Source organism: Bubalus bubalis, chromosome 2, assembly GCF_019923935.1.
Source record: "Bubalus bubalis isolate 160015118507 breed Murrah chromosome 2, NDDB_SH_1, whole genome shotgun sequence".
NCBI classification, from domain to species: Eukaryota; Metazoa; Chordata; class Mammalia; order Artiodactyla; family Bovidae; genus Bubalus; species Bubalus bubalis.
Genome location: NC_059158.1, coordinates 75,245,860 through 75,390,038, shown reverse-complemented (window position 1 = coordinate 75,390,038; position 144,179 = coordinate 75,245,860). Strand labels below are relative to the sequence as shown.

General features: G+C 41.7%; 1 long non-coding RNA gene across 1 annotated transcript; it reads left to right on the top strand.

Moving 5' to 3' along the window:
- The first annotated feature begins 49,682 nt into the window (after window positions 1–49,682).
- Window positions 49,683–123,944, top strand: LOC112581758. The gene is made up of 5 exons (XR_006547286.2): window positions 49,683–49,947; window positions 76,626–76,746; window positions 112,567–112,731; window positions 113,052–113,192; window positions 123,695–123,944. It is a non-coding gene; the product is annotated as an uncharacterized LOC112581758 (long non-coding RNA).
- The last annotated feature ends 20,235 nt before the right edge of the window (window positions 123,945–144,179 follow it).

Sequence of the window (144,179 nt, the reverse complement as noted above, 5' to 3'; positions counted from 1 at the left end):
ATCCCAAGCCATGAGACTGTGTAAGATCTATGAGAAAATGTGTGTAGAGGAGAGAAGAGGCTGAAAAATCTGAGAGGCCCTCCTGTTTTTAGAGGTCAGGGAGCTGAGGAAGAATCAGCAAAGGTTACTGAGAAGAAGTGTCCAGCACTGTAGGAGGAAAATGACAGAGTGGTGAGGGCCTGGGAGACAAGGGTGTAATTAGTGGCAATGACGAGGTCTAGGGTATGATGATGTGAGTAGGTGATTGAGAGGAGGAGGAGGGAAAGATCTCCTTATGGAGGGCGGGGAGCCAAGTGTCAGGGTGTCGGGTGACTCTAGGCTTGGTGACAGGATTGTGATGGAGAGGTAGGCAGTAACCCATGTATTGACATTCACCTGTGACTCCACTGACCAGGCAGGACAAGGAGGAAATTCAACGGTTAGTAAAGTTTGATGATTTGCTTCCAAAAAGCTAGGATTTTTGAATGAGGAAGGACCAACATCCGAGAAGTTGCAAAGGGGAGCCAGGTGGACGCTTGCTCCTCTCCCTGGCCTTGAGGTTCTTGGGGAATAGGAGATGCACAGTCTTTAGCTGAGAGGATGGCTGGAAGTAGGATCCCAGGGGTCAGCCTGGCTCCCTTCAGCAGGAAGAGACCTTTAGAAAAGGAAGAAGCTGTGGGCCAGGTTGCTAATGACAGTCAGTTCCTAGGAACAGCATGGAAGGGTTTGGGAGGAGAGGAGGGTTTGGGTTTGGGGTTAGGATTGGGTAATACTTAGATGGTGAGGGATGATTTGTTGGTGACCAAGGTGAAAGTGCATGCTGTGGGGGAGATTGGGGGGTGGGGATGCTGGCTGTGGGGTATTTGGGGTTGGTGCAGAGCAGCAAGGGCGGGAGGTCCAGCCTAAGGCTGAAGATGCTATGGCAGCCAGGAAAACAAGATGATTGATGACCAGCCTGAGGCTGGTCACACCAGGATGGGTAAGGTGCTGGAGAGTAGAGTAAATCTCTCTAGGATGGCTAATTATAATAATGCTATAGTCATCACCATTGAGGGAAATTTATCAACAACTAGGCCACAGACTTAGCAAAGTTTATCTGCAACTGGGCCAAAGAGTGATGAATTACTTTTCATCCCAACCCACTGACTATACTGGTAAGTGTTGACAAACAAACACCAAACTGTTGCTGATGAAATGAAGAGATGCTGGAGAAATCTGGAAAAGAAAGATGTGAGCCTTTTATAATTCCAGGAAATGGCCAAATCATTCTTACATTTGGGAGTGTGGGGTAAAAAGTCAGAGTTCAAGGAGTCATTACCATAATTCCAGCTTGGGAAGTTTTGTCTGCCCCAAATCCACCCTTTCATTGAATACATGGATCTAAAGGCTGCAAATGATTTTTCTGTGCCATTAATTCATTATTATTTTTATGAAAGTGAAAATCACTGTGATTCATACTGAAACACGGACACATATATATCCACATACAAACCCACACTATAATCTGGTCAAATAATCACATGTGCAACCTCATTTGAGGCATAAAAGACTGTTTTGAGGGTAGAATGAAATAATGCATTATCCCTAGGGCTGTCACTGAGTAAGACTGTAATGAACATTTCCACATTACTTTCTTTCTTGCATCTTCAAATAGAACAAATGGCTTAATGATTTGGACTGAGTCAGTTTAAGAAATTAGGTGTCTTTGCTGCTAACCATGGATTTCTCAGGGACAAATGTTCATATTCGTATCTTCAGTGCCTAGAATAGTGCCTGGCACACAGCAGTCATTCAGTGAGTGTTTCTTGGGATGAAGCAGAGTCTGCTCCCTGAACATTACTACAGTTATTTCCCATGTTCACTTTCCAGGTATGTTCCCAAGCAATTTACTAAGGGTTCCTCCAGCCAATGAAACATACATTTTACCAATCCCATTCATGAAAGGAAATCATCTTGGACATACGTCTTCAGTGAATTAGTGTTTATTAAATACTGATTATTATTATCCGACGTTTGAGTCAAAGTGCAGCCAGTAGCTCCAGTCTACACATAGACTGAATTAAAACAACAGTATTTTGTTGTGCTGACATCTGTGAGGTTAGGGACATAAATACATATGGTGTGGCTCATGTGATACAGGGAGAGCAATGGTTAAAAGCCGAGGGACTTGGCTGCCTTAGTGCGATGGGGATGGGGAGTTTAGGTGGAAGGTGCTCATCATGGGAAGGGTAATAAGTTCTTCCAGACAAACTGTAGAATGCACACATTCAGAGAGACTGCTTAGAGAGGAAAGAAAGCTCCAAGCCCACAGCAACAGAAAAAGAAGTCCTTCCTAGGTCAGTACCTGCAGCAATGTCTGGCAAAGAACATGCTATAGACTGAATATTTCATCTTCCCTAAATGCAAATGCTGAAACTTAATCCCTAATGTTATGGTATTTGGAAATGGGGCATATGGGAGGTGATTAGGTCAAGAGGGTGGAGCCTTCACACATGGAGTTAGTGCCCTTAAGAGCCCCCAGATAGCTCCCTTGCCCCTTCTGCTATTTAAGAACACAGTGAAAAGACAGCCAATTATGAGCCAGAAAGTGCTCCCTCATTAGGCATCAAATCTGCTGATGCCTCGATCTTGGACTTCGCAGCCTCCAGAATTGTGAAAAATAAATGTTTGCTGTTTATAAGCCACCCAGTCTATAGTATTCTGTTATAGCAGCCCAAACAGACTAAGACAGCATTAGAGCAAATCTTATGCTTTAAGTGTAGTTGATAAATAGACATCCTTTACTTGGACTTGGAGCCACTAGAGTCCGAGACTGAGAATTTCCTTCAAATCCTAATAGAGCTGTAATGTAAAGAAACCTCAGGGCTGAGAGCAGCGCTGGATGCATAAGAGCACTTCAAAGGAGCTTGATTCAACAGAGGCCTCAGGACAGGACCAGGCAAGAGCATTTCACAGATGCTAAGGATGTCCATTTGTCCCTGGTGAGGAGGAACTGGGAACAATGAGTAGAATCTTACCACTGAGTCTTGCTGATACATTTGGACAGGTGTGTGTGCATGCGTGCTAAGTTGCTTCAGTCGTGTCCAACTGTTTGCAATCCTATGGACTGTAGCCCGCCAGACTCTTCTTTCCATGGGATACTCCAGGCAAGAATACTGGAGTGGGTTGCCATGCCCTCCTCCAGGGGATCTTCCCAACCCAGGGATCGAAAGTGCATCTCTATGTCTCCTGCATTGACAGGCAGGTTCTTTACCACTAGCACCACCTGGAAAGCCCCACACCTGGGCACAAAAGTTAATTATTTACAGTTCTTATTTTAAAATTCTATCAGCCATTTCTTTTATTTTTTCCCCTGAAAATTTCAGCTAAAGAACTTTATCAGATCATGTAGCAGAATGTCCTTATGCTTAAGTGATAGATGCTGAACAATTTAGAGATGAAATGTCATGATTTTTGCAGATTACTTCCAAGTCATGCACATAAATAGAAAAAGCAAGTACGATACTACCTTTTGAATTGTAACTCTCTTCTTCAAGCTTTTTTTTTTTTTAAATAGGTTTAAAAATCTTCTACTAACAAGTTAGAGGTTGGGAGAAAAAGTCCACTTCATATTGGTACAGACAGGTATCTGGACTAGCATTTCAAACTTGTCAGTTTTCATCAAGATTTGGCTTTCCATATGATCAAACCAAATTCTTCCCCAGTGGCTTAGTGGTAAAGAATCCATCTGCAATGCAGGAGACATGGGTTCAATCCCTGGGTTAGGAAGATTCCCTGGACAAGGAAATGGCTACTCACCCCAGTATTCTTGCCTGGGAAATCCCATGGACGTGGGCTAAGTCTGTAGGGTCTCAAAGAGTTGGATACTGAATGACTTAACAACAACAACATGATGAAGCAAAATTGGCAACAACTATGACAGAACATCGGAGAAGGCAATGGCAAGCCACTCCAGTACTCTTGCCTAGAAAATCCCATGGATGGAGGAGCCTGGTAGGCTGCAGTCCATGGGGTCGCTACGAGTCGGACGTGACTGCGCGACTTCACTTTCACTTTTCACTTTCACGCAATGGAGAAGGAAATGGCAACGCGCTCCAGTGTTCTTGCCTGGAGAATCCCAGGGACGGCAGAGCCGGGTGGGCTGCCGTCTCTGGGGTCGCACAGAGTTGGACACGACTGAAGTGACTTAGCAGCATGACAGAACATTATCCTACAGGGCTATTGGCTTTGTTGTTGGTTTAGTTCATTTATTCATTCAGCAAGTGTTTGTAGAGTGACTATTATATGTGAGTCACAAGATTCTAGGTTCTGGCTAGATAACAGGAGGAAAAATACATACTTTCTCCTATGCAAATATGTTAACTACTATTTAACAAAAATGCCCTTTAAGAAAACAAATCTTTTGCAATCTATAGATTTATCTTTAAGAATGTTTGTCCTTAAAACACAATTCTATTAAATGTCCTTCCCAAATTTATATATTATAAGAAAAATGATGAGTTTCTCTGGAAGAGCATAATAAAACACACTTTATGTCTCTCTTTATGGTTTTCTGGCTCCTTTATTTTAGGATTTTGCCTCAGGGAGAAAGACTAAACTTTCAAGTCCTGAGAGTATCAGAGGCAGAAAAATAGGGAAAGTCTTCAGTTTATATTAAATGAGAAGGTGTACAGAGGCCTGGCATGCTGCAGTCCATGGGGTCGCAAAGAGTCAAATATGACTGAGCGACTGAACTAAACTGAACTGAACAGAGGTTGGGCTTGGTAATTATTATTATTTATTATTGCTATCTATTTATTTATGACTGCACTGAGTCTTTGGGTGGGGGCTACTCTTCATTGTGGCACACAGGCTTCTCATTCTGGTGGCTTCTCTTGTTGTGGAGCATGGGCTCTGGGCGTGTAGGCTTCCGTAGTTGCAGCCCATGGACTCAATTGTTGGGGCACATGGGCTTAGTTGCTCTGCAGTATGTGAGATCTTCCCGGACCAAGAATCAAACCTGTGTCCCCTGCATTGGCAGGCAGATTTTAACCAGGGAAGTCCTTTGGTAATTATTTTAACAGAATAATGGGATAACCAGAATGAAATAAGTAATAACCTATTCACAGTTCAGTTCAGTTCAGTTGCTCAGTCGTGTCCGACTCTTCGCAACCCCATGAATCACAGCACGCCAAGCCTCCCTGTCCATCACCAACTCCCGGAGTTCACTCCGACTCACGTCCGTCGAGTCAGTGATGCCATCCAGCCATCTCATCCTCTGTCGTCCCCTTCTCCTCCTGCCCCCAATCCCACCCAGCATCAGAGTCTTTTCCAATGAGTCAACTCTCCACATGAGGTGGCCAAAGTACTGGAGTTTCAGCTTTAGCATCATTCCTTCCAAAGAAATCCCAGGGCTGATCTCCTTCAGAATGGACTGGTTGGATCTCCTTGCAGTCCAAGGGACTGTCAAGAGTCTTCTCCAACACCACAGTTCAAAAGCATCAATTCTTCGGCACTCAGCTTTCTTCACAGTCCAACTCTCACATCCATACATGACCACAGGAAAAACCATAGCCTTGACTAGACAGACCTTTGTTGGCAAAGTAATGTCTCTGCTTTTGAATATGCTATCTAGGTTGTTCATAACTTTTCTTCCAAGGAGTAAGTGTCTTTTAATTTCATGGCTGCAGTCACCATCTGCAGTGATTTTGGAGCCCCCCCCCCCAAAAAGTCTGACACTCTTTCCACTCTTTCCCCATCTATTTCCCATGAAGTCATGGGACTGGATGCCATGATCTTCGTTTTCTGAATGTTGAGCTTTAAGCCAACTTTTTAACTCTCCTCTTTCACTTTCATCAAGAGGCTTTTTAGTTCCTCTTCACTTTCTGCTATAAGGGTGGTGTCATCTGCATATCTGAGGTTATTGATATTTCTCCTGGCAATCTTGATTCCAGTTTGTGTTTCTTCCAGTCCAGCGTTTTTCATGATGTACTCTGCATATAAGTTAAATAAGCAGGGTGACAGTATACAGCCTTGACATACTCCTTTTCCTATTTGGAACCAGTCTGTTGTTCCATGTCCAGTTCTAACTGTTGTTTCCTGACCTGCATACAGATTTCTCAAGAGGCAGGTCAGGTGGTCTGGTATTCCCATCTCTTTCAGAAAATTTCCACAGTTTATTGTGATCCACACAGTCAGTCAAAGGCTTTGGCATAGTCAATAAAGCAGAAATAGATGTTTTTCTGGAACTCTCTTGCTTTTTCCATGATCCAGCAGATGTTGGCAATTTGATCTCTGGTTTCTCTACCTTTTCAAAAACCAGCTTGAACATCAGGAAGTTCACAGTTCACGTATTGCTGAAGCCTGGCTTGGAGAATTTTGAGCATTTACTTTACTATCGTGTGAGATGAGTGCAATTGTGCGGTAGTTTGAGCATTCTTTGGCATTGCCTTTCTTTGGGATTGGAATGAAAACTGACCTTTTCCAGTCCTGTGGCCACTGCTGAGTTTTCCAAATGTGCTGGCATATTGAGTGCAGCACTTTCATAGCATCATCTTTCAGGATTTGAAATAGCTCAACTGGAATTCCGTCACCTCCACTAGCTTTGTTCGTAGTGATGCTTTCGAAGGCCCACTTGACTTCACATTCCAGGATGTCTGGCTCTAGGTCAGTGATCACACCATCATGATTATCTGGGTAGTGAAGATCTTTTTTGTACAGTTCTTCTGTGTATTCTTGCCACCTCTTCTTAATATCTTCTGCTTCTGTTAGGTCCCTACCATTTCTGTCCTTTATTGAGCCCATCTTTGCATGAAATGTTCCCTTGGTATCTCTAATTTTCTTGAAGAGATCTCTAGTCTTTCCCAGTCTATTGTTTTCCTCTATTTCTTTGCATTGATCACTGAGGAAGGCTTTCTTCTCTCTTCTTGCTATTCTTTGGAACTCTGCATTCAGATGCTTATATCTTTCCTTTTCTCCTTTGCTTTTTGCTTCTCTTCTTTTCACAGCTATTTGTAAGGCCTCCCCAGACAGCCATTTTGCTTTTTTGCATTTCTTTTCCATGGGGATGGTCTTGATCCCTGTCTCCTGTACAATGTCACGAACCTCATTCCATAGTTCATCAGGCACTCTATCTATCAGATCTAGGCCCTTAAATCTATTTCTCACTTCTACTGTATAATCATAAGGGATTTGATTTAGGTCATACCTGAATGGTCTAGTGGTTTTCCCTACTTTCTTCAATATAAGTCTGAATTTGGTAATAAGGAGTTCATGATCTGAGCCACAGTCAGTTCCTGGTCTTGTTTTTGTTGACTGTATAGAGCTTTTCCATCTTTGGCTGCAAAGAATATAATCAATCTGATTTTGGTGTTGACCATCTGGTGGTGTCCATGTGTAGAGTCTTTTCATGTGTTGTTGGAAGAGGGTGTTTGCTATGACCAGTGCATTTTCTTGGCAAAACTCTATTAGTCTTTCCCCTGCTTCATTCCGTATTCCAAGGCCAAATTTGCCTGTTACTCCAGGTTTGCATTCCAGTCCCCTATAATGAAAAGGACATCTTTTTTGGGTGTTAGTTCTAAAAGGTCTTGTAGGTCTTCATAGAACCGTTCAACTTCAGCTTCGTCACAGTTTCTATCAAATTTATACATACACACACATATATATATATAAATCCAGTGCACCCTGTGCTGAGTGTTCATAGCTACATTGTGGTATCCTAAGCAGGCTCCTTTGGGCTAGTGCTCCCTCAGATACTTGTGGCTGTTTTCTCACTTACTCCTGAAGAGTAGTAAGCCAGAAAAATTTACCCCTGCCTGTTTTTAGGTCTGTTGTGACATCCCCATCAAAGGACAAACGATACCCTTCCAAATAGTCTTTAATTTGCCAGATTTCACATCCCAAGGAACCTCCTAAAAATGCATCTGACTTTCCCCATTTCTGCATTCTTCCTGTAATGGGCCAGAAACAGATCTACCCCCTACCAGGAACTGAAGAGTTTTTGATTGAAGAATATGGGAAACAATGATTGCTATGTTGGGCTTATATATTTTGTTTGCAAAATAATGGGTTTTAGGTTAAATTGAGGCAGGTGTGCAAATGTTCTGGGGAAGTCCATTGCCACCTCCCTCCACCCCCGGCAGCCCCATAAAAAGAGTCTGATGATAGTTGTCGCCAGCGTCAGTAATTGTAACAAGGGCCTAGAATATCAATCAAAGGGAAGACAAGCATTTTGATAGCATTAATCAGAGCTGGCTTCCTCCCGCAAGCCGTGCCAGCGCTCTTGGATCCCTGCCTGTTCCCATTGTGTTCCGTCGGGTAGTTTGGACGCAGATCCTTTCCCCCTTCCCTACCATGGCCATCATGAAATTGGGAAATTAACTCAGAGCAGAGTTGTGCTAGTTTGGATGTGAAGGTAAATACAAATGGAGAAATTTCAAATTATTAAGAAGAACAAACAACCCTTGTTACGAAACATTAGCTGGCAAATGCAATAGACATGTACGATGGGCAGCAATTACGGGTGATTTCCCATACTGGCCTAAAGGAAAGATGGTCACAGGCTACAAGGCCTGTGTATAACATCCCCAGGAAGAGATTTTAGGTTTTTCCCTTTCAGCACCCAAGCCAATGTGTCGAGTCTCAAGATTTTGGATAATAGCCTGCCATCACTCATAAAAAGAGTTTAGGGGAAACGATATGCTTGGATTTCTTCAGTTATCATCCTGAGCTGTTCTGTGCAACTTTAGAGATGCTGTGTGGACTGATTCAATCTTTGCGTTTCACTTTACTGCTGGGTAGATCTTCTTTCAGATATGTGATCTATTTGCTGTGCTGTGCCAAGTCACTTCTGTTGTGTTTGACTCTTTGCAACTCTATGGACTGTAGCCCACCAGGCTCTTCTGTCAATGGGATTCTCCAGGCAAGAATACTAGAGTGGATTGCCATGCCCTCCTCCAGGGGATCTTCCTGACCCAGGGATCAAACCTGCATCTTTTATGTCCCCTTCATTGGCAAGTGGGTTCTTTACCACTAGCACCACCTGGGAGGCCCCATGGTATCTATACAGGTCTTTTTATTTATTTTAGGTCCCACTTGGACAGTGGGATCTAAATGATATCAAGAGCATGGCTAGAAAATTTAAACACTTCAGTACTGGAATTTCCCAAAATAATAAATGGCTTTAAATATTGCTTGAATTCAAATAATGACATAATTTTCTGTTAAGATGAGAAAATGAAACAAAGGAGGTGAGTTTTCAAAGGATCACATGTCAGTGAAAGATAATGGGTTAGAACCAAAAAATCTGCCCACTCGGAAACTTCATTCTAACTTCCTCTGTCAAAGTGCTACTTCTCTTGGATCTATTCAAAGAGGATGGTAAGAAGAGTCCATGAACCCAAGAAGCAGGAGCAACGCTTTTTATACTCTCTGCCCTCACATCAAGTACATTATATACAAAAAATTCCAATATTATGTTCCTTTTCACGGGATTGAAACCACTGAAACAGAAAAAGAATCCATCTACCATAAGCACATGTATACATATTTATATGTATACCTACACAAAGCCAAAATAAATGGTTGAAAAATGAGAAATTCAACCCACTGGCTGATTTGTCTAAGTGGTGTCAAACAATCGTTTTGATTAATATTTTTTCACTGAATTGACTGATATTTTTAAGTGACTAGAATGAACTGAGATATTGTGTAGACATCTCATATATGGAATTGCTACAGCTCCTTGGAATATTAATTGATCAACTTCTGCCATAATGCATAACAACCTATGTTAGAGATATCTCACATAAACAAATTATTACCCTTTATAGCATAAGCTGGCTAATGAATTTTCCAGGGAACTCCAAGTCTTACAAACTATTATTAACCAGTGGTAAGTAAAAATGTGTCCGAATTTCAAATGTTTGAGTTTCTTATGCCTTTTATTTCATAATAAGGGGTTCATTTTCTCTAAGTGCTAATAAATAATTGCCTTTAAGACAGAGTCTAAATTGGACCTTTTCTTATGACTTTGCTTCTTGTTCTTTCCTGCACTAATAAAAATCACTCTTTAGATATGAAACACACACACACACACACATACACACACACATTCTGGATAGACTTTGGAAAGGATAATTAAACCATTATGAAAGAAAATGCTACCCTCAAATTATATTTACCTTAATTTGAAAAAAGATAAGGAAAGTATAAAGGAAAACTGAAGAACAGGTAGAAACAGCTAATGGGACTTATAGTCCATAGTGATCATTCTATGTAATCTTGTCTTTCCAAGAAATTGTAGTTTTAAAAAATTAACATGGCTCATGTATTAATATTAATGTTTTCTCCTCAGGGGCCTCCCCTCTCAGGGCCCACATGGCTCCATCCTGACTGAGCTTTCACTGTGCTATTTGGGCAATCAGTGCCTCCATGGCTTTGTTTCTTTGATGAGTTCTGTTTTCTGAATGGCAAGTTTAGACTTTAAATCTTCCACCTGAATTATTACAAGAGAGATTTGGTAATTAAGTTCTAACAAGATTTAAATGATATTAGAAACAGTCAGTTAAAAGGAAACACAGCCTTGGGCTTTGTTGTAAATTTGTATAATTATTTTTAGTCCTCTAGAGGACGCATAATTATGTTTCTGTATTTATAAAACTACTGCCTCTGAGGCACCAAAATGAATTTTACAGTATGCTGATTTGCATATTAATGTTATTCTTTGTATATCGAAATTTCTTTGGCTGAAAAAAAAGAAAAAGATTTTCCAGGAAATTTTCAAAGTACCACTAGGAGCATAAAGTCTTTTGATCTGTGCATCTGACAAAACCACTACTCAGGAAGAAAGTTTGATAGTACAAGAATAGAAGAAATGTAAGAAAGTTAGACATATAGTACTAAACCTCAACTTTAATTTGATCTTCACTTGGAAGGGGGTACAGTGACATAAGCCAGGCATAATAGCCAATAACACTGATTGAGTACTTATTATTGGCTAAGTGAGATCTGGCCACTTCACATGCTTCATACAATGATTGTATGAGGTAGATACTATTATTTTTCCCATTTCAAATATGGGGAAAAATGAGGCCCAGAGAAATTAAGTTAATGGCTTAAGGACACATAGCCAGTATTTTAACCTAGGCAGGTTGATGCTTGAGTTTTAACAATTATACTACATTGTCTTCTGAATAGAAGCGTAAGGAAGCATTAGGGCCTCTTTCTATTCTGATGGAGAAACCATTTTCCTGTGAAACACAGATAAGACTACCTCTGCCTCCTTCACGCTGGATCCACATTGAAGGTTGGACACACCACATAATTCAGGCCTGTGTGCCCACTTTTTCCTGCATATACTTTCTTATCTGTTTTATAAGAAAGTATTCTCTCTGCACCAGATTTTAAGCTCCTCCAGAGCAGGAGCTGAAATCATTGTTTCCTTCTCTGCTTTTTCTTGCACTTAAGATTCAGATTTAGAGGGACTGCTTATTAAAATGAAAACAGGCAGTGAGTCTGTCTCTGTCCATTTGGGCTGCTGTAATAAAAGTGCCATAGACTGAGGGATTAAACAACCAACGTTTATCTCTCATAGTTCTAGAGACTTTGAAGTCCAAGATCAAGATACCAGAAGACTCTGAGTCTGGGGAGAACCTGCTCCCTCGTTCATAGCTGGCGATCTTCTTGACCTGTCCTCACAAGGTGGAGGGGTGAGGAAGCTCTCTGAGGTCTCTTTTCTAAGAGCATGAATCTCATTAATGGGAGCCCCACCTTTACGATCTCACCATCTTCTGAAGCCTTGCATCTCCTGACAGCATCATATTGGGAATTATTCAACATGAATTTTGGGAGGACACAAACATTCAGTCCATAGCAGAGTCCCGGGAGACAACTGAGGTCTTTCTTCTGGTAGAGTAGTTATTTTTCATATTGTGGTAAAATACACAGAACACAGCCATCTAGCCATACGTAAGTAAACAGTTCAGTGTCATTAAGAACATTTTCATTGCTGTGCCAACATCACCGCCAACTATCTCCAGAACTTGTTCATCTTCCCAAACTAAAACTCCGTGGAAGAACTACTCCCCAGCCCTCCTCCTCTCTAGTCCCTGGGGAACACCGTTCTACTTTCTGTCTCAGTGAATTTAACTACTTACAGAACCTCACCTCACTTTCAGTTCAGTTCAGTCGCTCAGTCGTATATGCAGAGTACATCATGAGAAACGCTGGACTGGAAGAAACACAAGCTGGAATCACCTCACTAGTGATAGTATTAAATTGAAGGTAATTTTTACTTGAGGTTCAATCTGGAACATTTAAACGCAGGATGGTATGCTTCTGTTTTCTTAACTTATGTTCATACTGTGAGCAGGAAATGGTTGGAGCTAGGAAGAGTCCGAGGTGGGCCTGAGGGGTGTAGGTGGGGTGTTGCCCACTTTGTAGGCTGAGGGGCAGCAGGGAGTGAGCTCTGGGGCTTTTCTGAAGGCTTCTTTGGGGGAGGGGTGCCCAGGAGATCGGGGCTCCCTGACTGCAGTTCTCACCAGCATTGACCCGTGTGGAGAGACACATGTTTTAGCAATGAGTAAAAGGAAGAGAGGGGCTTCCCTGGTGGCTCAGATGGTAAAGAATCTGCCTGCAATGCAGGAGACCTGGGTTTGATCCCTGAGTCAGGAAGATGCCTGGAGAAGGGAATGGCAACCCACTCCAGTATTCTTGCCTGGAGAATTCCATGGACAGAGGAGCCTGGTGAGCTACAGTCCATAGGGTCGCAAGGAGTTGGGCATGATGGAAGCAGCTTAGCGTGCGCGTGCACACACACACACACACACACACACACACTGCCCAAACTGGGAGTAAAATTGTCAGGGAGAGAGCCATTCCCGTGCTCCCCAATCAGACCAGATGTAGTGGTGACAGCCAGGGTATGGACAGTGAGCTGTCAGATGAGCCCAGATGGGGAGGCCGATGTGGAGGACTCCCTGGGGCCCGTTTCACACACAGGGAGGCTGCGGCCCGGGGCTCTGCTGGGAATAGCTTCCTGAGGGCTAACTCACAGTGCTGTTGGCTGTTAGGGTCATGTGCTGTTATAATTGGGTTATGGATACTGAGTATATTATGTATATTGTAAAGTGGAGTATTTCCTGCCATATCAGTAAAAAAGGAAGTCACAGACATAGTGATTTCGGGGCTCCAAATTTCTGAACCCAGAGGGCACCCAAAAGGGAGAACAGTGTCTCCGATCCAGCAGCTGTCAGCTGCCGCCACTCCCTATGGTGACCAAGGAACTAAGGATGTAATAAAATCAAGAAGCAGGATGCTGGCCCCAGATAGGTGAGGTGCATATGAAAGGATTGATTTCAGTAAGCCCAGATGCTTGCATCTTCCCATACTTAGAAAAGAGCCCTAAATCCCTTAACTTGAGATACTTGGTGTTCCTTAATTGACAATAATCTTTTAAAAATAATTTATTTTTAATTGAAATATAATTGCTTTACAATATTGTGTTGGTTTCTGGCGTATGTCAACATGAATCAGCCATAGGTATATGTATGTCCCTTCCCTCCTGACCGTCTCTCTAACCTCACTCCCTGTCCCACCCTCTAGAATAATCTTTTGGTGTTCAGACTATTTGCCCCTTGCTGCAGACTTCTGTACCCTGCCTCCTCCCCCTGCCTCCTCGGAACATTTCTCTCAGGGGCCCTTGAGATGTTGACTCTCAAGCTTGAAGTCCTAGAATTCCCAATAAAACAACTCTCCACTTTTAGGTTGTGACTATATTTTGTTACCTCATCTAGTGCTCCCAACATAACTATGAGTTGGTTGGTTTATTGGTCTTTTACAGGTGATCATAACCTGATTTAAAGATATCACTTGCCCAAAGTTACAGCTTCAAATAGCAGAGCAAGGATCTTAACCCAGGTCTGACTTCAGGGTCTTTCCACTGTCACCCTGTTGCTTCCAGGACTAAGAAACAAGTTGTAAACTGTGTATCTATCCCACTAACTTTTCTAGTTGAGGTGAGAACTAGAAAATTGGTCTCTGAGGAGTCTGAAGTTCTACAATGTTGCTATAGAGCTATGCAGACTTAGCAGGGAAGGGACTGCTAATAGACATTATTTGGCCCAAGCTCTTCCTATCAATGGGACAGGGCTGGCCACAGCCACCCGGGGCTGGTTACAAAGCTAAAACTGGAACTCTAGTCCAAAATCCTAATCCATGCCCTTCTCTTTTGTAAAAAAGAAGAGCACTCAATATTGGTTTCCTCTGTCATTGAGAAGCAAAGTTGATCTTTAATGTCTTCCGTTTCTGTTATCAATATCCCATCCACACCAGGCACCTCTGCAACAGCCTGCTTTCAGCTGGTTGTCCTTTAACATCTAAAAGGAGATAAGCTACTAAGAAAAATGTTAGCTTATAATACTTTTAACCCTTCAAGTTCTCGTTATAGGGACCTTTGCCTTTTAACTGGAAACTATTAAGATTTTTCTGAATCCAAGAAAGTATATTTTATAACGAGAGAATTACAAGCAGTAGAGCAGTCTATCTGGGGCAGTATTCCTCTTGTAATTATACTCATCAATCTGCTTTGGCTGTGCTAGGGAGCTCAAGCCACTACTTACAGGACCTTAGGAAAGTTGCACAACCTCTGTGAGCCTCAGTGCTCTGCTCTGTCAAAAATCACATTAACAACATTTACCTTGGGGTAGTGAGAAGGATATGAATGTGTGAGGTAAAGTGCCTAAAATAGCAGCTTAATAAATGTTGCATCATTTTTTCTTCTCTCTCAGAGCCCCTGTGAAGGCAGTTTGTGAAGAGCTGTGCTGATTGCAATCCCATTTTCTAACCTAGTTCCAGTTGTACCTTTCGCCGCATGACATTTTATTTCTTATTTGCACAGGAGGAAATAGCAGTTTAGGGTTAGACAGATGGCCTGGTTTATGGCTTAATTTCACTGCCCCCAAGTGTGTGTTCCTGAGCCTCCACCGCTAGGGTGACCACCCGGCGGCCTACTTTGTCCAGCACTGAGGGGTTTCCAGGACAGGAACTGCCGTGTTAAACCTGGGAGCGTCTCAGGCAATCTGGGACAGACTGGCCACCCCACCTAGTACCGCTATGTTAAAGCTACAGCCCTCACGGCTTTTCTAGGATAAGTACCCCGGGCTCCCATACTTCTTTTCTCGGTGGGGAGGTGAGAATGGTGATTATTCTGTGCCTGTATAAGCAATGGGAGACTTGACTCCAACCAGCGGGGACCGGGAGAGTAAATCTCAAGCAAAATTGCTGACTGGACATTTTAATTCCATCCAGGTGCAAAAAAACTTATCTTAGATATTCTCCTTATAGAAATCATCATCATCATCATTATGTATGATTACACTTATATGAGGCGCTTGGAGTAATGAAATTCATAGATGGAAAGTAGAATAGTGATTTCTGAGGGCTAGGGAAAGGAGGGAGTTAGTATTTAATGGCTACAGAGTTTCAGCTGGGGAAGGTGACAGTTCAGGAGATGGACTCTGGTGATGGTTGTATAGCATTATGAAGGCTTTTAGTATCAGCAGACTGTGCACTTTAAATGGCTAAACTGGTAAATGTTATGTGTATTTTACCACAATGAAAAAAGATCGAATTGTTTGTATTTATCACAAAGCTTCAATTCTGGTGCTGCCTCCGCCAGTTCTAAGCAGTCATCTCTTTTTGACTACTGCAGGTGTGAATGCATTTTTCATCTTGTCGATGGGCAGATTTAGGTACAGAAGAGACCATTTGGGGCCACTGGAGTCACAGCTAGGAAAATAGCTTCTTCAGAGGCTTTTAAAGATGCTGAAGGGACTGAGGGATTTCTTATAAACACTTGGCCTCTTTATAAATGAGAGAGTAAACTCTCTGAGAATCAAAGGTCTGGGGTTTTTAGAACTCTTTTTCAGATCTTTTCATTTCCGGATCAATTCCCTCTTCAGACAGGCCCTTCTTGGTCAGGCTGGATAAATGGGAGAGCGTGGCTGAGGGGAAGCTCTACTTTCCTAAGGGTTTCATGGTCAGTGACTCAGGTAACTCCATCTGTGCTCTTGTGCACCGAGGCTATACAGGTACTGCTCTAAGTGTTCACTTGAGAAACAGAAAGCAAACTGGAAGTGAACAGTTGCTGCAAATTCTCAGCAGTCGATATTTAAACAGTTCCCTTTCACACATCCCCCACCAGCACCCCGAGGTTAGACCAGCTGCTGATACCATTTGCTGACTTGAAAGACTTGTGTAAAAACCATTCCAATCATCAACAATAAAGATTAAGAGACATAAAATGTTGCCAGTGATGGCTTGGATTTTTCAGAAATACATTACTAAGAAATTGATGTCCTGAGTTTGATCAATAACAGCAATACATGTGAATGCTTCTGGACCCCCTTATTAAAACCACTAAATTAGGTCTTGGGAAACCAATTTGTTTCAAACCACTCAATGTTAGAAAAGTCTTCCCCAGCTTTGAGTAGGTCTCTGTCAAGCCTGCATGATGCTCCATGTGCCCAGCACTATCTCTATTCTGGACAGTGCCATCTTGGAGTAATAGATCACTGATGTCCCGGACGTGGGTGATGCATTGCTCCGATGTGTCAGAACAACAGCTGGCTGGGTTTCTCTGTGCTGGGCGCACAGCAACAGCTGATTGCTATGATGGATGACATGCGCGTGCAGCCTATCGCTGTAATACATCAAGACACAGCACCGATTTGAAGGTGAATTAGTCAAAAGATGGAGTTCCTACAAGTTCCGAACCCAAGAAAAGGAATCCTCTTTAATTATAAGATGAAAGACAAAGTAGTTGGCATGAGGTTTAGCGACTGTCAAAAGCAGGGCTATTTCTAAGATGTAATTCACATGAAGTGTGCAGCGAACCCAGATGAGGGTTGATCATTGCTCTGCTTTCTCGAGATGTGATTCACATCCTCTATCAGCACACCACCCCCGCTGGAGCAGCTGGACCAAAGTTGGGACATCTTTTTTCCATGTCCCTTTATAGAGACTTTCTAAAACCAGCCCCGCTATGAAAAATCAGATTCTGTCTGTCCAAAGGTCAAGTATTCTTTTCATCTCTTTCTCTACCCTGTATCCTTTTGCTCCAAATCTACACAGGACAGAATGAAACTATAAAATGATAAGGTCTGTGTCACTCTATTTCACATGAGGTTGTTGAGCCCTTTGACATTCATTCACTCAGTTATTCATTCAATAAGTATCAATTGAGCATTGAACTTCTTAAGGTATCTCAACTGCAAATGATAATTTAAAAACTGCAGTGGTTAAAAAGTAAGGACATGTAGTAGTTCACATAATGAGATGTCCAGAAAAGACAGTTTCAGGACGGAATAATGCACTGGCTCAATGACACTGTTGAGGATCCAGGTTTTCTCCCATCTTTATGTTCTGCCATCTGATTTTTGTGTTTAGGCCTTTACCTTCATGGTTGCACAACGGCTGCTGCAGTTCCAGCCATCACATGTAGACATAATGACATTGATCCATGGAAGAGACAGGAGGACATTCTCTCACATTCTTAAGAGTGAGGAAAGCTTTTTCAGAAGCCCACATCAGACTTCCCTTCAAGCCTCAATGGCCATAATTATGTTCTTTTACAGAGTCGGACATGACTGACACGTCTTAGCAGCAGCAGCAGCAGCAACCATGTGCAAACCATCACTGGTAAGGAGAATGAGACTATCATAAATGGCAGGCTAGATAGAACTTGTCCTCACTGAAGGCCACAAATGGTTGGCAGAGGGTGAATAAAACTGAGGCTCTGAAACAAGGAAGAAGAGAGATGGGTGTGTGCTGGGAGGGCAATTTATGGTGATAGCTACAGGCTTCTAGCTCTGAAGGCCAGGGAAAGCTTTGCCTAATATCCTTGGTAGCCTCCAGAGGGCAGGTTGGGTAGATGGAGTGATGCTCCCCCCAGTTCCCCCTTCGGAAATAAAAACCTTATTCTACCAGTTTCTGGACAGCCCCAACCAACATCTCCCTTCAAAAGAAAATGCTCTTGCTCAAGGTCATGCTCTTTCCAGGCTCAGCCTATATCCAGTGATCAACCAACACAAGGATAGAAAACCATGATCCCCTGGTTTCACTGGAGCAACTCTGAAAGGTCATCCCAACTTCAGGGCTCCTGGTGACAAGGACTTTCTTGTGTCTGCATCCTAACTCAGTGTCTGCTGCCCAGTCCTCTTCCTCTATCCGTGTGTGTTGATACCAAGAACATGCTGCTTGCTAATCTCCATTTCAGACTCTGCTTTCTGGGAAACCTCTTCCTGACCTTAACTGTCTCTTTGGACTCTGTAACGTGGAACTGCCTAGAGACGTGGCTGGTTTTCCAAGCCAGACACTCGGTGATTTGGAACATCGCTAATAGGTAGCTGAGTCCTGGATCCACTGAAGATTCTAATCTGCTGAGAAGATTCTCTCCCACCTCCAGTAGTAATAATTTCTGATTGACTTTAGCTTCCTGGAGAGGTATAAGATGTGAGAGCTTATTTGACTTTAGGGATTGGTCAGAATTATAGTTGTGTTTCTGCTATTGTTATCAACAGAAGTGGATCCACAAAGAGGATACTGCCGACGTGACACAGCATGAACGTGCTCTGAGCCTTGCTGCTCAGGGCATAGTCCATGGGCTTATAGGATCCACACCACCAATATCACCGGGCAGATTGTCAGAAATGTAGAATCCAGGCCACAGCCACAGACACTCCGAATCAGAATCCAAATTTTCAAAAAGTGAATTACGTGCACTACTTTACCTGCAAGAGAAGATGAGAAGTACAATCTTTTCTTTCTAGGTGGCCGTGAGCCCATCAAAAATTAGAGGTTCTGTTGAGAAAGAAAGGGAAAAGTGATATTGGAGGGTAGAGAGCAGCCATACCTAGTATACGTGGAAGTGACGTGAAGTTGCTCTGTCGTGTCCGACTCTTTGGGACCCCATGGACTGTAGCCTACCAGGCTCCTCTGTCCATGGGATTTTCCAGGCAACAGTACTGGAGTGGATTTCCATTTCCTTCTCCAAGGGATCTTCCCAACCCAGGGATAGAACTCGAGTCTCCCGCATCATAGACAGATGCTTTATCATCTGAGCCACCAGGGAAGTCCATACCTAGTATACTTCACAATAATAAGATAGATAAAAAAAGGACCAAAGAGGGAAGAAAAGCACATTCTCCCCCATATTCCTCTTTTTAAATAACTCCTAACCAATGCAATAGACATGAACTCGGGCAAACTCCAGAAGATGGTGAGGGACAGGGACAGGTGAGGAACTGGTGTGCTGCAGTTCACGGGGCTGCGAAGAGCTGAATATGACTTGGTGACTGAACAACAACAACTAGGACCCAAATCTGGATGACAAGCCTCCCTTTCATGTGGAGTCCAGATAAATTCTCAGTGGGATTCATTCCTTTTCGTATTTATTAGGTTGGTGAATAGAATGGTGGAAAACCCCTACTTTTCAAACGCAACGTTTACATCAAAGTAAGATTATTTCTAAACAGTAAGAGTGAAAAATTCCCCGGGTACAGGACAAGATGCTCTACAAACTGAATCGGTGGTCACTGAGGATGGTTGAGGGCTTCCCAGGTTGTGCTAGTGGTAAAGAACCTGCCTGCCAATGCAGGAGATGTAAGAGACTCGGGTTCGATGCCTGGGTCAGGATGATCCCCTGGAGGAGGGCATGGCAACCCGCTCCAGTAGTCTTGCCTGGAGAATCCCATGGACAGAGGAGCCTGGCAGGCTACAGTCCTTGGGGTCGCACAGAGTCGGACATGACTGAAGTGACTTAGCACTCATGCAGGAGGTTGGTTGAGAATTGTAATGCAACTACTACCTCTTCCTCTTTTAATTGCTCTCAGGAGAGGAAAATGGAAATGAATGCTCATTCAAGATCACACGTAGCAATGAGCATGTTGCAAGACCAATAGGTGCTATTGATTTGTGGTCCATATAAAAACTAACAGTCCTGATGAAAGACTGTCTAGGCAGTAGCCATTTGGGGGCTCTGACACTTGCCCACAAGCGAGGGCGGCAGGATGAACACAGACGTTCTAAAACAGATATTGACAGTTGGCTTTGAGACAGATGTCACTTGCATTGCTGTGCACAACGGGAAGGATGATACAACACGACATGATTAATAACCAGTGGGGTCTGAATCACTAGGGGCCCTTACACACACTTCATAAAGACGAACAAAAGCTCCCCCTGTAAGTAATGCAGATTTAGCTGTGAATGTGAGTTGGTGTGTCCTTAGCCACGGCAACACATTGCTTTTTTGTTGCTGGAGATTTTACTGGGGAGATGAAGCAGTGGGACAAACAAAAGAGATACAGAATGAGGCAGATGAATATTAGAGTTTTTATGTTTGGTTCATAAAGACACAGCACATATGGGTCAAGCAAAGTAAGGATAAAGATGTGGGGTTATTGGCAGGGAGGGAGAGGAGATGGCAGTTATTGAAGCTACTTCAGCCTCTCTTTAAGGGCATCATTATGAATACTAAATGAATTTCTATATGACACACATGGTTTTCCCCTCTTCTCATCAGTTTATATTTTATAATTCAGGGGGCTCATAAAGGATAAATACTGTTCCAAGGTAAAAAAAAAATTGTGGAAACAGCTGAAAAAACTGTAGGTCATTTGATGAATTTCTGGGGGAATAATATAAATGAGTTGCCCTGGAACCTTTAATCATACCTTGTGTTTATTTCTCATCAATGACCAGCATCTTGCCCTAAGAGTGAGGCCTGCTTATGTGACTGTTTGGGGATCTAGTCTCAGCCCTTCCTATTTTTCCAAGATCCAAGGCACTTAAACATTTAACAAAAACAGAAAGATGCTTGGAAGATGGAGATGGGCATGCTACTCTGGCTTCTGCAGAAGAGAGGTGGATAAAATTGACGGAAGTGGTCCCAAAGCTTCTGCATCTCTCTTTATCTCTTTCCCTCCACCCACAGGTAAAGGGCACTGCCATGTGTCAGACACTCGGGAGATGGAGTCGAGTAAGCTATCGTTCAGGTCCTCGACGTGCTCAGTCAGGTAGAGAAGACAGACGTATAAATGTACAAATTATAATATACTGAGCGATGGGCTTAAGGAACCACGTACAGAATGTTCTGAATGCGCAGAGGATGGACAGAATGAGGGAACTAACTGTCCGTGGGAGTGCCTTTGGCAGAATTTTAAAGTCCAAGTAGGAATTTTCTGGATAACTAAGGAGTGAGAAGCCCTTTTTCTGGCAAAAGGAACAGCAAGAGAAAAGGTTTAAAGGTTTGAAATAGCAAAATATATTTAGGAGCAACAAATGGGTCAGTGCGAACCCAGGCAGGACGTGAATGGAAGTTGAAATGAGACTGGAAAGACACCTTGGTGCTCTTCTAAGGAGTCTGGGGTTTTTTGTTGTTGTTGTTGTTTGTTTTTTAAACCTTTTTTATTTTTGGCTGCACTGCGTGTCTTGTAGGATCTTAGTTCCCAACCAAGAATCAAACCCATGCCCCACTGCAGTGGAAGCATGGAGTCCTAACCACTGGACTGCCAGGGAGCCCTCTTGATTTTTAATCTTATAGGTGCCAGGATTTGGGTGGAGGGAGAAGGTCAGGCTGACAGGGTCAGTGACTAGAGGAGGCTGTCACTGGCTTCCCTTCTCCTTCCATTGGGGAGCTGAGCAAACTACAGCTGCACGATCTTGATGATAGAGAGGTGTGAGAGTGGTCAACAGTTTGGAGTTCTAGAGAGAGAAGTCCAAACTAGGAACTGGTAGGTGGCCACTGGCCTGGTGACTCAGAGGGCAGTTGCTGTGTACATCATTCAGGGTCCAGTAGAAAGTGGAATGCATTCCAGAAGTTTCAGGTGAAGAGATTTATATGAAGGGACCTTCTCAGGGGTGCAGGCAAACATGGGATATTGAGGCCTCAGAGGCTAGTCACCATAGGAACTACTTCTTGAGCTGAGGAGGCGAAAGGAGGAAGCCATGAATAGAGCCCAGTGAGGGCTGAGGCCTCCTGGAGAGGCTGCAGTCATGGATGGACATAATTATGGCGGGAGACATGATCCAGAGATTTGACACCTAGGATGGGAGTTGCGGGGGCGGGGGGCAAATCCACTTCTCTTTTCTCCAGGCCTTTGACCCCTGCTGTTATCTCAACTGACGTCACCCAACCAGAGCCATTTGATAAGAAAGTCCAGTTGATGGAGTTTATAGAGTTCTCCTCCCAGAGCCCAGAGAAGGGCAAAGAAGGATGAGGAAAGAGCTGCAGAAGATCTGGTAGAGAATAATCAGTTTGTGGTATATCTATCTGCTCTTTCCCCCAAGGGGGAAACCTCAGGGACGAGAAACTGAATCTAATAGTCATCATAGTCCTTTTCTTTTGTTGTCAATTAATCTCATATAACATCTGGTTTACATCTTTTTGTTTGATCGACCTCTTTGAGAACCTGGTGAAAACAACAGGCCCTCTTACCATTAAAAAAAAAAATCACATCTGGATGAAATTTGCATTCAATGTATATACCCTCTGCTGCTGCTGCTGCTGCTGCTGTTGCTGCTAAGTCGCTTCAGTCGTGTCCGACTCTGTGCGACCCCAGAGACAGCAGCCCACCAGGCTTCCCCATCCCTGGGATTCTCCAGGCAAGAACACTGGAGTGGGTTGCCATTTCCTTCTCCAACGCATGAAAGTGAAAAGTGAAAGTGAAGTCACTCAGTCGTGTCTGACTTTTAGCGACCCCATGGACTGCAGCCTACCAGGTTCCTCCATCCATGGGATTTTCCAGACAAGACTACTGGAGTGGGGTGCCATTGCCTTCTCTAGATACACCCTCTAGAGCCTTATTACTCAAAGGCTGATCTGTAGACCAGGAGAATCAGCCTCACCTGGGACCTTGGAATGCAGGCTCTTTGGCCCTATTCCAAGCCTCCTGAGTCTGAATCTATATTTTAACAAAATTCCCAGGTGATTTATATGCACATTTCTAGAAAAGCACAGCTCTAGAAATCCACGGAACCCAGCTTCATCATTACAAGTTGTGTAGATATGGATATGTTGGTTAGGATGTAGGTTCAACTGCAAATAAAAGAAAACCCAATCAAACAGCAGCTTAAACAATAGAGAGGTTTTTTTTTTTGGTCACGTCACATGAAATCTAGAGATGTATCAGTGAAGGACTGGTGTCATGATCGCCTCACTCTGCATCTGTATTTCTGCCCAGTCTCCTTAGCATGTGGCTTTGTCCTTGTGACTGTCACGTGGGTCCTAGAACTCCAGACATCATCTGTGCATTCTAAGCAAAGGGCAAAACGGTGAATGAAGTAGGCAAACCAGTGAGCCCTTGTCAAGATCATTTCCAGAGCTTCCTCCAGAAACTTCCACTGGCGGTAATTCAATATAGCTGACCCTGGCTGCAAGAGAGTCTGCAAGAGTGAGTTTGTTTTTAACCCTCAAATAAAATGGAGGTTATGTTAGCCAGAAAGAAGGAGAAAACAGATATTTAGGAGGCAACTGTCTAATCTGTTCATTGTACATAATAATTATTATGTTATGAAAATTATTAGTTATTAGTTCTGAAAATCTCTCATTCCATCTCTCATCACTGATGAGAACCTGTGACCTGTATTCTGAGCTTTGGAATCTCCTTTTGTAGGATAATGTGAATTCAGAACTTCTTAGCAGAGGGCCAAATAGAATTATAGAACTAAAAAGTGGGAGATAAAATTTTTAAATGATTAATTTGGGTTTCAGTTACTCATGATTGGTAGTAATTTCTTTAAATACCAGAACTGAAATATACTTTTGACCCATTAAGAAATAATTGCCTAAATATAACTAAGAAGACAAAGAACACCTTAATTTCTTAAAGAAAGTGTATTCATTTGTGTGGATATTTGTATGCTGTTCTGGAAAGAAGGGTTACAACTTTCAGTACACCCATTCTAAGTTAAAAACCACTGATTTGGAATTCTTATTTACAAGCAAATGACATCCTAATTCTGTGTCTGTGTAACTGAGTTGTTAATGCCAATACTCTCAGAGATATCCTGGCCCATTCAGGTGCGTTCGTACACATGAAAGGAACAAAACTCTGATTTTAAAACTTCTGCATTTAATTTCTTCACTAATTTGGACAGACTTTTCCCACTTCATCTAAATTAGTGATTTTTACTGGACTCAAGTAACCAGCTTTCCTAGGCTTTAGAATTGGCTGCCCTAGTAACAGAGGTATATATTATCCTAAATATCACCCAGCTAAAGAGAACTGAATTCTAAGGAGACATGAAACTTGGCTTAATGTTCTGGGTTCTAAAATTAAAAATTGCTGCTGAATGCTCTCAAAATACCTGTAGTCTTATACTCGTCTCCGTTCAGGGACATTTGAGTATAGTAAGGTCACAATTGGAAGGTCTTTTTTCTCATGGAGTCAGAGCTCTCAGCAGGACACAAGGGAATTGTTGAGCATGAAACCTTAAGCTTAGGTTAAGACACTGTCAGAATGGAACTCTGCATCCAGGATTTAGAACCAGCTACAGACCATCAGGTCTTGGAGCTACAAGGACCAGCCGTTACAATCATCTGAGACTTTGGGCAATAGGTGTGTTCTAAGATACATGTGGATTGTTGTCTTTTTGTGGTTTATGTTGCCGTCTCCTCTGACCAGAAATCTGGAGAAATACTTGATTGAGTGACAGCACTTTGGTTGGTAGGCTCTGTCCATTCATTCAGCCAACTCAGCACCAACTATATTATTTTCTGTCTGCTTGAGCCTGGTAGGAGGAGGAGAAGATGCCACAAGTAAGAAGTGGTATCTTACTCTCCTACCTTCAAGAGATGTATGTATATGTAACTGGTCATAATAGGCATACACCAAATGCTAAAGAGTTTGCAGATCTAAAGTGTTTCCACACTCCCATGCAAACCTGCTATGATGTTGAATACATAAAATACAAAGCTATGAGATTTTGATTTAGCTTTCTAGGTTATGAATATGTTGGAAAGAAATAGTCAATATCTAACCCTCATTAGTGACAGCTAGTTTTAAAGAATCTGTACCAAATTTTACCAAGGTATCTTTTCAAATCTAAGTAAGTTGTTGGCATCCTCGTTAAATTTACAGGATCAGTGCTTATTTCAACTGTGTTTGGACAACTGGATTACAATTTTTGAGAATTATACCTTTTGCTTCCATAAAAGCCATTTCTTGTATTGACTTAAACCCATTTCCACAAGTCAGTCCATGCTCCTTGGGATTATCAATGCTCACATGATGTAACATTTTTCCCCATGGTTTTGGGAAGAGCCCTTCTAACAACAGGGGCTGCCAAGTGACATGCTGTGCAGACTCAGGCTCGATTCGTCCTGTTTCCAAGGCGTCTGTGGTGTTATTGGCATGTTAATTATTACAGCAAATGATAAAATGTGCAAAATGGTACCCCCCTTCTTAATGACATAAATAAATGAAGCAATTAATTTTACACAATAAAAACAAGCAATACAATAACTTACAAATTTGGAGTTTCTTCATTATTACATCAAATTGCAAAATGGAAACATGTAATTTCAAAAGGCTCATAAGTAAAAATGGAAACACAGCTGATGCCGCGTCAGCTTGTGGGCTGCAAAATAATGTGGAGTTTGCAGAGTGTGGAGCAGTCAACATCTTTTGGATATGTCAGGCCACATATGATTCAGAAACTACATAAATCTTTCTAGAACTGAGCCATCCCAGTGATCCAAGCTATTTGTGCACTCTAATAAAAACACAAAGCCAAAAAACCTTTTTTTTTTTTCTCTCCCTTGTTTTCCCTCATATTATTAGTTTGGAATTCCAGCAGCTACTTTATTTAGGACCCTCGTCTCCATTTATCAGCAGTTGCAGAAGCTAGAAGCCTATGATTGATCTTATAACTTATAACTTCAATATCTAGAGAGAGATAAGTAGAGAAGCAAATTTCCCGGAAGGGCTGACAACAGTTTTGAAAATGAAATGTGTACACACCAAGGCTGACATCCTCTATTGCCCACCATCTTTGAAACCGTCCGTTTCAGGGCTGACATTTGGTTCTGAGTGTTTGTTTTGGTGAACGAGAAAGTAGCACGTATTTTCTTTGACATCTTGTGCAATTTTGCAAGTATTCAGGGCACACTCCCTACTTTGCATGGGGAACGTATTCGCACAGTTGTCAGAATGACGGACAGTGGCGCGAGCGGCGGGATGGAGCGCTGATCTTTGCTTGTTATTACATACAATAGCCTGGTAGGAATCGTGATGTGTTGGTGAGACAAACTGTGTCCCATTCTGGAACATATTAAGTTTGTCTCCAGGACACACATGACGTCGCTAGGGTGTCGAACCTCATTCATAATAGATGCTAATCGTTTCAGGGCTGACTGATGACAGCAGTTCCTGCCCTTCACGGAATTAGAGCTGGATTTTATCAAAGGACTCAAACTGCCTGCTAATTAGACTAATTCCCTTCATCATGAATTATTTATTTCCATTGGTAACCGATCACTGTGACATTAATGGGTTCTGCTCAACTTGGTTTCATACTAATACACACTAGGAGTTAAATGTTTAAAAATTCCCGACACCTCACTCCAGATCAAGTGTATCTTTGGCTAATATTTGACAGACTTGATGAGGTCTCAAGGGTTATGTTTTAGTTACAAACAGAATGGGACAAGGTTCCATATTTGATTCAGACGGGAAAACAAATCCACTTCTTTCTCTGCTCAGGGGTCTCCTGACTTAGCTGGAATGGGTTCTCTCATTCGAGGACATGCTGTCTGTGCTGCGTAGTATTTTATCAAGGTCAGACTATCACGTGAAAGTGCTGGTGACCCTCTTTAGGGTAATAGTGTTTCAAAGCTGGAATACTAAACTGGACAAAACGTCAGCTAGGAAAGTTGAAGTGATGCTTGAATTGTTGATAATCTGCTAATAAAAATCAGAGTGCAATGTCTTATTTGCATGAATGCATGCTAAATTGTCTCAGTCATTTCCAACTCTTTGTGACCCCATGGACTGTAGCCCGCCAGGCTCCTCTGTCCATGGGATTCTCTAGGCAAGAATACTGGAGTGGGTTGCCATGTTCTCCTCCACAGGATCTTCCCGACCCAGGGATCGAACCTGTGTTTCTTACATCTCCTGCTTTGCCAGGCCGGTTCTTTACCACTAGCATCATTTAGGTAGCCCTTAATGTCTTGTTTACCCATTGGTAAAATGCAGAATGTGCTTTAAAAAAAAATAGTTTATAGATTGAATCTAATGGTGCGCTTGTCTAAGGCTGTATAGGTCAGTGCGTCTCAAAGTACAATCCAGGCACTTCTTGTATCCTGGAGGTGTTTGTGAAAATGCAGATTCCTGGGCTATATACAAGTCCTGTTAATCTCTGAGAAAGGGATCCCAGAATGTCCATTGTCAAAAAGCACCTCATGTGATCCTTGAGCAGCAGGAGGATCACTGACATCAATTACGATGAAAAACCCTATAAACATTAATAATCAATTATTCTATCAGAAATACTGAAGTATCTCATCAAACAGGAACAGGACACTGGCTGACAAGGTTAGAATTGGTGTCAGGAATTGGCTTCTGCCGCGGTGTCATCAACACACATAAACTGAACATCAGTTCTACTGGCTGATAAGGCAGGTCGTCAGTTAGGTCTGCCAATGATAGAAGTGAATGCTGGGCATCACGCCTTCCGTCAGAGGACATGCATGAATCAGGTGTCAAAATAGAGGCATAAGCAGTCGTGGTTTGGCAGTGCAGTGGGCATCAGGTGGGACGGCTTGCTGTATGCACACACTGAGGCACGAGGCATGCATTGGTGCTAGGCAGTTTCGCTATCAATTATTGCATTTTGGATTCTCATTAGTTATCTATTTATACATAGTATCAATAGTGTATAATATCAGGGAACTCTACTCAGTGCTCTGTGGTGACCTAAATGGAAAAGAAATACAAAAAAGAGGGGATATATATATATATATGTATATGAATAGCTGACTCAATTTGCTGTAGAGTACAAACTAACAAGACATTGCAAAACAACTATACTCCAATAAAAATCAATTTTAAAAGTATTTCACTTTGGAAACTGGTAAAAGAAAAAGTAAAAAGAAGACAGCATAGTGAGTGGCAGCTAGAGATGAGGGACAGATGCGGAACAAAGGCATTGCCGAGTCCATGTGCAGTGAGGCAAAACCACAAGCAACGGGTTCTGTTAGAAGCAGCCGCAGCTCCAAACACAAGGTGGGTTTCACATGAGTCCAGAGATGAGTGCTCTCAAATCACGTGTACCTGTGTGAGCAGAAAACAATGTCTTCAGCAGAATTAGGGTTAAACGTAAGGAGCCATCCATTGTGCATACATTAACTCCCAGTAAATTCTATTATACTTTTAATTCAAAGCATAAATAATCTGTTCTTTCAGATTTTCTAACAAAAGTGGTACTGTTGCATAATATGAGCATTTTAATGCTGAAAGACGTGAGATCAATGTAACTGAGAAAACCAGGTTGTATGGCATTGGATTTTAAGCTATGCAGTACACTCTATCATTGTCAGGAATTCATACATTAAATGGATACTTGTGAAGTACCTGCTGGGTTCTAGGTACTTATATCTGATAAAACTAGTCTTACAGACATATACATGGTGAGATTATCGGTTATGGGGTTTATAGATGTTTTCTGAACTATTTATACATGCAAGTAGGTTATTCTACCTATAACTACAGATAGTTTTTTTTTTGGCTGCACCACACGACTTCTGGAATCATATTTCTGTGAAGAGAAGTTGAACCCCGCCCTGGCAGTGAAAGCTCAAGTCCTAACCACTGGCCTGCCAGGGAAATCCCAGCATTTTTTACTTAAGAAAAAGTTGGGAAAAGTAAGGCTACCAGTGAAATGGAGAAATGTTTTTTATTTTGTTTTGTTTTCTTATGGAAATACTTAGATGACTTCAGCTTTATATTTCTCTCTCTCTACCCTGCCCCCCATGATAATTCACCTACATCTACATGAGCCTTGAATTTTATTCCACTGTCTTACATCTTTCCTGTGCCAGCACTTTTTCCTTTATTTCATGAATCTGCACTTGTTCGCTTACTGAATTGTTTCCTCTTTCCTCTGCTTCCCTTTCATTTCCTCTTAAAGTCACATTGCAGCTGGAATGACTTAAACTTGAGAAGTTCATCTATGTGTTAATAGTTGGTAATTTGAACAAACCCTACCCTCTAAACTTCTACAAAATGTAGTATCAATTAATAAATCCCAGAAAGGAAGATTTTCTTCAAAAGAAAAAGAAAGACATCAGAGGTTCTGGTGAGGGATGACAAAGTATTTCGTGTGATGCTGGCTTGATTGTGTTGTATTGGTTCTCACATAACTGGAGACGGGCTACTGAGACTTCTTAAAAATATTTTATCATGGACAAATGACATGCTTAATAAATATTTATTACATTGAACCAAAGCTTCCAATGGCTTCAGCAAATCATATTTCAGTCTCTCCTTGTACATCTTGGAAATTTTGTCAGACTTTCAAAGAACTCTTTTATTGCCTTTGAATTGTATTTTCTTGCTTAAAAAAAATTATTGTTAATGCAATATTGAAAATAGTGGCCAAAGGAAGGCAGAGGGACAGGGTCTGAGGTATGAAAGAGAAGTCGGTGCCTTGGGGTGCCATGAAGAATTTAGAGCCCTGGAGCTGGAGGTACAAACTGTGATGCATATGACCCAGTCTTCCACCCTCCACCCCCAGGGAGGTAATGTGACCTACAAGTTGGTGAGTCCAGGGACACTTGGGCCATACATGCAAGTACCTGTGAGGATTCTGTCACATATTTGTGGAGACAAACCCCTAAAAGTTACAAACATGTTGCCAGTCAAGTAATTGGAGGTTTAATGCATTGAATAAGAAATGGATTAATTATATTAATTTGAGACTTAAATATTGGGAGGAATTTTGCAGTGTCATTTCTTCTGGTATCTAAATTTTCCAATCAACGTGGGATAGTTAACAATAAGTATTAACAAAGCATAATTCAAAAATTTAAATAATCATAAATCCAAAGAATAGACCAAACCAAACTCACTAAAAGATGAGCCATTTGAAGAAAAATAACCATATTATATTCAGTTCAATTCAGTTCAGTTCAGTCGCTCAGTCGTGTCCAACTCCTTGTGACCCCATGAATCGTAGCACGCCAGGCCTCTCTGTCCATCACCAACTCCCGGAGTTCACTCAAACTCATGTCCATCGAGTCAGTGATACCATCCAGCCATCTCATCCTCTGTCATCCCCTTCTCCTCCTGCTCCCAATCTCTCCCAGCATCAGAGTCTTTTCCAATGAGTCAACTCTTCGTATGAGGTGGCCAAAGTATTGGAGTCTCAGCTTTAGCATCAGTCCTTCCAAAGAACACCCAAGACTGATCTCCTTTAGAATGGACTGGTTGGATCTCCTTGCAGTCCAAGGGACTCTCAAGAGTCTTCTCCAACACCACAGTTCAAAAGCATCAATTCTTCGGTGTTCAGCTTTCTTCACAGTCCAACTCTCACATCCATACATGACTACTGAAAAAACCATAGCCTTGACTAGAAGGACCTTTGTATTAGGAATGTACTGCTGCTGCTGCTGGTAAGTCGCTTCAGTCGTGTCCAACTCTATGCGACCCCATAGACTGCAGCCCACCAGGCTCCCCCATCCTTGGGATTCTCCAGGCAAGAACACTGGAGTAGGTTGCCATTTCCTTCTCCAATAGGAATGTACTAAGCCTATATAATCATCTTCTCTGACACCCTTCATAAGCCTATTCCCCTTCTAAGGATCACACTCTTTAAACAAAAGTTTTCCAAAGGAAGACTAATTCCTGAAGACATTAATAGATATTCTGAAAGAAGTGTTGCATAGGAATTTGGGAAATTTGGAAAATGTTATGATGACTTTCAAATTTTAAAAATTCCTCGAACTTCTGTTTTATTTTAGGATAGAGGCACTGGGGCCTTTCCACCATAAATAAGTTGAAAACTGGGCAGTTGATGAAACAATTATTTTCAAACATTGGACAGAGGCAGCTGTGATTCCCGAGAGATGCGAATCAAACAGGATGAGGCCCACTATCACCTGGCTTCCACTCGGAGGCGATTTCTACCCTGTAGTCCAGGAAGAGGAATCCCAAGCAGAACACAGTGGGCTTGCTCAGTAGAAGAAAAGGAGATCAGGAACTCTGTGGAACGTGGACATTGCAGGTCATAGTTTGAGGAAGAAGGTACTATGCAGAAATAGAGCTAGATAAATCCTCATGGAGGGCCCCTTGAATCTTGCTGATGATTGGGTTGTATGTGCATGCGTGAAACACTCTAAGGCAAGGGAAAATGCAATCTGGGTCTTGTAAGTTCACCAGGGCAGTGAAACGTTTATACTCCAACCAGCCAGAGTAGAGAGTCTTCATTGGTCACCCAGGACTTGCAGTGGAGACCAGAGGGAGCCATGCCTTAATGGCCAGTAAGGCTGAACACCCCTGAAGTGAAAATAAAAGATGTGTGGTTGACAAGCTAAGAAAACAGGTCTAGAAGGGATCAAGCTGAAAAGCAAGCAATTGCTTACCAAAACAAAGCCTGATGCGCTTTAAAGGAAAACAAACAAAAATCCAGGCTTTCAACAACATAACATTCATGATGCCCTTAATCCAATTAAAAAAATCATCAGACATGTCCCAAAGCAGGGAAGTGTAACCCATAACCAGAATAAAATCAGTCAATCGGCATGGGTTGGTTCTATAGATACAATCAGCAGAAAAAGGTGTTAAAACAGCTATTATAAACATGCATGATCAAACAGTTAAAGTGCATGAACATAATGAGAAGACAAATGGAAGATAAAAAGAACCAAATGAAATTTTTAGGGGTGAAAAATACAATATTAAAAAAATTAGCATGTGAAATTAACGGAAGACTAGGCACTAAAGGAGAAGGATCAGTGAATTTGAAGCCATAGGGACAGAATTGGTACAAAATGAAGGATATATAGAAAAATCACTGAAAAAAAGCAAATAACAGAGCAGTGATGGCTTGTGGGATAATATTAAGCTATTTACCATGTGTGCAATTAGAGTTCTAGAAGAAAAGGAGAGAGAAGAACAATTTATTTGAATAAATGATGGTTAGAAAATGATGAGCTCTTTAGACAAAAGAAGCTCAATGAACTCCAAGCAGAAGCAACTTTCTCTCTCTCTCTTCCTTTCTCTTTTGCTCTCTTTCTCTCTGTCCTACTCACAGAATGTCATATTCAGATTCTTGCTGACCAGAGTAGATCTCAGGTAGAAAAGAAAGGCTGGATGTTTAATGGGTAAACATGATGTGCAGTGGTCTTCAGGCCCACTCCTGGCTGCCTGACACTCTCCTCACTCCCTCCTGCAAAGAGTTTTTATGGACAGCAAGGTCCTGTGGTCTTTTCTCTGCAGCAGTACAGGCGTGGAATAAACCTATCTTCAGGGCCCAGAGAATAATCAGGACAGGGCTGCAAGAAGTCAGACAATGGACATACTAGAGGTCTCAAGTCCTCTGCTGGTTTTCTTTGTAGTTTTCACAAATTTTCTTTGGAATTCTGTTTTGTTTTGTTTCCAGAAAACTCAGGTCAACGCCTGAAAACAGTTGATACGTTTTAGCCCATTTCCTTGGGCAGGAATAGAAAGAATGTGAGAGGGGTTTGAAAATTCAAGTGAAGGACATGGATTAACATCACAGGGCAAATACAGCAGAAGGATTCATTGTTTAGGAGGCAGCCATGGTGTGGTTGCTGAGTTTCCCAGATGGCTCAGTGGTAAAGAATCTGCCTGCCAGTGCAGGAGACACAAGAGTTGTGGGTTCAATCTCTGGGTCAGGAAGATTCCCCCAGAGACAGAAATGGCTACCTGCTCCAGTATTCATCCCTGGAAAATCCATGGACAGAGAAGCCTGGTGGGCTATGGTCCATGGGGTCACAAAGAGTCGGACACAACTGAGGGACACACACATGCACGGTGTGGTAGCCAGAGTGGACTCAGAAGTAGCCTGAGCCGTCTTTGTCTCTTACTTTCTACAAAGTGAAGTCGCTCAGTCGTGTCCGACTCTGCGACCCGTGGACTGTAGCCCACCAAGCTCCTCCATCCATGGGATTCTCCAGGCAAGAATACTGGAGTGGGTTGCCATTTCCTTCTCCAACTTTCTACAAGGTATTAGGCAAATTTCTTATACCTCTGAGCTGTGGTTTCCTTATTTATAAAATTGAAAGAGGGAGGAGAAACTTAACATAAGGAGGAGAAACTCTTTGAGAAAAATTGCATGATATTCTACCCTATCTTCATAAACAACCTGATCACACTTGGATTTTCTGGGAAAAGTCACTTCTTTATAGTGTCTCTTTTGTTCTGTGGTTCTAATAGAAAGCCCATTTTCTCTTAAAAGCAGATGCTCCTCTGCTCCTATGTAATGGTGTCCCTGAAGATAAACGCGCCATTTAGAGCTCTCTATATGTTCTGTAGCCTGCACACACTTTCTAAATATAGTAGCCAGATGATTACTTAATTCAGCTAGAAATGGCAGATTGTTGACAAAGAATCCCTGCTGGGTTCCAATGCTTTGAAATGCAGCTTTTATAAAGCAAATAATATTTGAAGAAATGACTAGCAATGCCATTTGCTTCATATAGTGACATAATATTTAGCTCTGTCATGGAACTATAATTGCCTTATTTTTACAATGTTCATACCCTATTGATAAATATAGATTACCTGGAACAAGTCAGAGCTGCTGCAGGGAGCAAAGCACTTGCAAAGAGGGGAGCTTTTAGACGAGCAAACTAGCTCATGCTCAGACACACCATCTGTTCTCTAGCAGCTGGTTGCTCAAATGACACAGATTCAGTTCCTTTATAGGATCAATTCATGTAGCATCATTTCATAGACTCACAATTTAATAAGTATGAAATAAAGAAACAGAAGCCAGTGGCTTCACTCAACAACCAGGGATGAGAAGGGTCCTACAAATACACATCTTGCTGCCCATTTGCTACTTGGTCACAGCTGTGTGGAGGGAGTGGTGGGGATTAGAATGAACATGCCTCCTACTGCTCTTACCTGTGGGAAAGATACGTGTTCCCCTATGTCTCTTTCCCCCTGAGCTTGGCCTTTGACTTTGACGAGAGTGGGCATCATCCCTCAAGAGTATGGAAACACAGTAGAGTGAAAAGAACCCAATTCCAACTATTTAGGCAAAAATGGAATTGATTAGCTGATAGAACTGAGTAGTCCAGGTGTTCAGTCAAATCCATCTGTGTTTCTCTCCACCTCTCACGTCAGCTTTCCTTGTAGATGGTGGCTCCCCATGGATACAAGATGCCCATGGGTAGCACCCTCAATCTTGGGGTCTTGATATTTAAACGGACATTGTAAATTGCCAGATTGGACCATGGCAGATAATTAAAGAGCTGTGACCAGAGAGTGTTGTGATTCCTCACCTAGAACTACTGTTGCTGAACAGCACTTTGAGGTTATACCATCATCTATGTTGACGTGTTTTCCAGAATTTGTTCTTGGAGAGTCTCGGTAGCACAGTGAGAAATTACTACAGGAAAAAGTTTTCTCAGTAAAACTGCTCTTTCCTGTGTAACAATTTTTGTTTCTTTTCTTTCTCTCTTTTTAAAAAAATCTGTTGGACTTCATGAATCTATTAGAGGTATGTTTCCCTCTTTTCTTTGGCTAGTTTGAGAGGTCAGAGACAAATCTGTTGTTCACCTATAGCAACTGCACAGGATATTATGAAACCATTTTATATACTTTTTCTTATATTTATTTTATTTTCTTATCATTACTTTTATATTGAGTTCATCCATTTATTTAATCTTATTTATCCTACATAATATTAAATCCACTGCAAATCATTTTTGGAAGTAAGATATAGATAAATAAATTTATTATTAATGCAATGTATCAAACACTCATTTAAAAGATTTAAGAATGTCTTGCATTTACAGACTGACCCTGTAGGAATGTTTTCTTGGATCCTTTGTTGGCTCTTCTCACAGACACTTCAGTGGTAAAGGAACTCTGTATCACGAATTATTTTAATCAGTTGACCTGTACATTCTCACTCAGTGCCTCTAGAACAGAAGGGCAAATGCAAGTTTGAGTAGGAAGTTGTCCTGATTCTGGCCAAACCCTTATGTGACCAAGACCTTTTCTTGCAAGCAGCCAGAATTCATCCTGAAGTCCAGTGACCCCAGGAAGCTGGGGTGTTCCTAGATGTATCCTCCCCTCCTCGTGGTTGAAACACTATTCAGTAAATACCAAGGACTCATGGTGATTGCAGATTCGTCAAGAATTCAGATCTCAACATAATATTCTGTACATAGATTTCTGGAAATTTTTTTACATATAATTTTATTGATTGACTTTTGTCTGTGCTATGCGGGCTCTCCTTTAGTTGTGACAAACCGGGGCTACTCTCTCGTGGTGCTGCACAGGCTTCTCACTGTGGTGGATCTCTTGTTGCAGAGCACTGGCTGCAGTAGGTGTGGCCCCCAGGCTCTAGAGCACAGACTCAGTAGTCGTGGTGCACGGGCTTAGCTGGGCTTCCCTGATGGCTCAGGTGGTAAAGAATTCGCCTGCAATGTGGGAGACCAACGTTCGATCCCTGGGTAGGGAAGATCCCCTGGAGAAGGGAAAGGCTACCCACTCCAGTATTCCGGCCTGGAGAATTCCATGGACTGTACAGTCCATGGGATCACAAAGAGTCAGACACAACTAAGCAACTTAAACTTTCACGGGCTTAGTTGTTCCACGGCATTGGAATATTCCTGGACGAGGGATCGAACCTGTATTTCTGCATCTTCTGCTTTATAGGTGGATTCTTTACCACTGAGCCATCAGGGAAACCCCTGGAAGTGTTTCGAGGTCTCTAGTAATTAGAGTTATTTAGGAGTGGCCCCAACATTCCAGTCTTACTTTTGTGGATGAACTCTAGGGATTTGCATGGAAAGTAGCTAGACGTTTATGGATGGCACAATTTTGCCTTGGTCATTATATCTATTAGCGTTTAGTTGTATGTAAGAGAAACTTAAATCAGCTTAAACAACTGAAAGGAATTTATTGGCAGAGAAATCCAGATTTAGGGAGAATTTTATGCTAGAACTGATCCAGAAGCTCAATAATGTCACCCATGTCATTCACTCTGCTCTGCCTTGCACTGTGTCAGTTTCTTTTAAGACTGGTTCTCCTCATCACTGTGGAATGCTTGGCAGCAACAACCAGGGTTAGATGGATCTTAATTCTCATCTCTGGGGAGAAAACATTAGCTTTTTCTACCCATCAGAGCTTCCTTCTGCTTAGATTAACTTGTGTCACATGCTCACCTCTGAACCAATCAGAGGGGCCAGGCGATTAAGGCCAATTAGTTCCAATTGGGGAAAGGTCAGGAACACCCAAATTTTGCAGCTAGAAATTTGGGGACCCTAGCAGGAGCAAGGGAAGAAAGGAAATGAATGCTGGGAGAGTGGGAGGTGAGGGAAAACAAAAAGCTCACTGCCATCACTAGTCTCATGGAAACACTTTAGTTTACTTCTGAATCCCTGACAACCCTCCAGTGTTTTCCTATAGAGTATTGCATGGCTCTGACAGTTTGAATTAACCGCATCATTGCTCTTATTTTAACTTTCTGCACAATATTATGCAGGAAGAAAATCTATAGTTTGGATCTGGACAATGTGTTTTAGGGGAGAAAGCAGATTATGTTAAGGGAAAAGGAAAATGGATTTGTCTCACTCATACTAAACACATTTAACTCCTCATGCACAGCCACAGTTAGAGAGACTGGTAACCAGCTGGAACCAGCAGCCTGTGATTCAGTAGGTCTGGGATGCCTTACTAGACTTAGGTTTAAGCTGCAGGTATCCCAGAGCCTGGAAGTTTCTGTTGGTGCAAACGACACAGCTGACTATATGAGAGCCCTTAAAATAAACCTTCCATCGATCCATTTCTTCTTGATCACAAAAATCTTGACTGGGCTCAACCTTTGTTCCAGGTGTGGAGCCTGGCTTTTTAATCCTTAGTTTAAAAAATCATTTTAATCATATTTTGCAAAATCATTTCTATTGAATCTCTCTTCTTGAGGTCTTTCTGGCTCAGAAACGATTTTGCAATGTATATCACAGCCTTTGTATTTGACTAATTGTTTGCATGAATAATAAAACCTTCCAGGAGTAAACAAGCTCATATTTTTGTCATCTGTAAACTTTATTGCTATTATAAAATCAATGTTTTGCAAACAGAACTCTTGACAGATCTTAAGGATGGTAAGTGGGCGCTGTCAATAGGCGCAATGGACTTCTCTCCTTCTCGGTATTTTCTTTTCATATAAAACATTAGTGTGATTTTATATATGTAATAATCACTCCTCATCATAAATATCTCAAGACTTAGGCAAGCAGTGGTGTACTAATGATATGCAATCAGTGTGTATACTCACGGATGAATAGTCCTTCCCATCACAGACCATAGACCTGGCTGAAATATGGCCATCTCAGGAGTGATAAAGGCTTCAAATGTGGTGAAGCTTAGAAACATGTACCCTCTAGTGGAGGCTCTTTTCAGATACTTGACCTTTCTTCCTTGACTTAGAATTGTCTGGATTAGAAACTCCCAGAATTACCTTGTCTGTTTCCCAGTTTCGCCTTGTGCTGATTTCTTATGTGGAATCTTTGAGTTGTTCTCTAGTGCAGACATTCTTAAACATGTTTGTGCTATTATCTGATATTTTCTTTTTTCATAGTGATTTAAAAAATAATGTATATACATGGAAAATAAAATTTGAAAAAGGACAGAAGAGAACAAAACAAAAAGATAGATTTCTCTTCCTGCCTGGCCTTATCTCCTAATTATTTTAACAAAACCATTTCTGTTTTATATTCTTCTTCTGGTACTTACCTCTGTAATATTCAATAATATGCTTATACTTTTATTCACAGTGTTCTTCAAAATATTTAATAGCTGGTAAGGGATTTCCATGGAGAAGGCAATGGCACCCCACTCCAGTACTCTTGCCTGGAAAATCCATGGACAGAGGAGCCTGGTAGGCTGCAGTCCATGGGGTTGCTAAGAGTCGGACAATTCTGAACGACTTCACTTTCACTTTTCACTTTCATGCATTGGAGAAGGAAATGGCAACCCACTCCAGTGTTCTTGCCTGGAGAATCCCAGGGATGGGGGAGCCTGGTGGGCTGCCGTCTCTGGGGTCGCACAGAGTAGGACACGACTGAAGCGACTTAGCGGCCGCAGCAGCAGCAAGGGATATCCAACAACTCATCAAAACTGCTGCCTATCCATGGTATTGGAACAATTTCTTGGCAACCCCTATTATATCAGGGATTAACTTCTACTTACAGGGTTATAGCAGAGAAGGCAATGGCACCCCACTCCAGAACTCTTGCCTGGAAAATCCCATGGATGGAGGAGCCTGGTAGGCTGCAGTCCATGGGGTCGCTAAGAGTCGGACACGACTCAGTGACTTCACTTTCACTTTTCACTTTCATGCATTGGAGAAGGAAATGGCAACTCACTCCATTGTTCTTGCCTGGAGAATCCCAGGGACGGGGGAGCCTGGTGGGCTGCCATCTCTGGGGTCAGATAGAGTCGGACACGAATGAAGCAACTTAGCAGCAGCAGCAGCAGGGTTACAGAGAGATTTGAAGGGGTATGTTTTCTGTAGCAGCTATAATAAACTGCCACAAACTTAGTGGATTAAAATAGTGCTCCATAGTTCTGGAGGCCAGAAGTCTGAAACCAAGGTATCAATGAGCCTCACCACCTCCCAAGGCTCTGAAGTAGAATCCTGCCTTGTTCCTTCCACCTCTGGTGGCTCCAGACATCCCTTGGCTTGTGGCTACCTCGCTCCAGTCTCCACTGCCATCTTTGCATGGCCTTCTTCTCTGAGTCTGACACTTGTCCCTGAATTTAGGGCCCATCCAGACAACCCAGGATGACATCATCTTGAAATTCTTAATTCAGTTATATCTACCGAAGACCCCTTTCCCAAATAAGGTCACAAATTTCTGTTTAGCACATGGATGTAGCTTTTGCAAGATGAGGCTACTGGTCAACCCTCTACACAGAAGAGAAGATTTGAAACTGGCTCTCTAGCAACTAGAAATGAAGCATTTCAATATTTCAACCTTTTTGTCTATACCTGCTAAGTATAAATCTTGTCTTTATTGATTTATCTACTTTAAATAGTATCTATCGACTGAAGATAGATTTTCAGACCCCTTCAGATCTATTGAATCACCTGCGTTTTTAAAATCTGACAGTTCAGGTGAGGTTGTGTAACTGAGCATTGCTTTGGGAACTCTTGCTTTAGAGCTATGATACTCAGATCTGGAGAAGAAGGACCAGTATCTCCAAGGAGCACAGGAAAGGGCCGTGAAGATGGAAAATGTGTGTTTACCATGGAGGTTGTTTAGTTCATCTTTAATGACATCAAGATTATCTAGTTCTTTTAAAGACATTGGTGGGTAGGTGGAGCTAATTTTTCTAGTTTTCCAGAAGGGGCCATTTCAGAATACATTTTCCAAACAGCCATTGGCATCATAGCTCCCAGGTCTATAAAGATGTGAGTTTACCTGGAGGTGGGGAGGCAATGTCTAGTTGCTTCTCTATTTATTTAGTTAGTCTCTATTATTGCTTTTCCTTAAAAAAAACAATTTCTTAAATACATGAAAGAGATAGAAAGTGAGAGCAACACAAAGTTTGCCAGTGTAAAAAGGGGAGGCTCGCAGCAGCGTGCACACTGCTGTGAATCTGTTGGCTTCCTTTGTGGGTGAGGCAGCCACCAGCCTGCAGCTCCCTTGACTCCTGGGCAGGTGCTTGAGGGTGCTGAGAGACTTACATGGGTTCCTGCACTTCCTCCCAGGTCCCCATCTGTCCTTGCCTCTCCCCAACTTGATGTCCATTGTCCCATTCTGTGACTGGACAATGAACTGCTGACTTCCGGTCCTCATCAGACACAGGGACAGCAGATTCACATAACTGCTTAACACACTCCGATGATCCGGCAAGGTCTAATTCCTAAAATAATGGCTTAAATCACTCATAGTAATTCCACTTCAAATGCCAAATTGACTTCATTTCACTCTATGTCTATTTCCCGCTTTACTCATCTCCCCACTCAGGATGGGGACAACTAACTCTAAGCACAATCCCAAAGCCATCTGCAAATGAAGGAGTGACTCTGAGTAGAATATATGGCAGTTCTTTTCCTCCCTGAGGCTGAACATTCAAGCACAAAGCTCAAGAGGACCTACAAGAATGAGCCACCATGAGGGAAGCTTTAGAATTTCCATGTGGGGCCTAATTTGGGTATCTGAATGAAATCTCAGCTATTTCTTGAAATTTCACTATTTCTTGAGCCTAGAAAAAAAAAAGCAGAAAATAATTTTTGAGAAAAAAATTTTAAAGATATTTAGAAATTCTACTTACAGCTCAAGTTCAAGCCCCACGTTGCTACTGCCCACTACCTTCCTGGCAGCCAGGTTCTTACTGAATGTGGAGCATCAAAGTAACCAAAGAAAAGAAAGACAATCTATTGATAGCTCTCAAGGACTCCTTGAAACAAAAGAGAACAAAATTCCTTCTTTGTTCCCAGTTTGATTTTCCTTCTTATTTGAAACAGAGGATCATCCATCTTTCTTTAAAATATGGACATTTTTAAAAGACTCTTTGGCTGAAGATTAGTTTGGAGTATCAGATAGAGACAGTAAACCAGCCCAGATAAGAGTTTCCAAAGCTATCTATCACTGGAATAAAAGCCAAGCAGCAGGTATTGATCCTAATCCCAAAGACAGGCTAAAAGGAGGAGGTAAGGTCACAGTGTTGAGGGTACTTGGGAGAATTAAAGAGGTGAGATTGTGATGAGGATACCCTGGGCAACAGGAATGAGCCATTATGGACCAGGTGGAAAGACATTTAAGAAACATATCAGGCATGACCTGAAAAGCCCTGTGGGTGCCCATATGTCACCCAAATTGGGGACTGCAAAATGGAAACCAGTGGGATTGGGTTTTCTTGGTGGCTAAGACAGGATCAGTTGTTAACCAGGGTGAGTCAGAGAAGAGAATTACACTCTAAGGCCACGTCACTGAGAGCACTTTCTTGATTCTGGCACAACAAGCTTGCAGGCCACTTGATAATACGTGAGTCTTCGTGCTCCCGGCCAACACTCTCTCCGGGTGCTCTCCTTACCTTTCGGGATCTATAGCGCCTTTGTAGATAATTCTACTGCTTACTCACTAAACCTTAGAATTTCCACCAGCTCCACTATCCTCAGTTTATATGCTTTCCTGGATCATAGTCATGATTTCCTAGACTCCCCAAACTTTACAAAGTGCAAATCTCAGTACACAAACTCACATATGGAAAAAATGTAGCTTTCTTGATTTTTCTATAACTTAATTTCTGTTCTGCATCACCATTCTACTGAAGAGGCAGAAATGTAATCTCAGGCATTTATTCTTGGTCTAGGGTTTCTCTTACAACAAGCAGACATCTCTGCCAAAATAAGAGCCTGCCCACCCTACACTCACCCTGCAGCCCCAGCCCTATGGCTGCTGCAGGACAACCATCTCCAAGGCCACTGACATCCGGGATATTCCTAATGCTCCTCTTCTCCCCACTTTTGCTCCCTCAGAACAACCCAGGCATATCATTTCTGGTCTTCATGTTCTTGGGGCAAAAGATGGGGGAAGGTGACCACTTCTTCAATTCTGAAATGCTGTGACTGAGACCTTGATCTCTTTGTTCTGTTCAGGTATATGGGCTATTGAAATACACAAACCCAAGAGGAAGCTCCCAGAATCTCCTTTTCTGTCGTGTCTGAGACAATGAGCTCAGGGAAAATTTCAAACAGAGGTCAGGCAGTCAGGCATGGGGAAACAAATGGGTTGAGTTCCAAAGTGGTATCCTATAGCAACACCTGCAAAAGCCAGCAGTTTTTGAGCCCACCCCATGGATCTTTTTTTTTTTTTTTTTAGTCTCCTGTCACACTGTAGTTCACCTTCTTTTGTAACTATTAAGGACACCTTGCCTTCTTTCATCTTCACTTTTTTAAACTTCCCCAAGAGAAGCCACCCACTGTCCACCCTTCTGGTCTAATCCTGTTCTTTCTCTGTCTCCCTCCACAGACACTTTTAAGGACTGTATTTGTCTTTATAGTTGATCAGAGGTTGAACTTATAGCAATAGAGGATGTCATTGTTGATATTTATGATTACACTGATAACAAATAAATACCACATCTTGTGTCCCATTCCAATCAGAGACTATGATGTTTCATACATAGTATTATTCTGGAGACCTGGAGCTTGTCCACTTTAAGTTGTACATTTTTAGAAAGTACATTAAATAACCATTTTAAATAAAGTACATATTATAACCTTTAAAATTTTTTTAATATAAATTTATTTATTTTAATTGGAGGCTAATTACTTTACAATATTGTATTGGTTTTGCCATACATCAACATGAATCAGCCACAGGTGTACACATGTTCCCCATCCTGAACCCCCCTCCCACTTCCCTTCCCATACCATCCCTCTGGGTCATCCCAGTGCACCAGCCCCGAGCATCCTGTATCATGCATCAAACCTGGACTTGTGATTTGTTTCATATATGACATTATGCATGTTTCAATGCCATTCTCCCAAATCATCCCACCCTCGCCTTCTTCCATAGAGTCCAAAAGACTATTCTACACATCTGTGTCTCTTTTGCTGTCTCACATACAGGGTTATTGTTACCATCTTTCTAAATTCCATATATATGTGTTAGCATACTGTATTGGTGTTTTTCTTTCTGGCTTACTTCACTCTGTATAATAGGCTCCAGTTTCATCCACCTCATTAGAACTGATTCAAATGTATTCTTTTTAATGGCTGAGTAATACTCCATTGTGTATATGTACCACAGCTTTCTTATCCATTCATCTGCCGATGGACATCTAGGTTGCTTCCATGTCCTGGCTATTATAAACAGTGCTGTGATGAACATTGGGGTACATGTGTCTCTTTCAATTCTTATTTCCTCAGTGTGTATGCCCAGCAGTGGGATTGCTGGGTCGTATGGCAGTTCTATTTCCAGTTTTTTAAGGGATCTCCACACTGTTCTCCATAGTGGCTGTACTAGTTTGCATTCCCACCAACAGTGTAAGAGGGTTCCCTTTTCTTCACACCCTCTACAGCATTTATTGTTTGTAGACTTTTGGATAGCAGCCATTCTGACTGGCGTGAAATGGTACCTCACTGTGGTTTTGATTTGCATTTCTCTGATCATGAGTGATGTTGAGCATCTTTTCATGTGTTTGTTAGCCATCTGTATGTCTTCTTTGGAGAAATGTCTGTTTAGTTCTTTGGCCCATTTTTTAATTGGGTCGTTTATTTTTCTGGAATTGAACTGTAGGAGTTGCTTGTATATCTTTGAGATTAATGCTTTGTCAGTTTCTTCGTTTGCTATTATTTTCTCCCATTCTGAAGGCTGTCTTTTTACCTTACTTATAGTTTACTTTGTTGTGCAGAAGCTTTTAATTTTAATTAGGTCCCATTTGTTTATTTTTGCTTTTATTTCCAATATTCTGGGAGGTGGGTTATAGAGGATCCTGCTGTGATTTATGTCGGAGGGTGTTTTGCCTATGTTCTCCTCTAGGAGTTTTATAGTTTCTGGTCTTACGTTTAGATCTTTAATCCATTTTGAGTTTATTTTTGTGTATGGTGTTAGAAAGTGTTCTAGTTTCATTCTTTTACAAGTGGTTGACCAGTTTTCCTAGCACCACTTGTTAAAGAGATTGTCTTTTCTCCATTGTATATTCTTGCCTTCTTTGTCAAAGATAAGGTGTTCATAGGTTTATCTCTGGGCTTTCTATTTTGTTCCATTGATCTATATTTCTGTCTTTGTGCCAGTACTTTGTGCCAGTACTTTGTGCCAATACTGTCTCAATGACTGTGGCTTTGTAGTAGAGCCTGAAGTCAGGCAGGTTGATTCCTCCAATTCCATTCTTCTTTCTCAAGATTGCTTTGGCTATTCAAGGTTTTTTGCATTTCCGCACAAATTGTGAAATTATTTATTCTAGCTCTGTGAAAAATACCATTGGTAGCTTGATAGGGATTGCATTGAATCTATACATTGCTTTGGGTAGTATATTCATTTTCACTATATTGATTCTTCCGATCCATGAACACGGTATATTTCTCCATCTATTAGTGTCCTCTTTGATTTCTTTCACCAGTGTTTTATAGTTTTCTATATATAGGTCTTTTGTTTAGGTAGATATATTCCTAAGTATTTTATTCTTTTTGTTGCAATGGTGAATGGAATTGTTTCCTTAATTTCTCTATTTTCCCATATAGGAATGCAAGGGATTTCTGTGTGTTGATTTTATATCCTGGAACTTTACTATATTCATTGATTAGCTCTAGTAATTTTCTGGTGGAGTCTTTAGGGTTTTCTATGTAGAGGATCATGTCATCTGCAAACAGTGAGAGTTTTACTTCTTCTTTTCCAATTTGGATTCCTTTTATTTCTTTTTCTGTTCTGATTGCTGTGGCCATAACTTCCAAAACTATGTTGAATAGTAGTAGTGAAAGTGGGCACCCTTGTCTTGTTCCTGACTTTAGGGGAAATGCTTTCAATTTTTCACCATTGAGGATAATGTTTGCTGCGGGTTTGTTATATATAGCTTTTATTATGTTGAGGTATGTTCCTTCTATTCCTGCTTTCTGGAGAGTTTTTATCATTAATGGATGTTGAATTTTGTCAAAGGCTTTCTCTGCATCTATTGAGATAATCATATGGCTTTTATTTTTCAATTTGTTAATGTGGTATATTACATTGATTGATTTGTGAATATTGAAAAATCCTTGCGTCCCTGGGATAAAGCCCACTTGGTCATGATGTATGATCTTTTTAACAGGTTGTTGGATTCTGATTGCTAGAATTTTGTTAAGGATTTATGTTCATCTATGATATTGGCCTGTAGTTTTCTTTTTTTTGTGGCATCTTTGTCAGGTTTTGGTATTAGGGTGATGGTGGCCTCATAGAATGAGTTTGGAAGTTTACCTCCCTCTGCAATTTTCTGGAAGAGTTTGAGTAGGATAGGTGTTAGCTCTTCTCTAAATTTTTGGTAGAATTCAGCTGTGAAGCCATCTGGACCCGGGCTTTTGTTTGCTGGAAGATTTCTGATTACAGTTTCAATTTCCATGCTTGTGATGGGTCTGTTAAGATTTTCTATTTCTTCCTGGTTCAGTTTTGGAAAGTTGTACTTTTCTAAGAGTTTGTCCATTTCTTCCAAGTTGTCCATTTTATTGGCATATAATTGCTGATGGTAGTTTCTTATGATCCTTTGTATTTCTGTGTTTGTTCTGATCTCTCCATTTTCATTTCTAATGTTATTGATTTGATTTTTCTCCCTTTGTTTCTTGATGAGTCTGGCTAATGGTTTGTCAATTTTATTTATCCTCTCAAAGAACCAGCTTTTGGCTTTGTTGATTTTTGCCATGGTCTCTTTTGTTTCTTTTACATTTATTTCTGCCCTAATTTTTAAGATTTCTTTCCTTCTACTAATCCTGGGGTTCTTCATTTCTTCCTTTTCTAGTTGCTTTAGGTGTAGAGTTAGGTTATATAATAACCATTTTTAGATTTTTATGCTTATAAAGCACTTTTTGTGGTGGTAAAATTTAATCACATAAAATTTATCATTTGAAAAATATTTTAATTGGAGGATAATTGCTTTACAATTTTGTGTTACTTTCTGCTGTACAACATGAACCAGCCATAAGCATACATATATTCCCTCCCTCTTGAACCTCTCTCCCACCCTCCATTTTAACCATTTTTAAGTGTACAATTTAAGTGGCTTTAAAGATACTCACATTGTTGTGAAACCATCACCATTATCCATCTCCAGAACTTATTCATCTTTCTAAACTGAAGCTCTGCATCCAGTTATTGTTTAATAACTCCCCATTTACCCCTCCCCAAGCCTCTGGTAACCAGTATCCTACTTGCTGTCTCCATGGACTTGACTATTTTACATACCTCAACTAAATGGAATCATACAATGCTTGTCCTTTCCTGTCTACCTGATTTCACTAAGCATGTATTTGTACAGGCTGAGTAATATTCCATTGTACACATATACCACATTTTGCTTATCCTTTCTTCTGCCTGTGTGCATTTAAGTTGTCTCCACCTTTTGGCTATTGAGAAGAACACTGCTATGAACAGGGGTGTACAAATCTGTTCTCTATTTCCTGCTTTTAATTCTTTTGGGTGTACCCAGGAAATGGAATTACTGGGTCATATGATAATTCTATGTTTAATTTTTTGAGAAACTGCCATACTGTTTTCCATTGTGTCTGTGCTATTTGACCTTCTCTCTGGTAAGGCACAAGTGTTCTAACTTCTCTATATCTTCACCAACACTTCTTATTTTTGGTTTTTTAAATAGTAGCCATTCTAACGGATGTGAAATGGTATCTTGTGGCTTTGATTTGCATTTTGTTCGTGATTAGTGATGTTGAGCATCTTTTCGGGTTCTTATTGGCCATTTGTATCTCTTCTCTGGAGAAATGTCTATTCAAGTCCTTTACCAATTTTTTAACTAGGTGGTTGATTTTTGTTGTTGTTGAGTTGTAGGAGTTCATTATATATTCTGAATATTATGCTTATCAGATATATAGCTTGTAAATATTTTCTCCCATTCCATGAGTTGCCTTTTCACTTTCTTGGTAGTGTCCTTTGGTGCACAAAAATTTTTAATTTTGATGAAATCCAATTTATATCTGTTATTGTTCTTGGCTATGCTTTCAGTGTCATATCCAAGAAATCATTGCCAAATTCAAAGTCATGAAGCTTTTCTCCTGTTTTCTTTTAAGAATGTTATAGTTGTAGCTCTTATGTTTGGGTCTTTAGATCCACTTTGAGTTTTAAGGTAAGGATCCAAATCCATTCTTTTGTATGTGGATATCCAGTTTTCCAAGCCTGTTTTGATGAAATGCATTTTTAGATATTTAAAATGCATATTGCACACCATTCTTTCTTAAACAATATATAGAAGACAGCAAACATGTTCTTGAGGACTCTTAGCTGCCCTAAGATCATGAACCCTTGTTCTATGCTGTGCTATAGTGACTATTTCGGGGTTTCCTTATACTAGTGACCTCACACTCCTGGGCTTTATTTGTTCCTCTCTAGGTTTTCATTGCTTTTATTTCTCCTTCTTTGTCATCAAACTGCTTACAGTCAACACCTTAGCTGTGATGTCTCTCTCATAACAGTGTGCCCTCCACATTTGTTTCTACAGACAAACCTGAGAGTCAAACTTAATAAAAACTGTATATAAACTTAAAGCCAATATTCTCTAAGGAAGGATCTAGTGGATTCATTAATACAGTAAAGGAAATGTTATACGGTGTTATGAGAGCTATTGACTTTGAGGTCTTTCTTCATCTTTGTCTGATGTCTACATAATCAGGCATGACTCACTAGTGTGCTGATAATGTTTAAAAGCCAGCATTCAAGGTGGGGAGAGGGAAATCTTTATTTATAATGGTTGCTGATTTCCATGGTGTAAATACTCCCAGTGTGACCGATTGCAAGCTACCAATGTGATGTAACTGAAAGTAGAGATAGGAAGAGATATACAGTAGGGAGTCATCAGATAGTATTTTGTCACACAGGTACAACAGGCATAAATAACTCCAAGAGCAGAGTTTAAAACAAAATGTAGCAAAATAAATAGGATATGATGCGTTTTGAGTACTTATTGTTTATTATCTTGTTTTCAGTATAATTCTTTCAATGTAAGTTTAGGCAGTTTAAATCTTAATAAAAACCATATTATACAACTGCTCACAAACTTCCTGAAAGTTTAACAATCAGCTCCTGTGAGTTGGGACAAGTCAGTACCAACACTCAACTCCTTTGCACTAAGGGTAATAAAATCAGGAAGTTTATTATCCCTAGAATTTGCACAGACTCAAAATGTTAATGAAGCTTTTAAAGGTTCAGATTAATTAACAAATGACATGCATGACCAGTTACTAATGGAAACAGGAATATTTTGATGGTATTCTGCAGAATATTAGATAACTAACAATTTCTGTGTTCTTATTTTGTGCCAGGCACTATGATAAGTTCTTTATTGTCAATATCTTGTTGAATCCTGAAAAAACCCTTGGATAGGTTTTATTATCTCCACTCTATAGATGAGGCAATGATTTGAGGAGGTTCATGTGTTCAGAGACATACTAGGTTTTGAACTTGTATCTGCGTGTTACCAAGCATTCGAGAATTCTTGATTGAAAGCCCACTGTTTACCTGATGATGAGCAGTAAGGTGGACTGAGAGGAGGAGAAAGTGGCTGGACAGAGATTGAAGGGGATTGTGGTGCAAGATGAATCTAGATATACCTGGGGGACCAGACCAAGCAGAACCTTCTAGACCACATTAAGGAGTTTGGTCTTTATTCAAGAGAATTGAAAGCCGCTGAAAGATTTTAATTACAGGACTTGAAATTTGTTCAACTCTGCCTTTTGATGGAACTTTCTGTGTGGAGTGGGGCTTGGTGTACATAGGAGACCAGTTAAAAGTCATTACAGTTACCCTGGCAAGAGATGATGAAAGATTGGTTTAGGGTGGTGCTGGCTTCTGGTTTCTGCAACTGGATGCATGGTAGCATCACTCAGAGACAGAGCAGCACAGGAGACATGTCCCTGGTTGAGAAATCAAGATTTGAACTTAGCACATGTTGACTTTGAGGTTTCTGTAAGAGTTTGAAGAAGTTCAGTGAGAAGTTGGACACCAAAGTTGGGAAGATGCAAGCCATTCTTTCAATCTTTGTGCTGCACTAATTATTCATGAGTTGGAGCAGATGAATCCTGAGAGCCTTTGAAATCTTGGCATTCCATGACATTACATTCCCTGATATTTGAGATAGACATGAAAGAGCTGCTACCTCTTTCCATGTATGTCTCTGTGTGCTGCTAGTGGAAAGAAAATCTTTCTTTGGATGGACTTTGAGACTTATCTTCAATGTCATTGCTCCATTTTTATCTTGAAATGTCATGCAGGAAGGTCATGCAGACCAGGTACACCATCACAAGGGGCTTAGACTTGACCATGTAAACCCTTTAATGCCAAGCATACAGAAGGAGCCAGAGCCAATTAATATGGCTGTGGAGAGAAAAGAGAGAGGAGAGGTGATGGTGAAAAAGCTGCTATCTTTCTCTAGGATATTTTTTGTTGTTGTTGAGTATAGTTCCTTAACAATATTGTGTTAGTTTCTGCTGCACAGCAAAATATATATATATATAGATAGATATTCTTTTTTAGATTTCCTTACAATTTAGGTCACCCATAGAGCATTAAGAAGAGTTCCCAGAAGCTGCTATTTTTCTTTTTTAAAATTAGCTTTTATTTTTCTTTAAAAAAATACATGCCAATAGTTAAAAAAAATCAAATAGCTTTTAAAAATCTTATGATAGAAACTGATCCCTAGCCCAACCTATCCCCACCTTCAGTCTTATCTCCCAGAGCCTCCTACTTTCAACTCTTTTAACTATTTCTTACAGGATGTGCTGTGCTGTGTTTAGTCATTGAGTGTCCTACTCTTTGTCGTCCTATGGACTGCAGCCCACCAGGCTCCTCTGTCCAGGGGATTCTCCAGACAAGAATACTGCAGTGGGTAGCCTTTCCCTCCTCCAAGGGATCTTCCCAACTCAAGATTGAACTCAGGTCTTCCACATGGCACTCCATTTCCTCTGTGTCCCTACAAAGAAGAGGTCATGTGAGCACCTAGCAAGATGGCAGCTGTCTGGAATCGAGGGGAGAGCTGTTACCAGACATCAATCCTACAGGCACCTTGGACTTCCAGCCTTCAGACTGTGAGTAAATGCATTTCTGTTTGTTGAAGCCACCCAGTCTATGGCATTTTGTTATGGCAGCCAGACTAATACTCTCCTCATGCTTGACTGATATTTTGGTAAATATAGAATTCTATTTTGAAAATCCTGACCTCTCAGAATTTAGAAGATGATGGCATTTGATTCTTATCTTTGTATGTGACTTTTTTTTTTCCTTTTTGGAGGCTTTCAGAGACATCTTTGCATCTCCTATGTTCTGACATTTTACAACGCTGTGGCTTTGGCGCTTCTGTTCATCATTCATTCACTGTGCTGAGCACTTGGTGGTTCCTTTTGATCTGGAGATCCATGTCTTTTTGGAAATATTTCATATATCATTTCTTTGATAATTTTATTGTCTCCATTTTCTCTATTCTGTGTTTTCAGAAACTTTATTAATCATGTTAAGAGCTTGGAGATTGATTCTCAATTTCATTTAAAAAAATCATTTATTTGCTATCTTCCATACTTACACTTTTTATTTAGGTTTGTAGAAGAAATTAACTTTATAGAACAAAGCTTATACTAAATATTTTAATTCCAGGTACTGTATTTTTAATTTCCTAAAGGTTTTATTGAACTCTTTTTTTTTTCCCCCTCCATATCTTGGATTTGTTTTATGAATACATAGTTTGGATCAGAGGTTGCTTTTCTTTCTTTGTTTAAGGTTCCTTCTGCACCCATATTGTCTCTGCTTCCTTTTTCTGTTTGTTTAAGTTTGGTCTCTGTCTTGTATGCCAAAGATTTTCCTCAAGTGTTTGCTGATCCTTTACTAGTATTAAAGACTGAAGCACTGGACAACAGTTTGGAAAGTCTGTGTGTGTGTGTGCTGGGGGGAGTAGGGGGCTGGGCTTGCTGCATGGTGAGTGTCACCATGGGGTGGTGGTGCTTTAAACCAGCCCTTCTATTGGGAGAGTCCTAAATGTCAGCTTCTGAGCTCTTTTCTTAGAGGCTCTTCAGTTTTGTTTTGTTCTTAAATAGAAGCATCAGTCCTCCAGTCTCCTGTTTGAGAGACTTGGTTGCTGGTATTCAGGGAGTAGGACAAAACCTAGGTGGTGGGGTGGGGGGTGCTGAGTCTCACAATTCTGTACATAAACTTCACTTTGTCCCTCTGTTTGAGCTCAGGCCACACTCCAGTCTGGCACTGACCCCCAGGGCCTGGAGCTGAAGCCATTTTTAATCAGTTTCTCCAACATGGACCACAACTCTCCCATAGAGTTAGTGTCAGGATGGGATTGGGTGCGCAGGAAGCTGAATCACTGCTTCTGGAAATCTCTCTGCAGCACTTTTACTGTTACTTACTCAACTCTGCTAAGTCGATTGCCACCTCTCCAACTCAATTGCCATCTTCAAGAAACTTGCTGAAATCTCTCTTTCACTTTTGTCTCCTCTTTCGTTCTCTCTGTCCACATATGCTAATACCTTTTATTCCTTTAGTGTTATTTTAGGGAAGTTTGGAAGGGAAGAAGAGAAAAATGCATGTTATAATTCTGCCATATTTAACTGAAAGCCTCTCTCCTTTTTCCCCCTGCTTTAAGATTTGGAATCTATATAAGTAAAAATAAATAATTATAACCTATATACTAATTATTAATTGTCAGAATAGGACAACTTCTCATTTATATGAATCACAGTTACCAGAAACAAATCAAAAAAAAATAATAATAAGTTGAGGATTTTCCTCCTCTAATCCTCCAATTATACCCCCAATAAAAGACATTCTGTTAATTAACCAGACACTGTTATCACAGAATATTTGTAGATAAAGTGTCAACAGGGAATGGACTCTAAGAAGAAAATCCAGCTTCGAAAATTTCTTCAAATTCCCCTTTTCAGTGTCCGATGTGGCACATTCCCATGACCACTTTGGGCTATTGTGAGTTTATCTGAGACAAGTAAGGTCATTTTGATCAATGCGATGAGTCCTCATCATAAACATTTCCTTTGATTGGTACATGGTGGTGCACTTTTCTGCTAGTTGAGGGGAGGGGAAGCAGCATTTTTGTTGGCATTTGAAGCGAGGTGCTCATCTGAGGGCCCCTGAAAGTGGTAAAGGAGCTGGGGTTGCAGCAAAAAGCACAAGGTTCCTATGGTGCAGTTCTGGGTAAAAGCAAGAAATTAGCTCTCAGCCACAGCAAAGGAGCTGAGCAACTCTGAATAAGCACGCCCATCCTTCTGATTGAAGTGGAAGAGAAGGAGGTAAAAGAGCTTCTCCTGGTATCTGAGTACCAGGCAAGTCAAATAGAAAGGAAAAGGCTTTCTATCTTTTTTCAGCACCTCAAGAGCAGTTAACAAACCCTGACAGGGAAGGAGAAGTGGGCAAAACTGAACTGCCTGAAAGTTTTATTGAGAGAAAAGAGCAAAGAGCTTTATACACAGGGTGAAGAAATGACGCTCTTGGTTGGTAGAAAAGATAATAATGTGAGTTACAGGAAAGAACTGGTAAGAAACTGGAACTTACAATTCACAAATTTTTATAGTAAGCTACATGTAGCATTCAATACTTTAATAAAACAGAATAGATTTTAAAATATATAGCCAATATAGGAAGGGGCTTTCCAGGTTATTCAGTTGGTAAAGAATCCTCCTCCAATGCAGGAGACAGCCTGCAATGGACGAGACCCAGGCTCAATCCCTGGGTCAGGAAGACCCCCTGGAGAAGGGAATGGCAATACCCACTGCAGTATTCTTGCCTGGGAAATCCCATGGACAGAGGAGCCTGGTGGGCTACAGTCCATGGGGTCACAAGAGTTGGACACAGCTCAGTGACTAAACCCACCAATATAGAAAGGGAATTCCATTCTAACATTTGTAAGAAGATATTCTGAGCTTGGGGAGGAATATGAGATATATTTAGTGATGATGAAGTAGACATAGCTGACGACAGGTTTTTATTGACAAAAGTTGTCAAGAGCCAAAGATGAAAAGAAAGACCTCAAGGATGAAAACACTTTTTCCCTCTAATCAACAAAGAATCCTCCAGGAATGAATTCTCATAATAACAATGTGTTGGGGAAATTATTTTCATTAGTAATAATGAAATAATGAAAAATCCATCCACTGATTTTTTTAAATGGGCAGTACTCAGTTATTAGGGGCCTTAAAAACTCATCTATTTAATCTAGAGATACTGTGAATAAGATGGATTAATTAGAGAATGAAGAAACTGCAAAACTGGGGGTCTAAACATAATTTTATCATATGGTTGGCATAATAAAAAAACTAAAATATCATTAAAGGGAATTTTAAGGAATATTTTAAAAAGCCACTTATTCCCTATTCTAACACTCCTCCCCCAACTCTCAACTAATTGATAGATGCCTCTCTATGTCTGGACAGTAATGCTCATTGGGATGTGTAAGGAAGAATTGGGTACATGAGTTCCCAAAGGACTCTCAAAAGGATTAATTTGGGTTCTTTATGTCTTAGCATTAGGAATGTGCTATGCTTGAGAGTCCTCACATTCATGTTCCTTGAAAATGGTGCTGTTAGTTGAAACAAATCTGACTTAGAAGCACAGAATCACTCCCATTCAAAGACCCTACGCCCAGGCTCTCCAGAGATACCTCAAACACTGTATTTCGTGAACTATAAGTGATATGCCTGGACACCAGGAAGTAAAGTACATTCAGCAGCTTGATTAACAAGATCACACTGTGACCCAATAACATCACAGAACACAGAACATACTGCTGAACGTCCACCTTCATAATTCCTGCTTATTTTTCCTGGTAGCAGAGCAGAAAGTGAAAGAACTCCTTCAGGGCTATTAATATGGAAAGTCTTCTTTAGGGGGAGATTTTCATTTTTTTTAAAAGGAATTTGGTGGGTAGTGGAACGACCTTTTCGAATCCTTCTTGTATTTTATTTTATTTACTATTTATTTTTTAATTGGAGGATAATTGCTTTACAATGTTGTGTTGGCTTCTGCCATACAACAATGATAATGTCATAATTATATATATATATATATATATATATATATACACACACACACACACATACACACACACCAGAGAAGGCAATGGCACCCACTCCAGTACTCTTGCCTGGAAAATCCCATGGATGGAGGAGCCTGGTAGGCTGCAGTCCATGGGGTTGCTAAGAGTCAGACACGACTGAGCGACTTCACTTTCACTCTTCACTTTCATGCATTGGAGAAGGAAATGGCAACCCACTCCAGTGTTCTTGCCTGGAGAATCCCAGGGACGGGGGAGCCTCGTGGGCTGCCGTCTATGGGGTTGCACAGAGTCGGACACGACTGAAGCGAGTCAGCAGCAGCATATATACACACACATCCTCCCTCTTGAACCTCCCTCCCCCATCCCATCTCATCCCTGTAGGTCATCACAGAGCTCAAGGCTGGCCGCCCTGTGTTATATAGTGGAATGCTTCTTGTAAAACAGGTATAGGTGGTTGTTACACCATCATCTTTTATTTCCTTCTCTCTTTCCTTCCTTTCTTCCTCCCTCCCTCCCTTCTTTCATTCCTCCTTCTCTCCTTCCCTATCTTTTCTTTTTCTCACTATTTCTTTTTAAAGAATTGCCCTTATAAAATGAGTGTGTTTCAGCTACTAACACTGAGTAATAAATCACCCCAAAACTTGGTGACTTAAAATAACAACAGGGAGGCGGTTGAAGTGAACTGGATGCAGCGCTGCACAGGAAGATTAAGGTCTTAGGTCCAAATGCTGGCCACGGTTCGTAATACATTAATGCCGGTGAGCAAGTCTGCACCTGTCTGAAGACTTTCTTCTCCAAATTAGAGCCCTCTAAGGCCCCCCCCCCAACTCTAAAATGGTTTTATTCTATATCTAGCTCTACCCCCAGGCCTCTGAGTGATTAAGTTTTTGAGCACTGTCTTTCTTTAAAACAGAAAGTCTTCTTCCACTTTGAGTGCCATCCTATCAGGCAGTGCAAGGTATACTTGGCTTCACATGACCCTATCCTAATACGCATGGAATCCTTTATCCTTTGTTCTATTACCACACTTTTTACAAAGGCAGATAGTTTGAACGATGACCATATGCAGAACTGCAGACTCTTACAGCTGGGAGGGGATCTTTATATGATCCATAGCGTTTGAACCTCAAGCCACAGAGTTAAAAGTCATAAGGTCTGGCCTTCCTGGGTGGTACGATGGATAAGAATCCACCTGCCAATGCAAGGGACACGGGTTTGCTCTCTGGTCAAGGAAGATTCCACGTGCCTCAGAGCAACTAAGCCCGTGTGCCACAGCTACTGAGCCTGCACTCTACAGCCTGTGAGCCACACTGCAACCTGCGTGCTGCAGCTACTCATGTCCGCACACCTAGAGCCTGTGCCCCACAAGAGAAGACCCAGCAGTGAGAAGCCCGTGCACCGCCACGCAGAGTAGCCCCTACTCTCCACAGCTAGCGAAAGCCCGCATGCAGCAACAAAGACCCAGCACAACCAAGATAAATACATAAAAACTCACACGTTCCATACCTTTTCTTAAGATCGAAGATTGCAACAATCCCTTGAACAATGATTTTCCCCCCTTTATCAGATTTATTTAAAGATTATATGGGTATAAAATTGTAAACAATTTGATTTCACTTTAATGAAAGTTGTCCTTGAAAAGAATCTTTTCAGGAGACTAAACACTTATTCACAGGATGTTTTGCTTATCCAAAGCATTTGTAGGATTCTTTTCATTGCTTTCAGAACTTTTTTTTCTTGATCGTCCACTTGCCATTTCCTCTTTCCCGTTCTTTGGGTACAACCCTTTGGCTCTACCGCCTAACCTCATAGCTTTGCTGTGTCAGCAAAGATATAAGAGACCCAGGAGGAGACAGGGGGCCTTGGAGGAGGTATGATTTTGACTATGAATGGAAATCTAGAGAAGCGTTTCAGTAAGCAAATAAAAAGCATATGGTATGGAAAAAGTTCATCTCAAAATGTTGATTTCTACTTTAATTATTGTAAATACTTGTTACAATGGTACAGTGTTCTTCTAGAAATGGGAAACATTTACTAATAAACTGTTCATTCAATCATCACAATGCTAGGTGCTAGATATAAATCAGTGAATAAGATAGAGGAGGTCCTTGCTCTCTCTCTCTCTTCTTTTTGTTTTTTTGGCCACACTGTGTGGCTTGTGGGATCTTAGTTCCCTGACCAGAGATTGAACCTGCACCCTTGGCATTGAAAGCATGGAGTCCTAACCACTGGATCACCAGGGAATTACCCCCTGCTCTTACTGAAGGAAAAAAGAATAAATAAACAAAAAGAAACTATCAAGTGGAGTTAAGTGGTAAGGAAAAGAATTACAGATGAGATGTTGTGATAGAGAGTAACTGAGGGGTACTCTTAGAATGGGACCGGGGGAACCTTGCTGAAACCTGAACGAGAAGTGGCCCATGTGAATAATCAAGGGAAGGGGATCCTAGTGTGGGAAGCAGATGGTACTCTGGCTGTCAGACAAGGACAGAGAGAATGACAAAGTGGAAGGAGCACAGTGGGGGAGCTGAGAGGGGCAGGCAGGGACCAGATCATTAAGGCATTAAAAGTCAGAGAAAGAAGTGTGTGCGACAACAGAGTAACCAATGTTCTGGCTTCTGTGTTAAAAAGTCACTGGAATTTCAAAGCAACCAAGACATCCTTCCATAGGTAAATGGATAAGCGAACTTTAGTACATCTTTACAATGAAAGACTATTCAGTGATAAAAAAGGAATGAGCTATCAAGGCACAAAAAACATAGAGAAACCTTAAGTACATACATCTAAGTGAATGAAACCTGTCTGAGAAAGCATCACGCTGTGTGATTCCAACCACGTGACATTCTGGAAAAGGCCAAACTATGGAAATGGTACAAGGAGTGGTTGCAAAGAGCTCAGGTGAGCGTGGGAAGGATGAATATGTCTAGTACAGGGATTATGGAGCAGTGAAATTATTCTGTATGATGGCTTAAGGGTAGATACACGTCATTACACATTTATCAAAACCCACAGACTGTGCAAAACAAGTGAACCTTAATGTAAAATATGGACTTTAGTTAATAGTAATATATCAATATTGGTTCATCAATTGTAACAATTGTACCATACCAATGCAAGATATTAATAATAGAGGAAACTGAGTCAAGGATGGGGTGGTGGTGGTGAGGAGACTAGGGAAATTCTCAGTACTTCCTTCTCAATTTTTCTGTAAGCCTAAAATGCCTCAAAAACATAATCTAGTAATTAATTTCTTTAAGTCACTGGAGTTGATATTTAAAAGCTGGATGGTAGAGGGCAGAATGGTTGCAAGAAGACCTGTCTGGAGGCTGTTGATGCAGGCCGGAGGAGGCATAGGTGACCTGGATTTGGGGGCCAAGTGGGGAGGAGGGAGACGATGGGGCAAATGGATAGCCCTAGAATGTGTTTTGGAAATGATCTTACTGGGACTTATAGAGGGCCTGCAAATGACAGGGAAAGCAACACAGGATGTCGGGTTTAAGCAGCTGGGTGAATGAATGGTCCTACAGTTTATGCAGGTGGGGAAAGTGAGTATTGCCAGCCAGACCCATGCAGAGGGCTGGGTGGGTCGGTGGATATGCAAATTTGGAATTCTGGGCCAAGGTCAAGATGAAGATGGAGATCTGGTTGTCATCAGAATCTGGAAAATGTCCAGTCTCACAGGACTGGATAAACACAACTCGAGGGTAGATAAGGTGGAGCAAACACTAACTGCTGAACAGCTCAGCACTGGAAGGGAGCTCAGACAGCAGCTGCCAAAGGAAGCTGAGAGGGAGCCTCTAGGAGATGGGAGAAATCCAGAGGCCTGTGGTGGCAGAAAGCCAAGGGAGGACTTGTTCTCACGCTGAAGGATTTATCTAAGCGCAACTCTGAGGGGTACAAGGACCTACGCAGGTGAAACACCCCATCAGACAGTAAGCTCACATTCTCCAAGTCACTTCCGACTCTTCAACCAGGGGACTAAAATGCAACTCATCTGGGAGCTGAAGCCTTACCCTTGAGTCCTGATATTTAGTCCTCCTTTTTGGAACTCACTCAGCATGTCGGTTTAGAGCAGACTTTGGCCAAGTACAGCCTCTGAACCCACTTGTTTTTCTACAGCCCACAAGCTAAGAATGGCTTTTACATTTTTTAATAGTTGGGGGAAAATCAGAGGAAGAATATTTTGTGGCATATGAAAATTATAAGAAATTCAAAAATGTCAGTGTCTATAAGTAAAGTTTTTATTGAAACAAGCCATGTTCATTTAAATGCTCATTTTCTGCCTGCTTTTGCATAACAAAGGTAGAGTTGAGTAACTGGGACACAGATTTGCAAAGCCCAAGATATTTGTTCTCTGTCCCTTTACAGAAAGTTTCCTGGCTTCTGATTTAGGCACAAAAATCTATATTACCATGTGTGAGAAATGGCATGACACAAGCTTATCAATCCTCATCATGGGTTCTCTTGGACACAACTTAACTTGAAGTTCATATATATGTGTGTGTGTGTGTATATATATATATTTCCCCCACCCCCCACCGTATCTGACTCATACCCTTGGGGTCCTCATAGGACCATGTCATTCAGTGACTTCTGAACTTCTGCCTCCAGTCCTGCCCTCTCCCTGCAAGTGCAACTGCCTGCTAGATTTCTCCATCTGAGTCATCCTTAAGCTCATCATATACAAAATGGAGCTAGCTACCTTCTCTTGTGGCTCAGCTGGTAAAGAATCCACCTGCAATGCTGGAGGCCTGGGTTGGATTCCCGGGTTGGGAAGATTCCCTGGAGAAGGGAAAGGCTACCCACTCCAGTATTCTGGCCTGGAGAATTCCACGGACTGTGTAGTCCATGGGATCGCAAAGAGTCAGACTCGACTGAGCAACTTTCACCTTCCTCTGAAAATGTATTTTATGTTACCATTCCTTAGTAGGATAGAGCAAAAATATGTCTACCTTTCCTCCCCTTTCTGACAGAGTTTCAAAAACTCTTGGAATTTGCCCAGCGTTGGGAGCCTCTTTTGTTATTCCTGAGGGAGCCCTTTCAACCACATCTGAGTTTATGCTGACAAGGTGAGCCCTGGTGGGCCCGGGGAATTTCAGAAGATGGGCTGGCCACACAAGAAAGACCAAGCCAGTGACGAGAGGGCTGGAACGCTCATTCCCTCACTCTCCTCCCACCTCCACGGAAACAAAAGGCGCTGGGGATTGAGTGGTTGATTACCAATCATGTCTATGTAGTGAAACCCCAGAAACTCAGAAAAACTCTGGAATAAGGAGGTTAGGGGGAGCTTCCTGGTTGGTGGACATATCAGTGTACCAGGAGGATGGTGCACCCCAACTCCACAGAGGGCAGGGGCTCCTACGCTCAGGATCCTTTCACATGTACCCAATGTGCCACTTCATCTGGCTGTTCGTTTGTGGCCCGTAAAACAGCCCTTATAAGTATTGTGCTTTCAGTGACTTCTGTGGGCTGTTTTAGCAGATCGTTGAACATGAGTGGGGGATTTGGGGAACACTCACATTTGTAGCCAAGATAGAAATGTGGGTCACCTGGGGACTCCACCTGTGGCTGTGTCCGAGCAAAGCAGTCTTTTGAGACTGAGCCTTTAATTTGCCAAATCTGCTCTCAATTCTCTGATGTCAGAACTGGATTGAATTGTAGAGTCTCCAGTTGGTGTTAGAGAACTGGTGTTAGAACCTGCTGAGTCATGGGCTTCACCATCCAACCAGTCACCCAAGATAGAAATCTGATAGTTATTTTAGACTTGTTTTTTACTGCATAGTCCATACTCCACTTTCAATCTCTGAGCAATGCTGACTATGCCCTGACTCTACCTCCCTACCCCCGAGCCTCTGTTTCCCTCTCCCACATCCACTGCCCTGGCTCAGACACTCAGCAACACTCACACGGATTGTGATAATAGCACCCCAGTGATCCTCCCTAACACCAGTCCTGCCCTATCTCAAATTGATACAAGGTTTGTTTTTTTTGTTTTTGTTGTTGTTTTGGTCATGTGGCTTGTGGTGTCTTAGTTCCCTGACCAGAGATTGAACCCATGCCCTCAGCAGTGAAAGTGCAGAGTCCTAACCGCTGGACCATCAGGGAATTCCTGGTACTAGGTTTTAACTAGTGATCTATTGAAAAAAATACAGACTAGCCAAGTCTTAAAACCATTTAAAGACGGACACTTTGTACAGCAACAATTCTCAAGCCTGATGGACATCATGATCACTTGCGAAGCCTTTGAAGCCTCCAGACGTCTGGGCTACTCCTTCATTGATTCTGAGGTCTAGCTAGGTCCTCCCCAAAGGACAACAGGATCGCTTTTCCCTGGAGTTTCTGGATTAGACATGAAGTATTTGGAATTCATGCTGATGAAAGATTAAATCATGAAATCTTTGAGTTATTTTGGATCAGACAAAGAGGAAAATCTTTCATCACACCATTTAGCATTTTATGGCATTTCATCATTCAGGAGAGTTCAAAGTGCAGATATTTTGCAAATCCTTTACATCCAGTCTTTGAGTTTTTTTGGATTCAGGCTGCAATCTGGTGACTGATCAAAGCTTGCAAAACTTGATTTCAAGATTCCAAATCTGACAGCATCTTACCTGGGGTAAATCCTATTACAAGGCAATTTTAAACTGCCAGAAGACTGTGTGTCTTCAGTAGTGGGAAAGGTTGCCTTCAACCACAGAACTCTCTCTTGGGAACTGGAGTGTATTTCCAGTGTTCAGTGTTAGAAGAGTGCAGATGTAGGATTCCAGCCATTCTTCCTCTGGGTTGTTGCTCTATAGGTGGGATAATTCTGTAATATCTCACCCACATGGATTAGCCATTCCTATAACATCCGAGGTAATATAAGCACTACTTCTGCTATTTTAAAAGAAATCATTCATTTTATCAGCAATACACAGGTGATTTGACCTTAAACTTAGGTAATTATAATAATTAAAGAGCTAATGCCACATTCGCAGGTCTGTGCAGACCCTCTCTCACTGCCTATTGTCTAGAAACCATTTTGCAGCGTGTAGCTCTCTTTCTGTTCCCTGTTTCTTTGGCGTGCTTCCAAGATCCAGTCTGTTAATATTTAAACTCTCTCTGAATGTTGGTATGTTGGTATTTTTGTGCTCTGCCTCGTATGACTTATGGATTTTTGTTTCCTTCTCTGTGAGATATTTTCCATAGCCATTCAAAACCATTATTCATTCCACATGCTTCAAATATAATGCCCACCTAATCAATCACCACTTCTGCATTTGAAAATAAAACCATCCTTTCTTTATTATATTAGGCAAATTAGTCAAATGAGTGTTTTCTAAAACTTGCTGCCTTTTTAGGGCCCTTGGCGCTCAGCCTGCCTTTCTCCACTGCCGCCTCCTCCCTTTCTCCTCCTCCTGTTTGCAAACAGTATCCGTTTCCTTTTGTGGTGTTCCGAGTGGATTCTGATCCTCCCTGACTGTGTCATCAGCTTCCACGATCAAGCCTCTTTCCTTGGGAGCACTCCCTTCCAGATGGCGGGGTAGAAGCCTTCATCTCTTTCTGCTCTGTGACTGAGCAGCAAAGCCCCTCAGAATGAAGCAGACGTTCCTCTCCTCTCGGGCAGGTTTTATTTTCAGAAAGCACAGCGACCATACAGTCAATATGAACCACCAAAATTTACAAAATGCCTTTGTTGATGTTTTGCTGAGATGGGGTAGTAAAAGAAAAAAAAAAAAAAATGGAGCAGCTTACATCCTCAATTCTTCCTTTCTCCATTCTCCCCCCATTACATGTTTCCCTTAATTTCTCTGTTTTTGTTTAATTTCAAGAAGGATTCCTTTGTTTTAAGAAACCAGGGTTCTTTTGTGCCAATCTCAACATTCTTATCAGATAAGCCTCTTGAAGAGACAGACAGAACATAGCATCTGCTGCCACAAGAAGTCATGCAGCCAAAGCCTGTTAGAGAGAACTCTGTCTAACTATTGTCCTGGCACAGCAAATGGCCCTTCAAATCATGATTCTTTCTAATGTATGTGTTTATAAGCAATTAAACTCCAGTTTTAGGGAAGACACACTAACAGCATACATTATTTTAATAGACATACAGTACTACTTTAAACCGTCTTCGCCATCTGCTCATCGTGATTATAAATGCAAAAGGAACATATTTTACATTAGCATCAGAAACTAGTGTGATATTAGGGATGGAAATGCCCATATATGCTCTTTGTACAATACCAAATGCATCTGTGCTATTTTCCTTTTCTTTCCACAGCACAAATCAGAGGAAGAAGATGCTTGTTCCTTGTGGTCTCTTTCCTGATATGGAAGATAATTTTCAGGATGGAAATTCATTAGGAGGGGATTTTGACTTAGTATTCAGACAAATATTCTTTGAAAGCTATATGAGCTGATGTGTCTGGCTCTGGCTGGCTCTATAGAGTTATCTTATCTCTCAGCCAATAAGGGGGAAAAACACAATATACCAGGGGCAGTAAATCTACTGCAATCTGCTTTAATGTCCATTAGAGATACAATGCATAATGTATAATGGGGAAAGTGTTTTTTCTTCCTATAAATAAAATTTAGAAGAATCATGGGATGCATGTGCCTTGGTGGAACACTTAATATAGAGTTGAAAAAGCATCTGGGTAGGCATATGCTGTGGTTTTCATCTGCATCTTTATGGGTGGGTGATCTTTCTAGATGGAGAATAATGCCATCATAATGTTAGAGGAAGGAGGAATGAAACACTCAGTTCCATTTTCTTAGTGGGGTTGGTCAAAGCCACCATATAAACATATTCGTTTCATAAGAAATGGTAGAGATGAGTCTATTAGACTCTCCACTAACAAGGATTTTTAGCCAGAGTTTAGATAGGTAGCCCAAAGGAAAGGATACTCAGGATGAGTGAAGAGAAGTTCAACAGTAGAGTCTACTTAGAATTTGTCCCTGCTCTGCAGCGAAGTGGATTCATCATTTACTAAAAGAACTCAGTTTACACTTCATTTCCAGGTCAACTAGTTTAAGAACAAAGGACAATACCATTTCCCCTGAGCTTATTAGTGTGTTTCTGTCTCTTGTTTTGCATCCTGGCCGTATTGGACTCGGAGAAGGCAATGGCACCCCACTCCAGTACTCTTGCCTGGAAAATCCCATGGATGGAGGAGCCTGGTAGGCTGCAGTCTATGGGGTCACGAAGAGTCAGACATGACTGAGTGACTTCACTTTCACTTTTCACTTTCATGCATTGGAGAAGGAAATGGCAACCCACTCCAGTGTTCTTGCCTGGAGAATCCCAGGGATGGGGGAGCCTCGTAGACTGCCATCTATTGGGTCGCACAGAGTCAGACACGACTGAAGCGACTTAGCAGCAGCAGTATATGGGACAGTGCTGAATGATAAAGGCTTGTATTTTAGGATGAAAAATGTTTCATGCAGGTGAAGATGAAGATGTATCTGCTCATTAGTAATGAGTGACTCTAGGCTCTGATCAACTGTATGGAATCAGGTAACATCACCAGAGGTGACTGCTCCCATTTGGGCAGGACCAAGACCTGCAGTGATCACAGAACAGCTGCTGGAGGGAGAAAGCCATCACTCTTCTCTTTTCTCAGCTCTGGGTTAAAAGACAAACACTACTTAAAATACAGTATGCTACAAGAAAAGATCTGACTTCCTATGAAATAGCCCAACCTTGTAATTGTGTGAAAGCCTGCCTCCTGGTGTGGCTTCTGTTATTTTGTGTATGGGCTGATCTTTTTGAGCCCCTGTCTCATAAGCATGTACAATGAGCCAACCCAACTACAAGACCAACATCCCTAAAGTACCACATTCACCATGTTACTCCCTGCTCAGAAATTTTCAGTGGCATCTACAGCTGACATTTAAAGTTGCTGCTGAACCCTCTGTGGACATGATTTGCTGGCTTTTCATTCTAACTCCTGGAATTCTCTGGTCACTGCCTCAAGTCTCCCTTGCCCCTCATGGGATCATGAGGGGACATTTGCATCTCTGCAGGCAGCCTATGAGGATCTGGGGAACTCCATCTGGGATCCTCTCTGGCTAAACACACAGTGCTGCCGTATTCTCCTGCAGCAATGCTTGTTGGTTTAGGGACCTGCATGATGGTCTCTTCCCTGAATGTCAACAGAAAGCAAGCCTCATGCCCCTTGTAGTGTATCTTGGGTTTCTGTCACTTGATCTCTCAAGCTGAGGGCCAAGACTAAGAGACTCTGGATTCTTCCTCATGGGTTGATTAGGGCTTTATCCCAAAGCTTGTTTCCTCCAAATGTCTCTTACCTCTCCACAGCTCCCCCAGCCTTCTCCTTCTTGATATGTCTTTTCTCCCACCAGTTCTTTCTTCCTTCAACAAAGGTTGGCTTTCACAAGTAAAAGCCTGGGCTTTCACAACTTTTGTATTTGAAACAGGGAAGAAATATTGTTCTTCCTACAAAGCTGGGCTCTGCCTTTCTCTAAAAGAAAGATTACTTCAGTTCCAATGGATGGAGGGTCAAAAAGCTTCAAGAATTGGGGGAAATAAAGATTATATGGGGTTACACTTTAAAATGGTGGACTTCCCTGGTGGCTCAGATGGTAAAGTGTCTGTCTACAATGTGGGAGACCTGGGTTCGATCCCTGGGTTGGGAAGATCCTCTGGAGAAGGAAATGGCAATCCACTCCAGTACTATTGCCTGGAAAATCCCATGGACAGAGGAGCCTGGTAAGCTACAGTCCATGGGGTCGCAAAGAGTCGGACTCAACTAAGCAACTTCACTTCACACTTTAAAATAATGTTTTATTTCATATGCATTAAGATCCAGTTCAAATTCCATCTTCACTAATCACACATTTTAAAAGTGGTTTCTACCACCTCTAAACTCCTGAAGTGTGCAGCCCTCATACAGGTCTTTAGAGCCTTGCCTGCAGCCATTTCTCCCTTATCTCTCCACAGAAGACTGTAATCTTATTATTCTCCATCCTGCCTGAGCTTAATTAAGAGTTACAGAGCAGTAAGCATTGTCTCCTTGCTGATAGACAGCCTTCTGGCGTCTCCCTGGGGGTAATCCTGCATCTCACCTGGTAGTAAATATGCAAGTAACGGTGGTAAAACCACCTGGAAACCTTAGAGGTGAGTTTGTAGCTGGTTCAAGTCTTGCCTTTCACACTTGCCCTTCTTTTTAAACTTCAGATATTTTAAAGTTGAGAGCCACAGCAGTGCCTCAATGTCAGCCTTATGAACTTGATTTCTGGACACTGAGTAGAATTATTAAAAGGAGGAGATTTAATATTGAGAAAAGTGGACCCCTAAAAATAGTCTTATAAGGTCCCCATATTTGAAATTTGGAAGGAATGCATCACACTGGTCACAAAGGTATATAGTCCTGTTTCCACAAGATTTGATAGTGTTTAATACATACAAGACAAGTAAAATAGGCTTCCCTGGTAGCTCAGCTGGTGAAGAATCCACCTGCAATGCAGGAGACCCCGGTTTGATTCCTGGGTCAGGAAGATCCTCTGGAGAAGGGATAGGCTACCCACTCTAGTATTCATGGGCTTCCCTGGTGACTCAGATGGTAAAGAACCTGCCTGCAATGTGGGAGACCTGGGTTCAATCCCTGGCTTGGGAAGATCCCCTGGAGGGGGACTTGGCAACCCACTCCAGTGTTCTTGTATTGAGAATCCCCATGGATGGAGAAGCCTGGTGGGCTACAGTCCATGGAGTCACAAAGAGTCGGGCACAACTGACTAAGCACAGCACAGCACAAGTAAAATATTGTTTAAAATACTTTAAACTGTTATTTTAATTAAAAAATAATAACTCTGGTACCAGGTCAGAAGAAATTAAGCAACGCTAAAAATTACACACAAAATGCAAATGTCTACCTCATCCTAAATTTCTTTCTTGTTCCTCCTCCGGGGCAACTACTATTAACAGCTTCTTTTTGATCCTTCCAGAAAATTCTTGTGCACATACAAAGTATATTTATGGGGGTACATAATATGCATATGTATATGACCCCTTCCACCCCCAGTAAAAGTAAGCATACTTCATATATGTTATGAACCTTGCTTTATCCACTTAAAAGTGACTCATTCATATATTTCTATGTCAGTATTTACAGCTCTCATTCTTTTTAACAGGAGCTTTGATCTTATCGTTCAATCACTCAGTCGTGTCCGACTCTTTGAGACTCCATGGGCTATAGCACACCAGGCTTCCCTGTCCTTCACGATCTTCCAGAGTTTACTCAAATTCATGCCCAAGAGGTGCTTATGACTGCCTTATCTGAATCTTTCATACTTTATTTGACCAATTGACCTAACTTTTAGGTCAATTATACAATATTAACAAGAATTTCTATCATCAAATTTCCTAGGCCAGGCTGCTGCTGAGAAATCAAGGTCTCAGGTTATACTAAATTTCATTTGGCTTAATGCTCCGTACACTTCAACTCTGCATGGCCGAGGTGGCAGGAAAATACGGTAGAGGGGTAGCTTTTCCCGGGCTAATGAAGGACATAGAGTCTCTCAAGGCCAGTATGGAGCCTTGTTTTGTCTATGTTTGGGTGCTGGCTTCATCGGGTTGTAATGCCAGGTGTCCTCTGGTCCAGGCCTTGCACTTGTCCAGGCTGGTTGGTTCGGTGTGACCTGCCACCTGTCCTCAGACTATCCCGACTCTGTTCTGTTCACTGTCCAAGCCTATCTTCTCGATCATTTTCTGTATTTCACATTTTTTCATCCACAAGGCTTACTTGACCTCTAAGAGCTGACCACCCCTGTCTACTCTAGGCTCTGGGACCCCTCCATCACCCCTCCCCCTTTTGGTTGGTCTCTGACTCTCAGGCAGCTCCTTCCTCTCAGCCCCTCTTGTTGGTTCCCCCTGCTCTTCCAGCTGCATGTTAGAATGCCCCTAGGATCTATTGAATAGGGTCCACTGAACAAGGAAAACACCTAGGAATCATCCTCGATGCCTCTTTTTCTCTCATCTGGTTCACTAAGTCCCATCAACCTCACTGCTACTATTCTAGCTGAAACCACTTGTCTCCACAAGTTGGGTTGGGGTGAAAAGAAGAAGATCAAGAGAACAACTAGCCCAAGGGATAAAAATGTTATTAGCATGGATAACATGGAAGCTGATGGGTTTCATGAGCTTTTGAGCTTCTAATTTGAGCTAAATCTCATTGCTAGCCTTTGTTTCAACTGCGAAGAAAAGGCCAAGTGTTGAGCACACAGAGTACATGCAGTCATTGCCTACTGCTGCCTGCTTCAGTCCCAGAAAGGTGTAGGTTAAAAGGACTATGAGGCTAGTCTAGGACTACACTATCCAATATGGTAGCTACTACCACATGTGGGTTCAGAGCATTTGCGATGTGGTCAGTGCCAATGGAGATGTTCTGTAAGTGTAAAAATACAACCACATTTGAAAGACTTAGGACAATAAGAAAAAAAATAATGTGAAATATCTTATTGATCATTTTTAGTTGATTATGTGACGTGAAGGTCGTTCTGTCGTGTCCGACTCTTTGCAACCCCATGGACTGGAATTCTCCAGGCCAGAATACTGGAGTGGGTAGCCTTTCCTTTCTCCAGGGGATCTTCCCAACCCAGGGATTGAACTCAGGTCTCCCTCATTTCAGGCAGATTCTTTACCAGCTGAGCCACAAGGGAAGCCCAAGAATACTAGAGTGGGTAGCCTATCCCTTCTCCAGTGGATCTTCCCAACCCAGGAATTGAACTGGGGTCTCCTGCATTGCAGGTGGATTCTTTACCAACTGAGCTATGAGGGAAGCCCTCTTAGTTGATTATATTTTGAAGTAAAAACTTGGGATATAGAGGTTAAATAAATTATTACTATTAAATCTAATTTCACCAGTTTCCTCTTTTTAAAATTTGGCTATTAGAAAAGGTAAATTAAGTAAGTGGCTTGAATTGTATTTCCATTGAACAGTAATGGTCTGGAAAGTGTGATGACTGGGGTTTTGAGAATTCAACAGTGTTTTTACATTTTAAAGACATCCTGTCCCTGTGAAGACTAATTCCTGAAAAGTTTCCATTGTTCAAGAAATGTTCAAGTAATTGAACTATATTAAAATAGTCTTCAGAGTCCAGAGCCCTTATGGAGGCACATCTTTGTCCTCTAAGAATGAATTTAATTTCTGCAAAGTTTTCACTCATTTATTTAGCAAGAGCATCCATGGAGTGCTTAGTACATGCTGACACATCCAGACAGCAATGCATGTAGAGGTGAAAATGAAAATTTTCTGACCGCAAGGAGTTTATTACATCAGAGAAATAGATCTAAAAATAAACATCCAAAAGGGTGATTTTAATAGAAACATGTACAAAGTGTAAGAAATGCCTACTCACTTGGAGCCACGAAGAAGAAACTGGATAATTAAACTGGGGTTCAAAAGAAAACATGTGCATAAAGTAGTGAAACATTGCCTTGCATGGCTTGGAAATAAGATGGACCAAAAACGTGAGAAATAGCCACATCATTGTTCGTTTGAGTTGTTATCATTTAGCCTGCTAACATGACCACAAAGGAACAACATTTATTGTATCTTTTAAGTATTAGCATGCTAGTAAAAATAAAATCCTGTATGTGTCTGGCTCCCAGGGCTTCCTCTCACTCCAGCATTCCTGTGAAGAGCTAGGCTGGTTCCCAGTGGGTGGGACACGCGGCCAGGAATGAGCTATTTGAGACAGCTTCCAGGAACTGGAAGCATCTTGTATGAGATACTTAGCAGGCTGGAATGGGAACCAGCAATGGTCGGCTCAGTACCTGCTCCTTTTCCTTAGAAAAGTGTAGGGATCATATCCAAGTGTCCTCTAATCTAGGTCACCATAATCTGTCCTATTAGAGAGGACATTTCTCTTAGTCCAACCCTCAGCGTGTGAATTTCACAAAGGAATTCTACATGGATGCCTATTGTGCACCTCATAATTGGTTCCTTTTAAATGAAAATGTTTTGAAAAAGGCATCACTTTGATGATTAAGGCAGAACAGGAAAGCTGAAGGAGACACACCTGTAATGGAGGGCTCTGACCAATTGGGGAAGAGTGAGCAGAACAAAGCTTCACAGCCCTGAATTACAGGCTCATCTGATTGATGTATGGTCACACAAACATTTTCACACAATGGTAGATGGTGACAACATCATACAGAGAGTGGCTGGTCAACTCCAGTGCAAACCATTAACCACATTAGAGAAAATAGCTCTGGAGAGGTATCGCTCCACGGTTTTTAACTTCCAAAGATGTCACAAGAAGAGCCACAAATTATTATTGCTGACAATTTGTACAATTTGTCCCTGGTGAAATGTGTGTGTCCCTACACTGCACCGTTTTACATAACAATATGAAATATTAAAAGGGAAAAACGTTTTGTAATAAACAGCAGTTTTGCTGATTGCAGCTGATTATGTTAAGCGGCTTGTACCGTGGGTGTCAGAGGAGACTTAATCGCTCCTATAACTAACCTCCACCGCTGACCTCTCCCCTCCGCTGATGAAGCCTATTCAAAAACCTGCTGCCCTTTCTCATTTTCAGATCTTATATTTCTGAACTGTTTTGATCATGCATATATTTGCTAAAGTTGTTGTGTTCAGAATTTGTGTGTGTGTTTTAAAAAATATATAATTCATGAAGATTCCTGCCAGAGCTGTCTCATCCATTATTAAAAACAAAACAAAACTACACAAACATGCATATTTGCAATATTTTTATCAGATACCCAAATGTCATTAATTACAGGTAAAAGCTGTCCCCCAGTCTGAGAGACGCTCTGTGAAGGAATATGGTGCTGAAATTTTTTCTTCCAACTTTAAAATAAAGGGCAAGGATGTCTTTCTGGGGAAGAATGTCCTCTTGGTCATTTCATCAGCCTCAATGGCTGGTACTCAGAAGCAAAGTGCTATTCAATCATAAAGCAATTTCACTTTTCTGATAAAAGTTTTTGATTTAAATGGGATTTTATAGAGCACATTTCAGGGTGGATAACTCCTCCATCAGTAAGTACAGATAAATACGTAAGTGCATATGTGTAAGTGTCTCTAATTCACAGTTTGCTCTTCCTCTTTTCCCCAAATTCAGAGATGTTTACCAAACCACAGGGGAAATGTGGTGGAGGTGGGAAAGGCAGAGATTTGAAAGAGAGAAGACCGGTCTACCCAGATTATGCAAATGAAACCATCCCGGAAATAAAGACAAAAGAGGGAGGGAGAAAATCAACAATCCGAAAAGTAAAGTGTTTGAATGCAATTTGCCAGGGAAAGGGGTGGACTCAGTACAACAAGGTCACAAAAGGGTTCAGCTTTCTAGGAGGCAAATACTGGCTGAAGCCGGCTGATAAATATTTCCTACAGGATTTGAAGCAGGTTGCCACCAGCAAAACAAAAGTCCCTAGGGGGCAGTACATAATTAACAATTTGAAGATGTGGCCTTGTATCGTGTCTCCAAGGGAGCCAGAGAAACCTACCCCAAAAGCACAAAACCTGAGTTGCTATATTAATCTCACGATTCCCGAATAAACGAACGTTGGCGTTTCCCCAGAGGCTGGGAAAGCGCCTTTTACTCTTGGCTGGCAAACGTTTCCTGACTGATGGTGTCATTTTCCTGTGATTTTATATCAGCACCACCAAACCTGTTCCTCTGGTCTACGGGAAAGACTCAGCTTGTTTAGAAAAGCAAAGGAATCTTTTTTTTTCCTATTAACAAAGAAAAGAATAAAATCAGGATTCGGAGGAGCAAGCCATTGAGAAGGGGTGCTTGCCTGAGTGTTTAGAGACTTTTTTAAACGGTGACTTTTTCTTCTTTTTCTTAAGCAATCGATCTTCGATTAAATCGGACCCGTGGATGAGAACAAAAGCTCAAAAGGCGGTGACAGCACCAGGAAATAAGTCATCAAGAGGTTTTGGTGTGGTTTTAAAATTTCTTTGGTTTGTTTCAAGATGGGTTGGATTTTGGAGGGAGGAAGAGGTTAATCAATTGCCAGAGAGAAAGAATAGACAAAGAAACACTAAACTTTTTATCTTGGGGTGGCACTGGCGTTCATTCAAGAGACATCAGCAGTGTTTTCCGGGAGAGCACAGCCGGGGCGTATACTGCATTACATAGGGCAGCACCACGTCCGTGTGTAGCCAGCTCCTGCAATTTAGAAGCAATGCCAACCCCTGCTCCTGGCCCCAGGGTTTGGGAAAGGAGATCCGGACGACATTCCCAGCTCTGACAGGAAAAGCTTGTGTTCCCTGAGAAGTTTCTGAGCTTCTCTGTGTCTTGGTTGCTTCAATTGCAGACTGAGTTCAGATCACTTGCCACCTGCCTACCTAATCAGAATATTGTGAGGGTTAATGAGATTGCGCTTGCAAAGTGATTGCCTCATCATATAACTCCAAAGTATTATTATTCATCATAAAGACACAGCTGCAATAGTGTATATTGTTACATACCAGACACCATGCTTCTATTTTTAGCAACTCTGAAATGAGGCTGTCTTAGAATTATACAGTGGTAGGGGCCTCGCCTTATTACCTGCCCCAGACTCCATTCTGTTCTGGGGCAGGTGAAGGAATAACCACCCAAGACAGCTGGCTATTTATATTTAGTCTCATCTTTACATCTAAAGGCAGAAACTCTCTCATTCTCCCTCGGAGGAAATTCCAATGTTATTATCATCCCGATGGCTAAGAGTTGTTGCTTAAGTCTGAATATTGCCTTGTGTTTTAACTACAGTCAACTTTTTCTTTTATTAATATGTGCATTGGTCTCCCTCACTTAGTGGTCTTGGCAGGTAGAAACCATGTCCCGTTTGCGTTCTTGGCTTCTGTGATCCCAGCTCTCTGGAGGATCAGGCTGGGGGATGACATAAATCTAGGGGCTCTGGGCTCAGGGGTGGTGTGACTATGCTGGTGGCTGTGCCCGAATTTGAAAAGCAGGTTGCACTTGAACTTTCTTTTCCTTAGTCATTTCATAAAGCCCTATTGGTTGCTTCCTGGTGTTTTATGCTCTTTGATGCAGAGATTAATGAATGATTCAAATTCCCCTAGTTATCAGTGCTATCTGGTCTATAATTACTATATTAACTCATCTCCACCTCCCATCCCCCATGTGTTTTAAGATGAGATTTGCTCACATTTCCACAAAACGAACTCTGGCCTCCTTAGTCTTAAAAAAAATATCTAGGCGTTCACAGACTATCTGCTTGCCATTAGAGCTGACTTCCTTGCATCCAACCACTCTGCACAGATTCTCAGGAAATGTTTTTGGCCCCTGGTCTTGTCCAGTTTCAGTTTTTCTAATACAGCTGAGTTTTATTGGTCTACAATTCACTCCTAATATTTTAAAAAGTTAGACCCAAGAGACGAATGGCCACCCCTGCCTTTCTTGGTCCTCTCCAGCATTTCATTCTCTCAGGGAAAACTGGACTCTGATGAATCCTGCCCGGTCTCCTGCCCTGACCTCCTAGCTTACCACCCAGTCTCTCTCCAAGGCTGAAGCAGATGGAGGCCGTGCTTGGCAAAGATGCGTGGGCTCGGAGCTTGAGCTCTGTCTTGGGAGGTCAACGGGGATCACTGAGAGTTTGCACCAGTCTCTCCTCTCTCAGTTTTACAACTTCTGTGATCCCAAGGGAAGGTCTACAAATACCATTCTTTGTTTATACATACCTCAAATTTTCATTCCAATATTTCAGGAAAAAATAAGGTTGTCAGCTGCTTTCCTTCTTTAAATCTTTACAAACGTTTAGGGAATTTAACTTGGAATTGCCAAATCTAGGTCAGAGGCTGGCTTGGGTTATTTCCTGATCTCGGAGCTGAAGCCTGTGACTATGTCCTTGGCCTGCCAGCAGGGGCTGGCGAAGGTGTTGAGGAGGCAGGCACAGGTGATGTGTTCATCTTGGGGACCTCCCAAAACCTTGTCTTCACAAAGTCTGGGGCTCCCTGTTGGAAGAAAGAGTGCTAACAGATCACATCACTGCCTTCTTTCATAACCCTCCATTCCTGGAAAACCCACCAAAGTTCTGAAAACAACGTCATTAGTAAACCTCATTTTCTCCACAGCAAAAAAAAAAAAAAATAGTAAGCAATTTTACTTTTCATCTCTCCCTTCTTTTCTATTCAAAGTCAGCCTAGAGAGGAAGCCTTTCCTCCCGTGGCGGAAGAGTTCAATGTCACACCACTAGAGGGGCCACGAGTTCCTGAGCTGCTGGCTCCTTTGCCAAGGTTATTCCATTTATCCCTGGCCTCAGTGTCCACTTGGACATGGGACAAACAGAGATGGATCTAAAATGATTGTCAGGCTGTTTTAATACTATTAATATTGTGAAATAGGAATAACAATAACAAGAGAAATAGTTACCACTAATTGAACTCTTGCTTAGAAGTAGGCAAAATGTGAAATTTTGACTTACATTATTTCACTAAGGAGATATTATTCCATTTTCCAAATGAAGCATGGCAAGGTTAAGCAACTGCCCAAGGACCTGCAGCTGGTTCATGGTGGGAGAGATGGTTCTCAGCCTACTTAAGTCCCCTGGCCTCCAGTAAGAACTGCTGAAGGATGAACACCACTGGACTGAGCCCAGAGAATGAAGCCACTGTGCCCACGGGCTGGTTCTAATTAAGTCTTTTCTAGAACAGCAGCAGCTCTAGGTTAGGGTTTCTCGGCTCTCAGTATGTCCAAGGTCACCCCAAAGTGGGCCCAAAATTCCTGAGCCCCGATGTTTCTTTGTCCTGACCTTGGGGCTTGCTAGGCCATAAAACATCTCTGAAACTGATGGCTGTAAAGCTCTTCCATGTTGGCCTCAGTAATGCTTTCAGATACAGTGTTCCTCAAATCCTCTTTATCTTGGTGATGTACATCTGGGGCTGACTTGGGCTGAGGGTGTGAGAGGGGTAGAAGGAGAAAAGCCAGGTGAGGAATCATTTCTTTTTTTTTCATTCTTTTATTTATTTTAATTGGAGGCTAACTACTTTACCATATTGTGGTGGTTTTTGCCATACATTCACATGAATCAGCCATGTGTGTACATGTGTTCCCCATCCTGAACCCCCCTCCCACCTCCCTCCCCATCCCATCCCTCAGGGTCATCCCAGTGCACCAGCCCTGAGCACCCTGTCTCATGCATCAAACCTGGACTGGTGATCTATTTCACATATGGTAATATACATGTTTTAATGCTATTCTCTCAGGTCATCCCACCCTCACCTTCTCCCACAGAGTCCAAAACTCTGTTCTTTACATCTGTGTCTCTTTTGCTGTCTCGCATATAGGGTCATCGTTACCATCTTTCTAAATTCCATATATATGCGTTAATATACTGTATTGGTGTTTTTCTTTCTTACTTACTTGACTCTGTATAATAGGCTCCAGTTTCATCCACCTCATTAGAACTGATTCAAATGCATTCTTTTTAATGGCTGAGTAATATTCCATTGTGTATATGTACCACAGCTTTCTTATCCATTCATCTGCCGATGGACATCTAGGTTGCTTCCATGTCCTGGCTATTGTAAACAGTGCTGCAATGAACATTGGGGTACATGTGTCTCTTTCAATTCTGATTTTCTTGGTGTATATGTCCAGCAGTGGGATTGCTGGGTCGCATTGGAGTTCTATTTCCAGTTTTTTAAGGAATCTCCACACTGTCCTCCATAGTGGCTGTACTAGTTTACATTCCCACCAACAATGTAAGAGGGTTCCCTTTTCTCTGCACCCTCTCCAGCATGTATTGTTTGTAGACTTTTGGATAGCAGCCATTCTGACTGGCGTGAAATGGTACCTCATTGTGGTTTTGATTTGCATTTCTCTGATCATGAGTGATGTTGAGCATCTTTTCATGTGTTTATTAGCCATCTGTATGTCTTCTTTGGAGAAATGTCTGTTTAGTTCTTTGGCCCATTTTTTGATTGGGTCGTTTTTTTTTCTGGAATTGAGCTGTAGGAGTTGCTTATATATTTTTGAGATTAATTCTTTGTCAGTTGCTTCATTTGCTATTATTTTCTCCCATTCTGAAGGCTGTCTTCTCACCTTGCTTATAGTTTCCTTCATTGTGCAAAAGCTTTTAAATTTATTTAGGTCCCCTTTGTTCATTTTTGCTTTTATTTCCATTATTCTGGGTGGTGGGTCATAGAGGATCCTGCTATGATTTACGTCAGAGAGTGTTTGGCCTATGTTTGAGGAATCACTTTTTAATCATCTTTCCCTTCTTTTCTGTTGATCTCTCTCATTGCCTTTAACTTTGGTGCAGCAAGATATCAGGGATCCACCACCCTATACTTCTTGGGGAGACTGGTCTGCTCTGAATAGCTAGCACAGGAGCCATGTCAGATTGCAGAGCAAATAAATATTACCCAGGCATCAATGTACGGCCAGCAAGTGTGCCTTCCTTGGGCACAATCAAATGCAATCTGTGGTGAGAGGTGAGATGTACAATGAGGTGAGGTCTGCTGTGGGGAGAAGCAACGCTAACCTCAGAACCAAAGCAATCAGCGCTGCACCCGAACCCCGCTCACTCCCCACCAAGTGCTCAATTCTAATTGCTCCTTGGCCAGGGCTTTATATGCGAATCCCTATGTGGAGGTACTGGTCAAAAAGGGATGGGAAAATCTGAGACTTGCAGCCAGGGGATCCAAAAAAAACCAGAGGCTGGCTCAGGAACCAGGTGATTCCTCACTGGGACATCAGCCTTTGCTATGCTCTTGAGAGCCCTGTATACACTGATGGAGCTTCTCGGCATGTGGATCCAGCGAGGGACACAAGGAAAGGAAAATGCACACAGGACAGAACTTGGCTCTCTGCTCCTTCAGGTCTTTGTACTTCAGCTGGAGCGTCTGCGTCTCTCAGAGCTGTCTACTCTGGCAGGAGGTATGCATGGCCTCCTGTCTAGGTCAAGAGGTTGTCGAACACTCATTTCATCTCCTCTTGCAGATCCAACTATTTGAGAGGAGACCTTTGTGTCTGCAATTATTAGGTTTAACATCCAAGTGAGTCATAATATTTGTTAGATCCTTCACTTGGGCTTCCCTGGTAGCTCAGATGGTAAAGAATCTGCCTGCAATGTGGGAGTCCTGGTTTTGACCCCTGGGTCAGGAAGTCCCCTGGAGAAGGAAAGGGGATGCCTTTCCAGTATGCCTGCCTGGAGAATCCCATGGACAGAGGAGCCTGGTGGGCTACAGTCCATGGGGTAGCAAAGAGTAGGACATGACTAAGTGATTAACACTTTAGATTGTGTTGGCTTTGGGAAAGGCCCTTTTAAAATGGGTATTTGAGTGGTTTCTGAGGAAATTATCCTTTTTGCCTATGTGCTGTGAAAATTTTCTAATTTCAGAGCCTACGTTCAGAACTCAGTGTGAAGCAGCAGCCAACACCCGCCCCCAGGGAGTTTTCCTGTGGAAAAACAAAGCGCCCAAAGGCACATTGGAAGCCATGCAGGGCTGTGAAACCAGGGAAATCAGAAGTCACTACTTGCCTCAAAGTTTGAAGTTTCAGTGTATTTGGCTCCAGGTGGCACCAGCATGATCAAGAAGTCACCAGAGCACATTACCCATGAGTCACAAAATATGCCACATTTTTAAGGGCTATTTGGAAGACTTCCAGAAAATGTAGCCCCTTTAATTCCCAGTAGGAGGATGTACCCATAAGAAACTTAAGAATTTAGCTGATAAAAAAGCTAGAAAAAATAAATGCTGTGTCACTCTTTTTATTCATTTGCAGATATGCAATTCAAAGTCAGTGTTTGCCAACTTGTGGTGTGTGGGTCACCTGCAGCAGAATCACCTGGGATTTTTCTGGCCTCACTCCAGTGGGAAAGTAGAACCTCGAGGGTCTAGAAACGGTGGGTGACAGTTCCCTCAGGGGATCCTGGGCCATTGCAAAGGCTGAGAACCCCCTAGAGCAAAACCCGCCACTAGGTGGATATTTTCTTCCTGGTTTGAAATCGATAAAGTCAGAGTCACTCATCTTAGTTCCATTTAGGGAGCATTTTATTTTGCAACATCAATGTGCTGTGAGGGACACAAGGAAGAGTAGGGCCCAGCTCTTGTCCTCACTCATCTGGGAATGGAGTCAGAAGGCTCAGACAAACGCACAAATAGATATAAGGCAAGGCAGAAAATGGTGAGATTTTCCTGGGACAGCTCTGCCTCGTACCAGCAGTCCAGAGGAAAGAGGAGCCACATTGGGAGAGCTAGGAAAGCCAGGGGTTTCGAGATGGGCTGCAAGGGGTGGGTAGAATTTCACAAATGGAAATGTTAGGTGTGTTGGGAAGAGGGAACACTGTGAGGAAAGCGGGAGGGGTGGGATTCTCAGGGGCTGATGAGTGGGGGCTTGACCTAGAAAGCTAGTTTGAACCATTTCATGATTGTCTGGAATCCTGGGTAGATGAATTTCTTTTAATTGAGAAAATTTCCATGTTATAAAATTCATCCTTGTAAAGTGTGCAGTTTAGTGATTTTAGTATATTCAAAGAGTTGTGCAACCATAAGTATTGAGTATTGTCTAATTTCAGGACGTTTTCATCAGCCCAAATGTACTAGCAGGCATTCCCAGCCTTACCTCCTCCAGCCCCTGGAAGCCACTAATCTACTTTCTGTCTGCATGGATCAGGCAAATGAATTTGTACATAATTAATTCAATCCCTGGGTCAGGAAGAACCCCTGGAGAAGAGAATGGCTACCCATTCCAGTATTCTTGCCTGGAGAATTCCATGGACAGAAGAGCCTATTGTGCTGCAATCCATGGGATTGCAAAGAGTTGGACACGACTGAGTGACTAACACACACGCACAAGTAGAGAGCAGGGAGCTCCTAACGATTTTAAAGGAGGTAAAATTTGCACATAGTGAAATGCACAGATCTTAAGTGTACAATTCAATGGGTTCTGACAAACGTATACACTTATCTTACTAATTCCTCCAAATACAGACATTTTCATCGACCTAGAAATTTATCCATAAGCAAACCATGGTACTAATTTCTACCATCATAAATTAGTTTTGTTGTTTTCTTATATTTCATGTAAATTGGAACCATGCAGTACAGACTCTTTTGTGTCTGACTTCTTTTGCACAAAATAACATTTTGAAATTAATTCCTGTTGTTGCTGTGTCAGCAGTTCATTCTTTTTTGTTGCTAAAAACTATGAACGTACCACATTTTGTTTATCCATGCTTCTCTCAATGGACATTTGAATTGTTTCCAGTTTATCTACAACTGTGAACAAATTGTTCATAAAAAAAGAGAAAAGAAATTTCTCTTTGAGGGGACATATGTTTTTATTTTTTGCCAGTGAGGGTAAATACCTAGAAGTGGGATTGTTGATTAGGGAACTACTGATTTTTGAAGAGAAAGAATGTGATTCCACCAGAACTGAACTTTAATGAACGCAGCAGCAGTAAGCAGGGAGAGTTAGGAGGTGGAAGTTAGGACATCTTTCATGGCGGGGGAGCCAGAATATACAGAGCTTGGAAAATGAATGGGTATGTGTGGACAGTGGAAACGGAAGTCTTAATGACTATTTATCAAGTGTTTACCCTCCAAGGCATCCTTAGGGTTCAGGCAATCTGACTGGCAGAATGATACACTTATTCTTGTTTGTGGGAAAGATAAAGGTTTTGGTTTCAGACAAGGAGATAGATCACTGTCCCCAAAGGGCCATTTCCCTGATGATAATCCAAGCGCCTCACAGGGTCAGTTGAATGAATGAACTTCGAGCAATCATACTTGGGAAGAAGGAAAGGGCATCGGGGAGAGTGGGTGGGCTGAGGCAGAAGCTCACACATCAGAAATTAGCCAACTTGCTGGACTGGTTGATTAGATTAGTTACTTGGGTAATGAGGTAGAGAATTTTATTCATCAGAAATTCTCCTCCAGAATTGCTCCCAAGGAAACCAGTCAGAGCTTGCTCTGAGACTCTCCCCCGCTCCGCCCACTCCCCAGGGAATCTCATGGAACTCCCAGCCGTGTTTGTTCAAAGAGCATATTTATGGGCACTAGACGCACAAGTCAGCTGTTGAATTAGAATTTAGGAAATGTGTGTGTAGCGGAGGGGGGGGGGGGGCGGGGGGGGGCGGGGGGGGGGGCGGTTCCCCAGATGCTATACTGATTGGGAACAACTTTAATCATCCATCTCTTAGTTTCCTTATCTGTAAAATGGGAATAATAATATTTCATTTTCCTTGAAAATAGATTATAAAAATCAAAAGAGAATATAATGCTAAAATACTTTGAAAAATGTATGCTTCCCATTTCCAACCAAATAACCAAGCAACCTACAGAAGTTCTCAGCTCATCTGTCAAGGTCTCCTGGGACCCACTGGTCTAAATTACTTCTGGTTCACTCTACTCCAGCAGTGGTGGCAAGAGTCCCGCACTTGCCCACAGCCAGGCTGTGCCTCTGTCTCTGCTTGTTTGTCTTCTTCCCTCTCTTGGTCCCATAAAATTCTTCCTGAGGTCTGTCACCCACATTGACTCCTTCGGAGAGTCTTCTTATGACATCGTCCTCATCTGCTTGGGGGCCCCAGATTGCAGCGGAAGTCACCTGTCCTGCAGATTTCAATAAAACTGACTCAAGCCAGTCCCTTGAGAAGTTCATCATCATCCAATCCATTTACAAACTCCTGGGGAATTACAAACTCCTGGGCACTCCTGACTCCAAGTTCCCTCTCTCCCTGAATTTTTAAATTTTCTGTCTCACTTTCTGTGGCTCTTTCTTCTCTCAGTAGACCTGAGACTGGCCTTACCCTTTTTTAAAAAAATAAACACAATAATTCGCAATACACAAGGCACTCCGGGAAGAGGCATCTGGTGTCCAATTTACTAGGGAGTTGAGGCAAAGCGGCAGGTGTATATTTCTGAAACCTATATGCCATAGTAGTAAATCTTGTACAGCCTGACTCTTAAAAGTTCTTTGGTCACCCCGCTGTAAAAATATCTCGTGGATGACTTTGCTTTACAGGCAAAGCCTCTGCTATTTGGCCAGCCCTCCCTCCCTCTTTCTTCCCCATTCCCTCTCTTCTTTTTCTTCTTCTTCTTCTTCTTTTTTTGATGTGGATCATTCTTTAAGTCTTTACTGAATTTGTTACAATATTGTTTCTGTTTTGTTATTTTGCCTCCAGGCATGTGGGATCTTAGCGCCCTGACCAGGGACAGAACACACATCCCCTGCCTTGGAAGGTGAAATCTTAACCATTGGACCACCAAGGTGGAGAAGGAAATGGCAACCCACTCCAGTAATCTTGCCTAGAAAATCCTGTGGACGGAGGAGCCTGGTGGGCTGCTGTCCATGGGGTCGCGCAGAGTCGGACACAACTGAAGCGACTTAGCATGCATGCATCCATTAGAGAAGGAAATGGCAACCCACTCCAGTGTTCTTGCCTGGAGAATCCCAGGGACAGAAGAGGCTGGTGGGCTGCCGTCTATGGGGTCACACAGAGTTGGACATGACTGAAGTGACCTAGCAGCAGCAGCAGCAGCAGCAGGACCACCAAGGAAGTCCTCCCTTTCTTCTTGATTCTCCTTTTCTTACCCCCAAATTCTTTTAGCCAGTACTTTGTCTCTATCTAAACTTCAGTTTTAGGACCTCACCTTCACCACTGGAATAGCATATCAGATTTTTTTTTTTCTAAAGAGAATGTCCTCTTTAAATATATTTTCCATCTTGTGAAATATATTTTTCCACCGGTTACATTGGCTACAACTATTTATGATTATGTCTTATTACCCCTGCTGGGTTATATGTTCCTTTGTGGCACTGTTTGTTTCTGATCCATATTTTAAAAAATTTCTCCATAGCATAAACCCAATACCTTGCATATAGTAGATCCTCAAGTGTTGAATGAATGAGTGAGGGAGTGAATGAATGCTGGTATCTTCTATGTAACTCCAGAAAAAGCAGAGTGAAGGAACAGAAGCAGTAGGTTTCCATAATGGGGTATTAATACGTTCCACTCACCACCAGAAGAGATCAACACGGGGTACACAGAGTCCCCTGTATGGAGCTCATCTTGACCCAGTGAGCAGGTGAACGCTGGGCGGGGGTCCATGCAGGCTTGGTGGGGGTCCACGTAGGCTTTGTGCTTTCCCTGTTCCCTGGGGAATGAGTATGCAGCACAGATTCTTTTCAGAGAAGCTGCTGACCTCTGGTTGAACGGTAACAATTTATGACCATTACCGATGAGAACTAGAAGTGCTCCTGTGACCTGCGGGATTTGTCCTCTCTGTCCCATTTGTAACCCTTCAGATCAGATTTTCTTCAGTGAAATCAGAGTTGTCACAAGGAGTACACATTCAGGGCAGAATCACAAAAACCCTTATACCTACTGATTGGAAACATGAAACGTGTATTTTATTATATATAAAAAAACACCTCTGCCATTCATCCTATAAAAAATAGAGAAAGAAAGAAGACTATGGCTTGAACACCAGTGAAAGAGACTATACAACAAAGAATGTGCTTTTGAAATTGTTGTTGAATTCTGCTGTTCTTTAGATCCTGAAAGTAAAAAACTATTTGTAGAACTTTATAGCCCACTAGTGAGTTCATTCAAGAGGTGCATGAACTTACTAAATCTTCTCGATAAGCCTATACAGGAAGAATCAGCACTATTCCCATTCTATAGATGAGGGAGCTGAGACCAATAGAGGCCAGTTTTCTCAATGCCACCCACCTAAGGGGTGGCAGAACTATAACCAGAAACCTGTCTTCTGGCTCCAAATCTTACTTGCTTTCTATCACAACTGCCACCTTGCCTGCAAAAATGGCTGTCCAGACCTGTTTACACACGGCACAGCAGAGTTCTGGGTGCTAAAAATCTAAAAGGTTCACACTATCTTAAGAAAATGTGGGATTTCCCTGGCAGTCCAGCAGTTAAGACTCTGAGCTTCCACTGCAGGAGGCACAGGTTCAATCTCTGGTTGGGGAACTAAAATCCTGTATGCCATATTTCGTGGCCAAAAAGGAAACAAGAAAGAAAATGCGTAAAATCATTGGCTTAATGAGTGATGCAGTGGGCTTAGTTACCAACAATAGAGTTATATTCCTAGGGTAATAAAGTTCACTGTATCATTTTGCTCTGCTGTATCCCAGTTTTGACCCTGGAGTAAATCTGGAGTATGTAACACCTGATCCAGGAGAAGAAGACTGTTTCAGAAAGCTTCAGAAGAAAAAAATAGTAGGTGTATGCTTTCTCTCTGCGAACTTCTTCCCTGGCTTACCTTGTTGTAATGGTCAGCAAAGCACATGGTTAAGATTCTATGTTGGAGTCTGGCTGGTATGGGTGTGTGTCCTGAATCTCTCATACTATCAACTCTGGGCAAGTAACTAACCTCTCCAAGCTTTAGTTTCCTATTTCTCATCTGCAAAATGAAGCCAAATGTCAGCTGGGTTCTTTGGTTGCAAGCAACAGAAACACACTCACTTAGGCTAAAAAGGAAATTTACTAAATGATTTTAGCTCTCTTGTAGAATCAAAGGGAAAGCTGAGAGATCAGGCCTTGCAAAGAACAGAAGCCCCATAGATCTGAATGTCTGAAGAAACAGACATTCTTGTCCCCATTCTGATGTTAGAAAGACTTCACCATAGCCATTTTCCATCCTGGTGTCATTCAGGGCTGACTGGAGTCATGTGGCCATACCTGGGCAGAGAGGAGGTTAGAGACCTTGATTGACAGTTCCACCAGAACCCTATGGAATGGAGCAGGGGAAGTTACTTAAAAGAAAAATTGAAGTGATGCTTTGAAAAAACAAGGCAAAACGAAGATTTACTATAGGAATAAAAAATAGTACTTCATAGGGACTTTTTTAGGGTTAAAAGATACAATGAATTTAAAATGCTTAGCATGATGTCTGTCACAGTAGGTTCTTGATGAATATTTGTTGTTGTTGGAATGGAACAGAAGTGAGTTGAGAAGGAATATGGGTAATCCAAGGAGAAAAATAAAAGAGAAAAGGATTCAACAAGCGGATTGGCAGAGCAAAGTGGAGACCTCCTTCTCCCCCTGATACCATGACCACCCCTAAAATACCATGAAATTTGTGATGAATGCCTTTAATTATTGGAACATCGTATTTTGTATAAAGAATGCTAAGTACAGAGGCACCAGTAAATTCAAACAACCAGAGACTATCTCACTGACTAAACTGTATAATAGATGCCTAGACACATCTATACAGAAAGCAAATGGCAATAAAAGTGAAATACAGATGATTCATTTTCAGAAAATTCAGTGTTAACAATCTAAGGAAAAGAATGAATATTTTATAATTGTTATGATGGAATCGCTTAAAAGTTACAGTAAAATGGTTTTCACTTATTCCTCTGTAACATGAATGAAATGTATTAGCAATTAACAATTATACTCTGATATTTCTGCATACCACACTACTACAATGAACATTAATATTTATGTGTTACCCACACTGTTACTGACTGGGCCAGATTTAGTCCCTAGTTTCTCATTTCGCTATTCCTAGAGACATAAATGGGAGTTGCAAGTGAGTACCTGAAGGCACATTTTCAACTGCTGTAGTTTATCATCCTTATAGTTTATATCCTGAAAGCTTCATAACCGTGGCAAGTCAGCCCTCGCTCTGGGAATGGTCAGTCATAAACCTACAGACAGTGCCAAATGCATCTGAACAATCACTCACCTTAGTGGTTGAAATGTGGCTCTATTATTTCTAGAATCACAAATTGTGATTTTGAACAAAATACCTACCTGTTGATCTATTTATTGATCTGTCTGTCCTCATCATAATCTACCTATCAAATCAAATGGATACAGTTTCAGAAATTTACGCTATTACTACTTGGTATGATACTGGACAATGTAAATCTCTTAGAGTTCTCAAATATGCTTGTAATTCTAGACATTTCTCTAGAACCTTTGTTCAAAAGAGTTAATGTATCTATTTGTGAAGATTCTCCAGAAAGGTAGTCCCTTTTGCAGCTATCAGAGCTTGCCTTTTGGGATTAAGAAGTGCCTACACTCACCTAGCGGAGAAGGCAATGGCACCCCACTCCAGTACTCTTGCCTGGAAAACCCCGTGGACGGCAGAGCCTGGTAGGCTGCAGTCCATGGGGTCGCTAAGAGTCGGACATGACTGAGCGTCTTCCCTTTCATTTTTCACTTTCACGCATTGGAGAAGGAAATGGCAACCCACTCCAGTGTTCTTGCCTGGAGAATCCCAGGGACGGGGGAGCCTAGTGGGCTTCGATCTATGGGGTCGCACAGAGTTGGACACGACTGAAGCAACTTAGCAGCAGCAGCACACTCACCTAGAGCCAGACATCCTGGAATGTGAAGTCAGGTGGGCCTTAGAAAGCATCACAACGAACAAAGCTAGTGGAGGTGATGGAATTCCAGATGAGCTATTTCAAATCCTGAAAGATAATGCTATGAAAGTGCTGCACTCAATATGCCAGCAAATTTGGAAAACTCAGCAGTGGCCACAGGACTGGAAAAGGTCAGTTTTCATTCCAATCCCAAAGAAAGGCAATGCCAAAGAATGCTCAAACTACCGCACAATTGCACTCATCTCACACACTGGCAAAGTAATGCTCAAAATTCTCCAAGCCAGGCTTCAGCAATACGTGAACTGTGAACTTCCAGATGTTCAGGCTGGTTTTAGAAAAGGCAGAGGAACCAGAGATCAAATTGCCAACTTCTGCTGGATCATGGAAAAAGCAAGAGTGTTCCAGAAAAACATCTACTTCTGCTTTATTGACTATGCCAAAGCCTTTGACTGTGTGAATCACAATAAACTGTGGAAAATTCTGAAAGAGATGGGAATACCAGACCACCTGCCCTGCCTCTTCAGAAACCTATATGCAGGTCAGGAAGCAACAGTTAGAACTGGACATGGAACAACAGACTGGTTCCAAATAGGAAAAGGAGTACGTCAAGGCTATATATTGTCACCCCGCTTATTTAACTTCTATGCAGAGTACATCATGAGAAGCGCTGGACTGGAAGAAGCACAAGCTGGAATCAAGATTGCTGGGAGAAATATCAATAATGTCAGATATGCAGATGACACCATCCTTATGGCAGAAAGTGAAGAAGAACTAAAAAGCCTCTTGATGAAAATGAAAGAGGAGAGTGAAAAAGTTGGCTTAAAGCTCAACATTCAGAAAACGAAGATCATGGTATCTGGTCCCATCACTTCATGGGAAATAGATGGGGAAACAGTGGCAGACTTTATATTTTTTGGCTCCAAAATCACTGCAGATGGTGACTGCAACCACGAAATGAAAAGACGCTTACTCCTTGGAAGGAAAGTTATGTCCAACCTAGATAGCATATTCAAAAGCAGAGACATTACTTTGCCAACAAAGGTCTGTCTAGTCAAGGCTATGGTTTTTCCAGTGGTCATGTATGGATGTGAGAGTTGGACTGTGAAGAAAGCTGAGCGCCGAAGAATTGATGCTTTTGAACTGTGGTGTTGGAGAAGACTCTTGAGAGTCCCTTGGACTGTAAAGAGATCCAACCAGTCCATTCTGAAGGAGATCAGCCCTGGGATTTCTTTGGAAGGAATGATGCTAAAGCTGAAACTCCAGTACTTTGGCCACCTCATGTGAAGAGTTGACTCATTGGAAAAGACTGTGATGCTGGGAGGGATTGGGGCAGGAGGAGAAGGGGACAACAGAGAATGAGATGGCTGGATGGCATCACTGACTTGATGGACGTGAGTCTGAATGAACTCCTGAAGTTGGTGATGGACAGGGAGGCCTGGCGTGCTGCGATTCATGGGGTCGCAAAGAGTCGGACATGACTGAGCGACTGAACTGAACTGAACTGAACTGAGTACTCTCTTAGAATTTGAGTCAGCCTCTCCCAATCAGATATAGAGAAGTATTGAGGCATCAGTGGGCAAAGTGGGGGCAAGTTAGTGGTTAGTAGATAAATACATGCTCATTGATATCTGAAAGTAATAATATATGAGGTAAATAAATAGTAAATCAAACTTTTTAACCTTTTGTTTAAGATTTTGCATGATAGTTAATCTCTTTTCTGAATCAACTCTTTTCTCTTGTATATGGAGAATACATTCATAAAATATCTCAAAATAAGTAAAGTATAACATTTCATCTATCTTTAAAAAAAAAAAAAAGGAAAGTATCTGAAGGGATACAATATTTCCTCTGAAGAATCATGGTGGGTTTTTTTTGGATGGAGCCCATGATCTGACATGTTCCATGACCAGTGACACAGTACCATCTGGTCCTATTCATAGGGAGTAAAAGTATGTTCCCTATCTCTTCTGCTATTTTAGCATTTGATTACATCTTTAGCAAAAAGGTAGCACTGAATCCATGCTCTGTTGTACTACTGTTATGTGGCCATGGGTTTTTCTAAGAAATGTTTAGACTAGAACAATATGAAACAGAAGCAGGGCAAGAAAGGAGAATTTAGGAACCCCAACCATTGTTTCCCAAACTTGAGTTATCCATAGACTGGTACAAATAATTTTTAGATGATCATCAAACTGAAAACATTAAATTTAAAAGTTCTTCCAGAATTTCTAGCCCCTATGCACTTCCCCTTGATAAAGACTGATTTAAACTATTCCAGGTGGATAGATTTATTCTTACCCTTAGCTTTATTTTTCCCTCTGGAAACATCACAAGACTATCTAGGTAACCCATTCCGAAGTGAAAGTATTCTTAGAGCCTGGAGGCGGCTTTTGAATTCTCATTTTGCAATGTCTTTCCTTTGAATAAGTAGTTTTCATCCTCTAGTTAGTAAACTATTCATGTATTCTAAGATGATAATTAGGTTTCCTTAGGTTTTGCCAGGTAACATATATATCAGATTCCATAATCTTATTTAGGGTTTTATTCTTTTTATTAAAAAAAGTCTCTACCTGTTTCATTGAAACTCTCCCTACTTTCCACTTCTCACCTTTCAAGTTGAAGTACTCTACACTAGACACAAGGTCTGACCTGGGCTGACACTGGTCCCAGCTGACCGTGATGTAACCCACGGGCAGTCTTAGAATGGTCTTTACTGCCTATTCTTTTAATGGAGAAAAGTGAAACTACAAAACATTTTTATGTAGAATCAATAAGTGTTACATCAAAATGACTCCATTGCTCTTACCTGCAAGATTTTTTCAACAGCTGAGGGATGGTTCCTGGAGCCTGGATAGTAGGGTGTTAGTAGGGTGCTGTTGGGCAAGGCTCCCCAGCACACTGCCACATGCATTCTCTATCACCCCGCTCACTTTTATTTGCATAAATGGCCTTTTCTGAACAGCTTACTCCCATAAACATTTGGGAGTCTGGTTATGAGAGGCTGCTCCATAGAAGCAGATGATTGCTTGATTCATGAAAACATGGTAGACTGGTCTTCACTTGTGTGTTTAAATGAGGGACAGAGCAGAGAACTTTCTGTGATGAGGCAGTGTTATTGCCTGGGAACATGGATCTCTTTCCTCTCTGACTCTGTGTAACTCTTCCATGTTGGCTGGAAATATCATGCCCTGTTTCTTGTCTCTAACATGCCTGCTCATTCTCTTCAGCTGGACATCAGTTGTCACTGTGCCCGCCCATGGGGCCATGTGTCTGTTCCAGGAGCTGCGATCTTGCCAGAGTCTAGTTTGAATTTCTCAGTGCAATGAGACCGGCAACCATGCTCGCTCCCCCGTGCTGTACAGAAACACCATGGGAGCAGCCGCTGGTGTTTACTCTCTTCCTGCAGTGAGTCTGCTTTTGAGACAAGTGCTGCAGACAGAGGACATGTTCCCAGCTGAGCTACCTAGGAAATTTTTTAACCCTTCAAACCAGCATCATTTCTTCATCACATTCTAAACTTTTTTAACACTGGTTTCAGATTCCTGCCAGTGTCCCTAACAGCCAAAAGAAGCTGTTGTGATGCTCCTGTATTAGTCTCTTCCTATTGTGTATAACTGGGCTTCTCTGGTGGCTCAGTGGTAAAGAATCCACCTGCCAATGCAGGAAACGTGGGTTTGATCCCTGGGTCAGGAAGATCCTCTGGGGAAGAAAATGGCAACCCACTCCAGTATTCCTGCCTGGAGAATTCTACAGACAGAGGAGCCTGGTGGGCTACAGTCCATGACAAAAGAGTCAGACATGACTGAGCAACTAAACAACAATTATGCATAATCATTAATATTGCTTGATTATGCTCAATGTTCAAAGCACTCCACGTATGTGTGTGTTCGAGTGTGACTAAAATAAGTTTTTTATTTTTATTTTATTTTATTTTTTTAACTTTACAATATTGTATTGGTTTTGCCATATATCAACATGAATCCGCCACAGGTATACACGTGTTCCCCATCCTGAACCCTCCTCCCTCCTCCCTCCTCCCTCCCCATACCATCCCTCTGGGTCATCCCAGTGCACCAACCCCAAGCATCCAGTATCATGCATCGAACCTGGACTGGTGACTCATTTCATATATGATACTATACATGTTTCAAAGCCATTCTCCCAAATCATCCCATCCTCTCCCTCTCCCACAGAGTCCAAAAGACTGTTCTATACATCAGTGTCTCTTTTGCTGTCTCTTATACAGGGTTATTGTTACCATCTTTCTAAATTCCATATATATGCGTTAGTATACTGTATCGGTGTTTTTCTTTCTGGCTTACTTCACTCTGTATAATAGGTTCCAGTTTCATCCACCTCATTAGAACTGACTCAAATGTATTCTTTTTAATGGCTGAATAATACTCCATTGCCTGGAGAATCCCAGGGACTGGGGAGCCTGGTGAGATGCCGTCTATGAGGTCGCACAGAGTAGGACAGAACTGAAGCGACTTAGCAGCAGCAGCAATACTCCATTGTGTATATGTACCACAGCTTTCTTATCCATTCATCTGCTGATGGACATCTAGGTTGCTTCCATGTCCTGGCTATTATAAACAGTGCTGCAATGAACATTGGGGTACACGTGTCTCTTTGAATTCTGGTTTCTCCAGTGTGTATGCCCAGCAGTGGGATTGCTGGGTTATAAGGCAGTTCTATTTCCAGTTTTTTAAGGAATCTCCACACTGTTCTCCATAGTGGCTGTACTAGTTTGCATTCCCACCAACAGTGTAAGAGGGTTCCCTTTTCTCCACACCCTCTCCAGCATTTATTGCTTGTAGACTTTTGGATCGCAGCCATTCTGACTGGCGTGAAATGGTACCTCATAGTGGTTTTGATTTGCATTTCTCTGATAATGAGTGATATCGAGCATCTTTTCATGTATTTGTTAGCCATCTGTATGTCTTCTTTGGAGAAATGACTATTTAGCTCTTTGGCCCATTTTTTGATTGGGTCATTTATTTTTCTGGAATTGAACTGTAGGAGTTGCTTGTATATTTTTGAGATTAGTTGTTTGTCAGTTGCTTCATTTGCTATTATTTTCTCCCTAAAATAAGTTTTGACACATGTAACTTAGTATCATCTTTGCATTCAAGGGCTAATTCAAGGGTTCCTTGGAAAAACACCCAACTTTGAAAAACCTGACTTAAATAGTTGACTTTACAGTCAGAGCATCTGCATTTGAATTGCGGCTTCTCTGCTGAATGGCTCCATGACCTTAGTCAAGTTTCTCGGGTGCTTTCTCTGGTCGCTGAGTAGATGACACTGACCCCACAGGGCAGTGAGGAGGAGTATCTGAAATGATCGTATCAAGTTCTGAGAGCAGCATTTGTCAGGGAGGGAAGCTCTCAGTGACGTGGGTTACCTCCAGCTGTGGTTTCTCTGTCCTCTGAGGAGATGTTGATTTCTGTATCAGAAGAATGGCTTATACAGGCTTATATAGAAAAAAAACTTTTCAGCAGGGAAAAGCTTTGGAAACTACATGACTGGGAAGTTTCATTGTGGAGATGCTATTGCTTGTTTGGTGTCACCTTGTGTTCATAAGCCCTAAAGACTGACTTCCACTCACCCTGCAGCTGATCAGGACAGAATGAACAGGACAGCTTTCCACAGGTGAGATCTATGTCAGATTCCTTTGCAGATTCTGTTTTTCCAAAAAGATACAGCAGTGATTTTTGAAGTACATGGTAAGTCTTGCTTCTCATTCCGGGCAGGCTTTCCACTTATCTTTAAACTGAAATTTTCTCTATCAATAGCATGCTTTCTGTATCAATAGCTGCCATTTTCTGGCTCCCCGTGGGTCCACATCTCATGCAGACATAGAACCACTGGGCCAATTTCTGGCCCGGGAGGGCTGTTTCAGTGCATGAGGGTACTGTTCTTTTAAGGATGGCTACCACTTGAGTGCAAGTTCATTGTTCGAAACCCCAGCTGCACTTCATTAGGGTAATGACTGCAGAGCAAGAGGAAGGCGGCCTGCCAAAGGTGACTCTGGAGAGTGAGATGCTGCTCCAAGAGAATGCAGTTTCACAAAGGGCTGCTTAACCTGGACCCTGGCTTTCACGGGCCCAGGAGGGGAATTTTAGTTCCAAGTACTGTGATTCCTTTCACAGGCCCATGGAAGGAATCTTTGTCAGACCCTCATCATTGTCATAACGTTTGAGTGGCCGCATAATTCCATTCAGTCCTGCAAATAGCCAATGGTGTCAATTATGCCCAGGACACAGAACTGGGTCTTGAGGTAATTCACAGAAACAAGACGTGGTTGAAGCCCTCTAGTAGCTTACAATTTAGTACAGAACTCAAGACAAGTATAATTACGAATTATTCAAATAAACAGTCATTGGTTTTGTCTCATGTGCCTGGAAATGGGCCAGACTCGGGAAAGCAGGTGCATCACGCTGTCTCTGTCCTCAAAGGATGAAAGTGACATATGAGCCACAGGGATTCCTGTCACCATTTTAAACTCTTTATATTGAAATAATTTGGAATTCTGAGAAACGATGAAAGAAGAGTACAACCTGCATGCCCTTTACCCAGATTTCCAATTCTTCAAATATTACCATAGTTGCTTTATCCTTTTTGTCCTGTTATTTATGTATATGCACATAATTTTTAATAAAATTTATATAGTTTTAAGTATTTATGAGTTATATATACAAATAAAGCATATATATTTTTTTACTCTTTCCTATATAACTCAATTGAGGATGAGTTGAAAACTTAAATATTTCACAGTATATTTCCTAAAATACAAGAACACTCTCCTGCCTAATCACAGAACAACCATTACAATCAGGAAATTAACATTGATATAATAGTACTAGCTAATCTCTAGGGCCTCATTTAAATTTCACCAACTGTCCCAATAAATGGTCTTTATAGTAGGAAAAAAAATTCCTTTTCTGGTCCAATCCAAGATAGCACATTGCATTTGGTTGTCATTTTTTTTTTTTTTAAATATATTGAATTCGCAAAAAAGTTCATTCAGGTTTTTCCATAGAGCTTATGAGAAACCCGAACGAACATTTTGGCCAAGCCAATATCTGTTCAGTTTCCTGATTCTGGAACACTTTCTTGGTCTTTTCTCATCTCCTGTGACCTTGATGTTTTTGAAGCCTACTGGGCAGTTATTTTGTAGCATGTCCCACATTTTAAGTTTGTTGCTTCTTCATGATTAGATTTACGTCATGCATTTTGGCAGAGATACCACCACAGGGACATGCGTTCTTCTATTGTAATAGAAAGGACATGATATCACTACAGCCTATCATTGGTCTTCTGAACTGTGATCATTTGGCTATGGTGTTGTTTGCCAGGTTTCTCCACTGTAAAGTTATTGTTTTTTAATTAACATGTAATGAGTAACTTCTTAATTAATAAGTATCTTATCAGGTACTGCTTTGATATCATGTTAATATCCTATTCCTCCATAAACTCTCAGCTAATTTTATCATCTTTGGTTCTTGTCTGAATAAAATATTATTCAATAGCTGCCAAATTATGATTTTTCTACATTCATTAGTTGGCTTTCTACTGAAAGGAAGTGCTTTCCTGTTTTCCTGGATTATATATTTATTCATTTGTGTATTCCTTTCAGCAAGATCCATAGATTTCCATTTCATTCAATGATCCATTACATTATATGTTATTTTGTTGTTCAAACTGTTTCATATTTGGCTGGTGGAAGCACCTTAAAGCTGGTTCCTGTGTAATTTTCAACAGATCCCCTTACCTTTTTGAGACTTCCTTACTTTTTGGAACAATAAGGTGTTCCAGACTCCTTGAACTGTGCCTGCCTCAGTCGTTTCTCCAAAGAGCTCTGTTGCTCCTGGTGGACAGTGGTATTTAGAAATCCAGAACTGGGCACTAGATAAGCTCCTTGCATCTAAGCCCTCTCAGTGGACAGATCTAAGAAATGTATATATGTTCATGCACATGCATCCACACGTCTGTATATATGTCTCTCAGTAAACTGTTAACATAGACATCTGTTAAAAATATTATTTCAGAATGCTGATCTGGCTTGTAAAAGGGTTTCCAGAATGCATCTAATCCAGATATCTGCTAGTAGATACATAAACATGTTAGGAACCAAGAGCGATGGGAATAGAGAGGAGGGCAAGGTGACCTCCACATGGAGACTCCCCTGGGCTCTCCCAACAGTGGGAAAGTTGCCAGATTGAGCCCAGTGAACTGCCAGCTTCTACTCAGTCTGACCAGTATAGAAAGGAAATTCCTCAACTTCCTTCCTTAAGTTCAACCCCCTTATATACTTATTCTTTCCCCTACCCCTAGAATGTACCTCCGCACTGAAGACTAAAAACTGACACTTACTGGCCTCAGTTTGCTAGTTGGAATGGAAGCGGGCCGGGCTGGCTGTCTCTGGCTCTGTTGTTACAATGCTGCTCATTGCACTCTCTGCATGCCTGTAGGATAATTTAAAGAATTCGAGCTACAGGGTGCCTGTTTTTACATGCGTACCCTCGAACATACATACTTCAATTTTTGTTATGTGCGTACCCTTGAATATACTTCAATTTTTGTTGGAAGGAGCTTGGGACTTAGAATTGGACACATTTGAAATACAATTCCAACTCCGCTAATCTCTGGAAAAACCTGTTAATTTCTTTGAGTCTCAGTGTCTTTATCCACGAGCAAGGAATAATGAGATAGAGGTAACAGAATTACTGGGCAGCTTCAGTGAAATGATATATCTCGGCGCCTAGCGCTGGCTGCCACTTTGAGCACCTCAATAAACACAAATTCTTTCCAGCCCTTCCGCACACTCAGCACAGCAGAAGGTGCTCGATACTTACTTTCTAGCATGAATTCTAGCCCTGTCTCAGGGTTGTTGGGCACATAATCCATTCCTACTAATTTGAGTGAAAAGGGGATTTATTGAAAGAACTCAGGAGAATCCCATGGACTGGTTTCCCACATGCTTTTGGTTTGCAAACACCCCAACTCTCACCACCACTTTGCCCCACTGATAACAGACGGTGGTATATGAGACTCTATCTTGTGAGGATCCTCAGATTCTACACGACTTTGAACCTCACTGCCCTAAAGCTTGCCTGGTCAATATTTCAGTTCTCCCATGTCAATTTCTAGGAGGGAGAATCTTCTAGTTCAGACTTAGTCAGGATTTTGCCTCTAATCCAATCAGGCTCGGTCAGAGTGATGAACCTGCCACCTAGGCCTCCTGGACACAAGGCTGTGGGGGAGAGAAAATTGCTGCAGTGAAGGGTGAGGTCAGCCAGGACAGAACTCTCATCTCCCCCATAGTCACCACGGTTGAATGAAACTCTTTCTTCATTCTATAATTAAGGATAATCATGAACTCAAACTAGCTATGAAAAAATATCATGTATACATTTTATAGAGACACCAAGGGACTATACCAAGGGAAATTAGAGACACCAAGGGAATATTTCATGCAAAGGTGGGCACAATAAAGGATAGAATTGGTATGGACCTACAGAAGCAGAAGATATTAAGAAGAGGTGGCAAGAATACACAGAAGAACTATACAAAAAAGATCTTCATGGGACTTCCGTGGTAGTCCAGTGGCTAGGACTCTAGGCTCCCAGTACAAAGGGGCCTGGGTTCGATCCCTGGTCAAGAAACCAGATCCCACATGCTGCAAATAAGACCCAGCACAGCCAAATAAATAAATATTAAAATTAAAAAAAAAAGATCTTCATGACCCAGATAATTACAATGGTGTGATCACTCACCTAGAGCCAGACATCCTGGAATGTGAAGTCAAGTGGGCCTTAGGAAGCATCACTACGAACAAAGCTAGTGGATGTAATGGAATTCCAGTTGAGCTATTTCAAATCCTGAAAGATGCTGCTGTGAAAGTGCTACACTCAATATGCCAGCACATTTGGAAAACTCAGCAGTGGCCACAGGACTGGAAAAGGTCAGTTTTCATTCCAATCCCAAAGAAAGGCAATGCCAAAGAATGCTCAAACTACTGCACAATTGCACTCATCTCACATGCTAGCAAAGTAATGCTCAAAATTCTCCAAACCAGGCTTCAACAGAACATGAACCAAGAACTTCTAGATGTTCAAGCTGGATTTAGAAAAGGCAGAGGAACCAGAGATCAAATTGTCAACATCCATTGGATCATCCAAAAAGCAAGCGAGTTCCAAAAAAACATCTACTTCTGCTTTATTGACTATGCCAAAATCTTTGACTGTGTGTGTCACAACAAACTGTGGGAAATTCTTAAAGAGATGGGAATACCAGACCACCTTACCTGCCTCTTGAGAAATGTGTATGCAGGTCAGGAAGCAACAGTTAGAACTGGACATGGAACAACAGACTGGTTCCAAATAGGAAAAGGAGTACGTCAAGGCTGTATATTGTCATCCTGCTTATTTAACTTCTATGCAGAGTACATTATGAGAAACTCTGGGCTGGATGAAGCACAAGCTGGAATTAAGATTGCCGGGAGAAATATCCATAACCTCAGATATGCAGAGGACACCACTCTTGTGGCAGAAAGCGAACTAAAGAGCCTCTTGATGAAAGTGAAAGGGGAGAGTGGAAAAGTTGGTTTAAAACTCAACATTCAGGAAACTAAGATCATGGCATCTAGTCCCATCACTTCATGGGAAATAGATGGGGAAACAATAGAAACAGTGACAGACTTTATTTTCTTGGGCTCCAAAATCACTGTAGATGGTGACTGCAGCCATGAAACTAAAAGACGCTCCTTGGAAGAAAAGCAATGACCAACCTAGACAGCATATTAAAAAGCAGAGTTTACTTTGCCAACAAAGGTCCATCTAGGCAAAGCTATGGTTTTTTCAGTAGTCATACATGGATGTGAGAGTTGGACTATAAAGAAAGCTGAGCACCGAAAAATTGATGCTTTTGAACTGTGATGTTGGAGAAGACTCTTGAGAGTCTCCCTTGGACTGCAAGGAGGTCCAACCAGTCCATCCTAAAGGATATCAGTCCTGAATATTCATTGGAAGGACTGATGCTGAAGCTGAAACTCCAATATTTTGTCCACCTCATGCGAAGAACTGACTCATTTGAAAAACCCCTGATGCTGGGAAGGGGACAACAGAGAATGAGATGGTTGGATGGCATCACTGACTCAATGGACATGGGTTTGGGGAGACTCTGGGAGTTGGTGATGGGCAGGGAAGCCTGGCGTGCTGCAGTCCATGGGGTCGAAAAGAGTCAGACGTGACTGAGTGGCTGAGCTGAACTGAACTGATACATTTTATAATCAATTAAAGTTTTCTACTTAAAAAAGACTTATTTATCATTTACTATGTGCTATTCAAAAGCAGAGACATTACTTTGCCAACAAAGGTTCATCTAGTCAAGGCTATGGTTTTTCCTGTGGTCATGTATGGATGTGAGAGTTGGACTGTGAAGAAGTCTGAGCGCCAAAGAATTGATGCTTTTAAACTGTGGTGTTGGAGAAGACTCTTGAGAGTCCCTTGGACTGCAAGTAGATCCAACCAGTCCATTCTGAAGGAGATCAGCCCTGGGATTTCTTTGGAAGGAATGATGCTAAAGCTGAAACTCCAGTACTTTGGCCACCTCATGTGAAGAGCTGACTCATTGGAAAAGACTCTGATGCTGGGAGGGATTGGGGGCAAGAGGAGAAGGGGACGACAGAGGGTGAGATGGCTGGATGGCATCACTGACTCGATGGACGTGAGTCTGGGTGAACTCCAGGAGTTGGTGATAGACAGGGAGGACTGGCGTGCTGCGATTCATGGGGTTGCAAAGAGTCGGACACGACTGAGTGACTGATCTGATCTGATCTGATCTCTGATGGACTATCTCAAGAGTTCTATGAATATTTTTTAAAATATTTACTTATTTTTGGCAGTGTTGGGTTTTTGTTACTCTGCACAGGTTTTCTCTAGTTGTAGCAGATTCTCTTGTTGCAGAGCACAGGCTCTAGGGTGTGCAGGCTCAGGATTTGCAGCACTCAGGCTCTAGAGTGTGGGCTCAGTAGTTGTGGTGCACAAGCTTAGTTGCCCTGAGGCTTGTGGGAATTTAGTTCCTGGTCCAGAGATTGAAGCTTTGTCCCCTGCATTGGCAGGCAGATTCTTAACCACTGGACCAGCAGAGAAGTCTGTCTGCAAATATTGACTCATTCAATCTTGTAACTAGCTGAATGACTCTGAATTTTACAAATTTTATTGAAGGCACAGAGAGGTGGAGTGATTCGCCCAAAGACACACAGCTATTTGGCAGCAGAGCCAAGATTTGAACTCAGGCAGTTCAGTGTGCAGAGTCCACCTCAGACCACTGTATCATGCTGCAGCTCACACTAAGACAGCCAACAAATGCTTCGCAAGGCTGCCTTTCAAACCAAAGATGCCAGCATATTTACTTATGTCCTAATGATGTGAGGGTAGTACAGTGTGTGACCACCGTCTTCAACATTTGCAGAGGTGGCCCACCGGAGGCTAATGCCCATCTCCCACTTATCTTTTATCCTTGTCCAGGCCAATGGCTATTCTTGGGAGTTCTGCATCATAATGGTTTGGTTTTACACTCATGTTTTTAAAGCCTTCTCACCTCAGGAACATTTTCCAACAGCACTTTAAATTCCATTTCTATTACTTGAGCATCAGGCACAATTATGCCACTTTGAGTTTCTTCTTTGCAATTAATGCAATCATATGACGCATCACTAATGCCAACCAGGAGTCTTATCACAAAATAGTATAAATTATCATATTTCTATATACATTGCAAATGCCTTCTCAGCATTCCAACCCTGTGTATACTTTTATTAAAAAATGCTCCTTATGCTGGATTTCTGAAACTGCTACTGGCAGCCAAAGTAGATCAGTTTGTATTACTGCCTGTCTCACAGATGGAAAGTCTGATGGAAACTGGCAACTTAACTCAGGTTGCATGAGATTTCTTAGCCAATCGGAGAAGTTCTTTCCGCTGCCAAAATTCTTAATAAGACCGCTTTTTCATATAGCTATATATAGAGAGATATACAGATGTATAATATCTATAAGGCCATTTTCCATTTAGATAATATTATGTGTGTACATGAATTATCTTATAAGCAAATTCTGGTACTGAGTAATGAGAATATTGGGTTAATTCTTTATACAATAATCTGGAAAAGGCATTAGTCAAAAATGGCCCAAGTAACTCAGCTTGTTGATTGTGTTTTGATTTGATTTATACAAAAATCGGTATATAATCATAAAACTTGTTCCAGAGAATCAGTGTAATTTTAACTTGGATAAAACACAATTCCTCTGCTTCAAATCTTCCATCTGCTAAATAAAGACAAAAATATCTTCCCGGCTACAAGGTGGTAGGGAAATTGACACAGAAGTACCGGCTCTGTCTTTCGTATTCAGCTCTGTCTCAGTGTCCTCTCTTTTTCTGGTGTCCCTCTTCCCTCTGATGAGACACTCCTTCCTTAACTCTGATCCTTCGTGTAGCTGGGTGACACAGCAAACACTTAATGTTTGGGGTAACCTGCCGAACACTTAACTTGTAATTTACTGCTTGCCATTTTGCAAGAAGATAGCAGAAAGTAACTCCTGCTTCGTCGTTGGCCTATAAACTCAGGGGGAAGAACGGAAGGTGTTTCCCAGTGTCTTCCCCCTCTCCTCCCTCAAACAGGGAGGGTTAACAGGACTTTGCTTCCCTGGTGGCTCAGAAGTTAAAGCGTCTGCCTGCAAATGCGGGAGTCCTGGGTTTGATCCCTGGGTCGGGAATATCCCCTGGATAAGGAAATGGCAACTCATTCCAGTATTCTTGCCTGGAGAATCCCATGGATGGAGGAGCCTGGTGGGCTACAGTCCACGGTGTCACAAAGAGTCAGGCATGACTGAGCGAGTTAACTTTCGCTTTAACTTTCCAGTATTCTTGCCTGGAAAATACCATGAATGGAGGAACCTGGAGGAATACAGTCCATGGGGTCGCAAGAGTTGGACATGACTGAGCGACTAAACTTTCACTTTCATAGGACATTTTGTTTTTAAGGTTGAAGCCTTTCCTATAAGCCACTGAGCTCTCTTCTATTATTGTAGAAAGAGATCACAAAACATGGGTTTAGTTCAGAAAATAAGATGGGGAAAAGGAGAAGGAAGAAGGAAGAGATCCTCTGGCTAGGTCACATGGGAATCATATCGAGGGCTATTACAGGATGTGCTGGGGTTATGGGCCAGGAAAGGATTTCTGAGGGGGCAACAGGCAAGTGTCTTGGGGCACTGGTCAGACATGTGGACCCATCCCACCCCTGACGCCCAGGAGCACTCACCACATTTCGGTCCCATTGGTGAGTAGGATTCCTGCTGTCCCTGTACTGGAGGGTCTTGGTGTACTACCCTTCTAGTCATGATGGTGCCGTCCCTACATTTCAAGATATCACTGGTGATTTGCTATTTAAACAATAGCAAGTATCACTAGCAGGGCTGGTCTCATGAATGTAACACCCGTGTTAGCTGCTCAGTCGTGTCTGACTCTTTGCAACCCCTTGGTCTATAGCCTGCCAGACTCCTCTGTCAATGGGATTTCCCAGGCAAGAATACTGGAGTGAGTTGCCATTTCCTCCTCCAGGGGATCTTTCTGACCCAGGGATTGAAGCCAGGTCTTCTGCATTGCAGGCAGATTCTTTACTGTCTGAGTGACCAGGAAAGCCCACCACCTGTGCAGGGACCCACAACCAGGAAGGGTCCCATGCTTGGTGTATTACTCTGCTGTCACTGTCTTGAAATTCTTTGTTTTATCTTTGAGCTTGTGTCTTGCAACTGAAGCTCAATGGAACAGGAGTATGTGTGTGAGTAGAGGAGATACCTCAATATGAATGTCCACTCTTCACTGATGCCTCATTCACATTTAGCATCTGCGATATTCCATGAGCACAGAGTTTCCAAGACCCATGGGATATGAGACTCAGAAGAATACAAAGTAAGAAAGTCACATCCACGACTGAATAAAATGGGGGTTCCGACCTCACTAAGATGCTACACTTTTTATTTAAATCACAGTTTGCTTCCAACAGAGAAAGAAGGAAACGGTGTCCTAAGAAACACCAATGGTATTCTATCTTCCCCATGTTACTTCCCCATGTTACACAACCACTTATGCTGAAAATGATGACATTGAAGGAAAGAGAAAGAAAGGTAACACAAATTCTTTTTTCCTTTCAGTCTTTACTCATTCTGTAGGCTGAAGATAGAAAATGGTAGTAGAATGTGTGTGTATCAAGAAAGAAGCAAGATAAAAAACACTGAGTTTTTTTTTTTTTTTGCAGCACTTCCACTGCTCTGATAAGAATGAAATACATATGCATGCATGAGCTAAGAAATACAAATTGTATCACTTTAATGATTCCACATACAAGTTAAACGTTCTTATATTTGCATTTAAGAGTGGAAATGCACAGTATAAAGATGAACAGTAAAATTATGCCAATAATTTGAAATTTTAATTTTCCTTTCCCTAGAGTGGCAGAAACACTGTAACAAATCAAAAGAGGCCATCTAAGAAAAGAAAAAGCTTTATATTTCAGCATCTTTAATGGCAGCTTTATTTGGAATTGGACTGCACAAATTATGGACAAGGAACCCTGCATTTTCATTTGCACTGTGACCTACAACTTATGTAGCAACTCTGACCCTATGATCCCTCCAAGACACACCATTGGGTTGGAAGGGACATGAGTACTGGTATTTGGGGGACAGGCTGGCATGCCAGGGCACTCTGAACTGGGGTCAGAGGGAAGTAGACACAGACACCTGCCCAAAGGGCAAGCCTTCCTGACCAAGAGAAAAAATTTGAACAAGACAGGAACTTGATAGAGTGAATGGGATAGAGATCCAGAGATCTTTACCCAAAGTCAAACATGACTGTGGTGAGGGATTTGTGCTCTTGAAGACTCAAGAGTGACTGGCCTGGGCTGCAAAAGGAAGATTTTGATACCTACCAAAGCTGCTATGCCTCCCCGAGTTCAGAGCTGACTGGCAGCTTGGACAGCAGGTGAGGTGCATGTGAAGTCTTGTTCAGGCTTAAGAAAACCAGAGTATTTGAGGGCTGGGGAAGGGGGTGGGGTGGGGGGGTGGGGAATCTCCCTGGGGATTACCTAGCCCAGCTTTTTCTCTTAAGCATGGGGAACCATGACTCTGAGTTTAATGTGAAGGAAACCTGAGCTCTCTCTAGTTTTCCAAGTAGTTATGCAGACTTCAACAAGCCACCTACTTTACCCAAGTCTCTATTTTCTTAACTTTAAATTGCTGCTGCTGCTGTGAAGTCGTTTCAGTCGTGTCCGACTCTGTGCAACCCTATAGACGGCAGCCCACCAGGCTCTGCCATCCCTTGGATTCTCCAGCCAAGAACACTGGAGTGGGTTGCCATTTCCTTCTCCAATGCATGAAAGTGAAAAGTGAAAGTGAAGTCGCTCAGTCATGTCCGACTCTTTGTGACCCCATGGACTGCAGCCTACCAGGCTCCTCCGTCCATGAGATTTTCCAGGCAAGAGTACTGGAGTGGGGTGCCATTGCCTTCTCTAACTTTAAATTGGGGTAGTTAAATTTCACATCCTCAAAGGAGACTGCTCTATTTTGAAGAGCCTCGTATTTAAATGTGTCACACTGACCTCAAGTATTTGTAGTCATTTCAGTCTTACTCTAAAGGTTATATTATGCCATTGAAATTGGACATGAACATCTATGCTGCTTCTTTATTGTTATTTACTTATTTGTCTTTTGGCTGTGTTGGCTCAGTTGCCAGCTGTCATGTGGGATCTTAATTCCTGAACCAGTGATCGAACCCGAGTTGCCTGCACTGGCAAGCAGATTCTTAACCTCTGGACTGCCAGGGAAGTCCCAATGCTTCTTTAATAAAAGTGTCTCTAAGATAAAAAGCATATGTGATAGGACTGTGTGCTGAGAATTCTGAAACTTGTGCTCTATTTCATGGAAAATCCAGGTCTAATGCCAAGTTCAGTCAGTAGTATTTTGTCTATAATTTGTATAGTTCTATAGGCCCAAATATGCAGAATGCATCATGAGAAACGCTGGGCTGAAAGAAGCACAAGCTGGAATCAAGATAGCTGGGAGAAATATCCATAACCTCAGATATGCAGATGACACCACCCTTATGGCAGAAAGTGAAGAGGAACTAAAAAGGCTCTTGATGAAAGTGAAAGTGGAGAGTGAAAAAGTTGGCTTAAAGCTCAACATTCAGAAAACGAAGATCATGGCATCTGGTCCCATCACTTCATGGGAAATAGATAGGGAAACAGTGGAAACAGTGTCAGACTTTATTTTTGGGGGCTCCAAAATCACTACAGATGGTGACTGCAGCCAAGAAATTAAAAGACGCTTACTCCTTGGAAGGAAAGTTATGACCAACCTAGACAGCATATTCAAAAGCAGAGACATTACTTTGCCAACAAAGGTCCATCTAGTCAAGGCTATGGTTTTTCCTGCGGTCATGTATGGATGTGAGAGTTGGACTGTGAAGAAGGCTGAGTGCCGAAGAATTGATGCTTTTGAACTGCGGTGTCGGAGAACACTCGAGAGTCCCTTGGACTGCAAGGAGATCCAACCAGTCCATTCTGAAGGAGATCAGCCCTGGGTGTTCATTGGAAGGACTGATGTTGAAGCTGAAACTCCAATACTTTGGCCACCTCATGCGAAGAGGTGACTCATTGGAAAAGACTCTGATGCTGGGAGGGATTGGGGGCAGGAGGAGACGGGGATGACAGAGGGTGAGATGGCTGGATGGCATCACTGACTCGATGGACGTGAGTCTGAGTGAATTCCGGGAGTTGGTGATGGACAGGGAGGCCTGGCATGCTGCGATTCATGGGGTCGCAAAGAGTCGGACATGACTGACTGAATTGAACTGAACTGATAGGCCCAAATAATGAAAAACTGTGAACGTGCCTTATAAACTTAAATTTATAAGTAATATTTTATGTAGATGACTTCTATTATTATTGAAGTGTTTATTTATTTATCTGGCTGAGCCAGGTCTTAGTTGTGGCATGTGGGACCATTGATTTTCCTTGCAGCATGCAGGATCTTTAGCTGTGGCATGGAAACTTATTTATTTTTGGCTGTGCTGGGTCTTCGTTGTTGTGTGCAGGCTTTCGCCAGTTGTGGTGAGCGGGGGCTCCTCTCTGGTTGCGTGGCTCAGGTTGCTCGTTGCAGCGCCTTCTCCTGTTGCAGGGCAAGGTCAGTAGAGTGTGCAGACTGCAGTAGTTACAGTGCATGGGCTTAATTGTTCTTAAATGTGGGATCTTTCCGGACCAGGGATCGAATCCACGTCCCCTGCATTGGCAGGTGGATTCTTATCCACTGGACCACTAGGGAAGTCCCAGATGGGAACTCTTAATCGTGGTATGTGGGATCTAGTTCCATGACCAGGGATCTAGTTCCATGATCAGGCCCGCTGCATTGGGAGCATTTAGTCTCAGTCACTGCGCCACCAGAGAAGTCCCCATTATTATGCTTTATTAACTCTCATGAGAATTCAGTTCAGTTCAGTGGCTCAGTCATGTCCAACTCTTTGTGACCTCATGAATCGCAGCACACCAGGCCTCCCTGCCCATCACCAGCCCCCAGAGTCTACCCAAACCCAAGTCCATCAAGGCAGTGATGCCATCCAACCATCTTATCCTCTGTCGTCCCTTTCTCCTCCTGCCCCCAACCCTTCCCACCATCAGGGTCTTTTCAAATGAGTCAACTCTTCGCATGAGGTGGCCAAAGGATTGGAGTTTCAGCTTCAACATCAGTCCTTCCAATGAACACCCAGGACTGATTTCCTTTAGGATGGACTGGTTGGATCTCCTTGCAGTCCAAGGGACTCTCAAGAGTCTTCGCCAATACCACAGTTCAAAAGATTAATTCTTCGGCGCTCAGCTTTCTTTATAGTCCAACATACATGACTATATACATGACATAACACCCATACATGACTACTGGAAAAACCATAGCCTTGAGTAGATGAGAATAGGAAACCATTAACTAATTTCCACTAGAAGTAAGTTGATGATAGTGATTTTGGTCAAATACCAGCCGCATGAGGATTCTGTTGGTCTCTGTGGGAAACCAATGAACTTTATAGACCATTCATCTGCTGTGCTGTGGTGAGGGTGAAGGAACAGGTCTGGAATGGAAGGTTAATTTGTATGATTGCCAGTGATTAACTATCACTTTTACGATCCCTGGGTTGGGAAGATCCCCTGGAAAAGGGAATGGCTACCCACTCCAGTATTCTTGTCTGTGAAATTCCATGGATAGAGGAGCCTGGCGGGCTATAGTCCATGGGGTTGCAAAGAGTTGGACGTGACTGGGCAACTAACACTTTTACTTTCTTTTTATGATCAAAAAAAGAAGGAAATGGGCTTGAGATGTGAAGGAGCCTTGTCAGAGGTTGAACTGGTGCTTCTAAGGTGCTCATCTTTGTCCCTGGATGACAAGTGACACTTGGGGCAGTATGTCTTGCCACCAATGCTCATTCCTGAGCTGTGACCATTTGTCTCAGTTTGGGATTTAGTTTTGCCCTGAGGTCATGGCTTTCTGAACTGGAACACCCTTGATTTATTTGGAAGCTATGGCTCTGTCTCTTTCTGCATATGCATGACTATACCTTGACCCAACTGTGGTTTCCTTAGGGGTTGAACCAACATCACCCAGAACTGACAGAATGCCCATCCTAACAGTCCTTGCAAATCCTAGATATAGAAATGTATACATGTGAAGCTCTCCACTTTTATTATCTTTCTCTAACAACTTTTTTCATGGAAAAAAATAATTGGCAAAACCTCCATTCTTCTATTTAAGTTCTCTTTTTTAAAAAAATAAAATCAAGATTTACTTAAAGTATGCAATAATCTGGCCCACAGTGGTTTGTAACACACATGTGGGTTAGTTTTTGAAAGTGCTTTTGAATGCTGGTACTTATTACACCATACAGATTAAAGGCAGTATTCATTGAAGAAATTATCCCTGTTTGATATTTGTTTTTGAACATGCCCAGACATTTATCTTCCTTTCTTTTTCTTTTCTTAAAAAAAATAAAAGTAAGATCTGGACCATCCAGAAGGATTAGCAGATGGAGCTCCGTGATTGGAAAGAGACACCAGAAAGAAAGAGACCATGGAGCCTCCAGAAGAGGCACTGCTGCAGGCTCTGTGCTGTCTACAAGGGTGATCGGGAATCACAGCTTCCCCATCGTCACCTCCTGCCCTAGACTCGCTGTCAATCCCGAGCAGTCTTTGTTCTAGAACTTGTCCACAAACTCTCTTTATTGTATGGCACCCTCCTTAGTATTGACTTCTTGTCCTGGTGCTAAGCCAACCTGGAGTTTTGCCCTGATTGCTCCAAACCCCATTTTTTACTTTGGACACTGCTTTAGCATCAAGCCCTCAGCTTCACCAGCCTCCAAGACTGGCCTGTTACTGGTTTGGGTTTCACTCCTTGCCTGTTCTGTGATGTTCTTGTTGCTTGAACTGGAATCTCTGTTTTTCTCTCTACTGATAGTCTTTTCTTCTCAGATCAAGGATGGTGGTGGTAGTGGCAGCAGGGGACATTGGAGGAAAACACTGTGTTTGGTTTTCTGGACTCATTCTCCCTGGAACACATTTCATAGATGAGATTTAGTTGCTGGGAGAAATGTCTTTTTCTTTTCCAAAAGTCTGCTATACTTAGGTTTCATTTAAAAATGAATGTTCATTGGGTCTACTGTGAAATGAGTGAAGGTTAGAGGCAAATCAGGAAGTTCTAAAGAAATCAATGTATAAGCCAATGAAAAAAATAATTCACACTGAGTACAGAAACATTATACTAGTAAAGCTACAGTTAAATATATAAATGATATTGATCCTAGAAATCAAAAACATAGGTGAAGGCTTCCCTGATGGTCCAGTGGTTAAGAATTTGGCTTGCAATACAGGGGACATTGGTTTGATCCCTGGTCTGGGAAGATGCCACCTGCCACAGGGCAACCAAGCCTTGTCACAACTACTGAAGCCTACTTGCCCCAGAGTCTATGCTGCACAACAAGAGAAGTCACAGCGGTGAGAAGCCCTTGGACTGCAGCCAGAGAGAAACCTCCGCTCACTGCAGTTAGAGAAAGTCTTCGCACAACAACAAAGACCCAGCACAGTCAAATCAAACAAAAACAACAAAAAACACAGTTGAATTTAATAGGTATTAGTAGAAAATTCTCTTTTTATGCAAATGATTGCTATTTGTATAAGTCTGACAATAGGAGGTCAGTATCTCCCAGGGTGGAAAAGGTGTATTTATGATCCACTAGAGTACTGAAGAACATGGTGTCAGGAGTTGAAATCCTGGGTCTTGAACCTGACTCTGCCACTTATTGGGCATGAACCTTGGGCAAATGTCCTCATCTGGAGAATGGAAATAATAGCAGTACTGACCTCATAGGGCTACTATGAGTTTTGAATGAATTCATGTGTAATGTGCTTAGTTTCATGCCCTGCGTATAATAATTAATAGATATCAACTATTACCCTCACTATTATTATATATGAGATAAGAAAATAGAGAAACCTTGGAAGAATTTTTTAAAGTAATAGGAAGGTTTTGGGAGATGAAGAAGAGTAAAATAGAAGAAATAGATGTATTTTTATTTCCATTTTGAAATTCACAAATAATTTCAAAAATTGAAATTACATTCATGAGCATCTCACTCTATGAAGATTATAATTACCATCAAGTTGGTATCAAATGAGCCTGACCCAGCAGCCAGACATTGCTTTTCAATATCTTCATGTTCTAAAAAAAAAAGCCCCCTAATTTATGGAAACTTAATATGTGCATAGTGCTTCAGATATCCTATTAAACCAGTGAAGTCAAAACCCTAAATTTTCAAGTATTCTCAGACATCAGTTGCATCAGCCAGCCTAGGGCAGTGGCTGAAAGGTGGAGGAGGGAGGGAAAGATAAAGAAAGAGAATGCTTTATAATAGGGGACCATTATTTCCTTTGTCATATTTTGGTTTCTTTAAAATTGTTCAGTTGCATTTAAGTCCCCAAGAGCCACAAAAATTATGTCGAACAATAGCAGGGATTTGTGAAAAGATTCCTTAGATAACATTTGAAAAACACAAGCAGCCCTTGAACCTTTCTGCATCCAGTACATCTGACAGGCTTTGTGAGCTGCAGCCACCTGCAAGAGTTCTAAAATAGATGCTTTCACAAAACAGAGAATTCTCAGAATTGATGTGTTAATATAATTCTCTTAATTACTTGACATCTGACCTAAATGGCAGTAACAAGATGATTTCGGCCAAAGTGAAAGGGACAGTTGAGGCCGTCATTCACATATTTTTGGCCACAAAAAAAAAAAAAAACAAACACCCACAGCTATTGAGAAAAGAAAAACATCTTATGATATCAGGCAGATTGTCTACCCAGCTGAAGTTCACTAAATAATTACTTTATCCACCACTTCCCTTTTCCTATGTATATCAGCTTAGATTTTCAACAATACAAAGAATTTACTTACCATTTACAGTTATCATTTTGGGGTGAGAAGACAATAGTGTGGGTAGGGAGTATGGAATCTTCAAAGAAAAATGTATATTAGAGTGATTTTGTTTATGGAGTTTTTTTTAAAGCATGAAACAAAACATATAGATATAAATATTGGTTAAAAAAGAACATTAAGAAGCCCTGAGCGGGGTGGGGGTGAGGGGTGGAAACTCCAAATAATGGAAACTTCATTAAAAGATAGAAATTATAGGTCTGAAATTCAAGTTAAATCAGTAACTTCTACTATCAAACCAAAGTTCCCTATGAGGGTCACATCCCAGCTGCTGATTTTCCAGCCCAAGATAAGGTTTTATTTCCTATTTGTCTTTCTCTTTCTTCAAACTGTCAACACTGCAAAGCCATACAGCTGTGGGTGAAGCAGCTCTACGATAGTCTGCCTTCCACATCAACCAAATTGTCTGCTCAGTTTTCCTTTATTACTCGTACTGATGGGATAGAACGCCAAGGGCTGAGGGCTGATCTGTGTCCATTAACTGTGTGTTTCTCAGGTACCTCTCCTTGTGTGTGCGCGCACTCAGTCAAGTCTGACTCTTTGCAACCCCATGGCCTGTAGCCCACCAGGCTCCTCTGTCCATAGGATTTCCCAGGCAAGAACTGGAGTGGGTTGTCATTTCCTTCTCCCGGGGATCTTCCTGACCCAGGGGTCAAACGTGTGTCTCTTGCGTCTCCTGCATGGGCAGGCAGGTTTTTACCTGCTAATCTTTCCTTCCCCTTATATTCTTTCAGCCTTTTTTTCTCTGCTTTTTTTTTTTTAGGTTTAGTTATAGAAAGACCATGTTTGTGATACAGTTTTGATTCCTAATTATTTCCTTAATTAGTAGCCCAAAGCATAATGATGCAGTTCAAAATTCCCCTTCCTATTTTGGATGGCTATGTAGTACTACTATGTGGAAGAACAACACTTCATTTAACTATTTTCCTACTCAACCATGAATCACTGCATGGTGAATATCTATATAAACATCTCTACCATCTCTGATTCTTTTCATCAGGATGCCTACAAGTGGAATCACTGGGTGAAAGGCTATATGTTGTTAAAAGGTTTTTGATGCATTATGCCATGCCACATTCCTTTTTGGATCTAGGCGTGCAGGAGAGTCTATCTAAGCCATTTTTAGTATCCCATGTGGGAGAGAAATCTGCTTTCTTTCTCTTCTCCGTGGGATATACAGGCCACGTCAGACCTCAGAGGAGCGTTTGCCAGCTGTCCCTGGCATAAGCATCCTCCGTGGTGTTGGTTACCGATATGGATGTCTGGCGCCCTCACCTAGAGCCTGGACTCGGACTGCGCACATTAGTGGGCTCCTCAGGGCATGCTCGTGCGGGGGAAGTGGGAGAGGCGCTCCCTAAGGATGGAGCGAGCGGGAATAACAAATGGGGTAAGGCACTTAGGCTTGTGCCTCTGAGGCAGAAGATTTGAACGAAATGTTGGGATAGTGCTTATTTCAGGGTTGTATGAGGCTGAACAGAGAGATGCTGAGAGGAAGAAAGGTGTGGTGAGAAAAGAGGTGATGCTGAAGGTGCATGCAAGAAGAGCAAGGCCAATGTAGGGCGACAGTGGGGGAAGGCTTTCTGGAGGAGGCGAGCTGAGCTGGCTGACAGCTTGCCTAAGAATTTTTCTCCAATTGTTGAGTGTTCACACATTTGAAATATCACCAACACTGCATATCCTTATTGCATATTCCCGTACACGTACTCACATGTATGCAAATGCTCTGCCTTACAATCTCATACATGTAAACCATATGATTTCATTAGATAAGAAATACATGAATATATTCCTCCTATAAAATCATAAAACATTGCAGATAAGGCTAAAATGATCTTTTAGTCATAATTCCCCAACATGTACCTCCCACCTCTGGAAATAACCATTGCCATCAGGTAGGTTATAAACTCTTAGTAATTTACATCCACACTTCCAACTCTCTGTGACCCTATGGACCACATTTACATCCATATCCTGACCCCGTCAGGCTCCTCTGTCCATGGGATTCTCCGGGCAAGAATACTGGAGTGGGTTGGCATGCTCTCATCCAGGGTGTCTTCCCAACCCAGGGATTGAACCCATGTTTCCTGTGGCTCCTGCATTACAGGTGGATTCTCTACTGCTGAGCCACCGAGGGAAGCCCATAAAATATACAGAATAGTTGAAAGTGTGGGCACACTGTTTTGCAACTTGCAAAGGGAAGGGGGACTGCAGCATTTTGGCTTATTCTAACTTATTTTAATGTTTTTGGATTTAAAATTAATTTTTAACTGCACAGTTAATATGAGAGTGCAGTCTCCTTGTAAATAAATTTTAAAAGAGAAAGAAGTTGCAGATAAAGCTAAATTTTTCTTTGTCCCTCTCCTCAATCCTGCTCCCCTCTTCTTCCTTCTGGAGGTAAAGTCTGTCATCACTTTGGAGAACATCTTTGATAATGTCTGTGTTTCCTTCCTTTTCTGAATCTCCCTTAATTCTCAACATCTAACTGAAGTCACTGCAGTTACAGAATCTTAGAACCCAAAGGATATTTTAGAGATTATCTGGTCTTGCCTTTCATAGTACAGATGCTGAAATAGATCGAATGCCTGGTCTCAGGTTTCACTGATTACCTTTGCCTTACTTTTTGTGAGCCTTAGCTAGTGTGTTCCTCATTTTTTCAGTCTGTGTTACTTCTAGCAATTTCCATACAGATGGTTTAAATCGAAAACATCTTTAGTGGCAACTTCATTGGAAAGACTGTGAAACTCTCACCACGATGTAGTCTTCAGGGAGGAAAGAACAGGACCACTGATTTCAAGTCTGAACTATGTCAGGAGCCGTCCTTTCTGTGACTTGAGTAGCCAGGGGCACAGGAAGAGTATGACCCGACCATGCGACTCCTGATACTGCGGGTGAGGGGAGGCCTTGGCCCCAACTCTCTGAATCCCTCCGTGGGGCAAGATTTTCATTTTGAGACTGACCGTTTGAATACCAGCTCCCCACCTTTTGGTTTTCTAACGATGTCAGAGGCAGAAAGAGCACAGCTGGACTCTTGAATTCCAGGTTCAGTCCATTTCAGGGGTAAGCAGAAAGAAAAAATAAAAAAAGAAAGAGAAGAAAAAAACCCCCTTTGGGTCACAAAGTAAGAATCTTTGAAATGAAAGTTGTGCAGAGAGTAAATATGAAGCCCCACAATGCCATCTCTAGAGCTGCGTTTCAGAACACAAGGGCACTTCCACTCTGTAAAGGAAAGTTAAGAGATTTCATGTTCCTTAATTAAAACGTATCTCAAGAGTCAGTGGGAGGCACCTGCACAACCCCTACCTGAAGATGCCGATTTACAGAAAAACTTCCAGCCGTGGGATTCATACAAGGGACACGCTGGCAATTGTGAGTTTCTTTTCAAATCGGCCTCTGTCTGTCATACCTATGTAGTTACAAAATCAAAAGGGATAATAAAGTTCAATTGTATATTCACAGTTTGATATTTCTATTGACAGGTCTCACACAAAAAATACCATTTCAGGAAACTCTGATTCTGTGTCCCTCTATGAAAGGGGCTGAAAGGCTCTCCTGTGTGGCGGATCCCCACCCAACAATCCCTCTAAATCTGAATCTATAAAGTGACCCCATCGCGATTCAAAGGTGTCAAATTGGGCCTCCTCTCCCCAGGTTCTGTTTGTGATTTTTAAAAATCCCTCTGATGGTGAGGGAAAAAGGAAACCACCCAGACCAAACCACAACTGAGTTAAAAATCCCTGCTCCTCAGTAGAGGAGAACAGTTAACCCCAGCATCACCACACCCTGGAGGGGAACAGCAGCTGCTGCCCGCTCTGAGGACTCAGGCAGACCAGGAACGACCTATAAGTCTGCCCCCACGCCCTCTCCTCACCCACCGGAGTCCATATCAACTCTGAATAGTTCTCTTTTTTCCAAGATGTTTCAAAATATTTTACCGCTATGGAAATATTCTTCAGGGCGCCCCTAGAAAGCCAGCACGCAGATGCCTCTAATGTTTAGAGATTTTTTTTCTTGGAAAAGAGGGGTGTATGTTGGTTAGATTCAAAACCAGCAAGTCTGTTCTTGTAATAGTGTATGGGACTAGGCTTAGGCAAGAGCAGAGCACATCTGAATGCAAAAATTAAATGGAGGAATGGGAGGGGGGAACAGGTGCTCTTTTATAAAGGCTAAATTCCATATTTACCAAACTGATTTGCATGAGGCATATTTTCAATGAAAATATTGCTACTCATTTTGCTGCATTTGTGCAACAGAAACATAAGGATGGAGCAGAAGAGGGATGCGGTTCTCAAGCTGTCTTCTGTACCTACCCTTTAGCTGACAGTTAAATGGCACTTTTGGGAAATTTGTTTTTTAGAACTTTCGGCTTCCCACCGCCAATAGAGCAGGACTTTTCTAACCCCCGGGTACTGCCTCAGAGTCAAGAGTTAGAAGAGAATCTAGAAGACATGGTGAGAGGTCACTCACTCCACTGACCTTCACTAAGTGAGAACACCTAAATTATCTCCAGATAAGAAGTCTTTCTAAGTTAATTCCATGCCTTCTCTTAGCAATCCAAAAGTGAAAGTTGCTCAGTCACGTCTGACTCTTTGTGACCCCACGGACTATACAGTCCATGGAATTATTCAGGCCAGAATACTGGGCTGGGTATCTGTTCCTTTCTCCAGGGGATCTTCCCAACCCAGGGATCAAACCCAGGTCTCCCGCATTGCAGGCGGATTCTTTACCAGCTGAGCCACAAGGGAAGAATACTGGAGTGGATAGCTTATCCCTTCTCTAGGGGATCTTCCCAACCCAGGAATTGAACCAGGGTTTCTTGCATTGCAGTCGGATTCTCTACCAGCTGAGCCACGCAAGCCAGTGTCAAATTTTAGGACCAAGAATGTTTTCCTCTGCGTTAAGCATTTTGCTTATGCTTTACTTTCTCTTCATGTAAATCTAAAATTAAAAAGTGCTGTCAGCTCCAGTGTTCTTGCCTGGAGAATCCCAGGGATGGGGGAGCCTGCTGGGCTGCCGTCTATGGGGTCACACAGAGTCGGACACGACTAAAGTGACTTAGCAGCAGCAGCAGCAGTAGTCAGCTACATAGGTTATATCTTATTTACCTTCCTAAATCAATCCTATGATACAGGCACTATTATATCCCCATTTTTCAGATGAAGAAACAGAGGCAGAGAGACATGAAGAAATTGGACACAGGTCACCCAGCATGATAGACTCCAGATTTAAATTCAGGCATCTGACTTCAGAGACTGTGGTGGTTCACTTTACCACCACAAGATGCTACCTGGTAACTTCAGGTGTGGTCAGCTGCAGGTATGGAGTTACTAGGAATGCACTAAGGAAGCTTCAAAGAAAGGGCACCTGGGCCAGAAATGAGAGGCAGAAATTGGAATAAGGTGAGGTGAGCGGTGGCTGATGGTAGATGCTGGAGCAGTGGCTGACACACGGTCCAGGCTGCTATTCACAGATTTGCTTACAGGTGGGGTGGTGGTGAGCAGGTCCCAGTGAGCAAGGTCAGCCTCTTGGTATGTGTCGTCTGTGTTTCCCAGAGTGGGCACCAATAGGGCATACCCAGTGGACTTGTCTCCCTGGGGGACTCCCAAGGCTCACTATGAAGTTTCTATTTACCTTTGAGAGTTTGCTCTGAAAAAGGCTTGTAGAGCATCTTGTAGAAAAGTGAAGTTTCCAGAATGCCTCACTCTCTCTTTGTTGGGATCAGACACACTTGGAACCAGTTCACACCTCCTGTCAGTCTTCTGGATTTCCTTCTCCTTAAGGGCCCAGAGGCTTCAGATGCAGCTTTGAGCTTCAGGAGGAGGGTAGTGGCCACACATGCTGAAGGTGAGGAGAGCACCCGGTGATGCCTCTTCCTGGCTTGAAGCTGACGTGAAAAAGCACAAAAGCACCGCACACACACCATAGAGGAAGCGGACAGCCTCAGGGTTGGTATCTGACGCCAAAGAGAGTTGTTACTCCTCACCACTCTTTAGGTTTGAAATAAGCAGATCTTCTTTCCTACTGACTATTATTGCCTAGTTTACCCTACAATCCCTTTGGAATAGTCGTGCAAACTCCATCCTGGGTTGCATCTGCTTAGATAAGTGGCTTATTTCATCCTACATCTTGGCCATCTAGCATTTCTGTTTATACAGTAAGTACCCAAGCTTCAGTTAGGGGAAACAGACATTGGACAGAATCAGAGCCTTCCAGACCATCTTACATTGGCCTCTCATCCTCCCCATGAATGTCCTTGGACCTGCAGTAGATCACCCTCTGGGATTTCCACACTGAATCTGGCTTCACCTGAGGAAGACTACTGGGGAAAGGTCCTGTGTTTGGAAATTAACATCTCAAGGAAGATTTAATCCCTCACTGGGGAAAATCAAGGTCTCCATGATCTATGGTAAGCACTATTTTAATTCTTTCTCTGAAATTCTTTATTTTAAAAAAGCAGGCCTTCAAGTGTGTGGATACCCAATTCTTTGGTCTCTAAACATAGTCCCTTGTTCTGTCCAGTCTGCCTCAGGGGCTCCCTGATTTCTAAGACCTATATAGCACAGGTTGTGATCTGTTTTTACTGTTGTTATCTGATTATTTGTCTGTTTCCTAATGGAAGAAAAGATCTTTCCTAGTGGAAGATCATATACATCCAAATAAAAAGTTTCAAGAGTGAAACACAACTCAAGTGTCTCCCTCCCGGTGATGCTCAGGCACTAGTTCATCACGGCAAAGGCAGCCCCAGTTATTGTTTTCACACTAATCCTTTGGGAGAGAGTTTCTGCATGTGTATGAATCTACATTTGTATGATGTGTGTGTATACACGGAGATAAATGTTTTACACTAATGGAAGCACACTCTACACACTTCAGCACAATAGTAAGGAGCATAAGCTCTGGACTCTGGAGTTGGTGTTTGAATCCTGGTTTTGCTGTATAATGGCTGTGTGACTTTGGGCAAGTTACTTAATCTCTCTGGATCTCAGTTTTCTCATCACTGAAACTGGGATGCTAATAGTGCCTACTACATATAATTTAATCATTAAAGTAATTAATAGATGTGGAGGATTTAGAACAGTGAAAGTCGCTCAGTCACGTCTGACTTTTTGCAACCCCATGGACTGTACAGCCCATGGAATTCTCCTGGCCAGAATACTGGAGTGGGTAGCTGTTCCCTTCTCCAGGGTATCTTCCCAACTCAGGGATGGAACCCAGGTCTCCCATATTGCAGGCAGATTCTTTATCAGCTGAGAGTGCCTGCAATAAAAATGGTAACATTTTTTTGGTTTACCACTTAACTAACTACAGATCTTGGAACTTTTATATTAGTTTGTTCAAATGTGGCTCTTTGTTCTAGTGGCTGAATAGTGTTCTATTGTATGGAAATATAAAAACATATTTAACTAGTATTTAATTAATTATTTTAACTCTTATTTTATTTTACATTTACTTACTTTTTATTTAAATTTTATTTAATATTTAAATAATATTTTAACAATATTTAACTCGAGGGTCATTTAGTTTTTTTTGTCATTTGCATCATAAACAGTCCTATGACAGGTAATCACTGTGCTTGCATCCTAAAGGGAAAGAGGCTTCTTGAACGTACAATTGCTGGGTCTACTTTGTCACTAGCTGCCATTCAAAGCTTTTTTTTAACTTATATTCTCAGCAATAACATCCAGGGCTCTTGCCTTTGGCACTTCTCAATCTTAACCAACCCAAGAGCTGAGAAATGGTCTCCTGGAGTTTGCATTTCTTTTACTATGAGTGAAGCAAGCATTTATCTAGCTCTCTGCCCATCTCCTATGGGGTCGTTGGTCTTTTTCTCATCAAGCAGTCTGTTGTTTGTTTTTCCAGAGAGTTTTTCTGGGAGCGATTGTATCTGCCTCCTGTCTCAAAGATCTCAAAGTCTCATTAGACTGTGCAGAAAGGTTTCCACAATGGTAATTTTATTCAAAATGTTCAACAGTACAAATTGGATCCCTGCAAGGATCTGTTAGCCTTCATGCAACCTGATCTGTTGTGCTGGGGAATGAGAGTTTATTGCATCATAAAAGTCTTGCCCTCCATTTGTGTTAGGCAAGTACTGACTTTTTTATGACCTCTTCTTCTTAACTAAACATATCAATAAATAACACATGATTCTTGATGGGGCTAATCCTAGGTTGATGTGACTTATCTGATAAATCAACACCATAAAGAAACTCTTGGCTCAACCTCCTGATCATTCAAGGAGAGAAGGAAGAGTCCAACTTTGAGTGACTAAGTTAGCCTTCTGAGAGTAGGCCCCTATTGGTCAAGGGCATGTACGAATCACTATGATCATTCTGCACCTAGGGTGTTAAAACACTATGAATCCCTCATAACCCAATTGCCTTTTATCTACTGCAGAAAAGGCCAAATTTGCAAAGGTCCTTTCCAGTGGTTTCCATACTTTAATGTTTATCAGAATCAATCAGAAAGTACACTCTTCAAAGTCCCTGGTAGCTCAGATGGTAAAGAATCCACCTGTAAAGTGGGAGACTTGGGTTCGATCCCTGGGACGGAGAAGCCTGGTGAGCTACAGCCCATGGGGTTGCAAAGACTTAGCAACTAAGCAGAGTACACTCTTTAAAAACTCAGCTGATTCTGAAGCAGATGGCCAAAAGGTGCACTGGGAAATTCAGCTAGCAAAGCCATGCAGGATTACTAAATCAAATATTCAAGGGATATGACCCAGAATCTCCATTCTTACAGGCATACCTGCTCAGTCTCAGGCTCCCTGAAGTAGAAGTTCTTCCTGTGCTAGGGAGTACCCCTATGTCATGTTATTGCCAAGAAGAGGCTAATGGTGTTGGAAGAATATTTTGGAATGTGCTCTTCAATAAATCTGAATTGTTGGTGATAATTGGAAGAGATGTTACAGTTTTTCTCTTCCATATCTACTCTCAGCATCTGTTTTACCTGCTCACACCCCATGAAATAATAGTCAGTGAAGGACAAGAAGTCTGTCCACAAGAGGAACAATGAGAGGAAAAAGAGAGCGGTGAAAGACTTCGCCCTGAAATGTCCCTCTTTAATGTCTTGCCCTCTGTTGGGAAGACATAGCCCAACACCTGATCCGAGCAGGTGTTTCTGACACTCCTGAATTTATCTAAGCTGTTTCACATCTCAGAAGGAGACCCGTTTTTGAGAATTATCCTTTAATAATAACAGAACCGCTGAATTATACCTGACATGGTGCTAAGGGCTTTTACACATATAATAACAAAAGTAATTCCTATTTTAAAGAAGGGAAAATGGAGATTTGGGGAGGTTGAGCAAATTGGCCCAAGTCATGGAGCAGTCATGACAAAAAGGATTCAAACCTGGCAGTCCAACTTGAGTCCCTCACCTTCATAACTCAGGGTGAGCTGCCCACAGTAGGTTCTGATCCTCACCAGGTCCACCTTAGAACTGCTCCTCATGCTGATCAGGTGCTGTGGTCAGCAGAGCCAGAAGCGCTCATAAATCAAAAACTCTGGATGCCTCTGTACATGGAAATCTTGTGTAAATCCGTTTCTTTTACTACTTTCTTCTCACCATATATAAGGAATACTGAGAGCATTGTTACAATATTTGTATTGATACAACTGTTTGGTTTGTATATCTGTACTTGCATGTACAAATAGAATATGACTTAGTCTACAGTGTGCGTGGCTGGCGGGGGGTGGGGGGTCAACCCAATGGGTAGTAGAGATCTCCTGAAGCCGGCTCAGGATGCCACCAGGGCACTGGGAGGATTGCAAGGGTGGGACACAGGAGATTTGCTTCCTGTGTCACCTCTGCGTGTGTGTGTGTGTGTGTGTGAGTGTGACTTGGACAATTAGGCCACATCCCTGGAGCTCATTTTCTCAACTGTAAAATGAGAAGAACCAATTAAATAAATTGTTTAAAAGTTTTTAAACATAAAAGTAATGCCTAATATATTCCTCTCAGTTAAAAATCCACCCAGTATGGATACAGTAAAAGCCCTTGTTGACTCCCACCCAACCCCACCGATCCCTTGAGTGGAACTACTATAAACACCATAGTGCAATATGGTGTATTGTATTGTATTGTATTGATTCCACTCCAAATACTTCACCAAATATGCACCTTCTTTGCAAGTGTATATTATTTTGTATAAATGACATCAGATCAGTAGCTCTTATTCTTTTTTTGATTTTAAAAAACCCAATGAAAGCTAAATATCTCCCTCCCCTAAAATGTACACGTGTACATTTTGGGTAGAAAAATCATCAAAGATATTCATGGATCCCTTGAATCTCATCCATGGATCCTGTACCCATGCATTCCAGACTAACCTGGATTAGAAGAGTCCAAGAGTTTTATTTCAAAATTATGTCCTTTAATTTTAAGTACAGGGCTGGTCTGTGTCTCTAAGCTGTCCCCCTCAACCTTTCTCTCCACTGTGCCTTTCCACACAACAATATTTACCTTATTTAACTCTATTTTTATTTTTATCAGAGGCTTCTATGCACACAGCTTTAAAAATCATATGAGCAAAACTGGTAATAAAAAAAAAATTCTTCTCCAACTCCAAATCATGCTTCCTGAGGCAACCTCTTACCTGTTTTAGCTGTTTCTTCTGGGATTTTCCTCCATGTTTCTGAAGAGTGTTGAGGTCCTTTAACGGACTGGAACCTGGTGGTCCAAAGTCGATTGATAAGAAAGTAAAGGAGAGAGAAAGAGGCTGATATTCTTTGGTTTACACAGAAAGCCAATAAAGCCCCTGCACGGGGCTTGCTCTGTTCACGAAGGCCTCAGGCACCCTCTCGATGGGGTGAAGGTACAGAGTGCCTTCTCGAGAGGGTCTTAGAAGCCTGAGCAGGAAAGTGAACTCGGAGAGCCTCTGTGCTCCAGGGGATCGGCCTGAAAAACAGAGAGAGGGAGAGAGAGAGAGAGAGAGACAGGGACCAGAGCTCTGATGGAGCAAAGGTGTTTTAATCAACATGGTGTGGGCATATATATACTGTCTTACAAGGTAGTTATTCTCAGCAAAGATAAAGAATAAAATTCCAGACTTACAAAACATAGGTGATCCATATTAGAGAGAGAGAGATTTGTAAACAATCACTTTTACCGTGAGGTTCACAAGAAGGAAGAGGGTACTTATCACCGTATAGAAAAACTAATGAAGGAAATGCCTGGATTCCTCAGCCCCCGGGAGAGGCTTGCCTCTCCTCTCAATTCCTGAGTATTCAGGAATTAATAAGGAACAGAGAATTCCTGACAGATCAAAACAGCACACAGGAAGCCTCCTGTTAAATGCTTCCTGACAGAGGAGTGTGCTTATAACTGGCTTATTGAAAACGCTCAACTTAGATGACATACAAACAGAAAATGGACTTATTTTTCTCTAACCACAGCCTTGTCACAGAAAACTAGCTAATCTGATCACACGGACCACAGCCTTTTCTAACTCAATGAAACTAAGCCATGCCGTGTGGGGCCACCCAAGACGGACGGGTCATGGTGGAGAGGGCTGACAGAATGCGGTCCCCTGGAGAAGGGAATGGCAAACTACTTTAGTATTCTTGCCTTGAGAACCCCATAAACAGTATGAAAAAGCAACATGATAGGATACTGAAAGAGGAACTCCCCAGGTCAGTAGGTGCCCAATATGCTACTGGAGATCAGTGGAGAAATAACTCCAGAAAGAATGAAGGGATGGAGCCACAGCAAAAACAATACCCAGTTGTGGATGTGACTGGTGATAGAAGCAAGGTCCGATGCTGTAAAGAGCAATATTGCATAGGAACCATGTCAGGTCCATGAATCAAGGCAAATTGGACGTAGTCAAACAGGAGATGGCAAGAGTGAACATTCTAGGAATCAGTGAACTAAAATGGACTGAATGGGTGAATTTAACTCAGATGACCATTATAGCTACTACTGTGAGCAAGAATCCCTTAAAAGAAAAGGAGTAGCCATCATGGTCAACAAAAGAGTCCTAAATGCAGTACTTGGATGCAATCTCAAAAACAACAGAATGATCTCTGTTCATTTCCAAGGTAAACCATTCAATATCACGGTAATCCAAGCCTATGCCCCAACCAGTAATGCTGAAGAAGCTGAAGTTGAACAGTTCTATGAAGACCTACAAGACCTTTTAGAACTAACACCCAAAAAAGCTGTCCTTATCATTATAGGGGACTGGAATGCAAAAGTAGAAAGTCAAGAAACACCTGGAGTAACAGGCAAATTTGACCTTGGAGTATGGAAGGAAGCAGGGCAAAGGCTAATTTTGCCAAGAGAATACACTGGTCATAGCAAACACCCTCTTCCAACAACACAAGAGAAGACTCTACACATGGACATCACCAGATGGTCAACACTGAAATCAGATTGATTATATTCTTTGCAGCCAAAGATGGAGAAGCTCTATACAGTCAGCAAAAACAAGACCAGAAGCTGACTGTGGCTCAGATCATGAACTCTTGCCAAATTCAGATCATGAATATTGCCAAATTCAGACTTAAATTGAAGAAAGTAGGGAAAACCACTAGACCATTCAGGTATGACCTAAATCAAATCCTTATGATTATACAGTGGAAGTGAGAAATAGATTTAAGGGACTAGATCTGATAGACAGGGTGCCTGATGAACTATGGACAGAGGTTCGTGACATTGTACAGGAGACAAGGATCAAGACTATCCCCAAGAAAAAGAAATGCAAAAAAAGAAAAATGGCTGTCTGGGGAGGCCTTACAAATAGCTGTGAAAAGAGGAGAAGCGAAAAGCAAAGGAGAAAAGGAAAGATATAAGCATCTGAATGCAGAGTTCCAAAGAATAGCAAGGAGAGATAAGAAAGCCTTCCTCAGCCATCAGTGCAAAGAAATAGAGGAAAACAATAGAATGGAAAAGACTAGAGATCTCGTCAAGAAAATGAGAGATACCAAGGGAACATTTCATGCAAAGATGGGCTCGATAAAGGACAGAAATGGTATGGACCTAACAGAAGCAGAAGGTATTAAGAAGAGGTGGCAAGAACACAGGAGTACTGTACGAAAAAGATCTTCATGACCCAGATAATCATGATGGTGTGATCACTCACCTAGAGCCAGGCATCCTGGAATATGAAGTCAAGTGGGCCTTAAAAGCATCACTATGAACAGAGCTAGTGGAGGTGATGGAATTCCAGTAGAGCTATTTCAAATCCTGAAAGATGATGCTCTGAAAGTGCTACACTCAATATGCCAGCAAATTTGGAAAACTCAGCAGTGGCCACAGGACTGGAAAAGGTCAGTTTTCATTCCAATGCCAAAGAAAGGCAATGCCAAAGAATGCTCAAGCTACCACACAATTGCACTCATCTCACACGCTAGTAAAGTAATGCTCAAAATTCTCCAAGCCAGGCTTCAGCAATATGTGAACCGTGAACTTCCAGATGTGCAAGCTGGTTTTGAAAAGGCAGAGGAACCAGAGATCAAATTGCCAACATCCGCTGGATCATCGAAAAAGCAAAAGAGTTCCAGAAAATCATCGATTTCTGCTTTATTGACTATGCCAAAGCTTTTGAATGTATGGATCACAATAAACTGTGGAAAATTCTGGAAGAGATGGGAATACCAGACCACCTGCCCTGCCTCTTGAGAAACCTATATGCAGGTCAGGAAGCAACAGTTAGAACTGGACATGGAGCAACAGACTGGTTCCAAATGGGAAAAGGAGTACATCAAGGCTGTATATTGTCACCCTGCTTATTTAACTTCTATGCAGAGTACATCATGAGAAATGCTGGGCTGGAAGAAGCACAAGCTGGAATCAAGATTGCCAGGAGAAATATCAATCACCTCAGATATGCAGATGATACCACCCTTATGGCAGAAAGTGAAGAGGAACTAAAAAGCCTCTTGATGAAAGTGAAAGAGGAGAGTGAAAAAGTTGGCCTAAAGCTCAACATTCAGAAAACGAAGATCATGGCATCTGGTCCCATCGCTTCATGGGAAATAGATGGGGAAACAGTGGAAACAGTCAGACTTTATTTTTTTGGGCTCCAAAATCACTGCAGTTGGTGACTGTAGCCATGAAATTAAAAGATGCTTACTCCTTGGAAGGAAAGTTATGACCAACCTAGACAGCATATTAAGAAGCAGAGACATTACTTTGCCAACAAAGGTCCATCTAGTCAAGGCTCTGGTTTTTCCAGTGGTCATGTATGGATGTGAGAGTTGGACTGTGAAGAATGCTGAGTGCCGAAGAATTGATGCTTTTGAACTGTGGTGTTGGAGAAGACTCTTGAGAGTCCCTTCAACTGCAAGGAGGTCCAACCAGTCCATACTAAAGGAGACCAGTCCTGGGTGTTCATTGGAAGGACTAATGTTGAAGCTGAAACTCCAATCCTTTGGCCACCTCATGTGAAGAGTTGACTCATTGGAAAAGACCCTGATGCTGGGAGGGTTGTGGGCAGGTGGAGAAGGGGATGACAGAGGATGAGATGGTTGGATGGCATTACCAACTCAATGGACATGAGTTTGAGTGAACTCCGGGAGTTGGTGATGAATTGGGAGGCCTGGCATGCTGCGATTCCTGGGGTCACAAAGAGTCGGACTCAACTGAATGACTGAACTGAACTGAACCACAGCCTTTACTCTTTCCCAGCCCTCATGTCATCTCAGGCATATCCCTTAGTTTGTAATTGTAATTTAGACATAAATTTCTGGGATAAGTTAGTGTATCCCTACTCATACCTTTCAATCAAATCTGATGTAAAAAATCTCCCTCCCTCAGCTTGGGTCTGGCCAGTGGCTGAAGGCTGAGCAGGACGAGATGAGGCTAGTGTGTTGGTCAGGACTGAATGCCCCTCGGATACAGTAGTTTCTTTCTTTGCCTGCTGCTTGGCTAGCCTGAGAAGCCCAAAGTAACTCAGTGGCAGTCACAACTCTAAGGTTCCTGGAACCCTGAGCGCTCCCTGGCACCAGAGTGGCTGAGAGCAGAGCTGGCTGATGTTGATGGAAGAATCTCACTGTCCACCTGGTTGTTGAGTCCGTCCTCTGTGATAGGTGCTCTTGGGTGAACACAAAGAGCCAATAAACACGTCCACATATCCCTCCCCAGCAATTCCTGTCTTTGATACTGTGCTCTTATTCACTGCAGGCCACTAGCCAGGAGTCCGTGTCTAACCTTCTCCCATAGGAATTGATGAGCCATGTGTCTAGCTCAAAGCTCTGGATGCTGGGAGGGCATATCTTCTCCCCTGGCCCTCCGAGTGAGGCTGCCATGCAGCAGAAGTCCGCTCTGAGCCGCACAAATGTATAATGTCAACTCATCAGAAATTGGGCCTGAGTTCTCTCCTCTTCTTTCATTTAGCCAAAAGGATTCACAAGAGCATAGGGATGTGAGTTGAGGATGATGCTTTGGGGCATCAAGGTAAGTAATATGGGAATCTAGGCCACCTTCCCGTGTAATTTACTTGTCTCTTCCAGACCTGCCTGGGTTAGCTCCTGAGAGCACCATTTCCAGTTTTTTGTGTATGTTTTTAAACTGTAGTATAGTTGATTTACAATGTTGTGTTAGTTTTCCCATTTCTGTCTTACAGTGGATTCCTGCTCTGTTGCATTTTCCATGTCATCTTTCATGAATTCCCCCCAATCATTAGTTTTATGAAATACCATAACATGGGGCAAATACTCTTGCAGAAAATTTATGCAAGAAAAAGCACCTAGACTAAATACTCCCTATGGAAACTATAATATAGGAAGGGCAATTTCAGCCTGCAAAGTACATTCAATTCTTCCTTAACCACAGGTATGTTGCCTATTTTACTAAATGGATGCAGAATCTCGGAAGGCATGTGCTTCTGTGTTTCTTCTCCAACATTTCCTGGAACTTTGTGCATACATTAGAGTGTGGACTTGGCCAAGAATTTGCTCTCTGACTACATCGAACCACAGTCACTTATCCTTCTATGCAATATGCCTATGAAAGCCATTGGCCTGGCCATAGCTTTTGTGTTTCACCTACTCTACCCCAAAGGCAGGAACATAGTAAGAGTGAGAGTGACAGGTTGGCCAAGAGAGAAGAACTTGAACTTTCAATGGAGGGCTCAGGTTTGTGTCTCTTTTCTCGGTGCTGTGCTGTGCTGTGCTAAGTTGCTTCAGTCATGAATGACTCTTTGCAACCCCATGGACTGTAGCCTGCCAGGCTCCTCTGTCCATGGGATTCTCCAGGCAAGAATACTGGAGTGGGTTGCTAATTCCTTCTCCAGGGGATCTTCCTGACCCAGGGATCAAACTGTGTCTCTTATGCCTCCTGCACTGGCAGGCAGGTTCTTTACCACTAGTGCCACCTGGGAAACTTCTCTCTTGAGCAGAGAGACACTTTTCTTCTCCAAATGTGTCCTCCCTGACCCCTTTGCTTCTCAGCCTGACATCGCCTGTACCACCTCTAACAGGATACGTTTCTAGTACAATCATATTACAAGTATTGTAAACCTTTGCTCCAGTGATCACAGTATAAAGAGATGTTGCCTTTTAGTTCTTAAAAAGCAGAAAGCCAGCATGTGAGATATTTCCAGACACTTCTTGCTCTTAATACTTCTTTTCTTCCGCTCTGACTTGGGACACTGAGTGGTGATTATAATTACTTTATAACACAATGGAATGGATTATTATAGCAGAAGAAAATGTTCCAAAGGAGCACTTAAATCCATCAAAGCATCCCTTAGCCAAGTTTGCTAACTTAAATGAAGAATTGTTAACAATGTATTCTCTTTCATTTGTTAAATGTCCTTCCTGACCTTTTATTGTTTCACATTTTGAAAAGAAATTACGGTAAAATTGTCTGAGCTACCCTCCTCCCAATCCAAAGTCTATTTTGTTCTCTATCTTGGGCTTGCCCTGGGCTGGAGCTGTCTGTACAGTCCAGATCTTGTTTCCGCAGAGAGCCTGCTGGAGCACTTCCAGGGACACCAAGTTTGAGGCCATCATGAATCCATTCACATTCTGACTGAATCCATAATGGACTCTGGCGTGAGCTGGCTCTGTTTAGAGTCTGTATAACCCTTAGGTCTTGATACCGTGTGCCTTTCCTGCCATGTTCATGGACTCTTTTGTATCAAAAAAGTATTTTATGCATTATAAATGTAATATTTTATGTATTATATTATTTAAGTATTTTATGTATTAGAAAATAATAAAATTAACACACACACAAAAAAGGATGGTAACGACAATCCTACATGCGAGACAGAAAAAGACACACAGGTGTAAAGAACAGACTTTTGAACTATGTGGGAGAAGGCGAGGGTGGGATGATTTGACAGAATAGCACTGAAACGTGTATATTACCATATGTAAGACAGATGACCAGTGCAAGTTTGAGGCATAAAGCAGGGCACTCAAAGCCGGTGCTCTGGGACAACCCAGAGGGATGGGGTGGGGAGGGAGGTGGGAGGGGGGGTTCAGGATGGGGGGACACATGTATACCCATGACTGATTCATGTTGATGTATGGCAAAAACCACCACAATATGGTAAAGTAATTAGACTCCAATTAAAATAAATAATTTTTTTAAAAGAATGAACAAAATGATAACAGAGATAGACACGGGTCCTATAAGAAAGTGTCTATGGAATTATTGGATTTATGGTAAAACTGTCTGAGAAAGGGTAGAAATCTGAATGGCCATGCTGGCATGAGATGGTCAGTGAAGCTTCCTGGGAAGCGGGGTTGGGAGGGTCTCTGAATGACTAGCAGGAATCAGAAATGGAGGCAAACTGGGCCATCTATGTAAGGGAAACAATGGGAACAAGTGCACGGGGGCTGGAACACTATGGTTTTGTGTGGAGGAAAGTAGACACATGAAACCAGAGTAGAGATTTTTGTGAAGGAAGAAGTGAGAGAGGAGCTTGGGCAGGTGAACAGGTTGGGCAGTGTGTTGAGGTCCTAGAATGTCACTCCAGAGGAGTGGCGTGATAAAAAGCAGTTCTAAGAGGACGACTAAATGTGGTCTGCTACGGAAGGGAATGGCAAACCACTTCAGTATTCTTGCCTTGAGAACCCCATGAACAGTATGAAAAGGCAAAAAAACAAGACACTGAAAGATGAATTCCCCAGGTCAGTAGGTGCCCAATATGCTACTGGAGAGCAGTGGAGAAATAACTCCAGAAAGAATGAAGGGACGGAGCCAAAGCAAAAACACCACCCAGCTGTGGATGTGATTGGTGATGGTAGTAAAGTCCGATGCTATAAAGGGCAATATTGTATAGGAACCTGGAATGTTAGGTCCATGAATCAAGGCAAATTGAAAGTGGTCAAACAGGAGATGGCAAGAGTGAACATCAACATTTTAGGAATCAGCAAACTAAAATGAACTGGAATGGGTGAATTTAACTCAGATGACCATTATATCTACTACTGTGGGCAGGAATCCCTTAGAGGAAATGGAGTAGCCATCATAGTCAACAAGAGTCCAAAATGCAGTACTTGGATGCAATCTCAAAAATGACAGAATGATCTCTGTTTGTTTCTAAGGCAAACCATTCAATATCAGAGTAATCCAAGTCTATGCCCTAACCGGTAATGCTGAAGAGGCTGAAGTTGAATGGTTCTATGAAGACCTACAAGACCATCTAGAAGTAACACCCAAAAAAGATGTCCTCTTCACTACAGGGGACTGGAATGCCAAAGTAGGAAGTCAAGAAACACCTGGAATAACAGGCAAATTTGGCCTTGGAGTACAGAATGAAGCAGTGCAAAGGCTAATAGAGTTTTGCCAAGAGAACGCACTGATCATAACAAACACCCTCTTCCAACAACACAAGAGAAGACTCTACACATGGACATACTCAGGTGGTCAATACCAAAATCCAATTGGTTATATTCTTTGCAGCCAAAGATGGGGAAGCTCTATTCCAGCAGCAAAAACAAGACCGGGAGTTGACTGTAGCTCAGATCATGAACTCCTTATTGCCAAATTCAGACTTAAATTGAAGAACGTCGAGAAAACCACTAGACCATTCAGGTATGACCTAAATCAAATCCCTTATGATTGTACAGTGGAAGTGAGAAATAGATTCAAGGGATTAGATCTGATAGAGTGCCTGATGAACTATGGATGGAGGTTCATGACATTGTACAGGAGGAAGGGATGAAGACTATCCCCAAGAAAAAGAAATGCAAAAAGCAAAATGGCTGTCTGAGGAGGCCTTACAAATAGCTGAAAAAGAAGAGAAGTGAAACGCAAAGGAGAAAAGGAAAGATATACCCATTTGAATGCAGAGTTCCGAAGAATAGCAAGGAGAGATAAGAAAGACTTCCTCAGTGATCAATGCAAAGAAATAGAGGAAAACAATAAAATGGGAAAGACTAGAGATCTCGTCAAGAAAATGAGAGATACCAAGGGAACATTTCATGCAAAGATGGGCTTGATAAAGGACAGAAATGGTATGGACCTAACAGAAGCAGAAGATATTAAGAAGAGGTGGCAAGAATACACAGAAGAACTGTACAAAAAAGATCTTCATGGCCCAGATAATCACGATGGGGTGATCACTTACCTAGAGCCAGACATCCTGGAATGCAAAGTCCAGTGGGCCTTAGAAAGCATCACTATGAACAAAGCTAGTGGAGGTGATGGAATTCCAGTTGAGTTATTTCAAATCCTGAAAGATGATGCTGTGAAAGTGCAGCACTCAATATGCCAGCAAATATAGAGAACTCAGCAGTGGCCACAGGACTGGAAAAGGTGTTTTCATTCCAATCCCAAAGGAAGGCAATTGCAAAGAATGTTCAAATGACTGCACAATTGCACTCATCTCACACACTAGGAAAGTAATGCCCAAAATTCTGCAAGCCAGGATTCAACTGTATGTGAACTGTGAACTTCCAGAAGTTCAAGCTGGATTTAGAAAAGGCAGAGGAACCAGAGATCAAATTGCCAACATCCGATGGATTATTGAAAAAGCGAGAGAATTCCAGAAAAACATCTACTTCTGCTTTATTGACTATGACAAAATCTATGACTGTATGGATCACAAAAAACTGTGAAAAAGTCTTAAAGAGATGGGAATACCAGACCACCTGACCTGTTAAATCCGAGAAATCTGTATGCAGGTCAGGAAGCAAAGGTTAGAACTGGACATGGAAGAACAGACTGGTTCCAAATTGGGAAAGGAGTACGTCAAGGCTGTATATTGTCACCCTGCATATTTAACTTATATGCAGAGTACATCATGCAAAATGCTGGGCTGGATGAAGCACAAGCTGGAATCAAGATTGGCAGGAGAAATATCCATAACCTCAGATACACAGATGACACCACCTGTATGGCAGAAAGCAAAGAAGAACTAAAGAGCCTCTTGATGAAAGTCAAAATGGAGAGTGAAAAAGTTGGCTTAAAATGCAACATTCAGAAAACTAAGATCATGGCATCTGGTCCCATCACTTCATGGCAAATAGATGGGGAAATAGCGAAAACCGTGACAGACTATTTTGGGGGGCTCCAAAATCACTGCAGACGGTGACTGCAGCCATGAAATTAAAAGACGCTTGCCCCTGGAAGAAAGGTAATGACCAAACTAGACAGCATATTAAAAAGCTGAGGCATTACTCTGCCAATAAAGGTCCATCTAGTCAAAGCTATGATTTTTCCAGTAGTCATGTATGAATGTGAGAGTTGGACTATAAAGAAAGCTGAGCACCAAGAGATGATACTTTTGAACTGTGGTGTTGGAGAAGACTCTTGAGTTCACTTGGACAGCAAGGAGATCCAACCAATCCATTCTAAAGGAAATCAGTCCTGAATATTCTTTGGAAGGACTGATGCTGAAGCTGAAACTCCAATACTTTGACCACCTGATGTGAAGAACTTACTCATTTGAGAAGACCCTGATGCAGGGAAAGATTGAAGGCGGGAGGAGAAGGGGATGACAGAGGATGATATGGTTGGATGGCATCACTGACTCAATGGACATGAGTTTGAGTAAACTCCAAATTTGATGCAGAGACTTTTGCAGAGATCCCAGAGAAAGACTGGAAACCAGAATTAAAGGGCTTGGGGGAAGAGAGGTGTGGCTGCAGGCGGATTTGGGCATCAGCAGCATACAGGTGGCGGAGAAGGCAATGGCAACCCACTCCAGTACTCTTGCCTGGAAAATCCCATGGGCGGAGGAGCCTGGTAGGCTGCAGTCCATGGGGCCGGGAAGAGTCGGACACGACTGAGCAACTTCACTTTCACTTTTCACTTTCATGCATTGTAGAAGGAAATGGCAACCGACTCCAGTGTTCTTGCCTGGAGAATCCCAGGGACGGGGGAGCCTGGTGGGCTGCCATCTAGGGGGTCTCACAGAGTTGGACATGACTGAAGCGACTTAGTAGCAGTAGCAGCTTAGCAGGGAGGCCTAGCATGCTGCAGTCCATGGGGTTGCAAAGAGTTGGACACAACTGAGCAACTGAACTGAACTGAAAGAGATGAATCTGCTGATGGGTTGTAGTATGCTGGAGGTAAGAGCACCAGAACTAGAAGGCTAGCCAGACAGCACAGCAGTGGGTCTATAGAAAGGTAGAAGTGGCCTCAGCAGCACTGGGGTGGGTATATTATAGTTCTCTGAGCAGGAGCCACACTCCCTCACTTGATAGATTATTCCAACCTCCTTCTAATGGCAACAGGGATTGGCTCCAGGGTGATAGGAATAGGACACAAACAGAGCCAGTCAAGGTTTTAATTTGAAGTGGGAAGAATGGAGGCACAGGCCGTCAGATGTTGGCCACCATCTATGGCACCTGGGAACTCTTTGTGGCAGGTAGAGTGAGAAGACAACTGAAAATCTTAACAGCTTCATTTGGATTCCTAGACCCAGTTGTTCCATTCTAGTTTTCAAGTTGTGTAAGTCAATAGGTTCTGACACTTGCAGTTAAAAGAGTCCAAATTAATACAGATATTAATTTTTAAGTCTTCTTAGAATTATTAGAGTGTGAAGAAGGTAAATGAGTAAATGATAACCAGAACAACTCCAACATTTTTAACTTGGGTAGCCAAGTTAAAACTCAGGTAGCTAACTGAGCTAGCACACAGATGTACTTACACTTTTGATGAATGAATGAATGAAGCAGGACAAAGGTGAAGTGTCAGAGTACTGATACTGTGTTTAAACATATAATGCTTAATTTTTAAAAATACATATTTTTATGAGTAACTTCTAATTCATAACATACAATTACATCTACCCACTGCTATGAAATTGCTATCAATATTCATAGAGGAAAAAGAAACTTCTCACAGTGAAAGAAGATAAGGAAGAAGAGGATGAGGGGTATGTGAAATGTCTGTGGCAAAACCAGAACTTTTATTTATTTGAAAAGTGAAAGTTGCTCAGTCATGTCCGACTCTTTGCAACCCCATGGACTATAACCCACCAGGCTCCAGTGTCCACGGAATGCTCCAGGAAACAGTACTGGAGGGGGTTGCCATTTCCTTCTCCAAAGGATCTTGCAGACCCAGGGATCAAACCTGGGTCTCCTGCATTGCAGGCAGATTCTTTACTGTCTGAGCCACCAGGGAAATTTATCTATAGCCCTAGAAAAATAACTGAAAATGTATTTCAGCCCTGTTAAAAGATGGTGCCACATCATGTAGTGTGTGATCACTTAAATTAGCAATAGTAAACTGCCTGAGGGCCTCTGCTTCAGAAGATTGCTTTTATTTCTGGATGTATTCAAAATTTAAGTTGGGCTCTCACAGCAGAAGCAATGATGTGGCTCCCTGAGACGAGGCGGGCTCCCCAGGCAGAGCAGGGTTGTTAGCATGCACACCAGGCACACACCCCACATCCTCACTTACAGTGTATCATGGACAGTCTTTCCATACTTCTGGAAGCATGGAAAGGATGTCCCCTCTCCATGAACCTGGGCAGGTTTTTTATTTGGTTATAACCAATAGAATGAAGTGGGTGTGACTGTGTGGTTTCTGAGGATAGGTTGTAGGAAGCAGGCAGCTTTTGCCTCATTCCTCAAATACTGACTTTGGAATCCTGAACTGCTATGCAAACAGTCCAACTGCTTCAAGGCCGCCATGCTGTGAGGAAGCCCAACTAATCCCCAGGGAGAGAACAGGTTAAAAAAGCCCAAGACCATGAGAGAAGGGAGAGAAATGAGAGCCTAGCTGTTCCGGGCACCCCACTGGAAGTGAGTGACTCCAGCCACTGTCTGCAACCACAGGAGAGAACTGCATGAGCCAGCCTATCCTGAATTCCTGACCATAGAAACTATGGGGTAATTCGTTGTTCAGCAATGATAACCAGAACAGTTCTGCAGTCATTGGAAGTGGTTTTTAGCTATTACTAAATCTTCTGAGAGCCTAGAAAATTTTAGACCCAGATCTATTTTTCCAGTTCACAAATGGATCCTCCCTCAGCATAATTGACTTTATCTGCTCCAAACAGCAAATGCTTAGAATATCACGTAGACAGTTTGAGCTGCCTCTACTATGGCAGTCTGTCTCTGAAAAGAGGTATAAAAATATAGATTATACCTCCATTGAAAGATACAGTTCTATGCAATTAGCAGAACTCAAATACTAATGTAAATTGCCTGATTCATTTTTAATCATTTCTCTAACAAAGACAGAAAAAATGAATTATTTATTATGTCAGCTTTAACCACTGGAAATGTAAGATTGTTACATATATACCAATGTAAGGCTTGTTATAGTCTTAATTTCCCAATAACAATGAAAAATTTTGTCAGTGCACAGATTAGGCACAGAATAAACGTTCCAGTAAGCTTACACTATGTAGCTTTTGTAACTCAATGTGGTGGAATATTACATTTTCCTGCCACTGAAAATAGAGTAAAATGCAGTTGTTAGAATTATTGCAATATCTATATGCACATTTTCAAATATAAATGGCATACTATAAACATAAATCATTCAACGATAGTGTGATTATGTTGAAATAATACAACATGGACATAAATGAAGAGAAATGATGTTGAACTGCTTTTCCAGCTATGCGAGTTAAAATTCTACTATGAAGATCAGAATTATAATTGGAAAACTGAGTAAATACTGTGGTAGTAGTTTTAACCTAAGAAAAGCAGCAATTTCTTTAAAACTGAAACTGTATATATACATTCCTATTTATCTCACCAGGCCCTTCTTTTGCACTGTACAAAATAGTCATATCACAGGCAGAAATGAGGTAGGATGTTAGCTTAAATCAGAGATAAAATTTAAAACTAGAGAGGTGGTTAAAATGAAAAAGAAGCAACGGTTTTGTTTGAAAGGCTCCAAATTAAAGGCAAAATATGGGGGTCCCCTGATGTCCCATTATCTATACCAGCCCATGGGAAAGCAGGAGGCACTGGTGCCACAAATGTAAAATATATAGATTTTCCACATTTTTCAAAATGAGTCAACTGTGTAGCCTCAGCTGCATTCCAACTGTTTGAACTCACACAGGCAACACAGCACAAGGGGGTGGAAAACAGACTGGGAAGGCATTAAAATTGCTTATCACCCGAGGCAGGAAACCAGCAAGATCATTGACAGAACAGCCAAAGCTGTACCCAGTAGTGTGTGAGTCGCTCAGTCGTGTCTGACTCTTTGCGACCCCATGGACTGTAGCCCTCCACGCTCTTCAGTCCATGGGATTTTCCAGGCAAAAATACTGGAGTAGGTAGCCATTCCCTTCTCCAGGGATCTTCCCAATCCAGGGATCACACCCGGGTCTCCTGCTTTGCAGGCAGATTCTTTTCCCTCTGAGCCACCAGGGAAGACCACCAAACAGTGGATAGCAATCAAAATTCAAGAGGGAGGAGAAAGGAGAGACAGAAAAACCAAGAAAAGGGCTTAATGAAGTTATGTAACCCTCTTGTTCTTGCTGATAAAGCACATGCATAGCCATAAAGAACCCTGATGAGAGCTTCCAAAGAACCCTTCCAGAACTTCTAAGCCAGTTCATCTCAACTGTATCAATGTATCAATACCAATGTCCCATCTCATGATGAATTTCATGTAATCCTCCTCCTTTATTATCTTGAAAGGACATTCAGCCTACCTAGACACAGAATTTTTTTAAAGACTATGAGTGGTCCAAGTCTAATACAAAAGTATAATAAGGCAAGCAATATATGATAACCTGAGATGTATTTCAATATACAGATGCTTAGTTCCAAACACTGCTATCAACTATATATGGCATCATGGTGAGCGTGAAAACTACAAGCACAGCTGGAGAGAGTGGTGAGTTGTTGCATGGGCCCATTCAATACCAGGAGCTGTGTTTTGCAACTGGTGGTGTGACTTTCTAAAATTGGGAGCAACTTTTGGTCAAGTTCCAGATGAAATAAAGTGCAGACTTCTCGTGATTTACACAATATTATAGAAAAATAGAACATTACTAAAACCATGGAAAGGACTTGATGTTTACTCATAAACGAGTTTCTTTTAAAAAGAGGGTAAGTTCTATCCTCAGATAATTGTGAATGTATTTTTCTCTTGTGTGAATGTCCAGTGGGAGATGTTTGTGAGTCAAGCAGGCTGTTCAGCAATCTTTCACCATATAGGGCTAGACATCCTGTCCCTCACTCTCATTAAACATCACTTGTGTCCCTTTCATCTGCCATCATTTGGACAATTCATTTGTCCCCATGAATTTCCAGAACACCTCCGATTTAGAGGAATCAGAGTTCTGGCTTTCATTTAGATGGGATCACACTCTGGACACGGAACAACAGACTGGTTCCAAATAGGAAAAGGAGTACGTCAAGACTGGATATTGTCACCCTACTTATTTAACTTATATGCAGAGTACATCATGAGAAACGCTGGGCTGGAGGAAGCACAAGCTGGAATCAAGATTGCCGGGAGAAATATCAATAACCTCAGATATGCAGATGACACTACCCTTATGTCAGAAAGTGAAGAAGAATTAAAGGGTCTCTTGATGAAAGTGAAAGAGGAGAGTGAAAAAGTTGGCTTAAAGCTCAACATTCAGAAAACGAAGATCATGGCATCCGGTCCCATCACTTCATGGCAAATAGATGGAGAAACAGTGGAAACAGTGGCTGACTTTATTTTTCTGGGCTCCCAAATCACTGCAGATGGTGACTGCAGCCATGAAATTAAAAGCCACTCCTTGGAAGGAAAGTTATGATCAACCTAGATAGCATATTCAAAAGCAGAGACATTACTTTGTCAACAAAGGTCCGTCTAGTCAAGGCTATGGTTTTTCCAGTGGTCATGTATGGATGTGAGAGTTGGACTGTGAAGAAAGCTGAGTGCCAAACAATTGATGCTTTTGAACTGTGGTGTTGGAAAAGACTCTTGAGAGTCCCTTGGACTTCAATGAGATCCAACCAGTCCATCCTAAAGGAGATCAGTCCTGGGTGTTCACCGAAAGGACTGATGTTGAAGCTGAAACTCCAGTACTTTGGCCACCTGATGTGAAGAGCTGACTCATTGGAAAAGCCCCTGATGCTGGGAAAGATTGAGGGCAGGAGGAGAAGGGGACAACAGAGGATGAGATGGTTGGATGGCATCACCAACTGGTGGACATGGGTTTGGGTGGACTCTGGGAGTTGGTGATGGACAGGGAGGCCTGGTGTACGACTGAGTGACTGAACTGAACTGAAGTGAACTGACGCTCTCCCAGTAAATGAGAGTAGCTTTTGCTGGTTTTGGAGAAAGGAGAACTGGAATTGAACAGGATGGAACATGAGTCAAACACTAGAGACTTTGAGGCTGGGTAGCGGGGATGCTAGGGTATTTCCCAGGTGATGCTAATGATAGAGATCCTACCCGCCAATGCAAGAGACATAACAGACTCGGGTTCGATCCCTAGGATGGGAAGATCCCTTGCAGGAGGGCATGGCAACCCACTCCAGTATTCTTGCCTGGAGAGTCCCATGGACAGAGGAACCTGGTGGGCTACAGTCCATAAGATTGCACAGAGTCAGACACAACTGTGCAACTTGGAATGCATGCATGCAGGGGACTACTGAGGCACCCAGCAGAGTGTTCTGCTGGAGTTTGCCAGGCTTAGGATGGAATTCCATTTCTACAAAGCTGTGATTTGGGAAGGCAGAATGTCCCAGGCATGCCTGAGTTTCTTTCTTTATAATAGAGTTTAGAATGTCCATAAAAAGCTATCCAATGTTGTTCTTCCTCAACCATCCATGCTACCTTGGCACTATGCAGCCATGGCAAAACCCAGGCAAGGGAATGCACAGGACTGTTTATAAGGATCTGATATCCTCCTGTCCTGACTCTGACTCTATCACCATTAGTGTGTGCAGTCTTTTCCTCAGAGTAGCTCTGCTTATGGTAGAGAAAAATGTTCCTAATTGGGCTTATTTTTCCAGAGAGTCAGGATGGTTCCTTCTGGCACTATTCTCATTTCTTATTCCTTTCAGGGAAATTTTTGCTTTTTCATGAACCATGTTAGAGTCTCAGTATGGATGTAGTTTAAAAAAAAAAAAAAAAACTTTTCCACTCACAGAAGCCAGGAGGGTGAGTTTCTGTGTCACTGAGTCAAAGGAATTCCCATGGGTCCTCCATGAACAGCACCCATGAGATTTCCCTTGGAGCCAGGCAGGACCCTGTCAGAGCTGGAGGTGTGCGTGGCCATCTCAGGAGCAAGCCCAGCATCTTCAGCCACCAGGCACAATTTAGTGATGGGGGCTGTCTGGCTGTCTACTCCACAATGGTAGTAAATGGGTGGGCACAGCCACTGACCAAGTGCTATGTAGGTGAAGATGGGTGCTTAGACCTGCTTGACCACAAGTCCTGGCACTAAAGCAGACCCACAGCAGCCTGGTCATCCTATGTCCATGTGGGAGAGCACGTATTGCTTCTTCTCCCTCATCTTCTTCTCCTTTCTCTCCTGAGGAAGTGGGAATGTGCTTCCAGGCACCCCATACAGGCCAGGTCTCTTAAGCATAATTTTTGTCTTGTTAAACCCAGGAACACCTTACTTCAAATGAGCTTTTCCCTCCATTCAATGCTAATTTTTTATGCCTCTATGCAAAAATCTTTGTAATCTTACCACATGTACAATGTTATCTGCTCCTTAATGATGGGGCATAGTCAAAAACTGGACTCCTTACTGAGAGTCCATCTGGGTTCTGTTAAGCAGTTGCCCACAGACCCTGTGGTGCTTGGGGTTCTGTGTGTGTGTGTGTGCGTGCACACATGTGTGTGTTAGTCGCTCAGTTGTGTCCAACTCTTTGCTACCCCATGGCAGCATGCTAGCTATCCCACAGCAGAGCAACAGGCTCCTCTGTCCATGGAATTCTCCAGGCAAGAATACTGGAGTAGGGTGCCATTCCCTTCTCCAGGGGTTCTTCCCAACCAAGGGATCAAACCCAGGTCTCCTGCCCTGCAGGCAGATCCTTTACCATCTGAGCCACCAGGGAAGCCCACTTGGGACAATATACAGCCTCTAATATGAAGGGCCACTGGTTTTATCACGCTCATCACCTTTCCTCCCTTGGGTGGCTTCTCCTACAACATATCCATGACTGCGGCCACCATTTCTTGAGAGAACCCCGATTTCTGGGAGGTTTGGCCTCCACCAAGAACTCCAAAGTTTGACTTATGGTTGGTGCTCAAAACGAACTAAGCTTTTAGGAGATTCTGTTTGGGCAGATGGAACAGAGATGAAGGTCTTTGATTAGACAGAGCATACCTACCAACATCTTCTGTTGCCCTCCTAGGAAAAATGTTAATATTTGAATAAATTGTCTCTGAATGAACACGTGTGTCTTACTCCAAAGGCAATTGTTACCTGCCCTTTTCATCTCCCAACCTACTCCATGCTGTGACTCCACTGCACTAACTATTCCAGAACTTCTCTTCTCCCAAAAGGTGTACATGTCTTGTAATTAAGAAGAAGGAAATTGTATATGCATATGTATAAATGAATCACTTTGCTCTACACCTAAAACTAATACAACACTGTAAGCCAACTATACTCTAGTGATTTTTTAAAATTTTATTTTAAAAAATAATAAAAAGAATAAGTAAAATGCATTAGATGTTTTTCCACCAGTTGTTACAGAAGTAAATAAAACAAGGACCCACCATCTTTTCATGATAATCACTAAAGCAATTTAAAATTTTACAAAAAATCTCTCATAAGTACAGAACATTTGGGGGATTTTTAAAAAAAAAGTAGCAATTAGCCTTGTGCTGCCATGTTGTCATTTGCTTGTGGACTTCAAAATTCAGTTTCACTCGGAGTTGCCTGTGAGTGAGGCACCATCGTTAATCTTTCATCCTCAGGCCACGTTTCTTCCCTTGGTGGCTCTTGGATCTCCTCTTTTTTTTTTGCCAAGAATTCAGTCCTTCCCCCAGCTGGGAAGGAGGCATGAACCTCTTGTAGGTTTCTCAGTCTCGCTCCGAGTTACAATATGAAGGTTAGTCGTAGCACATTTAGGAGACAGGCAAGAGTTATGAGAAAAGAACAAACCATCCCTCCAAGCCAGCCTGCTTCTGCTGCACCAAGCAGTCTCTGTCATGCTCCAGTGTCTGGCTTGCTCTAGAAGTGTATGTCACCCTGCTGTTTTCCCGTAGTGCTGACAGTTTTCTTTAGCTGAGCCATAAAGCTTGATCTTGGAAAGGAGAACTGTGGGAGAGCAACACCAGAGAGCCAACACCAGCTGGAGACAGCAGGGTCTGGAATCAAGTTTGCTACATTTCTGGAGGTCATGAAAGCAGGCTGAATAAAGTTGTATTTTTAGTCTCCATGGCTTTCCCTTCCTTTTCTGAGAAAACATAAACTAGGATTTTATTTTAAAATACTGTGGACAAAAAAAAATCAAGAAAAAGACTAAGAGGAGAAAAATGAGATATAGTAACAAATGAGCAAAGAAATGAGTTAAAATAAACAAAAATATACAAACATTCTGGAGGGCAGTTTGACAAAATATACAAAAGTTATTAGAGATGTGTATAACTTTGATCCAAGGTATCCACTTCTAGGAATTTCTCTTACCACTAGAGAAGTTTATAAATCTTTAGCTTCAAAACATTTGTACTAAGACTTTATGTAATGAAGGAAAAATTGGAGAAAATATAAATGTTCAATAATATAAGACTGGTTTAGAAAGTTCTGGTCTGTCCAAATGGTGGAATACTATGTGGCCACTTAAAACAACATTATAGATATTATTTATTGGTTTCAAAATAAATTATTTAAATATTTTAGAGTAAAAATGTCAGATTTCAAAAATAGTGTGTAGGAAATTCTGTTCTGGCCAAGGACTAAGCAAGAAGCAGATTTACTCTCCTGCCAGAAAAAAACAAAAAATGGACAAAATATATGAACAATTTTCAAGATACTGTACATTATGAGCTGAGCCTTACTACCATCTTAATTTATTGTGATAAAATTTCTAGATCACAGTGCCAAGAGAAAAAAACCTAGTGGATTCCCTGAGTTGCAGAGATGGAAGAGAGAGTAGTACAAGGACATTAAGATGGCTAGGGTTTTCAGGAAAGAACACTTGAAAGCAGAGCATTGCATAGAGAGAGAATTTTGGAAATATGCAGAAGATCAGTGTTGAGTATTCAGCTGATTGGTGCATGCATATGAAGAAACTGAGAGAAAGGGAAAGAACCATTCAAAAGGATTAGAGAGAATCATGCCTGATATACAAACCAGGCCAGGAATAATACCTGTTTCTACTAGAAAGACTAAAAAACAAACCTCATGATTCATAGAGCCTTGGGTAGAGTATACAAAATGCTTCAGTAATAGGCAATAATTAGCCCTAGACAGAGCACTCCCCTAGTACTGCATGGTAGACCTTCAAAGCAAGACCTAAAAGAATCAAACTATTTCAACTATGCTACCTATGTTACAAAATTCAACATTGTTTATAGAAGTACACAGCAGGTAAACTCACAATGTCTGGCATCTAGTCTAGGGTTCAAACCCAGGTCTCCTGCTTTGCAGGCAGATTCTTTACCATCTGGGCCACCAGGGAAAGTGAAATTGCTCAGTTGTGTCTGACTCTTTGTGACCCCATGGACTGTAGCCTACCAGGCTTCTCCGTCCATGAGATTTTCAAGGTAAGAGTACTGGAGTGGGTTGCCAGTTCCTTCTCCAGGGGATCTTCCCGACCCAGGGATCAAACCTGGGTCTCCCGCATTGTGGGCAGACGCTTTACCCTCTGCACCACCAGGGAAGCCCTAGTCAAAATTACCAGAGATGAATAGAAGAAAGAAAATACAACTTGTAATGAGGAGAAAAATCAGTCAAAACTGATCCAGAGATGGCACAGATGTTAGAATTGGGAGACAAGGACTCTAAAAGAGCTGCTACAATTGTGTCCCATATGTTCAAAAAGTTAAGTAGAGATGAGGAAGATATGAAAAAAAAAAGACTCCAATTAATCTTTGGGGGATTAAATATACAATGTCCAAGCTTGTTTTTTTTAAACATACTGTTGACAGATTACACATTACATAAGAAAGGAATGGTAAACTTGAAGACACAGCAATAGAAATTATCAAAACTAAAACAGAATGAAAGGGGAATTTTAAAAATATGAGCAGAGCATTGGTAGCTGTGGAACAACTTTAAGCAGACCAATATATATGTAAGTGGAAGCTCTAAAACAGGAGGGAGAGATGGGTTTTAAAAAAAGATATATATATATATATAAATATTTGAAGAAACTGGTCAGAAAACTTTCAGCTTTGATGAAATTTATATACACAGGAATGGAAGAAATCCAACAAACCCAAGCACTCAAAGAAACAAGAACATCATCAAGTCATATCATAATCATATTGTTCAAAATCAAGGATAAAAAGAAAATCTTAAAGGAAGCCAGAAAAAGAGAGAGAGATGTTACACACAAAGGAGCAAAGATAGGGATGACAGATGATTTCCTGCAGAAGAAATGCAAGCAAAAAGACAGTGGATCTTTGAAGTAGTGAGGAAAAAAACCTGCCCATTTGTATCCTATATGCAACAAGATCTTTCAAAAGTGAAAACAAAATAAAGGCATTTTCAGACATAAAAAAGCTGAAAGAATTCATTACTAGCAGACCACACTGTAAGGAATGTTAAAAAAAAAAAAAATCCTGTTGTCAAAAAGAAAAGGATTCCAGATGGAAATGTGGCTCTAGACAAAGCAATGAAGAGCACCAGATATGGTAACTAGAACACAGAAGGTATTTTTCTAAATAGTTAAATATCTTTAAAAGAACTTTAAAAAATAATTGACTGTTTAAACAAAAACACAACAATTAGTGTGGGGGCTGTAAAAAAGTAAAACGTAAAAGTACATGTAAAAGTAAAATGTATACCAACAATAGCACAAAGGTCAGGAGGGAAGCAACAGAAGCATATGGTTGTAAGGTTTTTATACTGTATGTTAAATGCTTTAATATAGTTTGACGGCAGACTGTGATAAGTTCATTGTAAACACTGAAGTGAACAACAAAGTAAAAAACCAAAAAGTTATAGCTAATAAGCCAACAAAGTTGGTAAGATGTAATTACAAAAATATTAATTAATCAACAAGAAGGCTGAAGAAGAGGAAAAGGAAAACAGGAACATATAGGACAAATAGAAAATAGCAAGATGACAGATTTAAACTTAATCCTATCAAAATCACATTAAATGCAAATAGTCTCAATCCCCCAATTAAAAGACAGAGATTGTTGGAATGTATTTAAAAGGAAAGACTCTATGTTGTCTACAGGAAATGCATTTTAAATATAAAAACACAAATGAGTTAAAAGTTTAAAAATGAAAAAATATACCACATTAACAGCATTCAAATGAAAGCTGAAATGTCTATATTTACTGTCAGACAATGTAGATTTCAGAACAAAAATATTACCAGGGATAAAAAAGACATTTAATAATGATAAAGGATTCATTAAAAGGATATAACAATTCTAAATGTTTATGTCCTGGATCACATTTCTGCATAATACATGAAGTAAAAATTGAAATGACTTCAAGGAGAAATAGACAAATTTGGTAAGAGTCAGATGTTTCAACTGCCTTCTTTCAACAATCAATAGAACAAGTAGACAGGAAATAAGTAAGGATATAGACTATCTGAACAACACTACCTACCAACTTGACCTAATTGACGTTTAGAAAGCATTCCACCCAAGAGCGGCAGGATATACATTCTTCTCAAGAATATATGGGGTGGTTATAAATATGACCACATTGTGTGTTATAAATATTACTATAAAGTCTAAATAATCCATGGGTCAAAGAAGTAATCAAAAGGGAAATTATCAAATATTTTGGATTAAATGAAAACAAAAATACAGCATATCAGAATTTGTAGTATGCTGCTAAAGCAGTACTTGGCAAGGGCTGGGTGAGGGCAGAGGAATTCATTGACCTAAATGCCTGTATTGGAGAAGAAAAAAGTTCTCGATCAATAATTTCAGCTTCTAGCTTAAGAAACCTTTATCTAACCCAAAGTTGTAAAGATTTTCTCCTGTATTTTTTTCTAGAAATTTTACAGTTTAAAACTTTTTCTTTATCTTTATCATCCAGTTTAAGTTAATTGTTATATGGTTTGAGATATGCATCAAAGTTCTCTCTCTCTCTCTCTTATAGATCCTCAATTGTTCCAGCATCATTTGTTGAAAATACTACCCTTCCTCTACTTTATGTCTTTGTAAAAAATCTTGCCCACATCTGCATTGCTCTATTATTGGAATCTCTCTTCTGTTATATTTGCTTTATACCATAGCACGCTGTCTTTATTATTGTATTTTTATGATAAATTTTGAAGTCAGGTGATGCTACTTCTCCACGTTTGTTCTTGGCAGAGTTTGATTATTCTAGGTCCTTTGCATTTCATTTCATATGAACATCACGAACAGCTTGTCAAATCCTATTAAAAAGCCTGCTGGGATTTGGCTGGGATTACTTCGAATCTTTAGATAAATTTGAGGAGAATTAACACCTTAATGATATTGAGTCTTCTGACCCAAGAATGTGACTCTTGTATCAGTTTATTTAGGTCTTTTTAAAATCTCTCTCAGTTTTTTGCAGTTTTTAATGCACAGATCTTTCATGTTTTTTATCAGATTATTCTATGCTGTTTTAAATAGGTTTAAAAAAAACAATAATGTCAGTTTCTAATTGTTCTTTGCTGGTGTTTCTTATATATGACACCAAAGAATTAAAAAATTAATAAACTGACTTCATCAAAATGAAAAAAGTTAGCTCTACAAATGATACTGTTAACAGAATGAAAAGAAAAGCCATAGATTTGGAGAAAATATTTGCAAGTCATATATCTGATAAAGGACTTGCATTTCAGAATAAGAACTCTCAAAATTCAGCAATAAGGAAATGACCCAGTTTTTAAAAATGAGTGAAGAAGGTGACTCAGTGGTAAACAATCTGCCTGCCAAAGCAGGAAACTTGAGTTTGATCCCTGGATAGGGAAGATCCCTTGGTAAAGGAAATGGCTACCCACTCCAGTATTCTTGCCTGGAAAATTCCATGAACAGAGGAGCCTGGTGGTCTACAGTCAATGGGGTTGCAAAAGAGTCGGACATGACTTAGCAACTAAACAACAGTTACAAAGAAGGTATGTGATAGCGAATAAGCACACAAAAGAATGCTCAACAACTTTAGTCATTAGGAAATGCAAATTAAAAACAATGAGACACCATTATATATATATATATATATATATATATATATATATATATACATACACACACACACTAAAATAGCTGAAGCTTTTTAAACTGAGCACACCAAGTGTTGGAAAAGATATGGAGGAACTATAACTCTCATATACTGCTGGTAGGAATGAAAAGTGGCCTAAGTACTTAGAAACAATTTGGCAGTTTTCTTAAAAAATTAAACACTCAGCTGACATATTATTTAGTTATTCCCATTCCTATTGATTTACCCCAGAGAAATAAAACATATGTCCTACAAAGACTTGTAATCAATATTCATGGAAGCTTTATTTATGAGAGGCTGAAGAGGGAGCAAACCAAATAAGCGTAAGAAGTAAAAGAAGAAACAAACTGCAGTATATCCATACAATAGAGTTCTACTCAGCAATGAAAAGGAATAAACTACTGACTCTGCTACAACGTGGGTGAGTCTCAAGATAATTATGCTGAGTGGAAGAAGCCAGAAGAGAAGGATATATAATGTGTGATACTATTTACATAAAATTCTAGAGAATTTAAAGTAGTACATAATGACAAAAAGCAGATCTATTGTTGCCTGAAAATGGAACTGTGGGAGAGGAGGCAGGGTATAGGGATCACAATTGAGCATGAGAAAATGTAGTAGGTGATGGATCGGTTCACTATCTTAACTGTGGTGATGACTTCAGAGGTGTATACACAGTCAGCACATTAATTGTATACTTTTAAAGTATGCAATTTATTATATGTCAATGTGTAAAAATTATTCATCAATAAAGCTGTTAAAATAGTATAGCTTTATTTTCCTAAAAATATGTGTGCAATTTATATGGTTGGGAAGAGGGCATTCACACTGAAGAACTGAAACATGGCTCATTTTCTCTTCTCTCTTTTTCCCCCTTCTTTCTCCTCATCTTCCTCTTCTTGTGCTCATTTACAATTTCTGATTTTCCAAAAATGACATGTAGTACATGTGTAACCAGACTAAAAGAGAAAGAAAAATGTAGAGCAAAGGAATCAGAGAGATGAAGAAGAAAAGCTGAAGATTTTGTTAACAAAATCAGAAAAAAAAAGCACAGGAGACTCCATTTGGAGGAATTATAAAGATCTCTTTTTGAACAAAAATTTTTAGAAAAATTCATCAAAAGCAAAATATTGAAGGATCAACTTTATGGACTTTCAAGCAAACAAACTTGTCAGAAATTTCCAAGGCAGTTTGACTGGATTATCGCGGTTTCAGAAATAAATACATAAATAAATAATTATCGGTTATTTTCCAAGCAGCATCTTCAACATAATATGCAGAAGGAGAAAACAAACCCACTGGTGACTGAAGGTTGGGGAAGAACAAAATTATTTTCTATATAGTGATGAATTTCTAGCTAAGAGAGGATCTATGGTCTAGGTCAGCTTTATTGCCAGTGGCGATTCTGAAAAAGAGTTTTCTGTTTTGGGAGGAATTAGTTGCTGCATTATGACAGCTGACATAGTTAGTGACCTAGATAATTTTCTGGAATCAAAAGGATTGTGGAAATGACATTTTTGTGTTAGAGTTGGTGGCTAGTGAAACCATGACAAGGAGGTACTAGAATATCAAATGTTTTCAGTTCAGTTCAGTTCAGTTGCTCAGTCATGTTCGACTCTTTGCAACCCCATGAACCACAGCACGCAACTCCCAGAGTCTTCCCAAACCTATGTCCATTGAGTCTGTGATGCCATCCAACCATCTCATCCTTTGTCATCCCCTTCTCCTCCTGCCCTCAATCTTTCCCAACATTAGGGTCTTTTCAAATGAGTCACCTCTTCCATCAGGTGGCCAAAGGATTGGAGTTTCAGCTTCAACATCAGTCCTTCCAATGAACACCCAGGACTGATCTCCTTTAGGATGCACTGGTTGGATCTCCTTGCAGTCCATGGGACTCTCAAGAGTCTTCTCCAACACCACAGTTCAAAAGCATCAATTCTTTGGCGCTCAACTTTCTTTATAGTCCAACTCTCACATCCATACATGACTACTGAAAAAACCATAGCCTTGACTAGACGGACCTTTGTTGACAAAGTAATGTTTCTGTTTTTTAATACGCTGTCTAGGTTGGTCATAACTTTCCTTCCAAGGAGTAAGTGTCTTTTAATTTCATGGCTGCAATCACCATCTGCAGTGATTTTGGAGCCCAGAAAAATAAAGTCAGCCAGTTTCCCCATCTATTTGCCATGAAGTAGTGGGACTGGATGCCATGATCTTAGTTTTCTGAATGTTGAGCTTTAAGCCAATTTTTTCACTCTCCTCTTTCACTTTCATCAAGGGCTCTTTAGTTTTTCTTCACTTTCTGCTATAAAGGTGGTATCATCTGCATATCTGAGGTTATTGATATTTCTCCCGACAATCTTGATTCTAGCTTGTGCTTCCTCCAGCCCAGCATTTCTCATGATGTACTCTGCATATAAGTTAAATAAGCAGGGTGACAATATACAGCCTTGACGTACTCCTTTTCCTATTTGGAACCAGTCTGTTGTTCCATGTCCAGTTCTAACTGTTGCTTCCTGACCTGCATACAGGTTTCTTAAGAGGCAGGTCAGGTGGTCTGGTATGCCCATCTCTTTCAGAATTTTCCACAGTTTATTGTGATCCACACAGTCAAAGGCTTTGGCATAGTCAGTTAAGCAGAAATAGATTTTTTTCTGGAACTCTCTTGCTTTTTCGATGATCCAGCGGATGTTGGCAATTTGATCTCTGGTTCCTCTGCCTTTTCGAAAACCAGCT